Here is a 144,179-nt window from a genome sequence, read left to right on the forward strand (position 1 = left end):
AGTCGGAACTATTTATAATGGTCACGTGCCTTCACGAACAGCATAGAAAGCTATGTAGATTAAAATCATCATTAATAGCCCTTCCCAGTGGCAAAGCGGTATGTCTTCTAGACTCAAAGCGTTAAAAACCGAGTTTCGATACCCGTGATGGGCAGAGCACAGATGGCCCATTGTGTAACTTTGTGCCTAACTTCAAACAAGCAGTTGTATTAAATTCTTTTATTTTATTAGAATTTTTGAAGATTTACATAAGTGAGACATTATCACAGCTTTAAAAAGAAAGCAAAAAAAAAAGACACTTTTGACGCTAGTAGAAAAACACTCATTTCGTCCTCATTCTTTCTAATTATTCATTTGTACAGCTACGTTTATCACTTACAGAATTAAGTTCGTTTCGTTAAAACGATTTTGAACTGCACAACATCATTGCAGCTCATGTTCCGAACTTGCTCTGTCTGTCAATCACGAGGGTGTCTTGACAGTAGACCTCCAGCGTTATTTTCTATTCCAAAAGCCTCGTTAATGTTGTCATGTTCAATTCGCAGCTTTCCTCTCTGAAGACTATCCATAATTTATCTATTTTAGGAGAAGATGGTTTGCTGGCATCGGTTTCAACACTTCGTAATTCAAAGGCACAGAAATTCGCAAGGTTGCGTCCGGTGATAACTGGTATAAATCCGTATAAAATAGCACGAGTATTCGTTTCATTTTCTAGATGTGTGAGATATGCGAAACCTGAACGGATATGTAGTAGAAGCAACCTGTATACACGTTAATTGCTTGTCTTTACCAAATGGAAAACTTTCTTTCTCACCTGTTTTACAGATGGTGCAGGTGCACTACATTGATCCACATACACTTTTTTTCCAATTTCATAAGTACAGGATTATAAATCCCCGATTAAAAGACGTTTTAATGATTTGAGTGCAATAGTATTTTACATTATAAAGGACTGTTACACACCTCTTTTCAGAGAAATCACACTACATAAGAAATGGCGGATACACACTGCTTAACCATAGCTTTACATCGGCTGCGGTTGTCATGTGACTTGGTGATTTTCATATTAAAAGTTCTTTTGATATAATCTATCATAAATACGTGGTTTTCTCTTTCCAGTTCAACAATGTATATGTACAGTAGAATTATAGCCATAATACGTATTTGTATATCTAGAATATGTAAAAATATTTCGGTATTTTTAAAATTCATAAATGATTGATTGATTATTTGGAATTAAGCACAAAGCTTCACAGTGGGCTATCTGTCCTCTGCCCACCACGGGTATCGAAACCCGGTTTCTAGGAATGTGACTCGCACATATATCGCTGTGCCAATTGGGGACTTGTAAAGAGAGTGTTCGGTGTTTGTTATTAAACCCAAGGCTAACGCATAGGATTATCTGTGTTCCGCCCATCACAGGTATCGAAACCCAATTTCTAGCAGTATGAGTCCGTAGACATACCACTGTGCCATTGGGAGAATATGCAGGAATCACGGATGTTACGATTAAGATAATTAGTTTTATTTGATAATAAATTACACACTTTCTTAATAAGATGGCCCGCTATGTGATAAAAGATCTTACATAACCATTGAAACACTGATAAGCCAAATATTTAACAGAAGATTTTTTTATTATTTTGAAATAGCATATAAATACGACAATTCTAAAAAAATATTATAGAGTTATATGCGATTTCTAAAAGCTTTAGAAGGAATAACTACAACATGCTTGGCTAGCTTCTTCGGATCTGAAGAAGTGCTTGTAGAATTCATCTAATTAATTATATTTTGTTTAATGTATCCCCCATTAAAACTAACATTAAAACTAAAATAAAGTTGTTGAATTTACTTAATGAGAGTGAAAGTCAATTTTTTTCTTTTTTTAACTAGTCTCTTCCAGCGTTAAGTCCTGCAGGTTGGCTGTCTTCACTTTTGAGTCTTACTTGTATTGTGTATCCAAAATGTGTCCATTCAACAGGATCACAATGTCGTGAGTTCAGTTTATATTGTTTTCTAAGCAACTGTTATTGTTCACAACTTCGTAGAATGATAAAATTGTTAATATTGCTAAAAATGGTAGGGGAAAAACTTTGGGCATTTTAAACAACTTTGCAAACAACACACATGCTAATGTTAAATATTTAAAATGTTGCATATCCCAGTTTAATAAATCATATAAATGCATTGTTTATTTTCACGTTTGTAATAACGTCATTATAAACAAATATATATATACAATAATACTTATATACGATATCGTACTATGGAGAATGATTCGACGCATACCCTGTTAATCGGGCAGAATACAAGAAAATACAACAACCTCTTGGATTTCCCTTGTATGTGTAACGAGAATATAGATTGCTAATATTATGGTATTAGTAAAGGGTGAATTAATACGACAGATGAAATGTATATACGAGGCCTAACTCCTTACATTGTTCAAACGGTAACGTCCAGGTGAGCAAACAATTATATAAGTCTATGGTCATTAATTTTGTTTGTTTGTTTTTGAATTTCGTACAAAGCTACTCGAGCGCTATCTGCGCTAGCCGTCCCTAATTTAGTAGTGTAAGACTAGAGGGAAGGCAGCTAGTCATCACTACCCACCGCTAACTCTTGGGCTACTCTTTTACCAACAAATAGTGGGGCTGGCCGTCACATTATAACGCCCCCACGGCTGAAATGGCAAGCATGTTTGGTGCGACGGGGATTCGAACCCGCGACCCACAGATTACGAATCGCACGCCTTAACACGCTTGGTCATGCCGGGCCGGTCATTAATTGCTTGAACAGTTAGTCAGATAATTTTTACTTATAATCACCATTAATCCATTTGCAGGGACGGGTATTAATTTTATCTTCGTAGTTCCATCACAATAGGGTGAACGATCTTCCCAAATTGCCTTTAAGCAATGAATAATAGGTTTATACGTGAAAATTGTGTTCAATAACCATAGCTGGTCTTACAGACACAGCAAGTCTTGGAAGTTTCCAGAAAGTAGGACAACCTCCTGGTCTTCCAAAAGCCAGAAATTATTTAAAAAACAACAACACTTTTCTGACTAAAACTCTGTACAGACTAGTACCATTAGTATGTCTGCCACTAGAGCAGGCTACGATTACCATCGCCTAAAGTGAAAATTTCCCCGAAGAACCGACTTGTAACAGTGCCAAAATTGTTCTAACGAAGCTACAAAAATGGCGTACAGGGACTCGCGGTCAGAATCCGATATTAATACAACCGATACAACGAGCCTTTTAGATTGTGTTTCAGATCTCGGATACTCGTAGCAGACTACACTCGGTAAATCTCCAGAAAATTTCCCAGTCTGACTTGGTAGCACTGCTCTTAAATTAATTTTTGTAAATATCTTTAGCTTATGAATATTTGTTACATTCGATAGACTGTCTATCCCCACTACTGTTAAAGTCCTATGTGAATATTTGTTACGTTCGATAGAGTGTCTATCCCCACTACTGTTAAAGTCCTATGTGAATATTTGTTACAATCCTTAGACTGTCTATCTCCACTACTGTTAAAGTCCTATGTGAATATTTGTTACGTTCGATAGAGTGTCTATCCCCACTACTGCTAAAGTCCTATGTGAATATTTGTTACGTTCGATACAGTGTCTGTCCCCACTACTGTTAAAGTCCTATGTGAATAGTTGTTACGTTTGATAGACTGTCTATCCCCACTACTGTTAAAGTCCTATGTGAATATTTGTTACGTTCGATAGACTGTCTATCTCCACCACTGTTGAAGTCCTATTTCTGCAGATATTTCTCGTACTGTGACATACTTCTCTGTTCTCCCCCAAAGTAAAATGTGTGTGCTAAGCCTAACCCGTTACGCAATCCTTCTTTGATTCTGAAGAAAAAACGTGTCTATGGAATTCATTCAGTTAATTACACTGTTACTGTTCGTCTGTAGTTGTTCTAACAAATCGAATTTCAAGTTACCGAATTTTATTTTTTAAACATTTAGGTAATCTTCTTAAGTTAAAAGATCTATATAAATCCATTTATCGCTTGCGTTCAATGGCCAAATTATTTGTGCAAATAATTTTACTTTATTCCTAGACAAACCTTTACAATACGAAGAGTTCGTTTTGGGGCTGCTCTACTCTTTGAAAAGTAATTCTTTGATTAAGGAAATATTTTGTGATCAATTTGATTTTATTCGTTTATTTGCCTGTATTTTAAATCTTTATATTTTTATTTGGATACTCATGTATATATTTATCTGTTAATTATATATGTATATAGACTTCTAACTATAAATCCATTTTTTTTCAATGGTCTTATAATAAGGATATTCTTTTACGGAGAACGCCCCCAGTGGCATAGTAGTATGTCTGCGAACTTACACACTAAAAACCGGGTTACGATACCCGTGGTTGGCAGAGCACAGATAATCCATTGTGTAGCTTTGTGGTTAATTCTAAACAAACAAACTTTACGGAGAACGTAGCGATCCTTCAAATGGTGAGTTTACAGTTTTACGTTCTAATTTATGTTAACACAGCTTAAGTTAAGGTACTGTAAGTTGTGAACAAAATTTTCCTAATATTATTCATACACACAAAGATAAATAAACGATAATGAAGACAATAGAAAAGTCAATAGAATTGTAATGAACACTATAATACTCAAGGAACTATTAATAATGGTTTAGTGACCAGTGCAACTATTTTTGTTTGTTTTATTTCTAAAGCAAACTTTACAATGGGAAGAGTTCTTTTTTTTAATATATATAAAAGTTGTATTTTACTTTGATCGTTAATTCTTTGTTAAAACCAACCTTTCATAATCTCTTCGATTTTCTGGCATACAAAAGGCAAATCAATTTTTCCCACCAGGTGTCAATTGTTTTTAAACATGCATGAATTTAATAGCTCAAATTTATTATCACGAAAAATACCCTACAGATGAATAATCAATATACATCATTTGAATGAGAAATCTTTATGGCTATAAAGCCATCTTTGCATGGTACAAAAGGATAGTACAATACTTTTTTACGTGTTAGAAAAGGCATTGTACGAGGTTTTATAATACAGGATTTGAAATGTTTTCATATTTTCATCTCATCCAGAATACGAGGCTATTAAAAATACGATCTTTTCAAGGGTGCTCGATAATTCTTGGGTAAAATGCTCGTAAAAAAAAAACGTTTATTCATTTTAGGTATTATATATTCGATAAAGAAATTAATTTGTTAAGCTTTCACTTCATACGTTAGAATATGTTTGGTTATAAAAAAAGGTGGGTGAGAGAACAAAGAAAAACTAGCAGAGACCCACAAAACATAAGCTTTCGAATTAATATATTTATTGTAAAAAATACTTAGTTAAATACAGGATTTCCAGAATATTACAAGAGAAAAAAAAATTAATCGTAGACTCTGAAATCTGCAAGTCCACCAGTTTTAGGACTAACATTACTTACTTAAGCCTTTATTAAATATGATTAATTAACAAAGTAAATTGTATATACGCTTTGATTACATTTAGTTATGGCTAAACTTTGCTCCACTTGATGTTATCATCAAATAAACGCTAAATGTTACGCTTCGCCCTAAGCAAAGTTTCACTAGCATTTTGTAATTACAGTATTGCGTTATTTGTAATCACATAAATATCTCTTCAATACTGAAGTTTAACCATTTCGTTTCTTTCGTGCCCAACCTTTCACCAGCTTTTCAATAGATTTCGCGCCGAGGGTGATATTCGATTTCGTTAACAGCTTATATCTGACAGAAATATTACTCTCGTTGACAGAAATATTGACTATGTGTGCTAGAATTTAATGTTACACACCCTAGTGGTGTTTTACGTTGCAGTGCTGGGAAAAGTTACGGGTCATTTGCTGTAACTGTATTGTATTTTGTACGTTCTTTGTGTGTGTGTGTGTGTGTAAATAAGGTTATAGGATGGTACTTGGCTCAGTAATTTCGTTTCCTAACCCTTTTTTTCTTTATTACCGCATAAATATGTCAAGTGGATTATTGTAATGCGGTGTTTCGTGAGATAGGTTTGTATTTTTACAATAAAATTTACCGACATAAGTTTTTATAGGACAGCATTTAAAGATGTTTCTCAACATTGACTTCCAATAACTTTTATAGACAATAAATACTCTTCTTTTTTTTATAATTTTATAGACTGTTCAATCTTTAAACATGTTCAGTTTTTATTTATGTAACAATTATGTCGTAAAATGGCTCTTTCCGAAATCGAAGCAGACATCCCAAGTCACATTAAAGCAATAACAAATCACGACAATTACCTAAATGTACTTTTATTCTTTTGAGATATTTATTACATCTAGAAACTGTTTGAACTTGAATTTGGTTCTGTAACAAAATAACAATTTCCAAATCCCTTTTTTTATCTTAGTACAAAAACAGTGGAGCCCGGCATGGCCAGGTGGTTAAAACACTCGACTCGCAATCTGAGAGTCGCGGGTTCGAATCCCTGTTGCACCAAACGTACTCGCCCTTTCAGCCGTGGGAGCGTTATAATACCCCGGTCAATCCCATTATTCGTTAGTAAAAGAGTAGCACACGAGTGGGTGGTGATGACTAACTGACTTCCCTCTAGTCTTACACTGCTAAATTATGGACGGCTATCGCAGATAGCCCTCGTGTAGCTTTGCGCGAAATTCAAACAAGAACAGTGCCTTTCTTAACGAGAAAAAACAAAAATGTATTTATTTTTCAAACGAAAAAGCTTCAAGTATGGCTTTTCTTTGCTGCGTCGACAGCACGTATAAAATTTCAAATATTAGCGTTATAAGTTCACAAACATATTGCTGAGACTCTGATGGTAGTGGAAAACTAGTTTGAAGGAAACTAATTAAAACCTACTGCAGATTTCGAGTATGAGTTCAATAAACCTCTTACGTTCCTGTAGAATATAAGGAGCAGCAAATGTACGTTGCCACTGTTCGTCGAATCTAAACATGGAAAGATTACGGTGCTACATATTTTTTAATAAGCAGGGCAATTTAAAAATTAATTACCCATATAACAGCACCTCAATCGGAAACAGATGAAATGTTAGTAAACAAACTTTGCTTTCGTCTTGTGATTTTATGATGTTATTAAAAGAATGACTAAAATTTTAGATTGATATTTAAAAAAAAAATCCGAACAGTAAAGTTGATATGTCATTTAAGCTAGCAGTATTATAAGAGAGTTAAAATTCACGATCTAAACCAGCCTACTATGACAAGATGTCTTGTTAATTTTGCTTTCTCTCATCTTACGAAGTTAAGCTTGTGGAATTTTTTTCTCAATATACTTGTCAATGTACATTGATTTTAAACTTGGTAGTAGTTTAGGTTTTAAAGACCTTAGGGGAGACCACTAAGGCAAACCTGGGGCGCTCAGAAACTTGTTCTGTTTCTCTTCAGCCCCACACATGAACGAAGGGTAAAGTCATTAAGAAGAGTATACTTGGTTGCCTTGAGTCTTGACAGAGTTCTGATGTTTGGCTTGGGTTTTTTGGGATGTTGCTGTAATGATGGGCTGGAAGGGAGAAGGAGGAACGAACAGTATTCTGATGGGGAGAAATCGAGCAGAGTAAGGAAACAGATGGATGTGGTTGCAGCATGAGTGAAAGTAATACAGGGTAACGGAACTCTTTTCAGGGCCTGGGTACCCAAGTACCCATAATTTTGCGGTGGGGGAAAACGGGAGTACCCCGCAAAAACCCACTTTCACGTTCAGGGCGCCGAATAATCTACCTTGAACGTGCCCTAGGTAGCCGGGGAAGTTTGAGTTAGGATATCGCATAATGCTGGAGTCTAGGCTCTGTTATAGCTGGGATGTACATATAAACAGAACTGGAAGAAACAAAGAAAGTCAAGAGTTGATCAGTAATAAAGAGGGTCAAGAGGGTAAGGGTTCTTTAAAATTGCCCTGACGTGAGGTGAAAATTCCTCATCCTTGGGCCACCATGGAGGAGGGGGGAATAGAGGTGGAGAATTTTCAGAAGGCTGACACTGCGGGTTATCGAAGGTAGATATTCGGCAGTGGTGATACAGGGTTCAGTTGCAGAGGGGGGGGGAGTGGGAGTTATCTAGGTATTCCTCAGTAGTCTAGGAAAAGTTATGTCATCTGGATATTCTGGTTTAAGTGGCTTGGGATATGGTGGGATGCTTGTCTGTTACAGTTGACTTATCTGAACAAGTACCTTGTTATGTTAGCAACTGGGAAGACGTATTAGAGTGAAACGAAATAAATGACGTCTGAGTGAATTTGCTGAGATTCTGAGACTTGTTCGGTCCACGATCTGAGGTCGTACTGTCACTTGACTGAAAAATGTTGTCGTGCACCTTGATGGAAGTTTGTGTTGACTTCACAAGATGGCGAACCAGAATCTGTTTGCTTGGGTATCAAAGGTTTAGTTGAGGGACGGCGGGGACGTTCGGCACCAAAATGAAAAATATGATAGTAGCAGCCATTCCGTAGAATGGTATCAGTAATATGCTTCGTGGTTGTTACTACCTTCATGAAGTTGGTAGCTTGTCTGGAGAATTTCGAGTATATCCGGTGCACGGCCTATATCACGGACTTTGTTTGGCTCTCAATGGCGAGTTTGATTTCAATTATCGTACATTGATGCTACGGCCAAACGGTTGAAAACTCACGCTAATGAACTAGCAAACTTCAAAGAATTGATCAGATCGAGTGCATTAGAACATGCCTTAGATGTCTATGACATTCCATAAGCTCTTTAAAACACATGCTCTAGTTTATTTATGTACCAAATATTAAAAGAAAATTAAACGTCTCCCTCTGCAAACCACGCCAAATGTATTTTGAAACCAAGTAATGATTTAAAATGTTTATTTATTTTAAACCTAAGATTCATACCTTCAAGCGTTATTACTTCCCTAAAATCCCCCTAAAAGAGTCACCTATTTCAACCACTAACACCATTACACTGTAGTGTGTTGTCTGTCAGTCAGTCAATAAATATTAAAATGACGTCACATAAGAAACGTTTAACATTGCAATTTGTACTGTCAATAAAGCTTACACATCCCATGAATCGCGAGAAAAAGTATGCCATCCGTACGCTACAACACAGCACAAGAGATGAATTTTAAAAGTAAGAAATATAAATATTTGTTAGTCTTAATTTTCGGTTTAGTTACTCCTGAAAAGAAACACTTTCGGGAACACTGCGCAAGTACATCTAGTTTTATTTATAAATGTTCTGACGTAATTCTGCGTTGGATTGTATAAGAGACGATATGTGATCGTATATTCTTGACTATGAATTTCCACCTGACAGTTTGTTTGTTTGTTTTTTAAATTTCACGCAAAGCTACACAAGTGCTATCTGCGCTAGCCGTCCCTAACTTAGCAGTGTAGAACTAGAGTGAAGGCAGCTAGTCATCACCACCCACCGCCAACTCTTGGGCTACTGTTTTACCAACGAACAGTGAGATTGATCAACACATAATGCCCCCACGACTGAAAGGGCGAACATGTTTGGTGCGACGGGGATTCGAACCCATGACCTTCACATTACGAATCGAACGCCTTAACCCATCTGGCCATGCCGGACCCCCTCTGACAGCCCATTGTAATAAAACTAGTTTAAGTTCCTCATATTCCCCGTTGAGGCAGCCTCAATTAACGGACTTCCAACGGTAAAATTCTTGGCTACATTCCTAACGGTAGACACGCTGTAGATAGTCCATTGTATAACTTTACAGTAAATAGCCAACAACAAATGAGAATCACCGATAAAGCTAAAGAGTGCGTGTTTTCTTATAGCACAGCCACATCGGGCTATCTGCTGAGCTCACCGAGGGGATCGAACCCCTGATTTTAGCGTTGTAAATCCGGAGACATACCGCTGTACTAGCGGGGGGGCGTTGTGGATATGAGACAAGCTTATGCAGTGAGCTATCCGGCTGTGTCCATAAAGAAAAATCCAACTCCAGACTATAGCGTCGTCATTTATTAAGGCTACTGCTGACCTGATGGGGAAATAACCAAAACTAATTTTGAACAAAACGTAGACTGTTTAACTTTTATTGTGTATCGTGATGTTTTTTATCTTGTTTGTTTGTTTGTTTGTTTATTTTTGAATTTCGCACAAAGCTACCCGAGGGCTATCTGTGCTAGCCGTCCCTAATTTAGCAGTGTAAGACTAGAGGGAAGGCAGTTAGTCATCACCACCCACCGCCAACTCTTGGGCTACTCTTTTACCAACGAGTAGTGGAATTGACCGTCACATTATAACGCCCCCACGGCTGGGAGGGCGAGCATGTTTGGCGCGACGTGGATGCGAACCCGTGCCCCTCAGATTACGAGTCGCACGCCTTAACACGCTTGGCCATGCCGGGCCTTTTTATCTTGAAACACAGCCTAGTTTGTGTCGATTAAAACATTGAGAAGTTATTTTACATTTTTTTCTATAGCTTGCCAAGTACTTACAATTGTACCTGTATCATTGTCATGAAAACAGTGTTTGAAAATGTATTTAGCATTAAGCGTAAATTAATAACAGATTTCTATATTTTGATCACGCACGCCTTATGTAGAAAAATCTATCATGTAGCTTTTTATTTTTTCTTTACAGGTTTGTGTTACTCTTATCAAAAGACACGTGTTATTTTGCATATCTTATTGCTCAGGTGTTGAAATTGAGCAAATATAACGTTGCGTGTTTCGGTAACTTATCAATGCATTTCCTGCACCGAATGCGAAAGGTGGTTACACAGTTAATTTCTAGATCCTGGTTCCAGTTCTCGTTTTAGTATTATCACCCTCAATTGAACCATAAGCTACACGTGTGAAAAACGGTTAAATCAGAGATCCCTTGAATCGCAGTCAGAGATAGCTCACGTTTAAATACTCACTCGATTGAGAGGAACCAGTGAGAAGCACCAGTCGCTCCTGCGGGTGCTCTTAACCAAAAAGAGGGATTGACTCTTAAAGTTATAAAGTTGTCACATCTGAAAGAGCAAAACTCGTTCAAATGCAAATCGTGACTCAAACCTTAGATTTTGGGATCCAAAAACCAAATACACTAATCACCTTGCCCACGACTAGCCCCATTTTTCTGATTTTACAAAGAAAGCTGAGCATTGTGTAGGCATTGATTACACAACGATTTTCAGACACATTATTTCTGTTCATTAAACACGAAACTCTTCCTTCTCACTAAACACTGATCTCAGAAAAAATATTTTATGTAAATTTATCAGAACGTTTTTATGCACAAAATCCCACAACAGGTTAATAATTAACGTATTTACAACAGTTTTATAATACTTGTTGACATGTTTTTGTTCTAAAGACACAACATGTAATGCACTTCTATAATCCGTGAATTTCTGTATTGCATTAAACATTTAACATTTTACAACTGTGCAATTTTGTTGACTTTCCGTCCCCACTAGTACAGCGGTATGTCTCCGGATTTACAACGCTAACATCAGGGGTTCGATTCCCCTCGGTGGGCTGAGCAGATAGCACTTTGTGGCTTTGCTTTCAGAAAAACACAACACATTGTTGACTTCCCAATTAATTTTAAAAATTCACTCGTTTGGATAGCAGTGACATCTAACGATTAATATATTTTAATGCTATGTACCATACATACGCTTGAAAGCTGGCAACCTGCAGTCGTCGAAAGTTCATGGTTTAATAACATTTTTTATGGTTGACATTATAACCTTTCTTCATCCAAATGCATAAATGCTTACATACGACTTTACGTTTGATAGCTCAGTCACCAGCTAGGGTCATTTTTGAAGCATCCAAGACTAACTATATTAGAGGTAACAGGTGTAAGCGTGCTTTTAATTTATATTTTTCTGTGACTTGCGTTTGGCCAAATTTGGGGAATACGTCCTCTGGATTCATTTATAACATTCACACACACAATCACACACAAACTGAATCTCTTCTGTTCTCGACTAAATAAAAATTCGGAGTTGATGACACATCTGAGCACTATAAAAAAATGTTTTACACGTAACTATAAGCTTAGTGAATGATAGTTACACCCTCTGAATCGTAGCCTACGTGTAAGTTTAATGGAGAGCTGATTTTCTGTGTCATATATTTTGTATTTTTAAGGAGATTTATAAATCGTAATGATATGCAAATGTATTATTTTGACTTGCAAACCAAAAAAAGTATAATACTTTCAATGTGGTTACCTTTAGTTTTCACCAATTTCCTTTAAATTTTTTATTTACAAATATAAGAGACGAAAACCTCGGCAGGAAAAGTTTTATAAGAATTACTGTGACAAAAAAATATATAACATGTGGATGTTGCTGCGCTACTTTTGTACTAATACCATAAACAAAATAAAAAGATTTGGCGTGAAATAACAAAGAGCAAAGATAAAAATATTTTCTTATCGTTAAGATAGCAAACTATGTTTATACATTTGCAAATGTAATTGCTTTTCTTTCTTAAAATTTTCCATTTTCACTCAGTGTAAACATTTCGCTTTGCTTTCCGATAGTAATGTCTTCCTGTTCATGTATTTCTTATCTGACGCACTATTTACTGACATCACTTTCTTCGCATGCGAAGTAGCAGCACGAGACTCATCCCGTCACAACGGCAACTCTCAACCAGCGTTCGTTGGACAAACAGAATATGCTCAAAGAAAGACGACAAGGCTATTTTTAAGTCTACGAGTCTGCGTGCTCTTGCACTTTGGCATTGTCACTTTAAACACGCTTAAAACAGGAATAACTTGTGTTCTGTTGGAACAACCAACATCATGTGAGCCTCAGATACAAGTAAGTACGATACCCTTTCGTTAGGAAAAGACGATAGCAAAAGTATGGTTAGGGTCCGTTTAGAATAATCCTCAAGTTTAAATATCATGTTCGGTGCTCAACAATATTATTTTGTAAACCGTAGAATTTCGCAACATATTTTTAGCAGTCTGAAAAGCCCGTTTGCTGCTACACCATGTTATCGACATAGTCTGGGAATTCTAGAAGATTAAATGTCTGATCGCCGAACAAAAAGGTTTTCTAGACGGCTTACTCTAAATGGCTTAGTTTTCTGTACCTTCTACACTTATTACTACTTTACCAATGCTGAAATTCCAGCTAGAATAATTCGTTTAAGAGCGCCAGTCAACTGTAAATACAAAGTTTAGATCGGTAGGCTAAAGTACAACAATAAAAATTAATGTACTGTTGCGTTACTGTTAACTGATTTTGGTATTCAATTTAACTAGACAATGTTTTTTTTTAAAAAAAAGTTAAGTTATTGTGGAATTTCCGTATTCAACTATCAATAATAGAATAATTAAGCTCAAAGTTTTCATCTAAATCAAATTTGACTGAAATAACTTATAATAATTATTTTTTAAAAGAAAGCTCTTTGACAAAGTAATTTTCTAATAATATAAAATTAACTGAATTTTGAAATCGATGTAATTTTTAAATAAGATAAAGTAGTTTCATAATCAACTAATTTTCTTTAAAATCAGGTTAAATCTCTTGGAACTGACTTATTTCTTAACAGTCACTTTACTCAGCTAGGCCTAGTTTTGACAAATGCTAAATTTACTATTAATCGCTATTATTGTATTTTTATAAATACTGATCAAAACTCCCTTTTGATATAGAATCATCTGATGGACAGATATTCAATCAAGAAATCTTCCATGCGTAGATATCAGGATAATAAGAATCATAGACGAACTCAGACAATATATTTGTTTCACTAGACTGAGGTGAATTGTGAAGACAAGATGACTATTGGAAAGACACTACGATCGACGTTCAGTATCGCAACTTTATTTATTTTTTTTACAATCGAATTCTGTAACTTCTTCGCAGTTCTAGGCAATCCCAACTCTCGTATCATACATACGAAATATGGGCACGTAAGAGGTTTCATACATATATTCCCAAAGAAACAACTCAGATCAGTGGAAGTGTTTCTCGGTGTCCCTTTCGCCAGTGCCCCTGTAGGGTCTCTTCGGTTCCTGCCACCTGTCACCCCTGCTCCTTGGAAAGGAATTTGGAGAGCCGATCAGTTCGGACCCGTCTGTCCTCAGAAATATCCCGAAATCCAGAACACCACAGCGGCTCTGAGAAGCATGACACGGGGACGCCTGGCTTACTTTCAGCGCATCCTGCCTCTCCTGCAGAACCAGAGCGAAGATTGTTTGTTTTTAAATATTTACTCTCCAAGACGTCGTAAGTAGATCAGTATATTGTTGTTGTAACGTCTTTACATTAGGAAACATGTAATTTAGCCACCACAAAACGGTTTGTTTATGAATCTGGTTACCAGGAGTTCATTTAACGTAATATCGATTTCAAGTGTTAACACAGAAACGTACATGTTATTTTGCACCTTCCTGGTGTTATATTGAGATGCTTTTCACAACGTCTGGTGTAATGGACTGAGAAAAATGTGAAATCGCCCACTTGATGCGGACACTAAACAGGAAAAAAAAAAAAAAGAAAGTTAGAACAAAATGAAGATAATTGGCTCGCAAACATCTTGGAACATAAATAGTTTATTAAACTGTGTTTTCAAAATAAAACAATGGGGTCTGTTCTCAGGTAATTCTAGATTTCAATGAATATATTAAGCAGCATTCCACGAAGCACTAAATAGTTAACGATCATAAAAAAAAATTATAACTAAACATTTGAAACAAGAACAGTTAACGTTATTAGCAGAATAAGACTCGGCTGTTGATGTTTAGGAAATATGTTTATATGTTTGAATAATTTTATCTGACGCGATTTGTTTTGAAAACTTTTGTTTATATAAGTTCTTATCATAATTATTTACGCGGTTGAAATTAAATATCTGATTAGGTGCTTTAGTTTCGTAAAACTATATAAGATGTTTTGTGACATTTTCAAGTCACACACACAGAAAAAAAACAACAACATAAGTATGATAATTGCATTCGAAAACGTGAATGTTAAACAACAGCCAATACTGGATGTGGCAGACATTAGCAGCTTACGCTATATCTCCTCCCCTTCCCTCCCCTCTCCTCCCATGAGACAAAAGCTCCTCCCTTTGATCCAAGCAATAAGAAGTGTCAATCATGATGAAATCCTGATACATTTAATATTCAAATAGATCATGTTCCCGTACTAATACAATCACTTTCGATAAGCATCTTGTATAACAATACAAGGTACATCTTGCAACAATCAACTTCAAGGTCACACAACAACTCCACCATCTCTGGTATCTAACTGGAAACAGTTGGGGTGTGAACCCCTCTTTTATTATTTATTTTTATAAGGCCCTTTTCATTATTTCATAGTCTATAGTAATAACTCATGTACTTTTGTCTCTTATTCATTTTATAAGCTACTAAGGGTGCTCGAATACCATTCCATCCGTCGGGTCTTCCTGAAGAGCTATTCAGTTCTACTCAGGAGTAAATCATCTTTAGTATTTTTCATCTTCACTAGCTTTTCATCACTCGCTGCTTCCAAACTCACCATATCATCCTTGTCATACTTCAGATTAACATGTATGAGATGTCTATTGTGAAGGGTGATCGTGGGTGTCATGTTTAACCTCTGAAAAATCTGCTACCTTATATTTATCCTGCCTCAAGTTCATTTTCTTTTCATATCGTGTGGTACGTATCGTAGAAATATGCCAGGTATGTAATATTTACAGTCAAAATTAAAATCTCAAACACACTGCAAGCAAAAATTTCTAAACACTTTAAACACACACTGTTGAGAAGCAAACAAACCAAGTGCAGAGTAACAAGCCACAAAAGCTCTTGAAAAAGTCGGTAAAAACAAAAGTTTCACAAACAACAAATTTGCCAATATTACTGTCTGACTGACTGACTGACTAACATTGTTCGAAAATCTTAGCTTTTTCTTGTCTTCATCTTGTGCAAATCTAAATGTACATGATTGAATTACCCTACCAATAACCATTTATAACAATATTAACGAGCTAACAATACACCTGTAACCATATTTTATCATTACAAACTCGCTCTATGAATTTCCAAGTAGCAACTCACCCTCATACAACGTGAGAGCTCACGATTGCTTATGCGCACGTGCTACTTGCTCAGCCTGCAGTTGAATCAGGCAGATAAAAACAAAACAAAACATGGACTATGTAAATTCGTTAGATCTATGTTCTAACTATTATTTAACCTTTGAAAGCGAAGTTTTCAGTTCTGTACATCAGACTCGAGAGTTATGTGTTGACAAAGTGTAACGTATTACAATTTTAAATAATCTAGAACTGAATTAAATAGTAGTTTAAATTTATAAGTTTAATAAATGTCAGTATGTATCCAGTTTATGAAACTTGCCAACAAGATTGATACACATAATTTCCTTTTCACAAACATATTTTAATATACAAACAATAACAGTTTACAATGACGGTTATTACAAATAATGATCTATGTACAAAAGTTTTACAAACTTGCAAGCAATATTGAGTGTTCTATCTGGTGCGGAATATTCTTGGTATATTATCAAGGATTCATGTTGAACTAATTAATTTTGAGTTGATGTAAATATGGAGCTAGCTAACTCTGTATTTTTCTTTCTTCGCTGGTCACACGCCAAGTATTTCTACTAACGAAGTTATGTAACGTCTTCGTGAAAATACTAATGTCCAATGTCAATCTTCCAAAGTTAAGTGATTTGTAATGTTCTAAATCTTCAAACGTTTCTCATCAGATATCTGAAGTTTCCGATTAATAAGCGTTAATCACAGTTACAGCTTTCGAGGTGCACAGTGTACCAACTCTAGCAAACCAGTAGTATATAATGTTTCTTGGTGCATCGAGTTGGTTATATTTATAAGCTCAAGGAGAGTTTGTAGAAATTTCAGCCTGCACAACAATATAGACAATACACATATTTATTATTGATTTTTATACTCGAAAATCTTCTACAACTTTAGCAAATAGGTGGTAATTTCGCAATACAGTTACGTACATTTCTAAATATAAATTTAACTTGAATATTGATATTAAAATAGATATGTAAAAACAAATCTGTTACATCTCTCTACTTAGGTCATTTTAAACTAAGGTATTATATATATATATGTAAGTATATCTATATATACATTGCAAATAATACTTTGCCAACTAATTATAAAACTTCAATAACCACGACAGTACGTAACACAATCAATAGAACAACTTTATGATCATAACATTACATAGCACGTGAATGTGCATCAGCACAAATGTTATCGATCTTTTTACATGGATTGTTTTCAACTCATATTCTTGTAATGATAAACTCCAAGTTAAAAGTCTTCTGTTTTCGTTCTATACTTGGTTGTAAAACGTCATGTGGTCAATGTATATGATAACAGGTTGTTGTGATGATGATACACATTGAAATGTGTTGTGATGATGATGATACATATTGAAATGTGTTGTGATGATGATGATACACATTGAAATATGTTGTGATGATGATACACATTGAAATGTGTTGTGATGATGATGATACACATTGAAATGTGTTGTGATGATGATGATACACATTGAAATGTTCTACAGCTAACACTAAAGCCAATGTTTTTTTTCACAGTAAATTAATTATTTTGGAGATAATTAAATGTTTTAGAAAAATAACAAACAGAGTGTTAAATACCTTTATCGTCTGATTGTAATATAATAGCACCAGCAACACAATCGCTAGCATCAACAGCTATGAAAGGATTATCAAACTTAGATGCCTCTATACAAGGTAAATACCCAATAAAGATTTGACATTTTCAAAAGCATATTGACATTTTTCAGATCACTTGTACTTTTGGTTTTTTCTTCAATAGGTTTGTTAGTGGTTCAGTGATAAACAAATTTTTACAAAACTTCCTATAATAACCAGCCATTCCCAAAAAAATCACATCAAACTGTTCTTGTTGGTAGAAATTGGATGATCCACATTATAATCAACTTTGACTTAAATGTAAGGATTACTCAATTGAATGTTGTATTCTTTTGCGATATTTTCAAACTTATCGAAGTCAAAGCAATTGTCATCAGTGTGAGAAAGAAAATCAATGAATGAAATATTTTCAGGTGTATATTGGATTATAGTGTTTCAACCTATTAATAGGGCACAGTTGGGTAGAATTGTGATGATAAGGTATTTTTCCAGCATAGATCGTATTATTAACCTTTTGAACTACGTCATAGGGACTATGGTACCTAGCTGTGAGTGGATATCTCACAGTGGGTAACAATATTAAGGCCATGTCACTATGATGCTTTTTAGCCTTGCAGTCATAAATGGTTTCCATTCTAATTTTCGTGAGCCAATTCACAAACGTGTAAGAATCTGAACCAAATCTTGGAAACATAGTCCAGTGAGTGCATTTCTTTCGGGTCATCTTCCAACCATTGTACCTTCAGCAACTTTAAAGGACCACTCACTGAACGGCCAAACACCAAATCAAACAGGCAAAAGCTAAATGACTCCTGAACCGACTCGCTAACAGCAAATAATAAATTAATATCTTCATCCCATGCCTTCTAGTTATCGATACAGTAAGTTCGCATCATGTTTTTCAAAGTAGAATGGAATCTCTCAAGAGCACTTTGCCATTCTGGATGGTACGGACTAGATTTTAGTTGATAAATGCCCTTTTGAAACAACCCAGAGTAAATTTCTTTAGGCAAGCCAACAAAAGTTAACAAATTAATGAAAGCCTTAGAAATTGTTAGGGCTGAAATGTTTCTCAAATGGATACCTTCAGGAAATCAAGTGAATAGGTACATGATAGCCAGCTAATACTGGTTTCTTTAAGCTCCAACACAATATGCAATCACACAACTGAAAGATTCTTTTGAAACCTTTCCCAACTTTTGTTCATGTAAATTTTAGAGATTGCCATTATTGCTATCAACAGGAATTTTGAGAATCTTGCCCAACGATTATAGAATTACCCATCGCAACAATATATATTGTTAGTTTCCAACATTAGGTGCATTAAAAACCTCAGAAACTACATCTGCATTGACATTTATTAATCAGTAACTACAGATATTTGACCAGAAACGTTTATATATTTCGAACATTACAAACCATTTAACTGCAGCAGATTAACATCAAAAGTTAGTAATTCTTTGATGGCATTGTATAACTACTGTTGTGGAAACTCGCATGTGAAAAGCTAGCTAACTTGTACCGATATCAACTCGAAATTAATTCACTCATCGTGAACCGTCGATAAAATATTCAGTTCCAGACAATAATGAAGACTCAATATTGTTTGTTAGTTTGTAAAACCTTTGTATATAATCATTTTTTGTATTAAGAAGAACACTGTATATATCAATCTTGTTGATAAACATAATATATTTGATACATCTCTACATATAATTAATTTCTAAATTTATAATACTTGACAACACCTTAAAGACCCCCCACAGGGAGTTCATGCGCGTCTCTAAATATTACATAACGATATGCTTTGGGAACAGCAACTTTATAAATTACTCCCCCCACAATTCTCTAAAGCTGAAATACCTGGTGGTATTTCATTATTGTCACTCTATGACAAATCACCAGTAAGACAGTCATCCACAATATCTCCGTTTTATCCAAAACGTGTCTAGGATAAATCGATAAATCTATAATATCGTCCTCTGAACACGTGAATGTCATTTTTTGTGTTAATTTTTTAACCTGAGCTCGAGTCACAGCACACGAAGGAAACACATCTGGATTCTCGTCAACGACAACATCATCCTTAGATACAACAGTGATCAGCTAGCTAACCATTTTGGGTTCGGGAACAATTTTTCCCCCATCCAAATCGTTTCCCAACAATAATGATACATTATTGATTCTCAGTCGGCAGAGTAGGTTTTACTCTAACCATAACTGGTCTGATGCTAAAAAAAATTCTTAAGATGAATATTAACAAAGCCCCCTCTCAATAATCTGAGCAAGAACAAAATCACCAGTGGAAGAACGCGAATCCAAAGGCAATATACTTTCTTACAACAATGATTGAGTTGCCACAGTATCACCTAAAATTCGAATGAGTAAGGGTTTGACAGTGTCATTTGTCAAAAGCACAGAACCAACAGACACAAAAGGTCTGAATTACTCTCTGACTACGTCAGATTTGATATCAGTGGCCAAGTCACCAACGTCGGATGATCTGATGAAACTAAGCCAACATGTGGACACGAACACTGGGTGCTGCCTCATTTTGTCTTTTCTTTTTGAAACACCAACAGTTGAACATAACATGATCAGGATTTTAAATTTGATGGTTTTGATGAAGTTTTATCCGAATTGTCAGTAGACTTTGAACTAGAAAAGCTGGATTTATTGGATGAATCCTTAACTTGAGTGGATTGAACAGATATGAGTTTTTGTTGTTGAAATGGCATGAATTTCTTTATATGAAAAGTGATTTTTAGTGTTAAAGCATAATAAGTGGAAAAAGTATTTGCTCTCTGTAGTGTTTTCTCCCAAGCAAGCTTAGAGATAATCACTTATACAGTGTTCAAATCCCCCAGTTAGATATAATTGTCTTAATTTGTCAAGACTGTTGCTAATATGCATAGAATTACACAATCAAAGTAAGCCTCTTTTTCGTGGGCATATTCCATATAACTGATCATTTTGCTTGCGTAACCTCGAAACTTTTGACAATAACCATCCAGGTCTAACGGTTATGCTTTGAGAATAGCTACTTTAACCTTATTAGAATTCATAGAATCTTCTAGATGGAGAGAAAATGGCATAAACTTCTTGTGCTTTACCAGGTAAAACACTGTAATAACAATGACCATTTTTCGCTGGACCAGTTACTGAAATTGTGCTTAGATTACCATATTTTATCCTTGTAAGATGCGCCCTAATTTTGGAAAGACAATTCTAAAAAAAAATTTGACTCAGCAACCAACATCTTGATGCAGCCTTGACTATTTGGGTCGCGGGTTCGAATCCCCGTCGCACCAAACATGCTCGCCCTTTCCGCCGTGGGGACGTTATAATGTTACGGTCAATCCCACTATTCGTTGGTAAAAGAGTAGCCCAAGATTGACTGTGGGTGGTAATGACTAGCTGTCTTCACTCTAGCCTTACACTGCCAAATTACGGACGGCTAGCGTAGATAGCCCTCGTGTAGCTTTGCACGAAATTCAAAAACAAACAGACAAACTCTCATGTTTGTCTTAAATAAAAACCTTAAATAAAAATAGATCAGTATTTGTAACTATTGGTAGTTGCTAGTTTCATTCCGAACGACACTGTTGCTCATGGATTAGTCAGGTCAGAAACCTCAAAGCTGAAGCATATTCGCCCTTAATTTAGAACTGCTCACCAAAGGGAGGAAATTAACCAACAACTAATTCCCACCTTCTTATAACTGCTCTTAAACTTATCGGTTATTCGCCAGCATATGTAGCTTAGAGTTTCGAATACGCAGCCTGCTACGCTAACCACTAAACCATTCCAGACTCGCACTTAACTAGGAAATGAAGTGCGCTCTATATTTTTTATGGCATAATAACATCGTTTATCATTTGATCTTGGGTCGTTTTATACGTAACATCTGTAATTCTAATACTGTGTAAATTTTACCGAAAGCTATGGTTTGGTTTGTTTTGAATTTCGAACAAAGCTACACGAGGGCCATTTGCGCTAGCCGTCCCTAGTTTAGCAGTGTAAGACGACAGGGAAGGCAGCTAATCATCACTATCCACCTCCAACTCTTGGGCTACTCCTTTACTAAAGAATAGTAGGATTGACCGTCATATTATAACACCCCCACGGTTGAAAGGGCGATCATGTTTGGTGAGACGTGGATTAGAACCCGCGACCCTCATATTATGAGTCGAGTGTCTTAACCACCTGGCCATGCCGGTTCCAAGAAAGAAGTGATTTTACTGTCCTGAAAAGAAAGATTAGAATGTTAAACAACTATACAGCTGTTGATTATTCCATAGTAAGAAAGGCAACAGAAAAAAAGGAGTTTTAGGAGTGTGAGTACAAACATGAAGGTGCGAGAAGGAAAACAAAAATTAGAAAAGATTGTGACCATAGGAAAACATAAAGGAGAGAGAAAGAAAGAAAGAAAATATGTAGAGATCAAAGGAAGAGATAATATAGCGATGAAGAGACTAACCAGAAGGAAAAGAGAGAATGTAGTAAAGACGAGTATGAGAAAAATGAACTCCGAGAAAGAGGTAGAGGTAAGAAAATACCCAGAAATGTATGCAAAGAAAAGATTAGAGAGGAGAGACAGAGGTTTGAGAGAGAACAAGATAATGAGAACTGAAGAGAAAGAGACAGTAGGATAAATAAAGACTAAAATAACATGTGAAGTAAGAAACAAGAGAAAGAAGTACAATAAAAAGATGAAGGTATTTAAATACTAAATGAGTAAAATAGGTTAAGAAACATGTTTGTTTTGAATTTCAAACAAAGCTGCACTAGGCCTATCTGCGCTAACTGTTCCTAATTTAGCAGGGTGAAGACTAGAGGGAAGGCTAGTCGTTATCACCAAACACCGACTCTTTGGATAATATTTTAACAAAGAATTGACTCTCACGTTATAACTCAACTACGGCTGAAAGGGGTTTGGGGTGATGGAGGTTCGATCCCGCGACCCTAACCATGCCGGGCCCGAAGAAAGAAGTATCGGTTAGAAATTAAGAAGGCTTAATTTGTTGTTGTTGTTGTTGTTTTTGAATTAAGTACAAAGCTACATAATGTGCTATCTGTGCTCTGCCCATCACGGGTATCGTAAGTCTTCAGACATACGGCTGAGCCATTGGGGACAAGAAGTTTTAAGAAAGGCAGAATAAAGACGAAATCAGTAACATGTATATTTAAGAGGATAAGAAGTAATACAGGCCAAGAGATAAGCAGGAAAGGTCATTAAAGAATGAATTAGAAGGACGAAATTATAATGTTAAGATAGAATGAACAAAAGAGAAGTGTAGAGAATGAGAGAATAAACAATACAGAAAATAGACGAAAGTGGAAGATATGGATTAAGAAACGATGAAGAATGAGAGACAAGGAGGAAAATTAGGATTAAGAAACGATGAAGAATAAGAGACAAGGAGGAAAATTAGGATTAAGAAACGATGAAGAATGAGAGACAAGGAGGAAAATTAGGATTAAGAAACGATGAAGAATGAGAGACAAGGAGGAAAATTAGGATTAAGAAACGATGAAGAATGAGAGATAAGGATGAAAATTAGGATTAAGAAACGATGAAGAATGAGAGACAAGGAGGAAAATTAGGATTAAGAAAAATATAGGATTAAGAAAAATATGAATAGTGATATATTACTTCACTGGAGAATAAAACAGTCCAGAGAAAGAAATTGATTAATAAGTGTAGTATGATTTTAGTTTAAAGATAAATTATTTTTGATTTTCTATCCAACAACTATTTCTTACATCCTTATGAACTTGCATAAAATAACAGATTAAGTGATTTTTCTGTTTTGCTTTTTTTTTTTTTTTTCCAGACAGGAATACATCAAGAGTTCCAGTAATCGTGGTGATTCATGGAGATTCTTACGAATGGTATTCTGGGAACATCCATGATGGCAGTGTGCTAGCTAGTGCTGCTGACGTCATCGTTGTCACTTTAAACTTCCGCCTAGGAGTGTTGGGTACGTTTGTTTGTTTGTTTGTTTTGAATTTCGCGCAAAGCTACTCGAGGGCTATCTGTGCTAGCCGTCCCTAATTTAGCAGTGTAAGACTAGAGGGAAGGCAGGTAGTCATCACTACCCACCACCAAGTCTTGGGCTTCTCTTTTACCAACGAATAGTTGGATTGAGCGTCACATTATGACACCCCACGGCTGAAAGGGCAAGCATGTTTGGTGCGAAGGGGATTCGAACTCGCGACCCTCAGATTAGGAGTCGAGTGCTTTAACCACCTGGCCATGCTGGGTTTAATATTCTTTGACGTGTAAACCTCTGTCCAATATAATTACCTACCTCTGTCAATTAGTTAGAAGATACTATTAAAGAGACGTATCCTCTCAATATAATTACCCATCTCTATCAGTTAGTTAGATGTGAAGATATTATTAAAGAGACGTATCCTCTCAATCTAATTACCCATCTCTATCAGTTAGTTAGATGTGAAGATACTATTAAAGAGACGTATCTTCTTCGGTATAATTACCTATTTACATAAATATAGTTTGATATGAAGGTATCAAATATGTATAATAACTTTAAATGTAGTCACTCACCACAATTAATCAAATATGTTTACTGGCTACATGGTGAAATATTCAAGCAATTTATGAGTTTTGAATTGTATTGACTGTAACTGTTGTTTATATTCGTGTAACAATTTTCCAATTTTCTTTATGGTATGATCGTTTAAGTTCACGCTTCCAACCCATGATATACATTTATAAGTTAATTGTTGTGATGGTTTCGTTTTATCCAGTACACTTACGATAATCAACCAGGAACAAACACTAAAGGTAACTTTAGATGACTAAAACCAATACAGTCGTTCTTCCCAAGAGTTTTTATAGACGCTGGTGTTCTACTGGTGGCTATCTTTGGAACATACCCAGCTGAATCTTTTTTCATTGCAATATATTTCAAAGTGTTTACAGTCGCGTTGCAAGTACAGGCTACTGACCTCTGAAAGAAAGGCCTGTCGAGCATCTAGTGCACGTGCAAAGAAAGAATAAAACCGATAGACATTTCAGCAAAATTCATGTTGTGGTCATTATCCAAAAGTTCTGAACCTGTAAAAATAACAAAGTTGAAAAAGTAACCTATTTGAAATGTATCTGTTACGTGCTTAATCAGATCAGAAGGTTCAAGGCTCGAGCCACCTCTGATCATACTTCCACTTTCAGCTGTGTGGGATTATATTACTCTGATACATAATCCTGCTATTCAGTTAAGAACATACTTGTGTAGCTGACGGGTGCTGCTAACTGGTTTTATATTTCTATAGTTAGCAGTTCTAAATTAGGGATGACTAAACCTAAAATCTTAAGGATCTCTGTTCAGCTCATGTGCTGCACATTGCTCCTTCGAAGCTGAAAATACCAACTATCATACTCACATTACACTGAATCGTTATCTGATTATTCTCAGTAACAATAATATTTTCATCTGGAGTTCCAATATCTCACGAACTTATGAAAAATAATTTTCATAAGTGGAAACGTTAACAAGGATAATATTGAAAACTATTTTAACCTTAAAATCAATAATTTTATTAGAATTCACTTCAAATAAAAATTAAGAGTGTCGCTGTACACAAAATATATTATCAAATATTTATTTATCCTGAAATGTATTAGTCCACAAATATTGTTCCTCATTTTTCATCTTATAGTAAAAAATATTTCCTTCCATAATATAGATTGTATTAGACAGTGTATTTACGAAACCACATCCTAAATATCTGTATTATCAAACCATACAATTTCTGATAATCCATATGTATGTTAAATGGCCCGGTATTGCCAAGCATGTTAAGGCGTGCGACTCGTAATCTGAGGGTCGCGGGTTCGCATCCCCGTCGCGCCAGACATGCTCGCCCTTTCAGCTGTGGGGGCGTTATAATGTGACCGTCAATGCCACTATTCGTTGGTAAAAGAGTAGCCCAAGAGTTGGCGGTGAGTGGTGATGACTAGCTGCCTTCCCTCTAGTCCTACATTGCTAAATTAGGGACGGCTAGCACAAATAGCACAAATATGTTAAACTAATAAAAAACAGTTGTGTTTTAAATTTATTAAGATGATCTTGACTTTTGATAAAGTTTGAGATTCGATTCCTGCGTTGAGTATAACTTAGATAACCCACTATTAAGTTTTGGGTTTAACAATTAACAAACAAAACTTTTTATACCAAGCCTAGAGTAAATTTCGTGTAGAAGGTATAATAATATTTCTAAAAAAAACTGTAACAAATTAAACACACGCACAGAAACTTTCTCTACTATTTTCATCGCCCCCCCTAGTGGCTCAGTGGTATGTCTGCTGACTTACAATGCTAAAATCCAGGGTTCGATACCCGTGGTGGGCAGAACACAGATAACCCATTTTGTAGCTTTGTGCCTAATTTAAACCAACAACAACTATTTTCGTTAAAACATATCTTATAAGCAGAGCATTGAAAAAAGAAACATCAACTCCTAGTTGTTTTTAAATCTGTTAAAACAATTTGATTGGTTTAATTTAAAACAATCCGATATTTAAGCGACCTTTATCCTGATTGATTTCGTGTTTGGACCAACTTGAAACTTTGGGATAGGGTATGTGTGAAGAATGCTTAACTAAAAGGGTAGAAGCTTATCGAATGTTTGATATTTGTTGTTTTAATATGATTTACTTATATATTTTACTGAATTGTCACGCGATTAGGTTTTTCACAATTTTAAAGAATTCATAATTTTGTCCGTTTCAAACTAATAACCGACTGCATTTTTTTCAGTTACTTTGTTTTGAATATCGCGCAAAGCTACTTGAGGGCTATCTGCGTTAGCCGTCCTTAATGTAGCAGTGCAGACTGGAGGGAAGGCAGTTAGTCATCACCATCCACCACCAAGTCTTGGGCTATTCTTCTTACCAACGAATAGTGGGATTGACCGTCACATTATAACGCCCACCCGGCTGAAAGGACAAGCATGTTTGGTGCGACCGGGATTCGAACCCGTGATCCTCGGGTTGCGAATCGAACGCCTTAACACACTTGGCCATGCCGGACCCTTTTTCACTTACATTCATTAAATCTTATCTTTATAATATTTACACACAATTGAAAAAAAAATCACGAATTAATTTTTAAAATAAGAAAAACTATTTCGTGTGAATAACTTGGTAAATGGATTTAAGGCTAAACTAAATAAGAAAGTCCCCAAGTTTCGTGAGCGTGAGTTAATGATTCATGAATTATAATCAGCGTTCTTTTTAGTCTTCTAATGAACTGCTTTTTCATTAAAAACTTCTAATGTGTTTGTTATATAGAACTGGTTGTGTAATTTGTAAGGCGTTTTTGTTCTGATCTATGTAATGTATTTAATTTTCATCTGAAATCTTGCATAACTTCAAGACTTGAGGTTTAACATTCAAAAAGTTTCATTTAGAATTCATTTTGTAATATTCAGTTTCAACGTTTACGTAAAGTCGCGAGTAGTGTTTTTTTGGTTGTTTTTTTTGGGGGGGTGAGATTTATGCAAATAGCCTACATTTATTTCATATTATTTAGTTCAAAAATATACTCAAAGTGACGTGTGCATTGTGTGGTTTAATTGACTATTTTTTACCTTTTAATGGGGAATTTGTATAAATAACGTCCATATTCCTTTCATATTATTTAGTTGGGAAAACTTACGCAAAAATACGTGTGGATTACATTGTTTAATTAATTGTTTTTCTTATTTATTGTGGGATTTGTACAAATACCATCCATTTTTATTTTGTTGTATTTAATCGAAAAAAGTACACAAAGTGATGTGGAAGTTACATGGTTAACTTGTTTTCACTTTAAATCTGAATACTAAAGGAATGAAGAAGGACATTCTCGTTCAATATGTTCCACTGTTCTTCATTACACGTATTACAAAGTGCTAAGACAGCTTTTTATAGACTTCTTCCACTAATGTTATTGGTTTCGGCGAAGGTTCGAACTAAAGATTTAGCATAAAGTTCGAAACTTCGTCTCCAAACAAAGAGAAACAACAGGAGAAGTCGATGTAGAACTCAGTCCATAAGTTAGACACACTAACTCCATTTTGACGAGTGTAAATCTAAACGAAACAGACTTGAAATGGGATGTTTTCTTTTTCTTTCCATCTTTGGTTCTCGGAGTGCTGACTCCAACTGTTTCCTTTTTATCTCTCTCTCTCTGTACGCTCTAGCACACTCTTAAGTTGCTAGTTACTGATGCTATATATATATGATAAGAACGCACGAATTATACATGGTTGCTGGACGTGTCTTTATTTATTATTTATTGTCAATCGGAAGATATAACAAAGCCTTATTAACAAAGACAAATAGTTAACATAGCTGCAAAAGTAACAAATAATTAATTAACTTCACCAAATCTCACTGAAAACACGATAGATATTTATCCGTACATGAAAACGTTACTGGGCTTGATTTTGTTCACTAAATATTTACATTTTAACTTGTTTTTCAGTGGAGTGCGTAACTAAAACACTAACATTTTTGACACTGTTTTCTATTTTACTGTTCTTGATATTTTATATCATTAATATTTGTTCTGTACTTGTCAAAACACTTACAGTCATTCTACACACATATTTGGTTTTGTTTATAAATCATTATTACTTACAAAATCAAATACAAATTTGTTATGTAATCTCACTTTTTCCATCTTTCATGGAATTCAGAGGTTGTAAGGTTGTTTAAGAGCTTTGTTCTTCAAAGCTTTGTACGTTTATTTCTTCCACTTCTAGAGCCAAGATAGAAATAGATTCCAAGAGGCCCACAGTAAATGTATATACAAGATTGACCTAAGCGCTAAGCCTAAATTACTTTATTTGTAATTCCAGACATTGGGTTGTTTATATATACGTTTTAGCTCACCGCTAGTGCAGCGGTATGTCTACGCATTTACAACCCTCAAATTACAGGTTCGATTCCCCGCGGTGGGCTCAGCAGACAGCCTGATGTGGCTTTGTTATAAGAAAATACACAAACACGCCCATTTATATGTTTATTAAATTTTTGTTGCACTCGTTTTGAAGAAGTAAAAAATTATATAATAAAAAATAAAATATTTCTAACTTTCCTACACTGGCTGAAATCAGTTTGATTTAAACTACACTTTATAACTACAGCCCAAAATACCAGTTATTGTATATTGGTGCTGGTATTTCAAAATATTTTGTTTTCCTAACTTTAATTCTACTGACGATGAGTTTGTATGACTGAAAGACATGTACTTTTTATTTTTCCTCACCACGGTGTCTAAGGCTAAAAAACCGAAATCCAGGAAGCGTTAAAATGGGTTACACAATCTTTTACTCAGATAAGTGTTTAATTTTAATTAAGCTGAAACGCTAAGTGTATTAAATTTAAAATATAAAAGAAACATATTAATTAAGTTATATAAACTAACGAAACCTTCGTCTTCCTAACGCTAAAAATTAACTAATGTTTATTGATTTTGATAGTCCTTGAGCGAACATTTTATCTAAACTAATTTTCGTTATAGAAAGAAAATTCGTACAGGAATTTATTATTAATTCAAGTAATTATTAAAAGAATCGGAGAGTAGAAAATATATTGTTTTCTATTAGCTTAACTACGTATCTCAAGCTGCATGCTAGATGGAATTAATGATTTATAATTTCTTAATTTTAAATCAATTTAAGCTACTCTTAAAGAATTATTACTGTGATTAGTTAATCGTAAATTAGGGTTAACATAAAGTATCCTATTGAAGAATATATAATTTATTCGGAATATAATATAAAGTTTCAATAAGATAAATGAAATTTCCTAGGCTTTTGATTAATTGGAATCAGATTATTGTGTCAAGTGTATTTGTAGAAGCTGTTCCTGATAAAAAATTAAGATAAAAAGTAAGAAAGCTATTCCATGTATATTAGATGTTATCGAGAGCAAACGTTCGAAGTTACTTCTGAAACCAATTGGGTATTAAAAGGATTTCAGATCCTAATCACGTCGTTGCATTTTATGTTCATTCGTGCTCTTTCTCGCGACTGCGTATCTCAAAGATAGCATTACAGTGTAGTTTCCATTGTTAAAGGCTCCATCATAATACTGTCACGTTCAAACACACCACTCAACCCTACTTGCGTTTCGTAATCCATCTGGTGTACACAGCTTCTCAGTGCCTGTTTTAAAAGTCCGATCAAACAGAAACATGTAGGTGCAGTTGTTTATGCAACTTGATAATGTAACTAGCATCAGAACTACTACAGCATTCCGATAGTCTAATAATACTCGGTATTTAGCGAAAGGCTTTGTCGACGCTGGATATAACATATAATAATACGTCAACCACAAGATATATATATATTCTTATTTACTTTCACTTTTAAGACCTTAGAAGCCATACGGAACAGCATGAATATCTGTTCCACTCACTAGCTGCTTGAAATTTGCTACTGTTGAACGGGAGGTGTTGGTGAACGTTTTATCTTAGTGAATCCCAAACCTTGTTAGTCACTTTCAATACGGAGATCAATTTTCATTATCGATTTATTATTTTAATTATCATTATTTCAATGATCCTTGTTACATTTTTAATACATCTCACTTTGATTATAACAACCTGAGGTACGACTTGGGATTACAGAACCATCCAAAACGACTCTTTGTGGATGGTTCTATGGCCTCAAGTTTATCAATATTTCTTTTATTTCCAGTGTAATTAAATATACAAGGATATCTTCTTCTGAGAAATTGTTGGGTCTTGGATAAGATGCCAGTTTCGTTTTCAGATGGAAATTTATCTTGATTTATTCTATTGATAATATCTTGATTGGGCTATATATATATTTTACGTACTATTGGGCAAGAAACGTGAACATCTTTTGCTACTGACGTTTGTGTTCATAAATTCTGTTACAAGACGGCGCACTTTGCTTACTGCGACTGGATTCTGACTTATTCGAAGTCTCTTTCTTAATATATATATATTTGTTTTTCAGTACCATAAAGTCCAAGAGATTTCCATTTCTTTGAAATTGCAACTCCGAGATCTGTATATGTCTTTACGATCTGAGTTCGCTAATATTTTGTCAGAAAGGCTGTTACGTAACATTGCCCAAAACGATCGTATTTTATATGGCATCACTCTATCTAGGAAAAACAAATAACGTCAAAATATAGTTCTTATACATACTGTTCCTTCCCGACTTTATATTTGTATATGCAAAATCCTTTTAGCCATGTACTCAATTGCTATGCTTATTAGTGTTTTAGAAATAAAATAATGACTTTCATCGAGTTAGAAATATATACTTTACTAATAGAAAATCACTTATAACTTGCCTCTATAGTTAAAAGTGAAAACTACATCCTTCATTTTACAACTTGCCATAGGAATATTTCATCATTTTGTGATCGATGTGTCGTTTCTTCTCTCCAACAGCAAATAGAAAGGCTTTTAGATTCGTTTGTCTTTAGCTATATTGCTTAGCCCTTTAGCTATCTCTAATGAACCTAGTTACTTGTAATTCATAACACTCGTTAGCTGTGTGTATAAAGGAGATTATTAGAAGTTAGCTGCTTTGATTACCTTGTTAACTTGATAAATATAGAGGGCGTGGACGTATATCAACACCTGGTTATATAGAACCCGATTGTTTTTGGAGGGTATTGAGATGCATGTGTTAGTGCTTTGTCTGATTAGCCTTTAAGTAACAGACTTTTTATAAAGTTCATTACCAGTAGGATACACTTATTACAATACTGTAAGAAAGGAAGGTCTTGGGGTGAAATGCCTCATCTTTATGTGTGTATTACATACATAAAGGGCCTTAGCAGTTAGTGGAATTAACTGAATTATTGGTGTAATTTGTATGCTTACGTATGCTATTAGGAGCAGTGCACCAACAAAACCATTAACTCCCAAACAGTTTGGGGCCATAAACAATTTAGTAAGAGCGGATAAAAAATGGATATTAACGCCATCGTAAATTCTATGGTTAATGCTCGCACAAACCAGGAGTTGTTAGAGTTGTTCAGAACAATATTCTGTATAGCTCAGAGAATATTCTAAGCTTCCATGTTATCACCTTAGAACGGTTGAAAATCTGTATGAAAACGAATTTCCTAATAAATAACAATTTATATCTTAAATAGAAAACCGTAAAATATCATAGATTATTGTCCTTCGGTAAGTCTGAAGGCTAATAACATTAAGTTCTGATTTCGATATCCACGGGTGGCTAATTGTGAGGCTTTGTGTTTAACAATAAACATGTTCACTTATGTTATTCATTAGTAAAAAATGAACTTAATTCAAATCCTTTGAAAGTCTTAAAAGGCTTAAAACATTGATTATAATATCAAAACCGTCATTTACATGGATTTGTCGTTTTTAACAGATAATAAGTCATGTCGTTTGTTTATATTATGTCAGTAACAGCAACAACACGCTTATGCACAGAAGCCTTAAAATTTCTTATTAATCCAGATCGTACTTACGTATATATAAATAAAGTCTACAGTTTTTCTACTTATACTTATTTCTAACGTATTTTCCTTTTATATCTCTTTTAATTATAGGAATTGTTTTTTTTTATTTCAAAGCTGTATTATACATGTATATATGTTTCTATATATTCTCACAGGATTTCTACCGTCACTAACTGGAGCATCCCGTGGAAATTATGGACTCATGGATCAAGTAGCAGCTCTGCACTGGATTAGAGAAAATATCGCAGAATTTGGTGGCACCACTGACAATATAACTCTTCTAGGTCACGGTCATGGAGCAGCCCTGGTGAATTTACTGATGTTGTCTCCTATGGCTAAAGGTTATATCTGTTAAACTTGCGATAAGTGTCGTTTAGTGAGTGACAAAGTGATGTAATTTATAGACACATTTGTTTGTTTATTTCTTGAAGTTATGCAAAGGACAATCTGTGCACAGTCGTCACTAACTTTGAGCTGCTAACCTAGAGGGAAAACAATTAATTATGAGAATCCACCATCAACTCTTCCATGAAAAAATTCTCCCCAGTGGCACAGCGGTAAGTCCACGGACTTAAAGCGCTAGAAACTGGGTTTTTATACACGTGGTGGGCATAGAACAGATAGCCTTTATGTAACTTTGTGCAAATATCATTATTTTTCCGTCTCTCTTAAAAGCACGCTACCTCTTAGTTCACGCCCGACCCATAAACATATCAAAACCAGAATACTCACATAATGAATCTGTCTTAAGTTTCTTTTTTAATCTTCGCTTAACAAATAACACTTATGTACGTGTAATAATAAAAAAACACATTGAGCAAAAAGCTGCGTTATAATTTTATTCTTTAATTGAAAAAATATATCTCAAACGTAGAGATACAAAAATCGTAACTTTCAGATATCAGAGTTGGCTCTCAGTTGAGTAATAACTAAATAAAGCTAAGCATAGTTTCAATGATTGAAAGGTTTGCTTTTAGTGTAATGAGTCGTAATCAATACTAATGTTTAGCTATGTATGTGTATTTAACATTTAGCACAAAGCTGGACATTTATTATCTGTGCTCTGTCCACCACGGGTATCGAAACCCGGCTTCTTGCGGTATGAATTCGCAGACATATTGCTGTGCTACTGGGGAGGATGGACAGCTATGTATGTTTTCCAGCTTTATGAACTAATTCTAATATTAGGTTGTCCAAAAATAATTGTAGGAATTCTCACGATAACATTTAGATGATGAATATTGAGTAACTTATCGTTGGTTGGTTGGTTGGTTTAATCCAACGTTTGTCGCTTAAAAGGTGTCTTAATTGTATGCTGTTTTAACTGTACTCACAGTGAGTTTCGCAACCTCCAAGGCAGCATGGACAAGGACTTTCGTCTGATTTTCCTTTACGATTTCAAACTTGGACGAAAAGCTACACCGAACATCAACCAGGCATTCGGCCACGGATCTGTTACTTAATGTACAGTTCATCATTGATTTCAAAGGTTTCGACATGGAGATGAAAGTCTTGAACACCACGAAGGTCGTGGAAGGAAGCCATCCTTAGATGAAAGCACATTAAGGGAAGCAGACCCTCGCACAATAGTATGTGAGTTTGCAGAAAAGCTAAACACAAGCAAATCAAGCATTGCCAACCACCTGAGTGCGATTGGAAAGAAGAAAAAGTTAGATAACTGGGCTCCGCATGAGCTGACTGAAGATCAACAAAAATCGGAGTTATGAGACCTGTCAAGAACGACGCTCCAAAAATTGAACGAATTGGGAATCGAACTTCTGCCTCATCCACATTGTTCCCCAGACCTTTCACCTACAGATTTCAAGCACTTTGAAAACTTTCGAACAATAAACCCATTCAAAACCGGGTAGCTACAGAAAAAACTTTCAAGACGTTCATTGACCATAGAAACTCTGATTTCTTCAGCAGGGACATAAACAGCATCGTTACACGTTGGCAAAAGTGTGTTGAAACAAATGGTGCTTACTTTGATTAAAGCATGTTTTACAACACTGGTTTATGCTTTTCCAAACTTCGCAATTCAATAAAGACATTTATTTCTGGACAACCTAATACATAAGTAATATCCTGAATAATTTTTATAGTTGGGTTTGTTGAATTCGGGATTAACTTGTTTATTAAATTTAGAACAAAACTACTCAGTAGTTGGCTGTGTTAGCCGTTCTTAACTTAGCAGTGATAAACTAGAGAAAAATAAGTAATGAACGTCACCCACTACAAAGTCTTGGGCTGCTGTGTACCAACAGATGGTGAGATTGTCCGTAACATTACAATGTACCTATAGCTGAAAGAGAGAGCATGTTAGATGGTGGTATTCGGACCCGCAATTTACACATTTGCCTTAACCACCAGGTCATGTCAATCCCTAATGTGGTTATAGGATACGCAATTTAACACTCCTACGAAAAGTGGGGCCTAATAGGCCCCAGAGCAACTTGAAAGGTTATTAATATTAGGCTAATAATTTTGTATTTAAATGAAATTACCATTTAAATCCATTAATGAATGGATTAACGAGATTCCCACTGTCCCTATCTACTAGCTAGCGAAACTACAGCCAGGGGAACGGGCTTGGAGAAATCAGGACTAGAAACGTCTTTTCGTAGGAGTGTTAATAATTATTAGTTGAGGTTCTTTAACATAATGATTAATAACATTAACCAGTTCAACTCACACTGGATTGCTTTAATTACGGTATGAGATATTTGAAATTGTTTTAGTTGTATTTTTTGTAGTTACCTTGTTTTTTATCAATAGTACTTAATAATAGGTCTTTTCTCACGAGTAATTCTGCAGAGTGGATCGGCTCTCAGTCCGTGGGCTATGGCTTCAGAATCCCCGAAATACACGAGACACCTGGCACTAATTCTTGGATGTCCAGTGGACAATCACGTGTTAATGGTGGCCTGTATGAGACAGCAACCTCTATCCGACATAATGAAGGTCCAAATGCTTGTTCCGAAACATCTAACAGGTTTCGGCCCTACTGTAGATGGAATTGTAATTCCAAACGAACCAGAAATATTATTAAGAAACTACAGCTATCTTCATAGCCAATATGAACTTTTAATTGGAGTCACCAGAAATGAATTGTACCACCATTTTTCTACCATAGATGAAAAATATGGTGTAGAGCCAGATCGAAGAGATAAGCTATTGCGCACTCTAGTGAGGAATGTTTACACTCATCACCTCCAGGGGATCTTTCTAACAATTGTTAACGAATACACAGACTGGACTAAAACTGTGCAGCATCCAGTGAACATACTCCGCAATACAGCCAACGCCTTAGGTGATGCGTTAATTGTAGCTCCTGCCATACGCGTGGCGAACTACCACTCCAAAGTCAACGACAAGACATTTTTGTATGTTTTTGGACACCAGACTGAACATGGTGATTATCCAGGAAAGTTTGGATGTGTACATGGTGAAGAGTTGCCATATGTATTTGGCGCTCCTCTCGTTGATGGAAAATTGTCGTATTTCCAGTACAACTTCAGTCACGCCGAGCAGGCATTGTCAATAGCTGTTATGACGTATTGGACGAATTTCGCAAAATATGGGTAAGGAAAAAACAATATAAAAATACTAAATCCAAAAATAATCCATGTCGGGCTAATAATGTAGGAATTAATTAATAATCAATGATGTCGAGAAAGGATTAATTAACGTTATCTTAAAGCGTGCTCGTAATGATAACTGCAGTATTACGAATTCTCACGAATGGGGTAAAATATTACGTATTATTGTAAAAATTAAGTATGAGGATGCATAGATCCTAAAACATGTCTCTGTTTGATACGTATCTATTGAAATAGTTACTTTAATTTTATTTTCTCTATTGAAATACGTTTTTTAACCTCACTCTTCAAATTTCAAAATACATTCTAAGGCACATAATGATTAAAGAAATTGCCTCTCACAAGGAGTGTTTCTTGAAAGTAATTTTGTTTTTGAATTTCGCGCAAAACTACTCAAGGACTATCTGCACTAGCCGTCACTAATTTAACAGTGTAAGACTAGAGGGAGGGAAGCTAGTCATCACCACCCACCGCCAACTCTTGGGCTACTCTTTTACCAACGAATAATGAGATTTACCGTCACATTATAACGTCCCCACGGCTGAAATGGCGAGCATGTTTGGTGCCAGTGGGATTCGAACCCGCTTAAATGTAATAACAAATAACGGAACCTAAAAGTCATTCAGTTTAGAGTACAGTCGTTCATGTATAATTTAGTTATTTAAATAAATATGTATAAATTATGACGAAAGTGGCTATTTAATATGATAATCTCTATCAGGAATATCCGAAGTTATACTGCATGAAACCAGTCTGGATTTCTTTGACAGACATATAAAATGAATCGATAAACTTTGCTTGTAAAATGTTGATGATATTTTAACGTTTGATGATACCTCTTACTTCGAAGAAGTAACATTTTATTTTCTGTTATTGCTTTTATTTTTTTTTATCAAAACACGTTTTACTTTGGCATATGTATAAAAATATATCAATTATAATGGCTTATTCATGAACTGGTTCTGACGATGTATATATGTACATTCAATTTGGTTTAATGACTGACTTATGAACTGGATCTGATTACATATGTGTGTGTGCACATTCAATTTGGTTTAATGACTGACTTATGAACTGGTTCTGATTATATATGTGTGTGTGCACATTCAATTTGCTTTAATGACTGACTTATGAACTGGTTCTGATTATATATGTGTGTGTGCACATTCAATTTGCTTTAATGGCTGATTTATGAACTGGCTCTGACTATCTATGTGCACATTAAATTTGTTTTAATGGATAATTTATGAACTGGCTCTGACAACTCTTAAGAACCATTTTATAGGTATTTTTAAATACCTTTCGTTTTTTAGAAATCCAAATTTTCCTTTCCATCGCCGTGATCTAGCTGAAGGAAAACTGATTAATCGCTTTGAACGCATCGAATGGCCACTATATGACGCTCTCCAACAAAAGTACCTTATCATTGGTAAGTTCTTGGAAAGTTTTTCTTTTTGTTCTGTACAATCATTTGATACCTGAGTGAGACCAGTTCCCTGATGTCGTTTTTGTTTGAATATTGACGAACTTTATATTTCCGATAAATGCTTGATAGAACCTCATCCGTTTCCACATCGCTGTAAACATTTTATGCTGTTGATTATTCCATAATTAAAAACAATGGGTTATCATCCATAGTTTTTCATATGAAAGATCAATATATTTTATATTTAGGTGATAAACTCTACCGCTCCTTAACCCTCGACGAATAAGGTAAAATAAGGGAGAAAAAAAACAACAGATTTCCAATTCAAATACTGTCATGTGAATTGTCATATTGTGACAAATGAGTAACCAAAGATTTACATACCTAAGATTAGTTTTTCATTCTTATGACATAATAATAACCAACATCCAGATGGTTACGGTACTCGACTCGTGACCTGAGGGTCGCGGGTTCGAATCCCGTCACATCAAACATGCTTGCCCTTTCAGCCGTGGGGGCGTTATAACGTGACGATCAATCCCACTATTCGTTCGTAAAAGAGTAGCCCAAGAGTTGGCGGTAAGTGGTGATGACTAGCTGCCAATCCCTCTAGTCTTACACTGCTAAATTAGGGACGGCTAGCGCAGATAGCCCTGGTCTAGGTTTGCGCGAAATTCAAAAACCAAAAAACGATAACCGACATCCCAGACGCTCATTAAATTACGGGGTATACGTGGGTTGTAATTATTTTGGCGGCTCATTTTTTTTGTACTGTTCTCTTGTAACTAGGGTTTTGAATAATTCTTATGGATTTCACAACATCATACATAGTTTTTACTATTACATACTGTGTTTTCCTACGAAAACGGGAGGTTTCTTGAAACTTCTTGAAAGGTTGTAAGAAACGTTATATAATGTCTTTTTAAATCAATAAAATTGTCTAAACTTTCATACTGACGAAGAACAATTTATAAATAAGATAGGAACAGTAGTGTTAAGAAAAATAAAAGCTTTGTTTGTTTTTGAATTTCGCGCAAAGCTACACGAGGACTATCTGCGCTAACCGTCCCTCTAGTCTTACACCACCCACCGCCAACTCTTGGGCTACTTTTTACCAACGAATAGTGGGATTAATCATCACATAACGCCTCACGGCTAAAACGGCGAGCATATTTGAAGTGACGGTAATTCAAACCCGCGACCCTTGGCTTACGAGTCGAGTGCCTTAACCACCTGGTCATGCCAGGCAAAAGTAAAAGAAGAGGCTTGGCACTTATCTACAAAACTGTATGACATAACTTTCTATTACAGAAAAAAAACAACCTTATATATTATCACGTGTGTATAAGGCTATTGCAGTTCAAGATTTAGTGTTAAAACTGACAAGGGATATTTTAAGGATTTTTAGAGCTATCGAAGACTATCACTCTATTTTGATCGCAGTAAGATAGCTATTGAAGTTTCATAAAATTTCTTATTGAATCAGTTGCTGAGAAGAATCCGGGGGCGTTATCATGAAATGTTATTAATTTCCTTAATTTGTATTCCTGGAACGTTTGCTTGACAGGCTGTTTAGATCTTTTTGTGTGGGGTGTTCTGTGAAGCTTTTAGATATTGCAAAACACATAGATTACAGCGTATATACGAATGGATACGAGCATTAACTAAATATTGATGGTTATATTAGGAGATTGGTTGTTAAAAGACCTATTTGGTCATGCATGCTATCTAACACTGAGCAAGATGTCTCAGAAACTATTATCTTCCTGTGGGTTATTACCCCAAATATTTAGAAAATATCTGCCATCTACCACAAGTACAAGTTTGTTTGTAGCTTAAATCAAAATATAACAGTTGCATAAGTGTATGTGCTTTGTGTTCCTTAGATATACTTCAATTAGATCATGTATAGTATTGTATGTTTCACTTAATCCAGACCACACTATTTTCATCAATGTTTGCACTACCACTACTGACCTCCTGTAATGCTTGTAGAAAATAATCTTTTGCATCCTGAAGAGGATGCTACGTCAGAACAGAGTACTGGAGTTTTGTACAGATTTACCTTCAACTACAATCATTACATCAGGATACAAATATCTACCCTAAAAATATACAAAACGACGACAGACGCCTCGAGAGCAGAATAAGAGTTATTCAAAATTAAAACATACATTCTAGCATGTGTCTTTAACACCTTCAAACCATCTGACCTATAAAGGTCAAATGTCAAACACCATATGACCACCTACATCTCTGTTATTCTTCCTTGTCGTTTTTCATCCTCAGAATAAACATTATCTACGATGAGTCTCCTCATAGGAACTATTGTGTTTATTCCAAATGAAGAATTTTCCATTTAGTATTATGAGATCTCGGAAGTCTTGTTTGTTTGTTTTTTTTATTAGCGCAAAACTACACGAGGTCTCTATCCACTAGCCCTGCTCTAATTTAGCAGTGAGAGAGGGAAGAAGGCATCTAGTCATACCCCCGCCGCTAACTCTTGGGCTACTTTTTTATCAAACGAATATTCACATTATAACGTCCCTCATGGCTGAAAGGGCGAGCATTTTTGGTGTGACAAGTATTCCAACCTGCGATCCTCAGATTGCTAGTAAAACGCCCTATTACTTATCTATACCGGGCTCCTGGGAAGCCACTTCTTAACACGGTAGATTCACCATTCACAGTAATACCTATTAGTACCAAACCATTTATAGGGAATTGGGACAATGAAATTTACAGAACAATACTTGTAGAATGAAAATGGCAAGTCAACATAGTCCAGCGTAGCTCTATAATAATATATTCTGGTGGAAATACAACTGCTGGGATCAGTATTGCACATAAATATGAGATTTTCCAGAATGCACTAGTCATGCTGTACCTGATTGTAAAGCTGTTATGAAACTGGGCTTAATAATAAATTCCGATTGAAACTTGTTCTGATGGCAGTGATTTTACTGTCAGTGAATGTGTCAGTGGATGCAATTACTATTCATATCACTAAAAGACTTTAGAGATAAGGGCATGACAAGGTCATTCTGACATATCAGCACAGCCACCAATGACATTCCGCCATCTGTAAAAAAACAAAAGGTAATATTCGTAGTACGCTTATGTCATTAATATAGCTATAGCAACTCTATAACTTTTTTTTCTCATTTCGACTTTGAACCTTGAACTACAATGGGTCAGGACAACATACTGTAGTGTGGATAAGAAGCGACAAAACTAAGCTATCTTCAAAAAGTTCTTCAAAATGCAGCACTGTTTCAGGGTCATTTTTGAAAGAAAAATTTGATACGGAAAAACGTCACGTGACAGGACGCTTCTAATCGTCGTCAAGAATATATAATTTTGAAACTTAAGTCACCATGCTACACAATTCATGAATTATATTAGGTTCTAGCTCAAGACCACTGGTGTCAAAAGTGATCTATCACAGAAACTACAGCCCTTGGGTACCCTTGATTTAAAGGGCTTCTGGGATATCTACATTTATTATATTTTAATATAAAATGGTTTGAATTTAAGCACAAAGCTATATAATGGGCTATCTGTGCTGTACCCACCACGGATATCGAAACCCGGATTCTAGCGTTTTAAGTGCGCCGTAGACATACTACTGTGGGAAGCATCAGATCTGTGAGACTTTAAAGTATATTTCATGGTGTGACTGTTTTGTGAAAGTTTTATTGAAAGGATTGTTTGTTTGGAATATCGCGCAAAGTTACACGAGAGCTGTCTGCGCTAGCCGTCCCTAACTTATCAGTGTAAGACTAGAGGGAAGGCAACTAGTCATCACCACCCACCAACAACTCTTGGGATACTTTTCCACCAACAAATAATGGAATTGACCGTAACATTATAACGCCCCCACGGCTGAAAGGGCGAGCATGTTTGTTTGACAGAGATTTGAACCCGACACTAAATCATTTTGTTTTTTATTTTACATTGTCCTTTTTTTACGTGTTTCCGTACCATTCGCTGTCGATGAGGCCGACATACAGAATTCTGTTATGTATTTTGCCCTTTCAACAATTAAAGAAACTGACATAAAACGGGTGTAATCACTAAACTTCTCTGCGAAATATACAACGACAACAAGTTTAATTAGTGGGACTTATAGGAATACTATGGTAGTTTTACTTGATATTTTTACTGGTCACATAGGTTAATAGAGACCCTGTAACAAGTAAAATGATAGACGGCGTGGCATGGCCAGGTGAGTTAAGACGTTCGACTCGTAATCTGAGGGCCGCAGGTTCAAATCCCGGTCGTATCAAACTTACTTACCCTTTCAGCCGTGGGGGTGTTATATGTGACGGTCAATTCCATCCACTATTCGTAGCTCAAGAGTTGGCGTTGGGTGGCAATGACCAGCTGCCTTCCCTCTAGTCTTACACTGCTAAATTAGGGATGGGTAGCGCAGATAGCCCTTCTGTAGCTTTGCGCGAAATTCGTAACAAACCGAAACGATAGACGGAAAAGCAATGTGCTGCATAGATAGTTTTATACGCCAAAAACTCTTAATCATAGATAATCTTCGGAATACCATGGACATAATAGCTACTTATATAAATTATGCTTATCAACAATTAGAAATGAGGTTTTTAAGGTCTTTAAAGCTACCGTAATAGAATAAATGAATTGCCAGTGAAGTAAATTGAAATAGAATAATAATACGTGAATAATCAGTATTAAAAATAAAATTATAATTTTTGTTTTATTAATTGTTTTCCTGAAAATTTAATTTGTAAATGTTACAAATAGATATTATAAGAACAACAACTTAGTTGATTAATCTGGTTCATGATATTCGGTCATGACAAATATTCTCAGCACCAACGCCACTGCTATGCTTGTCGTATTCGCGTCAGTATTTTTCGTTAGCACTCAATATCACTGATATTTGTTTTGAATTTGCGAAAAGCTACACGAAGGCTATCTGCGCTAGCCGTCCCTAATTTACTAGTGTAAGAGTAGAGAAAAGGCAGCTAGTCATCTCCACTCATCGCCAACTCTTATGCTACTATTTTACCAACGAATAGTGACATTGACCGTCACGTTATAATGCCTCCACGACTGAAAGGACGTGCATGTTTGGTGCAATGGAGATTCAAACCCGCGACCCTAAGATTATGAGTCGAGCATCCTAACCACGTGACCATGTGGGTTCTTAGAGTTAGCATGTCGTATATAACGTTGTTTTGTTTTTTTAAATGCTTAATCTCTTATGCAAGTATTAAACACTAAATTGACAACAGATTGATATATTAGAAATTACCAAATAATTTAATATTATATCTTAATTATTAATGAGTGAATAAACCGCCAATATTCAATATTGATTTCATTACACAGAAGTTACCAGTTTTACTATACTTTTAGGTCATCAAGGATTCGGTTAAATATTGGTCGCAATCCAAAAACCAATTGTGCATTTTTTTTCTAGGAATGAAACCGAAAGTTCGTGACCACTACCATGCCCACCGCATGTCACTATGGCTTCACCTTATTCCAAAGCTTGACAGAAATGACATTGGTGTCCCAGCCCATCATCATCTTCTAGACGACCATAATAACGCAGATTTGTACGACGGCATAGTTCGACATGTGGTGATTCCTGCCAGTTTTTCATTAACCACAACAAATGTCCCCATACATCCAAGATTCCCCATTCCAACTTTAGCTGAGGTGTGGAATATCAGCGAAAGCTCTGAGCCGACTGCAAATGATGTCTCTACGACAATGATCCCTGATGAGATCTTGAAATACGCCTATTCCACAAGCGTCTCTGACACAACGGCCGCCGTCTTGCAGAATACAAATTATTCAACAGCCCTAAGTGTAACCATCGCTGTAGGATGTTCACTTCTTGTTCTAAATGTCCTCGTATTTGCTGGTGTATTTTATCAGAGAGATAGGTATAAAATTGAGGGTAAACTCCAGAGAAGGAATTACAAGGTCTGTGTAAAATGCTGCAGTTTATAAACAAAAAAATGATATATATTAGAATTTAAGCTTCTATTATTGTCCTGATGTCGTATTTTAACAGGATCATTCGGCAAGATGAGCGCACAACAAAATTTCAACACAAACAAAAAATCCAAAATTACATACAACTAAAGAACTAGTTCCTATTTTATTCACTAGGGTTGTTTTATTACTGAATTGGTTTGTTTAGAATTTCGCGCAAAGCTACTCGAGGGCTATCTGCGCCAGCCGTCCCTAAATTAGCAGTGTAAGACCAGAGAGAAGGCAACTAGTCATTGCCACCAAACGCCAACTCTTGGGCTACTCTTTTACCAACGAATAGTAGGATTGACCGTCACATTATAACGACCCCACGCTGAAAGAACGAACATGTTTGGTGTGACAGGATACGATTCCGCGACCCTTGGATTACGAGTCGAGTGCCTTAATCATCTGGCCATGCCGGGTCTTTATTGCTGGAAGTCAGTACATTACCTTCTGTATTTACTAATTCCACAACAAGCAGAATATAGAAGCAAATCATTTGTAAGTTGTCGAAATGGAAGAAAGCTGTTGAACAGAAACTGCTATTAACGCATTTTCAAACAAATATCTTAAACAAGAGGAAATCCTCAATAGCCGCGGCACTTAAAATTATTTTAGGCAAGGTTAGAGTGCATTAATCTATGAGACGTTTGTGGTTTTGTTTTTTTCCTTTTTATTCACAATATTTTTGTGCGCTAGCAATACCAACGACTATTTGGTTATAATATGAGTAACCATATTAATTTTTTGACTATTAATGGAATCCCTGACACATTTAACACACATGGTTAACATATATCCTGATATGCCCTGATTCGATTTTATTACCCATTTCTATAGGCCTACTCCCAAATCGAAATTATTTCAGGCACGATTAGAGTAACTTAATAAGACTTTGGACATGATCAAATACATCAGTCGATAGGGTTTGACCTCTTAAGTTTAATATTACAATTCGATCTGTACTTGGTTAAGAGATGACGAAGATATGAACTGAAAGTTTGTATTTGAAAAACAAGTAAACTCAGAATCGTTCTATGAGCCGCTATGCCGCGGCTGAAACATAAAAGCACGTCTTTTTATTTATTTTCCAATTAACACTGGAACACTAAACATTAATGATGTCATAATCTTTAAACTGATAGAAAATAATCTTAATTTGGCCCCTTCAGTGGTGTGTCTGCGGTCTTCCCACATTTATGAAATCCACCTATTCTAATTGAGTTATTAAATCTATTTAGAATTTTCTTACTTTAATGCATTTTCCTTGCAACAGTTTCATAAGAGACAAATATTTAGTCCGTTAAAGTGACTGAGCACGGTTTAAAACATATAATGTAATTTTTATAAACAAGGTTAACAACACACATCTATATATGTATACATATACAAAGTAAACAACACACATCTATATATGTATACATATACAAAGTAAACAACACACATCTACATATGTATACATATACAAAGTAAACAACACACATCTACATATGTATACATATACAAAGTAAACAACACATATCTATATATGTATACATATACAAAGTAAACAACACATATCTATGTATACATATACAAAGTTAACAACACACATCTATATATGTATAGATATACAAAGTTAACAACACACATCTATATATATATATATATATACATATATGTTTTTAGTGATCCGAAATATAAAAAGTTATGAATAAAATCACCTTTTTTAACCTCAAGAAGTGTTTTATAATCACATTTTTTTACATATTTAGTTCTCAATAAAAAGCTTCAAATATGTTTGTGTTTCACCAAACTAAAAGTATCCATATAAAAAAACTGCATCGACATCCTAAATAAGACAAATATTCTTCTACAGGTATGCTAAATCTTACATATTTTTAAAAACCTTGAGAAACAGCGTTTATTCTGTAAAAATTATAATGCTCGTATGTCAAATGTGAAGTCCAATTTTTGATTTTTAACATCTCCTTGTCATCCTGTGCAATCCCTGACAAACACATCTTGTAAATGAACATAGTTTAACGCGCCAGCTTATACGATTTTACGTTCTTTCTCATCCATCTTATGAGTAGCCAATAGGAGTAAAGAAAGACACAGAATAAGAGATTGCTGAAACTTTTTGAATAAAATGCAGGTAATGTTTCTTTCTTGCATCATGATTTGCAAGTGTTTCTCCACGGCATGGCCAGGTGGGTTGAGGCGTTCGACTCGTTATCTGAGGATCGCGAATTCGAATATCCGTCGCATCAAACTTGCTCGACCTTTCAGTCGTGGGGGCGTTATAATGTGATGGTCAGTCTCACTATTCGTTGATAAAAGAGTAGCCCGAGAGTTGACGGTGGGTAATCATGACTAGCTGCCTTCCCTCTAGTGTTATGCTGCTAAATTAGGGACGGCTAGCGCAGAGAGCTCTTGAGTAGCTTTGCGCGAAATTCCAAAAACAAACAAGCAAGTTTTTATGAGTCATTGTATCTTTATGACACATTATTAGGAGATATGTTTGAACAAATTAACCCAAAATAATTAGCTTCCCTTCCAACGAATGACTGCTAGTAGACAGCTTATGTTTTACATACTGAACCACTTAGCTTAATCTCCCCCTTTCCTGAGTGACTACTAGTAGACAGGTTATGGTTTGCATACTGAACCATTTAGCTTAATCTCCCCCCTTTTCTGAGTGACTGTTAGACGACAGCTTATGGTTTACATACTGAACTTTGCGTATTAAAATATCTGTTCTAATCTCCCTTCCCCCCTCCAAACACTGTATCACTTAGTAGGCTCCCCAGTGGCACAACAATATGTATGCGAGCTTCCAACGCCAAAAAAACAAATTTCGATACCCGTGCTGGAAGAGCACAGATAGCCCATTGTGTAGTTTTGTGCTTATATACTATATACAGAGACATACTATTAGTAGACAGCTCACAGTTTGCATGTTGATAACATCTACTTTAATTCCCCTCTCCTCCACTAAGTAGACAGCTCACAGTTTGCATGTCGACAACATCTACTTTAATTCCCCTCTCCTCTACTAAGTGACTATTAGAAGACAGTTCACGATTTGCATGTTGGCAACATCTACTTTAATCCCCTCTCCTTTATTAAGTGACTATTAGTAGACAGTTCACGATTTGCATGTTGGCAACATCTACTTTAATCTCCTCTTTTCTACTAAGTGAGTATTAGTAGACAGTTCACGATTTGCATGTTGGCCACATCTACTTTAATTCCCCTCTCCTCCACTAAGTAGACAGCTCACGATTTGCATGTTGACAACATCTACTTTAATTCCCTCTCTCCTCTACTAAGTAGACAGTTCACGATTTGCGTGTTGGCAACATCTACTTTAATTCCCCTCTCCTCCACTAAGTAGACAGCTTACGATTTGCATGTTGACAACATCTACTTTAATTCCCCTCTCCTCTACTAAGTAGACAGCTCTCGATTTGCAAGTTGACAACATCTACTTTAATTCCCCTCTCCTCTACTAAGTGACTATTAGAAGACAGTTCACGATTTGCATGTTGGCAACATCTACTTTAATCCCCTCTTTTCTACTAAGTGAGTATTAGTAGACAGTTCACGATTTGCATGTTTGCCACACCTACTTTAATTCCCTTCTCCTCCACTATGTGACTATTGGTAGACAGTTCATGATTTGTATGTTGACAACATCTACTTTAATTCCCCTCTCCTCCACTGAGTGACTATTGGTAGACAGTTCATGACTACTTATTCATATTTCTGCCTCAGTTTTCTTCCTATGCTTATAGAAAACTAACAAACTCAACATAAAAGCCATCAGACAAAGAGACTGAACAGGGTACGAAGTCAGTGACTATATGCTCTAATTCATTGAAATTCTCACAGTAGAATCATTGTAGTCCATGTAGTTGTATTCAATGGATTCCACATGTTAAAAAGGTATGAATCGCACACGAATAAAATTATCAGAAATTGTATAATTGTAATAAATAAACAAATACTTTTAAATTGTGGAATTGAGAAGAAAGTTTTGGATTAAATAAAGTTAAAGGAAGGAGGATTTGGTTTAGCTCTTAGTTATTTATACATTCTTTTAGAAAATCTCTGTTTATTTCACTTCGCTATACCGAACGTGTATACCCTGGAACCACTCAGGAAGAGGCACAGTTGAAATGTTTAACGTTTCTCTTTTGTTATTTAAAGGTGAAAACTCCAAACCAACACCAGGAAATTTCACAAAGGCAAAAAGAGCCAACACCTGCAACTCCGACTCGTCCTGGCACCCCTAAAAATGTCCACTCCCTATCTAAGTCTTCAATTCAGGTTCATCACAAAGCGAAGACAACTCCAGAGGTTCATTCTTTAACGTATCATGGCGGTCGCATGGTTCCATCTTCTACCAGACCACAGACAAGGCAGGAGAAGATGTAATTTTCTCATGCATTTTAAAGATATTTCCCCCAGAGAAGTAAACTAAAATTATAGATAAACCCTCACAATCAGATAAACTTTAAACAATAAACAGTCGAACGATTTCACATAATCGTGGGGATTTCTTGGAGTACAAGAATCCAGAAAGTAATATTCATCTCAGAGGAACTGCTGATATGAAAATAATATATAAATACATATTTTTTTAATAATAAAAAACTAGAGTACTTGATTCTTGAAATGAGTGATTCTCTTATCTTTTACTTGCTAGTAAATAATAATGTTTACAATATCTCTTCCTTTGATGACAAACAAACGAAGTACGTTATGTTGTTAAGTGTTAACGAAAGAACAAATAACTGTTACCTCTTTTTGTGTAAATTTTTTTCTTTCCTAAATTACTAATATTTTCGCCTCGGCAGTGGCACAGTAGCATGTATAGGGCTTATAACGCTAGATTGTAGGTTTCGATACACGTCGTGGGCTGAGCACAGAGAGCCCATTGTGTAGTTTTGTGCTTAACTTCAAACAAACAAGCAAAAACTATTATTTTCATGGCAAAACCCACGCTGAAATGTTTACTAAGCCTAATATAACTTTTTCATAGCAAAGGATGATTATTTATTCTTCGTTCACTCGGTATTGATTGTATCCACATAAAAGAAAGTGTTTATCCAATAAGTTTATTTATTTAACGAATCGTGCAGCTAAATATAGGTGGAATAAAACAGAAACGTTGCAATTCAGAAAAAAAAATCTATTAACATATTTTTTTCTGTCACAACAACTAATATTCCATGACCGTTTTTAATTTGATAAAATAACAAATAAAATACAGTTGTTGTGTTTAGTAAATAATCTGCCATCTATCGAACTAAGGTAATGCTAATGTATTGATGGTTAGGGAATTCTACTAAATATGAAACACACTTTCCACCTTGTTTGTATGTAAAAGGAAAACAAAAGTTTTAACAGGTACACGAGACATGGCGCACGCTTTTCGGTTTTGTTTATGTTGCAGAAGACGATTTTAGGATGAAGGCTTCGTTTGATATATCTATATATATTTTATTTAGAAAAGATTTATGAATACGCCTTCAAACACTGGAAAAACAAACAGTGTTAAAGAGAAAACTAGTTAACACAAATAACAGTATGGTGTAGATTCAGGAAATGTAACCAAACAATGAACTTTTAAAAATACTTTTAGTGCTGGTTTGAAGAAGCTGCAAGGTTGTTTGTAAGAATACCAGTACCACTCGTATGCTAAGCTGCTATCAAAAGCTTAAACATAGTTTTCGGCGATGTTTGTAAGGTTTTTGCAGGAAAAACAACACCAGTCTAACACCAAACTGTTAAGAAATGTTAAAACGTGTTTTTTCCTGATATTGAGAGGTTGTTTGTAGAAAAAAAAACACTCGAACACTAAAGTGTTAAGAAAAGTCAAAACATGGTTTTGGTGATATTGAGAGGTTCTTTGTGGATAAAGCAACGAGACTCGAATGCTGGACTCTTAGGAAAGTTTAAACATAGCTTATACTGCTGTTAAGAGGTTGTTTGTAAATAAAGCAGTAACATTCCAACACTAGATGGATGAAAGAAGCTACTATTACTGTAATACAAGTACATTTAGTGACTACAGTACACAATTATGAACAAAAATTAACTATATATGGTTTATATACAGAGAATAGTAGGGTTAATACTATTCCGAAAAAAGTTCAATTTATACATTAGGTGATAAATATGTATCACGTGTTAAGTAGATTTCTAGAATACATGATAAATATTTATTCTTCCATACTGTGCGGTAGTTATTCCTATCTTTTAGACGGTTGTAAATTGAATGAACGACCTCATTCAAATTCATTCACAAAAGCTCGACGTGATTATGATTAGAAAAAAAAAGACTTCTTAGGAAAAATCCAGTCACCTACTTGTATTATTTTAAATATGTGAGTTATGTTCAAAGTGTTCACAAACATAAATTATTGACTTACCCCGTCAACAAAATTACACAAAAGTAGATACACTGTGAACAATTCTAGCGCAGACTATAGAATTCAACACTTTTAAAAATCTCTCGTACGTAAAGAACAAACTTTAGCACCTTTACAGACGTCTATAGAACAATAAAATGTAAATCGCCGAATATTTCATGTGAATGAAAACGTCTTTAGAACTCGACATATTCTCGAACAGCAACGAATGAAATTATGTAACATTTTCATTGCACCACGAGGGCAACAAACATTTAAAGGTTAAAGTTTCACGTGAGCAAGACTCGTAACAACTCGAATTCTCTGTTGAAGCAAAAAAGCTGTTACAAATGAAATGTCTTATGTAACATAAACACGTACGAGTTTTTGAAATCCTCATGTTATCTTTATCAAGTGACACATGTTACATGTGTCACTCAGTATTGTAAGCTACTGCAAATCTCATTCTGAATAACTGTCATCCATTCATTCATTCACCACTCGATTCCATCAAGGAACATAGGGAAGCAATCGCTTGCGGATTCTTCAACAGGAATTTAAGTGAGTAGGTTGTTAGCCCACTGCACCGCGCCGTCCCTAATTTAGTAGTGTCAGACTAGAGGGAAGGCAGATAGTCATCACCACCCACCGCCAACTCTTGGGCTACTCTTTTACCAGCAAATAGTGGGACTGACCGTCACATTATAACGCCCCCACAGCTGGGAGGACGAGCACGTTTGACGCGACACGGTCGCGAACCACGATTCTCGTATTACGAGTCGCACGCCTTAACGCGCTTGGCCATGCCGGGCCCACTGAATAACTGTAATGTAGAAGAATTCATCTAAAGAACAAAAATAAGTCAAATTACCGAGAAAGCTTGAGTTGTCGAATTTATATTATGATATTCTATCCGACAAACACCATCATCAACGTTTAATGACCAAGGCAAAAATTATACTCTCTAGTAACTTTCGTAAGTCTCCATCTAGTGGACCGGAAATAAGTTTACAGATTTGTTTGTAATCTGAGATTAGATTTCTTAAGGTTGACAGAACGTACATATATCCATTGTGAAAAAAACAAAAATAAATAATAAATATTCAGTCCACAGATGACTCCCAGCCTGTGGATATTGGGTTCGAATCATTTTATTGAATATGCTCGTCCCGTCAGCCATGAGAGCATTATAACTATCAATCCCAACAGTTGACGGTAGATGGCGCTGAGTAGTTGTCTTCTCTGTAGTCTGTGACTTCTGTATCACAAAAGGCTAAAGCAGGTAGCTAGCCATCGAGTAGCTTTATGCAAAATACAAGGTACAAACAAATCAAAATACCGTCCTCGCCATTTTCCTATGGTCGTAAAAAAATGCAAAAAAAATATTAATTTATCGCCATCTGTTGATATTCTTTATAACCCAAAATATACAAATAAAATTATATTTAAACTTTGTTTACATAGTTAATTGCTGCTATGCTGTTACGATAATCTATGTTTAATCGATTTGTATTGTTGTGATTCTTTCTGAAACCTAATGGTTTTATTTATCAGTTTAAAATGAATGTTAAACAAAGAGATCTCCAGAGGGTCACAGGTTGCAACTTACAACGAGAAAAATCAGGTTGTGATAACCGCGGTGGGCAAAACCCAGATAGACCATTGTGTAGCTTCGCGTTTAAGTAACGAACAAACACACACAAATAAATAAAGTTTTGAGACTTATGCACAAATGCTTCAAAATCAATTCCTTTCGTGTTTTTTTTTTTTGTTTTGTTTTGAGAATTTTTGGTAAAATTCGAGAAACAAGAATGTCACGTTTGCATTGCCAGAAGTTATAAAGTGTGAATAACGTTTGTTTACAAATACAATCGGTAGATGGCAAAATAATCGTCATTTTCAGAATTTCTTTTGCTTAATTTTAAACTACGTAGTCCAAAAAAGTTTACGAACTGATAAAGCATGAATAGTTGTAATAATCACCAGTTTGGATTTTAGAAAGCGTTAGATATTAACGTGTCAAGAAATGTGGTTAAAACATTTGTTAACAACAAATAGTTAGTGCTTATATAAAAGTTTAGGCTCAACTAAAGCTACTTTAATAAAACTTTAGTGGAGAAAACTCGATCTTTGTTTGATTTAGAATTTAGAACATAAATTTACATTGGTAATACACTATCATACAACACTGAGATCAAGCTGTTTAAAAACTTAATGATATCATGTTGGCCATTATTCTAAATATATTATTTTCAGTCACTAGTGGCATATATATATAATCCTCAAACTATTTGTTGCTTGTATGTCTGATGTACGAATAGTGATAAACACGGGGATATAACAATCAAATAACTTATTCTTAGATTGCTTAAATAAATATAACAGGTTTAGATTAAACAACAATATAATTTAAATTAGATGGTTCAACATATATAAATATTCTTCCATTTTTTGTTTGTTTTTTCATTTGTTTCAAACTGTTGCTTGCTAGTTTCAAATAATAATATGGAGACTTTCTATTCATTTTTTTTCCTCACGTATATATTAACATAATCACTTCATCTAATACTCAGTTCTTTGTATCCTGTTATTCTTTGGTGTATTTATCAGAAACATGAAGTACTTTTTGTATCTTCAAAACAATTTTCTCAATTCGCTTTCTCTTCAGAGCTCGCACACGCCTCTGCCGAATTTGGGTTATGCGTGGGAAACAGGTTAGCGGTCATGATTTGTGAGCCAGTTTTCGCAAACACATCTTTTCACATTGACACCATCGATGTGTTATGTGGTTAGACAAGACTTGAGTGGTTCTGTGGACTAGCTGCCTTTCTTCAACTTATAAGTTCAAAATTATGGACAAATAAGGGCACGTAGCACTTTGTTCAGCATTGTTTATAATTTATTGGATACATTCGATACAAATAATTTATACAGCAGGCTGGAGCATATAGCTCTTACTTACAATGATACCAAAGTGTTAGAAAAGCTAGGAACCGATAGACACTTCAACGAATTTTACAGAATGCGTTCCACATGCTGTCCTTGAAACAGGATTGGAGACGATATTTCTAATATATTTAAGCATTGCGGACCATATTTCGGACCCTTTATATTTTAAATTTGAAACGTCTAAATTTTTTATAAAAAGAATACAGCTCAAAATACGAAGAGTAAACAACATTATCATGTCTCGAACTCTAGACTCTCATTTCACCGATTTCGTTTGTCTTCATTTTATTACTTTCACACTTGTTTGGTCTGTTTTATTGCTTTTATTTAAACTTAAGCTATTTACTATCTTTCTATAAAGGATATTCTAGTAAGAAATAGAACCCAGAATAATTTTGCTTCACATAATATTTTCCACTAGGATCTAAAACTTTTACTTTTCGATTCCATTGGTTTACTCCAAATTATAAGTTTTAAATATGTCGAAGATAAATTTTTTCATTCTATACAAATACACACACACACACACATATATGTATATTTAAGGTCAAATTCTAGGCATTTGACCTTAAAATCTTCTTTCTGGTCCTTAATTGGATTTATCCTTGGTTATTTGTTATCTCTTATTCTGAAATTCTTTAGGACCAATTAAAATATAAACTGTCCGCACGACGCATAACTTGTTGTTTTCAATTAAAATCCATTAAATGTATAAACGTATATAAATCTGTAAATGTAAAAAATGATTTGTCTTTGAGTTACGCACGTCTCCATTTTAATGTTAAACACTCACTAATTTGTATGATTTTCATGACAACTCGTAAGTGAAATGTGAATTAGTTAAGAGATCATTTCTAAAAGACGGAAGAAGGAACAACAGGAAACGAAACATCGACGTTTATCATGCTGAATAATTAGCAATATTTTCCAGTAACAATATATTTACGGCCTTAATGTCTAAGACTTCTTCGTATTACCACATCTATACAGTGAGAGATAAGCACTGTCCCTGCTCACAAGGACATAATGTGATCATAAGTCAGAGTTATTTCAGTTGGTTTCCATTTGCAACGACGTAACATCAGTTTCGTAGAAGAAGCAATCTCAAGTATTCGGTTATTTCTTTTCTTGATAACAGTATAATTTAATTATACCTTAGCCTTACGGTTTACTGGGAACTTCTCAGCATACAGAGTGGCCTTGCGAAGAGGAAACCGAGTTCGTAGATCAGTGGCTAGTTCCAAGAGATTGATTTTTCAGCCTCGCTACTTTGTCTTAACCGTATATACATTTTCTGTATAGATTAATTCTTGTAGAATAACAGGGAAACGTAAAGTATTTGACGAGAACCATCGCGAGCTGCGCACTCTTCAGAAACCCCGGGAGAAAGAATGTGCTCTGCATTATACTAAAACGAACTTGAGTTTTATTGAAACATGAAAGACTTAATGATGTATTTTGCAGAAAACGAATTTTTTTACACAACGTTCTTGCCGAAATTTAAAAAAAAAAACAGTGAAGCTGTCCCTACAAGTTAGATTATTTTCTTGAAAACTCTTCGTGTACAGTTAGACCGTATTCTTCAGAAAATACATATAAAAAATAAGACGCCAACAGAGAATGATCTCATAAAAGAGTTTCGCTGAATATCAGAAATCCTTGTTTCAGATAATTGAGGATATCAGTGTGAGATGTAATCAATATAAAAAGTTCGTGTTTTATTCTGAAAATATAGGTGTGTTCAGTGTCTTTCCACAACTTCAATAAAGTATACATTTATATTATGTTTAGGTGCGGCATGGCCAGGGGGCGCTCGACTCGTAATCTGAGGGTCGCGGGTACTAATCCCCGTCGCGCCAAACATGCTCGCCCTTTCTGCCGTGGGAGCATTATAATGTGATGGTCAATCCCACTATTAGTTATAAAAGAGTAGCCCAAGAGTTGGCGGTGGGTGGTGATGACTAGCTGCCTTCCCTCTAGTCTTAAACTGGTAAGTTAAATATTATATTTAAACTTATCGTTGCATATGACCAGTTCGTATAACTGTACATTATAATTAAAATTATTCCTGTGTACATATATATGTATATCCAAATAGTACAGTTAAATTTCCCCTGTGTGTTTCTAGTCACTGTGTGTATATATATATATATACAGACACACATTATATTTAAACTTTTATCTGTAAATAAATACAGTGAGTACAGTTATATTATTAAACTTTCTCATACAAAAAAAGATATATCTCTATGATACATTGTTCTTAGAATGAGATTTTAAATTAGGTAATTCAGCTTTTCTCGATCGTAATACTCTATAAACATAAGTAAACTCCACTGAGATATTGTTGTATAAGTGTAATTCTGTATTCTATTTCAGCTACTGATAATTAAAAACTATAAATATTTATTAATTGTTGAAAAGAACCGGACAATAAAATTAATTATGCTTTTATTTTAAACAGTGTCTTTCATTTGTTAATAACACTAAGCACCAAAATTGTTACTTTTTCTTGTTCCTGGGCAGAAAGTGTTATTTCCCAATTGATTATGCTTAAAGTAAATGGAAAAGACCTATTTTTGTCTTCAAGTCTTGCGTTTGTGACCTGGGTAATGAAATTTTTAAATTTACCCATTTTCCAGAACATTCCAGGTAGATTCAGTGCTGAGTAGCTGATAGAGAATTTTCTCGAACTTACAAGAATTTAAGAACTTTCTAGAATGTTGTAGAACTTACGAGAATTTTCAAGAACCTTTTAAGATTTTCTAGGATTTTCTATAGTAATATATATACAGGGGCTCATTACTCACCACTTCAGTTTAGTTCTAGCTGCCTAAGTGAACACATAGACGTATCTGATTTTATCAGAGATGGCATCAAGAAGCTGCAAGCATTCTCCAGACGCATTCTGCTATGCATGTGGCCAATTTATCAAGACAAGAGTAAAAAAGTACTCTGTGACAGCATCTGCTAAAATGTGTGAAATCTATAAAGCATATTTCGGTATGCCTGTCAGGGGTCAAGACAAACTGTGAGCACCTCATTTTACCTGCGAGCACTCCAAACAAAATTGTAGGAGGTAAGACGAACAATATTTGCTTGCTTGAATAGTAAGATTTTATATTAAACAAATTTTATACCTTTTAAAGTTTAAATATCTTTTTTTAATGTTCAGTATTATAGAAAAAATATCACATATAAAATATATGAACCTCTTACACATTAGTTGTGGATGAAATAAATTTATTCTTCATAATAATAATTTTATTTTGTTCTTTTGCAGGATGGTACAGAGGGGAAAAGAGAGCTATGAAGTTCGCTATTCCAAGAATTTGGTGTGAGCCCACTGACCCATCAAGCAATTGCTACTTTTGCATGGTGGACCCTTCCAAACGTTGGGCTGGCAAGAATGCATCAGCTATCATGTATCCAGACCTTCCATCATCCATCGCCCCAGTACCACTCTGCCCTGAGCTCCCTGTACCCACTCTGCCAGAGAGAAAGCAGCCATCTTCAGAAGAGAGCAGCAAATCAGAAGAGAGGACAGACTTTGAAGATTACAATTTCAGAGGTGCAGCTGGTGAGAGAAACCAATACTACCCCAACCAAAGAGACCTCAATGACTTGATCAGAGATCTTGGTCTAATAAAGTCGAATTCCGAGACTGTATTCGGGGGCTAATACGTGAAAGTGATTTACATTACGGTCGCAAATCTCAAAAACTACTCACTTCTAAACACTTTTGTATAACTTTAGTATAAATACACGTAAATCGTGATTCATGTGTTGTTTTACTCAGACCTTACACAAATACAAATTTGCCCGTTTTTGTATATAAAATAGGTTAATTTATAAATTTTATTATTCAGGTCACAAAAGCAAAGTTTGAAGGGAATAATGGCCACTTTCTGTACTCTTACAACATAAGCAATTAAGAAATAACACATACTATCCAGGAACAAAATTTGTGTTACATAGTGTTACTTTAACTACTATTAGTTCTACTGAAGAACAAGTTATTTGTTATTTTGCTTTTGAAGTAGGTGTCCTTTAAATTATATAAAAAAATACTAATACACTTATTAAAGGTCTTCTTTAAGCTACTTTACGTTCTTGAAAAAGCCCTTCTTTACTTCAGGACATAAACGAACGAGAAAGATTTAGGCTTGAGTAAAAAAACCAAAACAAACGATATGGATTAGAATACAACAATGTTTCGTTAGATGAAGTATTCACTACTCATTGTGTCTTTCTGGGTTACTTTTTCTCTGTCGAAGCTTTTAGTGCAGATGGTTAGGGAAAGTCAAAAAGGGGAAAAAAAACGTTCTGACACTAGTGCTTTGGCAACTCAAAAACAGAGAAGCCAGTTCACATTTTTAATTGATTGTTTTTATATACAGCAAACAGCAAGCAAAAAAACCAGATAAATGATTACTTTTTCAGTTTCATTTCTTTCGAACGAATATTACATAGGATATAACATCCACGTAATACAGTACCTTATATACAAGTGATACTTTAACAGAATAAATAAAAAAGATCTTCCGAACTTAAAGCGCTTAAATGGCACTATCTTTCAAGATTTTCTTCTCAAAATATCCTCGGTAGCAGGACTTATTGTAGTGAAATAAGAAATAAAAGAAATATTCTAACATTAATTCAAGAAACTGGTACAACGATATTAAATTATTATTATCATCCTTTTTCCATTTTAATAAGCTTATGTATTTTTCTTTTTTATAAAGTCGAAACGCTCGAATCTGTTATTGTACTGATCGTAGTCTATTTCGACGAGTTTCTCACGAATGAGTGCACTTGGTTTGGTAGCTACGGTTTCATTTTCAATCGAAACGTCACAGAGAATGCATGTTTTGTTCCCATGTTAGTCACGATGCGGAATAACTAGATAACAAATCCATAGCCTGATCTCGTGCAATGATCATCTCATTATGGAAGAACACTATAATATATATATATGAGGCGCTCATTCGTACTCGACACACAATGGTTTTGCCATTTCGAGGCCTAAAAGTAAAACAAAACTATGGGGACATGGCATTAAGATTTGTGTTCAGAAAAGACAAACACGATCGGAAAATAAATAAAGGTTCACTGCATGCTGTAAGAGCTGTCAATAATACAGACACCCTTTCTCGATTTCACAACGGAGAATACAAGAAACAAAGATCAAAAATGCTTGTGGTACGCGTGTGAAATGTGTACAGAAATTGCGAGTGATTTAATATTCGGTTCACTACACATAATTTCTCCGTGGGTCAACGGTAAATTAGCAGTGTTACAACGTTAAAATCTCGGGTTCGATCCGTCGTGTTGGACGGATCACATCTAGTTTATGGTGTTTGCTCTGCCCTAAAAATACGAAAATAAATATGTTGCCATACATTAACGATTCATTTGATTCTATTTCGTTAAGGTGTATTTTCTTATACAATTTATTTCAACGTAAGAACTTTTGAAGGAGTTTCTTATCCAGCCCTCCAGTGGCGCAGCGGTATGGTATCTGGACTCACATCGCTAAAAAGCGAGTTTCGATACCCGTGATGGGCAGAGCACAAATAGCTTATTGTGTAGCTTTGTGCTTAATTCCATACATATATTTTACTCATCCTTCTAAAGATAAAAAATCTGACAATTTTTTCTTTAATTTTCTGTTACCAGAAGCTCTTCTTTAAAAAAATGATAAAGACACATATTGAACAATATTTAATCAGAAAGATGTCTTCTTTTCAAGTGATCTTTGGACAAGTTAAATCGCTTGAACATTAAGAAAATGTTATAGACGCGGTAGTCTTCGTAACAATAGTATTTTAAAATTAATAAGCACTTTTTCAGCAAAAATATTTCAATTAATATTTATTCATATAATAAAATAGAAAAAAAGTTGCCCTTCAGTGACATAATGGTACGTCTGCAGACCTACAATGCTAGAAACCGGACTTCCTGACAGACCCATGGTGGCCAAAGCACAGATAGCCCATCCTGTGGATTTATGTTTAACTTCAAACAAACGAAATTTTATGAAATGGCCAATCTTCAAATGTGAAGTGCTAAAACCACACTGATAACATAACATAATATTTAGGGACAGCAAGGAACTTATTGGTCCATCTCGGCTATCCCATTCTCTAAACTAGATAAAAAAATAATTAAGTAAACAAATAATAAAAATAAACCCTCAAAGTTAACCCTCATCATTCATATAGTTAAAGCTTTCTCTTGAAATCACGTCAATTTACTCTTTTTACAATATGTAAAGGCAAAGATTACTCCCACTCTATCAGAATTTATATTTCTGTACCTTAGCACTACCGTTCTCATTGTTAATAAGAAAAACACGCTGTATCAACACTATTAACACGCTGTATCAACACTATTAACTACTTACACAACTTTAAACACTTCAATCAGATCCCCTCTGATTCTTCTCTGTTTCAAGAAAAAACAGTTTGAAGATTCAAAGTTCTCTGACAATCCTTTCATCCAAGGCTTACTACTAACAATAGCACACTGCTTGGATGGCTTAAGAAACTGATTGAACAATATATAAAAATAATTTTATTTCAAAACACTCTTATGGTTATCCCTATGCAAATTATACTTATAATTCGAAGTTTGATAACGCACATTCATTATTTTGCAATTTTATAATTAAATCATATCTGCCAATTATTTGCCCAACTCACTAAATGATCTAAATCCTTTTGTAAAGAAGCAGCATCCTTCTCACAGCAATGGTCCTAAATCTGAGCTCTGAAGTACTCCACTTGTGACATTGACTAAGCTTGATTGAACTCCATTTATAACAACCTTCTGATTCCAACCATTCTGCTATCCAATTAGCTAACTTATCTTCCACAAACATAAGATAATTTATACAAACCTTTTATATGTCACTTTGTCAAATTCTTTTTGAAATTCCAGATATACAAAATATACATATTTATCTTCATTTACACAACCAGTAACCTTTTCCAAGAATATTAGTATACAAGATTTTCTCTTAGTGAAAACATATTGACTATCCATTAAAATTCTAGACTTTGTTAATGACTTTTCAAAGCATTTTAATCGATCTTCCAAAACATTTCCCACATCTGATCTGAGACAAATGGATGTATGCTTACTTGAATAATGTTTATCATTACCTTCGAACAGAGAAGTAACGCTTAAGTTTTCTTTATGAGAATAAAAGATTTATAAAAGATATTTAAATATCAAATGGAAAGAAATATAAAATACTGATATTTTTATGATTTTATACAAAAGAACAAACAACTCATTCACCAAAAAGAACCACTAACAATAACTGTCCACACATAGAACCACTAACAATAACTGTCCACACATAGAACCACTAACAATAACTGTCCACACATAAGAGTTATAAACTCTTGTGGTTTCATCAAGTGTTTAGAATACACGTTTCGTGTGGTTTCATCAAGTGTTTAGAATACGCATTTCGTGTGATTTCATCAAGTATTTAGAATAATCAACTTCTCTGATTTCATCACGTCCTAGAACGATAAATGAGAGTCGAATAAAGTTTTGTAAATTATTTGTGTTACCATAAGATCCATATCTACCTTAACTACGGTGTCAAAATACATCATTATTGTAATCTATACAATCCTTTATTCAAAAACGTATCTCAGTACGGTTGGTATAAGTATTAACACTTATTGACACGCAGAGGACAACGTTTCGACCTTCCTAGGTCATCTTCAGGTTAACAAACAAACGAAAAGAAAATAATCAAGCATCCTTTATTGCATGACATCCTTATTTCAAGCATACTGATTGAAGTGAGAAATGATTCGACATTATATTTTTGAAACCCTTTACTTATCAGTTGTGTGCGCTTTGCTTTATCATGTAGAGTGACTTTCATCATGTTAGTTGTTGTCACTCAGATGTACTAATGGTAAGAGTCTACTGAAATCGGCAGACTTCCTTTGTTCTTTAATTTAATTGTTATTACCAAATGAAACAACAGGAAACTTGGATGTCTCCAAGAGCGTTGTTAATCAAGACACTCGGAAAACATCTTTCTTAATTATTTACATTAATTCCTGTTGCAGATTTAATGTTACTTAAACTTCCAAAAACAACGTATTCATTAAGAGAAACCGAAGAATAGGAAGACTTAATTAATGTTTCTATTAAACTTTTTTTTTTTTGTTTTAGTTGTCAAAATTTGTGTTATACAGTTCAGACACTAAGAGCTCTCAGAGCTTGCCACCATTAATTTTGAAGTCTTTGTTTCTTTTGATTTTCACGCAAAGCTACACGAGGGATATCTGCGCTAGCGATCCCTAATTTAGCAGTGTAAGGCTAAAGGGAAGGCAGTTAATCATCACCACCCACCGCCAACTAACTGTTACGTTTTTACCAAAGAATAGTAGAACGAACCGTCACATTATAACGTTTCAACGGCTGAAAGGACGATCACGTTTGCTGGGACGGGATTCAAAACCGCAACCCTCAGGTTGCGAATTTGGTGCCCTAACCATCTGGTTAATTGTGAAGTGATAGAATGGAGAGCAGGAAACTGGTGAACGCTACTCACAGCTAACGTTTGGGCTAATCTTTACAAACGAATAGTGAAATGAATTAACCGTCATATCACAACCCCTCCCATGGCCCCATCACGTTCGGGGCGGGATTCGAACTCGCGACTCTCAAATTACAACACGAGTACCCTAACCACCAGCGTAGTTCTTTGCTCGAACACCTTTTAGTTAGTATCTTACTAACCCTAAGTGGTAAAAATTGAACACAGTTGCTAAGCCTCTAGACATTGGTATTTTCGTGAAATTACATTAAATATTTGTTTTCAAATCACTTGAAATTTGTATCTTGTTGTAAAGAAAAATAAGTATTGCTTATTTAGCCTAAATTTAAAACTTCTGGTAACAAACGATTGCAGAACTTCGTGCTGACATCACACAAACAAGCTTAAAACGTTAAACAAATAGTGAGCAGTTTCGAGTGAAGAATATATAACGGATATGACCGTCCTACATCAGTTGATATGACGCTAATGAAGCATTCTAGAACCATAACGCAAGACAATACGATGGTAGATACGAATTTATCAAGACAAATAGATTGCACAGTAACCACATACTACTTTTGTAATAAGGCGTATCTCATTTGTACGTTGGTGCTTCCAGCAAAATAGAAATATCCAACTTGAATACTGACGAGATGAGTTCCTGGTGGAAATATAACACTTTTTCTGAGCACTAAACTTAAAAAGATGTCGAAGTTATAATTTAATATGAGGAACTATGCGGGTAATGAAAATAACTTTACTTTATTTCATTATGTGTTTATTTTGCATTTTAAATATGCAAAGGGTCGTTATTATTGGTTGTCCTACAAATGACGCAAGTAGAGCTTGATGCTAGCGAATTAGAATAGGGTAATTTATTTTGTTTTCCTACATAATGAATATTTTAGAAAATGTAATGATATTTTTTTAGTTCAGCCAAGATTTCTACAAGTTGTATGATTTATTTAGTATGTAATGTTAAAAAATCAGAAGTTTAAATGGTATAAGTCATACTTGCTCAAAATAAAAATGTTCAACGTTAAACAAGAGAGAATCCTCAACAGCCGCGTCATTTTAAGTTCTTTTTGGAAGGATTAGATAAATTAATCTATCAGGCTTTTTTTCTTCCCTGTTTGTTAGTTTTACCAAGTGTGAGGCGCGCGCGCATAACCGATTCGATTTTATTGTTTATCACGATCTCTACGAGCCTACCCTCAAAATGGAAATTATTCAAGGCAAAGTTAGAGTAAACTACTTTGGTCGTAGTCAAATATAGCAATTAAAAGGGTTTAAACTCTTGAGTCTAAAACTGTACTTAGACCTCAAATTGGCTAAGAGATACGTAGTTATAAGCTGAAAGTTTGTATATGAAAAAAACAACAACTCAGAAACCCTTTAATGTGCCGTTATGCCACGGCTAAAAACTTGACTAAAACCTATTTTCTAAATCTGTCTACATTTTGATTTGAAGTCTATAAATCCATAAACTAAAATATCCTGATAAATTTTGTTAAGCGTAAAAAAAATTTACAAATGTAAGTACCTGTAAGGTATGTGCGGGTTATGAATCACAAAGTTCTTGGTTACTGGCCTGTTGGCGTGAAAATGCACTCTCAACTTTAAGCCTTAAGGCGTGTTGTGAGTATTACGGTCAGATCCTACTATTTGGTCGAACGGAAGTAGATCAAGTGTTGGAGATCAGTGCTATTCACTAACTGCCTTTCCTATAATTATCAGCTGAAAATTATGGTGGCGTTTTATGTAGTTTTAGGCCGAAATTCGTAAATAAATAATTCTTACGAGTGTTTGCCAGTTCTACGAAAACAGAAAACCATTTCAGAACGAACAAACATGCGCACGTATTGTAATTCAAAGGTACAAAAGAACAAGAGTTTCGAGTGACAATTGGAAAGGTATTTATTTTTTGGAACGGCTTGAAGATTTAATTTTAAAGAGAAAAGCATTTTTGTGGAGTACTAAGACTCTAAAATATAACTGTTGCGGGGGATGTAAGTACTGACATTGTTACGGGGGATATAAGTACTGACATTGTTACGGGGGATATAAGTACTGACATTGTTACGGGGGATGTAAGTACTGACATTGTTACGAGGGATATAAGGACTGACATTTTTAATTATCTCGGTATTGAGCAGGAAATTTAATTGATACACAAAATCTATGAGATCAATACAGATTTTTCTGATTTAGAAGTATATGTCATTTGTTTTTACTACTTAAAGCGAGCTCCGAGAGGTATAATGGCCCCCCACTAGTACAGCGGTAAGTCTACGTATTTACAACGCTAAAATCAGCGGTTCGATTCCCTCCGGTGGACTCAGCAGATAGCCTCCTGTGGTTTTGCTATAAGAAAGTCGCACACGTATAATAACTTATTATTTTCTTCCCTATGTTTTACAACATTGTTACAACTATTTCAAAACCATTGAAATACGTTTACCAAATATCAATTTATATAAATATTGTTTTACTTTGTTGTTTGTTACCAAAAAAAAATCCACAATAGGCTGTCTGTGCTTTGCACATCGTGGGTATTGAGCCTGAATTTGTTGAGTGTTTTAGTTTCGATCCACAATATCATTAGTAAAGTTTAAAATACCAGTTTTGTAGTTCTTTGTTCGATAAAATTACGCAACTCTTAATATTCAGTAATAATCTCAGGATTAAAATAAAGAAACCGATGTCCTAACCCGAGCAGTTTCTTCACTGTTTAGTGTGTGACACATGGGCTAAATTGCCAGGTCAGAGGCCTCAAGGCTTAGGCATAATTATCCTTAATTTATAGGTATTATGCAGAGGATTGGTGGTTCATATAACTACCTTTGGTAAAATTATGAGTTCAAGCTTTGGGTCGGTCCGCAGCCCGATGCGCCAACTACTATAGACACCACCCACGCTAGACCTTCTTTATTTGCGATTTATTTAAGTTTTATGGACCAGAACAAACAGTCAGTAGCACCCTGTAGCACATCACCCACGCTGAAGAATTGATTATCACTTTCATAATGCACCCATAGTTTAATTTACAGAGAATATTTTGTTTGTAGTTTCGTGTTAGCTGGTTTATAAACCTAGAGATCTACTAGGAGGAGGGGGGCAAAGTGTGCCCCTTTTCTTAGTAACAATAAACCTAATTATTCTTTCAAAACCAACAAATATATACTTTACAGTATTTCACTTTAACGAATTTATCTTGTAGTGATTCATATTATACAGGTATTTTGAATAAATACGACAAAACAACCCTATGTATAACCTCTGTAGATACGTTCGTTGTGAAGCAAGTTTCATACTTATAACACTTTGAAAATTCTAGAAATATAAATACTCCTGAGTAATTCATAGCGTTTGCCACAGTTGCGTGAATTGTTTTAGAATTTAAATATTAACGCATAATGTAAATTGAACTGGATTTTAAAAAGTGTTACAATAAATACTCCAATGTATGGTCCTAATATTCTATTGATTTCTAAGATTTGTGATTACGTTTCGGATCGAAATCAAAGGTTTAAAAATGTTAACACACCTGTCACACGTGCTGATGTACTTCTACAATGGGAAACAGTATTGTTTACTTATTCTCGTGGGTTTTTATTTTAAAATGTTTCTTCGTCAGTATCACTTGCCTAAATAACAATGTAACGTGTTACTTACATCACTTGCCTAAATAACAATGTAACGTGTTATTTATATCACTTGCCTAAATAACAATGTAACGTGTTACTTATATCACTTGCTTAAATAACAATGTAACGTGTTACTTATATCACTTGCTTAAATAACAATGTAACGTGTTACTTATATCACTTGCCTAAATAACAATGTAACGTGTTACTTATATCACTTGCCTAAATAACAATGTAACGTGTTACTTATATCACTTGCCTAAATAACAATGTAACGTGTTACTTATATCACTTGCCTAAATAACAATGTAACGTGTTACTTATATCCTGGCAAATAACAATGTAACGTGTTGCTTATATCACTTGCCTAAATAACAATGTAACGTGTTATTTATATCACTTGCCTAAATAACAATGTAACGTGTTATTTATATCACTTGCCTAAATAACAATGTAACGTGTTACTTATATCACTTGCCTAAATAACAATGTAACGTGTTATTTATATCACTTGCCTAAATAACAATGTAACGTGTTGCTTATATCACTGGTTTAAATAACAATGTAACGTGTTGCTTATATCCTTTTGCCTAAAATAACAATGTAACGTGTTGCTTATATCACTTGCCTAAATAACAATGTAACGTGTTACTTATATCACTTGCCTAAATAACAATGTAAACGTGTTGCTTATATCGCTTGCCTAAATAACAATGTAACGTGTTACTTATATCACTTGCCTAAATAACAATGTAACGTGTTACTTATATCACTTGCCTAAATAACAATGTAACGTGTTACTTATATCACTTGCTTAAATAACAATGTAACGTGTTACTTATATCACTTGCCTAAATAACAATGTAACGTGTTACTTATATCACTTGCCTAAATAACAATGTAACGTGTTACTTATATCACTTGCCTAAATACCAATGTAACATGTTACTTATATTACTTGCCCAAATTACAATGTAACGTGTTACTTATATCACTTGCTTAAATAACAATGTAACGTGTTACTTGTGCACTATTAAAGTCACCATTCCTCTTAACTATAGAAAATAAAACAATAGTTTATAGCGAGAAACTGGAACTGCTTATGCTATAATAATTACTTTTGAGCATATAACTGTAGCATTTCTAAAAAACTAGATGAAAAATAACCTCTCACGAAAAAAATAATAGTTTCTCGCAATAGTTTATACATCAAACTATCAACGGAACTTTAACCTCTAACAAATGACTGTAAGAATAAACTTAAACAGAGAGTTCGATTATTGCTCCACGTTGTAGAACTGCATTTAAATAGAACACAAGCCTCCTAGTACTGCAAAGACCCTTAGTGATTATGTGTTGCTAGGCGACAAAAGATTTTAGATGCCAAAGAGGAAACATCTTGAAAGAAAAGAAATCGAGTTTTAGTGTTGTGATAACAAAAAAAACATCGAATAATTATGCGCTAAGCAGCCACTCAGTATCAATTTCCTTTTAAATCCCGAGCGATATCTTTGTTATTATCCAAATAAAACGAACTAAAATTCCAGATAAAAAAACTGTACTTTTTAAGCTTCATATTTCGACTGCAAAGGCATATCAATGATGTTTCTACGCCCAAAAATTAACGAAAAGCAGTAAAATAAGATAACCGCCTTATGAACAAAAATGCAACAATTTGTAACAATGATGTATAAACAGGATAAACATAATAGTTGGAAAACCAAAACTGATCAGCAAACGATACAAACATAAAAATGAACGAATGAAACAATGTAAAATATCTTAAAACGTATTCAAAAATTATTATTGTTAATTTAAACACTATTATTCTTAATTTAAAACAAACGAATAAAACTCATATGCACAAAAGATTAAATTCCGGCTTAGTATATGTGGTTCAGTTTACATAATAAAATTCTCTCGAATACGACCTACTTAATGTAAAATCTCCGGTGTTTCTGTTCTTAAAACTTTATATATGTATGCTTTAAACTCCCTCAGTGTGTTAAGTTATATGATATTTAATATAGTTTTAAATTTATGAATAGAATAATTTTCATAAAATAATTTCATATTCTTTTCGCAAGAATACCAAAATGTAAACATTTGGAAGAAACATCCGTGAGAAGTATGATTTGTTTCCCATAATATACACTTATTAATGCGTTTAACTCACAGTTAATGTGCTGTTATTTGCACTTCGTATGTGAGATTTATGTAAATTTATTCTTAAATATAAGTCTTCAGTTTCTCCAGCATATCATTGTTTCCAACAAGATAATACGTAAGCAACATCAAGTGAATTTTTAACTGATGAAAGGATAAATCTGTTTGGTATTTCTTTAATTTAAAATGTTTTAAGTACCTACAAATTTTATTCCAGACACCATTTAAGTAGTTTGTTTGTTTTTTGAATTTCGCGCAAAGCTACTCGAGGGCTGTCTGCGCTAGCCGTCCCTAATTTAGCAGGGTAAGACTAGAAGGAAGGCAGTGGGAATAGTGGGATTGACCATACCATTATAACGCCCTAACGGCTGATAAGGCGAGCACATTTGGTGTGATGGGGGTTCGAACTCGCGACCTGAAGGTTACGAGTTGAGTGCCTTAACCACCTGGCCACGCTGGGCTCCATCTAGGTGGATAAGATGTTACAGTATTAATTTTATCTTTACCTATACATAGTTATACATATATATATATATGTATGTATAGTTTCATATACCTTTTCCCCAATAATTCATGTCTTTGTCAAAATCATTAAACTGCTTCTATCAAACCAGTTCAGGTGTTACGGATGTAAGAACCGTAGAGTATAACGAAATCCATTACTTGTTTTCTAACCACCAAATGTTCTTGATTTTATAAACCTAAGGTACAACAACATATTGTTGTTGTTTTTTTAAAAAAAAAATGAGGTAATAGTAACGGAACTCTAGAATAAAGAATTTCATGAGTTTTTTTTTTTTAAGATATTTGATTGTGATTAAGAGAAATATAACAAGAGTAAATTTGAAAGTGGGAGCTAAATATTTAAAACTGCGAATAAAATAAAAGCACAAGGTCTATACTATGGTTCCAAATATAACAAATGTGTTAATAAATCTGAAGTATGAATTATTGTAACCATTGTTAATCATGATACGACTACATATTCATATGTACAAAACTGAAGTAATAATCCTACATACTAGGAATATGTGGATGAGTCGTGAATGTTGGTTTCGTTTTTTACGACATTGTATATAAAAGGGTACTAAATATACGATAGCTGGAGGGGTACTCAGTAGAACAGCTAGAGGGGTACTTAGTAGAACAGCTGGAGGGGTACTTAGTAGAACAGCTAGAGGGGTACTCAGTAGAACAGCTAGAGGGGTACTTAGTAGAACAGCTAGAGGGGTACTCAGTAGAACAGCTAGAGGGGTACTTAGTAGAACAGCTAGAGGGGTAATTAGTAGAACAGCTAGAGAGGTACTCAGTAGAACAGCTAGAGGGGTACTCAGTAGAACAGCTGAAGGGGTACTCAGTAGAACAGCTGGAGGGGTACTCAGTAGAACAGCTAGAGGGGTACTCAGTAGAACAGCTGGAGGGGTACTCAGTAGAACAGCTAGAGGGGTACTCAGTAGAACAGCTGGAGGGGTACTCAGTAGAACAGCTGGAGGGGTACTCAGTAGAACAGCTAGAGGGGTACTCAGTAGAACAGCTGGAGGGGTACTCAGTAGAACAGCTGGAGGGGTACTCAGTAGAACAGCTAGAGGGGTACTCAGTAGAACAGCTAGAGGGGTACTCAGTAGAACAGCTAAAGGGGTACTCAGTAGAACAGCTAGAGGGGTACTCAGTAGAACAGCTAGAGGGGTACTCAGTAGAACAGCTGGAGGGGTACTCAGTAGAACAGCTAGAGGGGTACTCAGTAGAACAGCTGGAGGGGTACTCAGTAGAACATCTAGAGGGGTACTCAGTAGAACAGCTAGAGGGGTACTCAGTAGAACAGCTGGAGGGGTACTCAGTAGAACATCTAGAGGGGTACTCAGTAGAACAGCTGGAGAGGTACTCAGTAGAACAGCTAAAGGGGTACTCAGTAGAACATCTAGAGGGGTACTCAGTAGAACAGCTAGAGGGGTACTCAGTAGAACAGCTAGAGGGGTACTCAGTAGAACAGCTGGAGGGGTACTCAGTAGAACAGCTAGAGGGGTACTCAGTAGAACAGCTAGAGGGGTACTCAGTAGAACAGCTGGAGGGGTACTCAGTAGAACAGCTAGAGGGGTACTCAGTAGAACAGCTAGAGGGATATTCAGTAGAACAGCTGGAGGGGTACTCAGTAGAACATCTAGAGGGGTACTCAGTAGAACAGCTGGAGGGGTACTCAGTAGAACATCTAGAGGGGTACTCAGTAGAACAGCTAGAGGGGTACTCAGTAGAACAGCTGGAGGGGTACTCAGTAGAACATCTAGAGGGGTACTCAGTAGAACAGCTAGAGGGGTACTCAGTAGAACAGCTGGAGGGGTACTCAGTAGAACAGCTGGAGGGGTACTCAGTAGAACGTATACTTCTGACACGCAGCGTTCACCATTTTGTTTGTTTGTTTTTGAATTTCGCGCAAAGCTACTCGAGGGCTGTCTGCGCTAGCCGTCCCTAATTTAGCAGGGTAAGACTAGAGGGAAGGCAGCTTATGATCATCATCCATCGTCAACCCTTGGGCTACTCTTTTATCAATGAATAGTGGATTTAGCGAAAGTTTATTACGTCCCCACAGCTGAAACGGACGAGAGTTTCTGGTGTGACGGGGGTTCGAACCCGCGGCCCTCAGATTGCGAATCGAGCTCCCTTCCCACCTATCAGCGTTGAGCATATCAGGCTCTCAAAAAATACGAAAATGTGTCTGTATATCTGTCATTATCAACGAGCAAAAGCCATTTGTGGCACAACAATGGGTAATAATATTCTACATAGGCCCACTAAATTCCATCAAAATCTAATTATTTTCATTTAGAGCCAGAGCAACAATATTATGAAAAAATTGGTCTCCATGTTAAAAGATAAGGATTCTCGTGACCTTGCCATGGCCTTGACGTACGATCTTAACCATCCAAAAAATAACACTTCTAAGTGAGGGCATAGTCCAATCGTACATTAACTTTTGTTTAAGGCCATTTATCCGTTTTTAAGAAATCTCGCTGAAAACACACACAGGAGTGAAAGCATTACATCTGTCCTCTTTCAGTGGCGAAAAGTGGTTAAGGCAATCGACTTGTAATCTGAGGGTCACGGGTTCGAATCCTCGTCACACCAAACATGCTCGCTCTTTTAGGTGTGGGGGCGTTACAATGTAACAGTCAATCCCACTATTTGTTGGTAAAAGAGTAGCCCAAGGGTTGGCGGTGACTAGGTGCCTTCCCTGTATCCTCACACTGCTAAATTAGGGACGGCTAACGCAGATAGCCCTCGATTAGCTTTGCGCGATATTCTAAACAAACAAACTAAGGAATAATTTATTCAGAAATCATTAAAACGTACGTTTCTTTTTAAAACGTAATTGTTCAAATATTTCGACTAATTAAATTTCCAAACGTAGTTAATAATTAACAACGATAGAATATTAATACGTCTATAATTCGCTGACAAATCGATAAAAGTCAGAGCAAGACAGGTTAGAATTATTACTTTCGTGTCTGCACTATTTAACGGAACTTTTGATTATAAATTATTCAAACACATAGAGAGAGATTCTCTTCCAATCATCGAGTTACAACGGGAGTTTGCGGGGTAAATTAAACATATCTAAGGCAGTATTAGCATATCCTTTAATAGCAGAGTACGATTACGTCTGTATAAGCACGAAGCGTTGGCGTAAAGTCACTATCGATTCATTTTCCGAAAACCTTGAGTTTGGCTGACGTTTTCGAAGCTTGTGGAGGAAACCATAATACTGAGATGTTGTATAAGTCGTGTTCAACTAATATGAGTTAAATGCAGTAGGAACTGAGTGCCTCAACCAGTTGATGTTCTTCGGAAGCAAATGTGCTGTGATCGAGAGATTCTGAGTTTTTCTTATTTTTATTCGAGTTAAGAGTGGCGGAAATTTTTATCAGAACATAAGACAGCTGGAGTTAACAAGACAAGTACTGTATAATACTAATAAAAAAAAACTGATGGCGTATTTTCCAATAAACTAGGTGTAAATTTACGAATAAATCCATTTAAGCAAATATAGACTAGCTAACACTGGTATACCTTAGGCCTTTTTTTTTGTAGCGTGTAGCTAGAGAACGCCATTTACAGTACAATCGGTATAAAAGAAGATAAATCACGTTGTATCTATGGCCAAATGTATTGAGGCGCTCGACTCGAAATCCGAGGGTTGAGGTTTTCGAGTCCCGCTCACACCAAACATGCTCGCCCCTTTTAGATTTGGGGGCGTTATAATGTGATTGTCAATCCCACTATTCGTTGGTAAAAGAGTAGCCCAAGAGTTTAGCGGTGGGTGATGATAACTAGCTGCCTTCCCTCTAGTCTTACACTGCTAAATTTTGGACGGCTACCGCAGATAGCCCTCGAGTAGCTTTGCGCAAAATTCAAAACAAACAAACAAAGGATATATCACAATAGAACAATTCATTGCGGCTTTTCCACCATGAATAATTAGATATTTAATTTTATACTGAGAACACGGCTTAACTTTAAAATAACAATATAAAAGAGTGGGAACAAGAAACAAATTAGAACATACTAGGAAGATGATTAGATTGGATTTTAAAAGAAAAAAATTCATGTAAACCAGGTCAAGGTTATATGCACCAAACTGTCCGTAATGTTGAGAAAGTAGAATAAAGGTAATAAAACTGGTTAAGGACACCACTTTGAGCTATCCTGGTTTATCTGAATAGTAATTTGAACGCTGCTCATATAGTTAACCCACACTCTCAAAGTACGGGATGCATTTTTGTGGGGCTCCCCCAGTGGCTCAGCGGTATGTCTGCGGACTTCCAACGCTAAAAACCAGGTCTCGATACCCGTGGTGAGCAGATCGCACATTGTGTAGCTTTTATGCTTAATTCAAAACAATAACAACAATTTTTGTGGGAACGGGACACGAGCCTGAAACTCTCAAGCTCTCAGTTCGGGTATGCTCGGTTCTCTAAAATTGTTTTGGAAGGTATGTTTTAAATTGAAAAGAATGCCAATTTTTTCAGTAATTGTTAATTATATCCTGAAATAATGTGAACACTAAGTTTGTTTTTCATTAAAAGTTTCAAAAATTAATTTATTATTTTGATGAATATGACTGTCTTTATTAATAACGATAGAAAGAGTAAAAAATCAACATTTATTACGTTTTTATTCTCGTTGATTATAATTGGTTCATTATGGATTTTAATCTATAAATGTGGAGGAATTTCATGAGAAAATAAAAAGTCAGAAATGCGCGACATTCCAAAACATTATTAGTAATAAGAGTAACAAACCAAGCTGGCGAAGTAATGGCTATTTTTTTAGACTTGACAAAGATAATAAACTGATTATAGTTTTCAAATTTACTTTCGGCAAAAGAGAAAACAAATCCTACAACAGAGGTATATAACCATTAAACAACTGTATAATATTAAATAATTAATCAGACGTAATGCAGTAATATTATTTACACACCTAACTTAATTTAGGTTACCGTGTGGTAAATTAAAAGGGACTGAAAACCGTATACATTTTACATATATACCACTATTATAAGAACACTAATTGCCTTTCTTCAGTTGCTTGACCCAAACTGTGATGATGAATCTTGAGTAAGTGAAACTATAGTCTTCATCAGAAGGTACGGCCAATCCAGGAAATCCTCTACTTCACGAATATATTTTCAAATTTACATTCTGTGGAAAAGAAGACTGATTGTTTGTTTGTTTGTTTTTTGAATTTCGCACAAAGCTACTCGAGGGCTATCTGTGCTAGCCGTCCCTAATTTAGCAGTATAAGACTAGAGGGAAGGCAGCTAGTCATCACCACCCACCGCCAACTCTTGGGCTACTCTTTTACCAACGAATAGTGGGATTGACCGTCACATTATAACGCCCCCACGGCTGAAAGGGCGAGCATGTTTAGTGCGACGGGGATGCGAACCCGCGACCCTCGAAATACGAGTCGCACGCCTTAACACGCTTGGCCATGCCAGGCCCAAGAAGTCTGAAACATATAAAATACAAAGATTGTAATTAATTGAATATAACATTTCAAGTCGCTAACCACAAATGCCTTTCGTTTGCTTTCTGTTCACCACCATTAGCCCTAATATTACCCATTTCTGGAAGTGTTGTAGATTCAAATTCATCAATTTTAGTATATTATAAGTATATTCGTCATATTACATTAGGCCTGTTACATTATCAAACACTACGTTCTTAGTCTAATCGTTTAATTATTTTTAACAGTTGGAATAATTTACAATTGTAGTATTACAAGCACACTGTATTTGTCATATCCTTTATCAACGACGCATTTCACTCATTCCAGAGCTATTCAGGCTGACTGGGATATAACAAACGCAGTAGTGGTCGAAATACTGTTTATATAAGTAATTTAATACAACAGCAGTTGCTATGTAATGTAGTTGTTTTGCAAGCTGGCGAAGAATTGTTGCAGTTATACATGTCATAATACATTAGTATCAGGCCTATTTATCACAGATTAAAATATTTGTTGATCTGTATGGAACTGTTTTTTTTTCATATTTATTAATTTGTAAATACATCAGTGTTATTGCTGCATCTTTGATGGTAGAGGTAGTAACATGGGCAGGTAAACAAAATCTATTGAAATTTATAAAAATGTCATAACTATCTTCAGCCAGTTGAGATCTTTTGACGTGCCCTTTGTGGCTCAGGGGTACGTTTGTGTAGTTATATCCCTAAAACCAACTATCTTCAGTTGAGACCTTTTGACGTGCCCTTTGTGGCTCAGGGGTACCTAGTGCAGTTATATCCCTAAAACCTGGGTTACGACACCCGTGGTGGGCACAACGGAAATAGCTCATTGTGCAGCTTTGTGCTTAACTGCAAACAAACCTTTCGACATAATAATAATATCAATATTAGGTTAAACATGTAAAATTAAAATATGTGTAAGTGAAATCATTTTATGTAACGAAGGTTTAGATTACTGACAAACAAAGAAATTCGTTGTATATATATAATAGTGATTTAATCAAAAACCAAAATACATAAGCAGAGAAACCTGCGATGATTCGTAACATGTATTAATACCAGTATCACTAATCTAGACGTTATTTCAGTGACATTAGACGCCTAGGTTGGCGAAATAAATAAGGCTTAACTAAAGGTTTACTCACGATTTAACAAAGCTTTTTGGTGTTTTGTTCCACGTGACCGTTTCTTCAACCTTTCAAGGAAGCTTTCTATATGGGTTACTTCACGACGTTATAAAAGATCCATTTATAACTGCGCCTGTGTTAGCTGTGAATTTTATCTTTGCCATTTGTGTTGCCATTAAGTTAGTTTTCCTCAGGATTTTAAGATCTTATATATATTGTCTTCCTTAAAAATATGTATCAAATAAACATGTTTATCACATCTATAATATTACATCTGATCTGAATAAAAGCATTATTATAAAAATGTTTATATTAATATGGATTTGACAATTATACATTTTTCATATTATCATCACAAAAGGTGTAAAATATATAAATCTGACATGGTGTATTACAAGTATCCACTTCCTTTTATCAAAAGAAAATTGGACAATGCTTATATTTTTTGAATATCTTACTACCATATTTCTTTGTGCTGAGATAGAGTTTTTAGTCCTATCTTTCTTCGGGTTTTAACTTTGTTTTTGCTAACTTCAAAATAATATGGTTTCCAGATGTAATGTATAGCGCCTCCCAGTGACTCAGCGGTATGTCTGCGGACTTACAAAACTAATATCCGGGTTTCGATACCCGTGGTGGGCAGAGCACAGATAGCTCCTTGTGAAGCTTTGTTCTTAATTCAAAACAACAAGTTACGTATAGGATGTTATATCCATTGAGATTTTGTTTCGTTTAATTATATCATAATTATTTCTTTAATTTTTTTCAATTTTCATTTTAGTCTCCGTTAAAAAATAGTGTGCTTTTTTTCTCTTCATATAAATTACTTCAAAATCTTTCAGCTGTGGTCATTTTGCCTGGGACAGAAATCTTATTGTGTGATCATGTTTTGTTTCTTTATCTCTGGGTGATAGCTTTATCTGGTTCTCCAATGAATGATTTCCGCAACTAGATGAAGAACTAGATATTACTTGTTTTTATTCTTCGGGCTTATTTGGTTGTTTTACTTTGACAGGAAGCCTCGAAGGCTATTCCCAGATTTCAAAGAAACTCTTATATTAAACTTCTGACAGATTTTTCTAAGTTTGTAATTGCGATTTGTAAAGAAGGAAATTGAGTTTGTAGTGGAAGGACTTTTAGGGTAAGTTATTGTCAATGGCTTTGATATTATTGATTGTTGAATAAACTACTTGAAATGTATTGCAAATGACGCTGATTTCTATTTTTATGACAAATGTCTCACTTTTTTTCACTTTACTTTGGAAATTTAAGTAATTCCTCTGAGTAGAGTTGGTTGGAGTTGTAATGTAGGCACCAGAACGCATGTGATAGTTTTCTATAAATTTCCGTGGAATATTTCCTTGTGTCGAAATAATAAAATATCAAAGAATGGTTTATTTGCTCACTTGTATTAGAGCAATGCCATATTAGGCTGTGTACTATCTATCGTGTAAGTTCGTAAACTTACTGCTCTCCGACTGGGGGACAGAGAAGAATGGTAGTCAGATGTCAGATTTCATTAAAACATTAAAGTCAACATTTATATTTTGGATAAAATTGTCAGTGTTGCTTTGTTTGCATGGCCAGGTAACAAAGATATTATTTACAGTACGGTTTCAGATTTGTGGTTTCAGTTTAGCAGATTGTATGGTCTGTTTATCATTTTCAGTCGTAAGAACACTGCTAATTAAAGGTAAAGTGGGAGACCACTGGTATTTTCATAAACGGATTCATACATTTGAAAATAGGGAATCGGAAACAGGTATGTTTGAAAACGTCTCAATAATATCAAAACTAACATATAGGATAAGAAAACCTTACTGAAAACTCTGTCTTAAGCCTTGCTCACAATTACGTGCACAAGATGTATTCGTATTTAAGTTGAGATCGTACAAAAAATACCTAAAACATTAACAGTCTATAAAAGGACTTATTAAAACAGGAAGTTTGCAAAGAATTAGTAACATTAGTAAAATGTTCACTTAAGTTAAACATTACGTTGTTGAGATACAGGCTTAGTGACGTCTACAATGGTATCAATGTTTATGCAGTTTGAGCATGAATAACCTTTGTATTGGCCGTTTAGATTAAATAAGTTCTCTATCCATTTTCTGCTTTCAATCAGCCATCAAAATCCTTCAAGTCAGCAGCCAATATAAAAGAACCCGTAACAAATAACAATATTAAGTAAAAACGCTCCATTGAAAGCGTCTGATGGTGGAGTTTTGCTATATTACTCTACGCAGTTAACTTACTGAAAATAAATATTAGACTGGTAATGAAATAAGTGCTTAAAATAGCAAGAGTCGAATTGTCGTTTCCTTTCAGAATATATATACATTTTTCAGGACTTTCACTTTCAAGTAAATAACTTTAGCTCAAATATTTTTACTACCAAGCTACGTTCACATTTCATTTCATCTACTTTATCATGTCTCCGCAGAGAAACTTACTGTTCTTCTATTGTATCTCCTTCTCCAATAGACTTATTATGAATCACCATTGCTTCGTTTCTCGGCTGATTGAGTTGAAACTTGGATGAGTAAAAATACCCTGATCCAATACTTGGTTAAGTTATACCCTGATCCAATACTTGGTTAAGTTATACCCTGATCCAATACTAGGTTAAGTTATACCCTGATCCAATACTAGGTTAAGTTATACTCCGATCCAATACTTGGTTAAGTTATACCCTGATCCAATACTTGGTTAAGTTATACCCTGATCCAATAGTAGGTTAAGTTATACTCCGATCCAATACTTGGTTAAGTTATACCCTGATCCAATACTAGGTTAAGTTATACTCCGATCCAATACTTGGTTAAGTTATACCCTGATCCCTGATCCAATAGTAGGTTGGTTATACCCGATCCAATACCCTGTTATACCCCAATAGTAGGTTAAGTTATACTCCGATCCAATACTTGGTTAAGTTATACCCTGATCAATACTTGATTGAGTTTTATCCTGATACAATACTTGCTTGAGTTATACCCTGATCCAATACTTGCTTGAGTTTTATCCTGATCCAATACTTGCTTGAGTTTTATCCTGATCTAATACTTGGCTGAAGTATACCCTAAGCCAATATTTGCTTGAGTTTTATCCTGATCCAATACTTGGCTGAGGTAAACCCTGATTCAGTACACTCTTCCTCTTTTTATCATTTTGAGCATTTTAAGGATTTTTCGAAAAAACATTCAACCCCAAAATGTATATCCTGTGCAGTCACATTTACAGAAACTAAGATGAAAATTGAAGCAATATAAGTTTTTATGCGCCCAACACATTGAGATCCAAAAATGTTGGATTTACTTATTTTGAGTCTTTTTTTAGGAAAATCAGAGGTTATAAAAAACATATTTTAGGTGGTTTTTGTTCAATTACTCGGGCATATTTTGACCAGTTTATATAGGAGTTGATACAAAGAAACATTTTTACATGTTCCACACATCAACAAACAAAAACAGTAAATCTTCTTACTTGTAGTAATTATAGGGGGGTCAAGATTCCACAAAACGTATAATTTAAGAGTTTTGATAATTACTACACCGTATACATACAAAACAAATAGGATTGCTCATTTTCCGTCATTTTAGCGGGAAACAGAATGTTAAATATATATAGTTGAATATAGTACAAATACACTATTTGAAGGTCCCAAAGAGACATATAGACAATTTTGGAATTTTTATCTTTTTTTTGCGTAATTTTTCAGCGATGAAAACACAATTCACGTGTACATCAACTAACTTGCATGAGATTCGGTACAAAGATACCTTCTTGCATGTCCCAAGAAGTGATACAGACAATTTTTTAATGTGTTTTTCACGATTTTTCTGGTATCAAAATTTACCATGTTGGGATTGCGTGGCAGAAATATTTTGCATTCTCCTAAGAATGCTGGTCTCTGTAATTTAGGTTGTATTTATTCACATCAAAACTTGACTCATACAAATTACTGTTTATCATTGGTAGACAATAACACACGGATTTGGAAATAGGTTTTGTTTCTTACTAAAAGCATATTACCTTCTTCTTTCGCGTTTCTCGGTTTCTTCATCCTCTTTCGTATCTATTAGCATGGCCAGGTGGGTAAAGGCGTTCGACACCTAATCTGAGGATCGCGGGTTCGAATCCTTGTCATACCAAACAAGTTCGCCCTTTCAGCAGTGGGGGCGTTATAAGTGACGGTCAATCCCACTATTCGTTGGTAAAATAGTAGCCCAAGAGTTGCGGTGGGTGGTGATGACCAGCTGCCTTCCCTCTAGTCAAACATCTTTTGGCCTTCTTTCGTTGAACTCTGTCTTTTATATTCATTTCTAAAACTGACACCGAACTGTCCGTTCCTTTCTGACCTTACACCTATAGTATTTCATATCCATAGGGTTTCCAAGACTTTGTACCAACTAGAAAGCGGTCTCTATAACCTCGCTCGAATAGTTTTCTAATGACCTACAATACTATAATTCCTCAGAGACTGGCAATATCTCTACTTCAAAATATGCCATCTTACCTCTAACTTCACAACAGATATAAAAATATCCATAAGTTAAGATGGTACGTAACAGATTGGCCTTAAAAAAACTCATTCAACACTTGTCAAAGCTCAACGAGATTTTTAATTAAGGTAAATTTGAGCCTCAAGTGAGGCCATTAAAACGCGACAAATTTGATTTACTACGATTTTTTTTTCTGAAGAATTATAAATATTACTATCGCGTGCGATTAAAGTCTTCATTGCTCTTTTTAATCATGTGGACAAAACTCCAACTATTAAAGTACTTGAAACTCAAATGATATAGATAATTATATGAAACTTAGTTGATTGATAGCACTATAATGATGTGATTTATATTGTTGGCTTTAAAATTTGCTTGAAATAAATTTCACTTTTAAGTGAATAAAATTTCTCAGGAAATGTGCTACAAGTTTTCACATCTTGCTTTTTATTAATATTTTCTTTTGTTTTGAAATGGTTTTATTTTTTCGAAAACATGATCAATGATTTTTTTTTTAAATTAAGACATTAAGTCAGTAGCAATGATACAAAAACTAAGAGTGTTTTTATAGCAACGAGACGCAAACCATGAACACTTGGTTTTACAATCCAGTAAGTAAACTACTGAGTCATGAACTATCGTTATGGGCCCGGCATGGCCAGGTGGCTAAAGCGCTCGTCTCGTAATCCGAGGATTTCGGGTTCGAATCCCCGTCACATCAAACATGCTCGCCCTTTCAGCTGTGGGGGCGTTAAAATGTGACCTTCAATTCCACTATTCGTTGGTAAAAAAGTGGCATAAGAGTTGGCGATGAGTGGTGGTGACTAGCTGCCTTTCCTCTTGTGTTACACTGCTAAATTTGGAACGGCTAGTGCAGATAGCTCTCGAATAACTTTGCGCGAAATTTAAAACAAACCAAACCTGCCGTTATGATGCTTAGGGTTCAGATAGTGAGCACTAAGTTAGTATCAAGAGATGAGATTGAAATGAATGTTAAATTCGTGAACAACTAGAAAAGTGATAAAACTAGATAAACAAAACCCTGTTAGTTTCATAGTTATCAGATGCCGGAAAATAGAAAAGTTTACGTTAAGAACAGACAAACATACACCCCTAATCAACTTTATAGCATGGATTCCAGCACGAGTTAAATGAATTTATCATATCCTGAAAAAGATAACATCCTGTTCCATGCAATTTTGTACTTCCTGTAAAGAAGCACAAACTACACTGAAATACACTTGGCATTCAGTAACTCAGTGTGAGAGTGGTTGTATCCTTTGTTTATTTGGAAGGTTATGGATTTGAATAACCTCCTGTCGCGATTTCAAAATTGCTTGCAACGTGTGTCACTTGGATTAATTATATAGTTTTATAATTCTTTAGATAGCATGCACCCTGGTAATGTACAAAACGAACAGTAAATTCGGAGTTTTCCCGATAATTAAATAATAAAAAAGGAAAATACAATTGTTAGAAACCCTTTGACATTTAAAAACGAGTTAGAAAAGTTCTACAAAATTAATTTTTGTGAACTTTCAATGTTGCAGAAGTAAAACAAAAGACAAAGTGAGTTTTATATCAGAGAAAGCATTATTTTATATAAACTGACATATCAGTTTAACGTGTATCAACTTACCGCTCTACTACTGAAAATATAAATGTCGTTGAAGTTGCAAAGAAATATGAACTGAAGATTGAGCCTTTAAATGGAGCATATTTGTTTTAACTGGATAAAATTTTTCCAAACTAATAAAGTTTACTCGGACTATTATTTCGTTATACTCATTTAACCACTCCATATTTCTTGTAATTATAAGAAATTAAACCCAGTCTATACAAAAATGCATAACATCTGAATTTTGCCAGATTCACGCACGGTTGAATGTGTTATTAAACGAACCATTTGATAGCCTCACTACCATTTGTTCTGTACAGTGGAACACATAATAATTTTTGGTCGGCTTTAGATTTCGTAGCACAATATTTGCATACAACTTTTAAAAACAGGACAGTATTCGATGGTATAATTCGCTGTTCTGACATAAAATACTTTTATATAACCTGAAGTTTTAGCCATCCTTCCAAGAAGTTTTCAAGAAAAGAATTAGAAGCAACTTAAGATATTTTACACTCGAACACATCGTAAATCTTTAAAACCAGGACTTACGAAAGCTTCTGGTAAAATACAATAATACTGTAAAAAACGTAACGAATAGAAACTTTTAGTTAGAGTAAAAAATAAAAGATAGCCAATAAAAACTTCTATTCAGGAGAAAACAGGCATTAAACATTGCCTTTAAGATTATATTCTTAAGCCAGGCACAAAAATAATATAAAAGTTTCGTGTAAAGAAGGTGATATCTAGAAACAGAAAGTCAAAAAATAGCTACAATTACAGACAAAAGAAACCTAGATAAAAAAAGAACCAAATATTTTCGTTCACTAGTGAATAAATGTCAGTTTATGAAACGCATATATTTAAGAATCACTGAACTTAGTGTTTGTAGCCATTTTAGGTTTTTATATCCATGTTCTCCAGGGGAGTTTTTACGAATATTACATTTTTTTTTTAGTTTTAGTTCGAATTCTTCTAATGTGAGTATTGCTGGAATAATAGTAGTAAAGAAAAGTTATCGGAAAAATATCTCAGGAAGAGCCTAATAGCTTAAATCTTGCATTGTAAAAATAAAATTGTTCCTTATGCCTAAAGAACCCGTGATAGTTTGCCTTTTTCAAACATTAAAACTCAATTATTTCATGTGAGAGTTTGTTTGTTTTGAATTTCGCGCGAAGCTACACGAGGGCTATCTGAGCTAGCCGTCCCTAATTTAGCAGTGTAAGACTAGAGGGAAGACAGCTAGTCATCACCGTCCATCACCAACTCTTAGGCTACTCTTTTACCAATGAATAGTGGGATTGACTGTCACATTATAACGCCCCCACTGCTGAAAGGGCGAGCATGTTTGGTACGATGGGTATTCGAACCCGCGACCCTCAGATTACGAAGAATCGAGCGCCTTAACCACCTGGCCATGCCGGGGCTCACTAACATGAGAACTAGCATGAATACTGTAGTTCTTATACTTACTAACACCAACAAATACAGTTCTAACGCTCTTGAGAATATACTTAATAATTTAGTGATAGTATTAATTAGCACTTTAATTAATTATTATTAGTACTAATAATAACAGCAATTACAACAATCACAGGCAAATGGTTCGAGTTGTCTTGACAAAATTATTGGCTTTATGTCTATTCGTTTGTTTTAGAGCAAAGTCAAAACAGTTTTTTTTTTTCTACCACGGTAAACGGAATCTCTTGATTTTAGCTTCGTCCGTTCGTAGACTTATCACCGAGCGCTTGAGGTTGTGTGGTGAATATTTATTACTTGAAATTATTGCACTTACCTTTTACTAAGTCTTAATAAACTTGGATTTGAAGGAGAGGATTTCTTTTTACAGTCAATTAATTAGAAGGTAAAGAATGATAATAGCAATTATAGTGTAAATTGAATACTTCATTATATTGTCATATTAGCACGTCTTGTTTCTAACTAGTGATTTTCAACTTTCCTATAAAAGTTAGCTGACAAAAAGTAATTTACTTACTAAGATCATGAAAGAAGAACAGCTGTCTTTACGTATGTTCAAAGGTATTTCCCTCAGAACAATGCATTTTGTTCATCAAATTAAAGTGTTTTGTTACATACATTTAGATAAAATACATACAATACTGTAAGTATTAAAGAAAAAATTCTTTAAACATCTAGAACCGGTTTCCTAAAGTCGACATTTCTATCTTAACGTTTCAGTAACTAACGCACCAGTAAGAATATTTATATTTATTGCGTAAATTCACCAAAAAAACGGTTTTTTGAACGAAAAATAATAATAATTTAAGACCACTTGTTTGGATAGAAGAGATATTTGTTTTTCAATGACAGTTAGTTTTCAGAACAGTTGACATTGTGTAGATGTAAACCTAAAGGGCCCGGCATGGCCAAGCGTGTTAAGGCGTGCGACTCGTAATCTGAGGGTCGCGGGTTCGCATCCCCGTCACACCAAACATGCTCGCCCTTTCAGCCGTGTGGGCGTTATAATGTTACGGTCAATCGTACTATTCGTTGGTTAAAGAGTAGCCCAAGAGTTGGCGGTGGGTGGTGATGACTAGCTGCCTTCCCTCTAGTCTTACACTACTAAATTAGGGACGGCTAGCACAGATAGCCCTCGAGTAGCTTTGTGCGAAATTCAAACAAACAATGTAAATCTAATATTTAAAAAAAAAAATCATTCATGAAAACACTTTGATGAACGGAGTCCACATGTCATTAAGGTTTATTTTAGTTTAGGTATTTATTAGGACAGCTTTCACATGGGTCTGCAGTACTCCTTTCTCAGTATTCAATGTTTCTTTCAAATATATAAATTTCTTCGCATGTTACTCAAAGTAGGAGCAATCTCAGCTACAGCGGTTATTTTGGTTATTACACAACATAATATCAAATGAAAGTTATTTTATTTAATGTCTAGTGGTCTTATTAAGCTTTCCAATACACTTTGAAGCAAATGAAATCGGTATACTGTATATATATATATATCACCAAACATTTTTTTCTTTTATTTATTATTTACATGATTCAGAAAGTTTCGAAAAAAAATCTCCATTGCCTTGAAACCTGTTTGGGTGATATACCGGAGATGTGGGCATGGTTGTAAACAACTTATGTGATTACTAGCTAAGAGTAGAAGAGCTTCCTAGTGCGATTACCATCTGTTTTTTTTCGTTTTTCTTTTATTATTCTAACTCGATATCTGGTAGATTTGAAAAGATTTCTGCCTCAAAAAATGTGTTGCATTCGATTTGTCTGGCTCTGGTCTAATATTTTTATGATAGCTATCTTAGTTGGCAGAAGGAATAGTGAAGGCTAATGTTCGCACCGTTCGGTTTTCAATACCAATATGTAAAAATCTTGTTGATTATCGGATAAACAGAGACTTGTTTGTCCGGTTACATAATGATATCTGATTATCGTGGTGAAACATTGTAATCATACCAATAATACTGTCATACTGGTGGAGTACTTCCTTTAATTGTTGGTTATTCAGAGCATTGTTCCGCAGATAAACAAGTTCATGTTATTCACTACGTCGCACCAAACATGCTCGCCCCATTCAGCTGTGGGAGCGTTATAATGTGACGGTCAATCCTACTATTCGTTGGCAAAAGAGTAGCCCAATAGTTGGCTTTGGGCGGTGATGACTAGCTGCCTTCCCTCTGATCTTACACTGCTAAATTTGGACGGCTAGCGCAGATATCCCTCATGTACCATTGCGCGAAATTCAAAAACAAACAAATAATATTGAAGGCTTATTATCATTGGAAGTAACCAGCTACGTTAAAATAGAAGCGTTTTGTTTGTTTGTTTTGTATATTTTTAAGATTTTATTTCAGCCAATCTGTTATAAATTATTATTTTTAAAACATAAATTACGAACAATATCGTTTACAGTTAGACTGCGTGGGAGCTACCTTCACAACTAGCAAGCAGGGTAATTGATAACCACGGTTTTTACTGACCAGAGTTCACTTACATGAATGTATTTATATGTATATATCTGTGTATTTATATACGTGTGTCTATAGATCTGTATTAAATACTATTAAGTATTTATTTCAACAAAGAAAGAGAAAAAATGTTTATGGTAAAAATATAGCCGTCTGTTTATTTTGACAATGATGTTTCTGCTTTACTCTTTGTTTTGTTTTTTGTTTACTTGGTTTAAGAGTAAGATGTTTTGTCTCTCTTTTCTTTCTATTTTGTTCACTTTACAGACACGTGGAACCTTCGAGTGTCCTTCAACCAAGGAATAACGTCTGGGCTACTTCAGAATCGAGCACTTCAAACAGGGTCCGTCATGGGTAAAGATCTCCTCTTGAAGACTTTCATTCACATTGTTGATATGTTTTCGTGCTGTTTATATGTATTTTCAAAAGAACCATCAAATACAAAATGAATTTAAATCTATCTTGAAAATTTATTCATGCATTATAAACAGTTCACGGCAGGTACATCATTAATAACACAGTATCAAGATCTAACGGTTTCGTGTTTTGAATTTCCTTAAGAGATACTTCTGATCCCAAACTTTGTGAATAGTAATTTCAACTGCAAATTATTTAAACTGTCCTTCAGTTGATAATTTCCATTGTATTAATCTTCTCCTCAGAAAGTTTCAGTGGAAAAGTGATTATATTTTAACTTGATGTTTGAACTAAAATATAAAGAAAACTTGTTTTTAACATTGTAACCAGTGGCGTAGATTTGTTTTACACCCGATGGGGGGATGATTTTTGCAACCGCTTATGTGGACTGTTCAATTTTCAAATTGGTAATCTCTGATTACGCGAACCTGAAAGCTGTAAACATGCAGTCTCAGAGTGATCTTGTTGCCACGATACTTGCATGTATCCTTAGGCCTACTGACTAATACTTACAAACTATCGCTTAGATCGAAAAGCTTAGAAGCACGCCTATATTAAAGATGTACATTTCGGCTACTGAAAAAGCCTACATCTAGGCCTAATTATGTAATTCGATTGGTAAAAACACGAGAATCACAAGAACAGACACACAATTTGTAGGCTTGTGATGCAATAAAACAATTCAACAGACCAAACTGTAGGGGGGATGATTGTATGCACCATACCCCCACCTAAAATAAAGGGGGTTGTATACCCCATCCCCCCAAAATCTACGCCCCTGATGTTAACAATTATAAAGAAATGTTTTATTGCGATATTAAAACAAGTAAAACAGTGGATATATATAAAATTTCCTTAATACATTCAATTGAAATTATTAAATTAAGCTGGAAATGTTCAGACTGACTATTCCAGCTAAGTGTGCACATTATCATGGTATTTAAAATTTGATATTTTGTTACGAGTTCTCCAAAGAATTGAAGTCAAATGTTTCTTTGACGAAAAGAATGGTAAAGCTGGAACTAGAGCATACTTTAGTATCGCCTGTTACACTCCTCAAATTCAAGGCTATGAGAGTAACCATTTAACTAAATAGGCTTACGTGAGAGCCTAATTTTCCAAAAAAACTAAAGCCACTCCCTCTGCTTTTATACATTTTCATGATCAGTCAATATTTTATGTCATCCAAACTTACGCTTTAAACATTATGATCAGTCAATATTTTATGTCATCCAAACTTATGCTTTAAACATTATGATCAGTCAATATTTTATGTCATTCAAACTTATGCTTTAAACATTATGATCAGTCAATATTTTATGTCATCCAAACTTATGCTTTAAACACTATGATCAGTCAATATTTTATGTCATCCAAACTTATGCTTTAAACATTATGATCAGTCAATATTTTATGTCATTCAAACTTACGCTTTAAACATTATGATCAGTCAATATTTTATGTCATCCAAACTTACGCTTTAAACATTATGATCAGTCAATATTTTATGTCATCCAAACTTATACTTTAAACATTATGATCAGTCAATATTTTATGTCATCCAAACTTACGCTTTAAACATCATGATCAGTCAATATCTTGGATGAACCAACTCATAGATGACTCACTTCACTGTAAAGATTTTTACTTTCTGTTCAAGGAGGCTCCACAAATATTTTATGGGATTCAAATCGGCACTTCTTTTAATCAAACCCACGATTTCCGTGTTTCTTGTCAAGTTAGTGCAGGTTAGTCCTAATAGTACGTTATTATGCACAGTCTTGTTCGACTGAACTTACAAATAGTCTTAATACTTGGTCCACTTTTATATCTCTTTATCACCAGATAATTTGCATCTCGAAAGCTAAATAAAGATAAACGAGATATTCAGTGCAAACTCATTAAGCATGACCGTTGCAGGAACGGTTTTAGTTAAGGTAAGATGACATATCAACATTAAATGATATGCGTATTGTATTAAGCTTTCGAGATGCAAATTCTCTGGTGATAGAGAGATATAAAAGTGATTTAAATATGATAAGTACTGGCGTTGCTTTCCTTACCAGTAATGTCTACAAAAATCCAAAAGAGGTATGCGTCAACTGAAAAGCTGAACAGATGTGTCAAAACTTAAGTCCATCTTATGAAATATTTTATTGTTTTATAGTCTTAATTGAGCCTATGAGTAACAGACTGAAGATCCCAAATAACTATTTTATGCATATAATGATCATATCATGACGTACTTGACCTTTCACGACTTTGTCTTGATTGCTTAGCACCCGCTGTTTGATTGTACACCCACACACTTTCTGCTAGAGACATGGATATATCACCATGACCTGTAAAATGACTTTTGATTGGATTTCTAATACAAGAACGCATAGTTAAGACTAAATCGATTCTTTTACACCTCCCCCAATAGCTTAGTGAAAATAATAAAAAGTGTTTTTTTCTTTTAACGTATTAGTTTCGGTACATTAATTCTCCCAAATGGCTCAGTTGTAATACTACATTCTTATGACGCTATAATTCGTGTTTATATACCTTTAGTGGGCAAAGCACAGATACCCATTGTGTAGTTTTGTATTTAAATGCACGAAGATACATTAATATAAAATCGTAATATGTTATTTCAATATTCGAGCTTGATAATATTTTTCTATGTTCTTTTTTGAAAATAAGAAAGATTTACTTGCAAAATTATCTTACTGACTCTTCCATGCATTTCAAAATTAAATATATTCTGTGTTTTGGTAAAGTAACAACCACATCTATGGCTTATTTGTATCGTTTATAATGATGTCGTTGAACCCGTTCAATTACTTATATGTTAGTAATCTTTAAACACATATCTACAGAATTATATTACAGATAACTAATTAAATTTACCACTGCATTGTATACATCAAGCTACAGTAACGTTGTTCCTATTGTGTCGATGTTTCTTTTCATCCTAAATGTGGCCTTTCATTCACGATGGCTTAACAATTAGGTAGGTCAACGGACTCTACTTTTTTCTCACCCTAGTGACTTTATTTAGGCCATGTCTACGTTTCTTTCACAACCACGTAGCCCAACATGACCAGGTGGTAAAGGCACTCGACTAGTAGTCTGAGGATCGTGGGTTCGAATCCCCCTTTCACACCAAACATGCTCGCCCTTTCAGCCGTGGGGGCTTTATAATGTGTAGTCAATCCCACTATTCGTTGGTAAAAGAGTAGTCCAAAGTGAGGGACGACTAGCGCAAATAGCCCTCGCGTAGCTTTGCGCGAAATTCAAAACAAACCAAACTTACAACGCTGTAAACTGAATTTGAATACCAATGGTGGGCAGAACACTAGTTGTGTAGTTTTGTGCTTCACTACAAACATAAAAAAATGATAACCGTTTAACGTTTTTGAATTTAAATTAGATTGTTTTGGCAAATTTACAATATGTTGTTAAATAGGAACCGCTACCTAGTATATACTGTATCATTAGTAACATTGAATTTGAAAGCAAGTCTTCACACATGCTTATCAACAAAACAGAATCACAGACCTAATGAGGTCATGTGGTCTTCCACTTTATTAAAAGAAATTTTAAAATAACTAATGTATATGAATGGCAGTTATCTTTTTTTCACCCTATTTATAAAAGTTACCTCTCCACTCCACATCAGAATTATTGATTGTACTTTAAGATAACTCCTCGTCTCAAGGTTCATATTAAGGTGAAATTCACCACAAGACTGCAAAGTTTGAAATTACCAAAGCTAGTTTTTTGTAAAGTGAAAAAGAACAGCGAAATTAGTTACATCATCAAAACAGAAAAGCGCAAAAACAAATAAAACGAATTTATTTTCCTCACATAGCAGACAAAAAAAAATTAATATACTTGAAATATATATAAAGACTTTCAAAAACTAGGATTCTGAAGCGAAAAAGTTTAGAAACTTGCAGTTTATACACAGAATCAAAGGTTCAAAGCAAATAAATCGTGAGAAAGGAACTCAGAAGATTTATTAATGGTTTTGGTAGTTTTGTTTCTGTTGCAGCAGTTTCACACAAAACTACATTAGTGGGTAATTACGATATATACACCAGATTTTAACATTCTTAGGCCGTAAACTTAGTACCGAACCACATGAGGACTTGTCAGCTTTAAAGGCTTGTAAGATGTAAAAATGCTCTCAGTTAACTTTTTATAGTTTTTAACACAATACTTTTATGTGAAGTGTTATAGGAATTTAACCTCACTTACTTTTATATGATGTATTACAGAAATTTAACCTCACTTTCTTTTATATGATGTATTACAGGAATTTAACCTCACTTACTTTTATACTAAGTGTTATAGGAATTTAACCTCACTTACTTTTATACGAAGTGTTATAGAAATTTAACCACACTTACTTTTATACGAAGTGTTATAGGAATTTAACCTCACTTACTTTTATACGAAGTGTTATAGGAATTTAACCTCACTTACTTTTATACGAAGTGTTATAGGAATTTAACCTCACTTACTTTTATACGAAGTGTTATAGGAATTTAACCTCACTTACTTTTATACGAAGTGTTATAGGAATTTAACCTCACTTACACGCTTATTTCTGACATCGAGAGTCACTTGAGCAAAAAGTCGTTGATAAATAATTGAATGATTTTTACTGTGCAAACACGAAACTTTTAAAAGCAGTTCAGAATGAAAGTGACGAGTATTGTCTATTCACTTGTGTAGAAACAAATTCAAAACATAAACAAAAATACAAATATTTATCCATAAATTAAGCAAAAAAACAAACATGTAAAAATTATACGGTTTATATCCCTGTTGTAGATATTAGAATTAATCATATAAAATATAATCTCGCAACCAGATTATCAGATTTGTCCTCCCATATTATTACACTACACTGGGTTAAAGTTATTTAATAATGAACACATTGATCGATTACAAACACTAAAAGATTTCATGGGATGACACGAAGATGTGCCTTAAATATAACAGAAGTATGTTTGTTTAAAAATTGTTTGTTTTCCCAACCATATAGAATTGAACATATATGATATTTTATATAAGAAATTCGAATAGCACTATAGCAGCGAAACTGGTGCTAAAACTGGCATTTGATTATAGCACTTCCTGGTTTAATGATAATAAGAAAACCTGTATGTTTACTCTGCAAAATAGTATCATTTTAGTTTGATTACAAGTTTTAGTCATTTATTATATCGATACAGATATATTTTTTTCACAAGGCCTGACATGGCCAGGTGGTTAAGGCGTTCGACTCCCAATCTGATGGTCACGGGTTCCAATCCTCGTCACATCAAACATGCTTGCCCTTCCAGCCTTGGGAGCGTTATATTGTTACGATCAATCTCACTATTCGTTGGTAAAAGAGTAACCCAAAAGAAGGCGGTGGGTGGTGATGACTAGCTGCCTTCCCTCTAGTCTTACACTGCTAAATTAGGGACGGCTGGCGCAGATAGCCTTCGTGTGGCTGTGCGTGAAATTCCGAAAACAAAAGAAATAAAAACAATAGATTTTTATCTGAGTATTCGATCTAAAAGAAACGATCAAACGAATAAATTATGTCGCACAAGCGCTACCTGGCAGCCATCTCTGTAGTTTTGTCTGTGGTGCACGCTTACCTATTGATAAGTTTATGAGCAACAAAGTTTAACACTTAAACTACAAACTACCTTCTTTATCATCACTCTAAAACTATACATGAAGGCTTTCGTGTGAGCTCTTCGGCGGAATTATGTCTCGAACCCTAGACCCATCGATCCACAGTCAGACAGTCTATCTAGTAGGCCATGTTAGGTTCCTGTTACTTAAGAACTTAGAAGTGTTATTTAGACATAATTATCATAGAAATTGATGTTTCAGAGTTAAGTTCGTTGTTTTATTTTCTCACTTTGATTTGAAGTAAATATTTACGGTTTTTTGTCATTTCGCGTTTAATCCATTAAGGACATAATTTGAGTTCTACGTTTTGTCTTTAAAAAGAGAATGAGAGAAAATTACTGATATTTGTTTCTATTCTAGGAAGTAATCCACGCCATCTATATTGAAATTTGTTTCTATTCTAGGAAGTAATGCACGCCATCTATATTGAAATTTGTTTCTATTCTAGGAAGTAGTGCACGCCGTCTATATTGAAATTTGTTTCTATTCTAGGAAGTAATGCACGCCGTCTATATTGAAATTTGTTTCCATTCTCGGAAGTAATGCATGCCATCTATACTGAAATTTGTTTCTATTCTAGGAAGTAGTGCACGCCATCTATACTGAAATTTGTTTCTATTCTCGGAAGTAATGCACGCCATCTACAAAAGAGAATAGCACATAATTTTATGAAACATCTATATACATTAACACGCGTAAACAGAAGCAGTGTTGTACCTATTTTCTTTTTTTATTAACTGTCTTTTTTTCTGAAACAACATAAGGTATAAGCGTTTGGCTACTGTACTGAATTGTATCTGAGCTTCAGTTGAGACAGTTTTATTGATTACCTGAGCGAAACTTTCCTTTTTTACTTCTAAAAGTTTTACCGTTGGCAGTTTTATAAAAGAAAACGTGTACGAACCTACAAATATGTCACTAGTACGGTGAACACCTAAGTAACAAGGTGGGTTGATGCACGATAAACCTTCTTTAGACACCTTCCTGCAGGCAGAAATCTTCCTTTAGGCCTAACCGACAAAACTATCTGGGATTCAATGTATGTAGTAGCCTTCTTACCATTATTAGTTTGCTGAGACGGAAGAGACAGCTGAGAATATATGTATTATCATCTAGTTTTATAACAAAATAGAAAGCTTTAATAGTGGCTACTTTTATATGATATATCACTAAATAGGGATATCACAGGGATTATTTTTACATTGCCTCAGTTTTACAGTAGAAACTTTGTTTTTTAATTGCTTATAAACACTCCTTTTACAAAGAAGATCGCAATGGTAAACTTATATGATATAACTTAATAATTCGACAAACTTCCGTCTTCATATTTTCTATTATTATTACTCACCCAAATGTAATTTGGCATATTCTATCAAATGTGCCAGTAAATAAAGTTTAAGACTCCTGATAAACTATACGACTATATAAGTCAATTGAGGAGAGAGTTACGGAAAACCTTGCTGATAAGAGCACCACCGTGAGAAACATTGACTGGTGTTCGAAACCTTGTGAGTCTCAGTTTTATATTTTCGGACAACGTACACCAATTACGAGCATTCTTTATCCAAGAATTAAATGAATTTACACACAATCTATTACAGTTATTTATGGGAGAGCAGTTTTATATATAAAGTACTTTCCATGTCATTTAATGTCTATCATTTGTCCATTGATATCTTAACAGTTTATATTAAAGCATAATCCATCTAGACCATCTATAACCCTTTTTAAATATCTCTCTGGTTTTATTAAGTGACATTTGATTATGACCCTTGACACTTCACATGACTGAGCCCGGCTTACTTAACGCTTGGTATTGTTATCTCAAATAGTTTGTTATCAGGCTTCACGTTCTGAGAACCAGTATAGAGACACCAACCTGTACATACAATACACGTTTATTTTAGAGTAATATAAGATGAAACAGCGAAGAACCTCAGCTGGTATTATCTAACTTACCACATGCCAACCCACCAAAGGCGACACGTGACGAGGTCTCTCTTCTTTTTTTATTGACAGTTTTCCAGGTATCGTGCTTTTAAGACATTATTTCCAAATAAGTCGAACCCATCACCCTGTTTCAACAAATTCCATTAACAAAATAAATTCAAACCGTCTCTAGTCGCATCATAAAACGATATAATATCAACCGTTTCCAAGTTTATGGGATATGGTGTTGAATTTGGCAAAACTATTTAGTTTGTCTCAAAAGCACGTACACATTTCAGCAGCTTACGTACAGAGGCCAACACAGCTGATAGATCACCTTAGCTCTTAATAAGCATATTTTGAGCTTAATTAAAGGCATAATTATTGACTATTTATCTCGTGTAAACAAACTGTTGCGAGTATAATAAGATTTCAAACAAACGTCAAGTGAAATTACGTATTTCGGTGCCTAATACGAGAATAGCTTTGTTAGATAGACATGAATTACATACTTTGTACAAACGTGCGAGCCATGTGCAGTATCTAGTTGGCCAAGAAAAGCTTATGAGAACGTATAAGAGTGGACTTGATAGATATTTCACACAGCACTTTGTTCCGATTAATCTTCAAATTAATGCATAAATTCGTATTTACTACCCAACATACTGTTAGCAATTAATTATTTAGATAATTCATTTTAGTATTAGAGATTTTATTAATTATTTCGCAGTTGAATTTGATTACCGTTAAACTTATTATGTAAAAAAAAATTAAACAATCTCTTGTTTTGAAATTCTCTCATGAAAAACAAACGAAAATGAGAACCATACTTCCCAAACCTGAGCTAGAGTCTCACCTTATTTTAGAAATAGGAAATAGTCACATATAAGAATTTATTGTTCCAGAAATGCCTACGATTTATACTCAAGAACCACAGTGAAATATACAGTAGACAAATGTATCAATTTATAAAGAATTTAGAGAATACGTCAAAGGCTAAAGTGTTCAGATATGACTATTTTGTAGAATCTGAATAGGCTTAATGTAGATCATAACACCAAATAGCTAAACAGCTCCCGGAGTGTATCATAAATAAATACATTTTACTTACAGTCATATATATACGTACGCTTATATATTTTATATACATACAAATTATTCATTTAAAACATTCATATGGATACTTTGTAATTTCTTTAGCCCATATCTATTTATATGTGTGAAGAACATATTTGCATAGTCAACCCATAACTGCAGTAATCAGTACAGATAGCTTACAATTTATTTATCCTATCTCAATATAGCTCACAGTTTACCTACCCTATATACATCTACATCTATACACAGATAGCTTAGATTTTATCTCTACCATATCTGTCTATATCTATACAGACATTTTTAATTTATCCATCTATATCTGGAAAGATAGTTTTAATTTACCAATCTATATCTAGACATAGTTTTAAATTGTCTATCTATATCTTCATAGATAGTTTTAATTTGTCTATCTATATCTAGACAGATAGGTTTAATTTGTCTATCTATATCTAGACAGATAGATTTAATTTGTCTATCTATATCTAGATAGAGATATTTGTCTGTCTATATTAGACAGATAGTTTTAAGTTGTCTATCTCTATCTAGACAGATAGTTTTGATTTGTCTATCTATATCTAGACAGATAGGTTTAATTTGTCTATCTATATCTAGACAGATAGGTTTAAGTTGTCTATCTATATCTAGACAGATAGTTTTAATTTGTCTATCTATATCTAGACAGATAGGTTTAATTTGTCTATCTATATCTAGACAGATAGTTTTAATTTGTCTATCCATATCTAGACAGATAGTTTTAATTTGTCTATCTATATTTAGGCAGATAGTTTGAAAGTTCTTAATTCGTTATCTGTACGTATGTTTGTAACATCTGATTTTTGATACTAGTATACTTGTTTTGTAAATAACATGAAAAAAAGACGCCCAATTAAAGCTAAGACAGTATTTTAGGAAACGTTTAACATATGTATAAGTTTAAACGAATTGTTTATCGGATTCAAGTTGATAAAATCAGTTGTCATGGGTACCATAACACTAGGAACAAAGTAATATGTGAGTAATTAAAATCACAGCAGAGGTCTTTGAGAGCACATATTAAAATGTTAATAGGCATAGTTATTCAAATAATTAGACTCACTAACTGGTTCGTAAACAGAAATTTACAGAACCTTTAAAATACTTTGAACAGTGAACACTTGGCTCGTAAACCAGCAAGCTGTTGATGTAATGCATGATTGGGTTTCCTTCTTTGTAATTTATATGTTGTCAAACCTGTTCATACAGACAGAGCATGTGCTCTAATAACATTTTGTCTTCAGTTCGTATTTAAAATTTTTCTTTCATCAATTTTAGTTTGATGGAGCTTTAATGTTTCGGTGTATTCATAGAAACTTTGCAAAACTAAGAACACATATGTTGCCAATTATTCAAAGACCTGAAGAAATCAGAGGAATCTTCAAAAATGAGTATTTAATGTAATATTTAAAAATATAGGCTTAATTTATTGTTCAATAATGAATTATTAACGTAACGTTCAACAAGCTTAGCGTAACGTTTAACAATGAGTAAAATAATATTCAATAACGAAGGATTAATGTAGTGTTGAACAATAAAGGCTTAACAAAATCTTCAACAACAAAGGCTTAGTATATTGTTCAAAAATAAATGCTTAATATAATATTCGATACCAATTGCTTAATTTAATGTTCAAGAATGAATGAATAATATATTGGTAAAAAACATGATAACACCAAGCTGAAAACTGTACGTATTATAAGAAAAAAATTTTTAAAAATCAACCACCTCAAAGTAACAAGTAACCTTTGTTACTTGCACTTCAAACACAAGCTACAAACATTATAATAACGCTGTTTGTTGAGTAATATATATTTCCTAGCTGCCATAAACAAAACCGAAGGTGTTCGAAGGCTGTTTACGTCAGAAAAGCTAATAAAATCAAAAAGTCAAGGTGATTCATGTTCAGCCTCAGATTTCAATGAAAAATACAACATGATCACTTCAAGCGTTTAAGATATTACAACCCAATTATCACAACTCTTCAAATAACATTTTCTGTATAAGAACTTTGTCTTTCTAGTAATCACCATCTTTAACTAAGCCTTAAATGACGTGACTTTCCATGTAAATCTAAAAAAAAAAAAAAAACTGTATTGACAAAATATTTTCATGGACACGGAATGGTATCCAATTTGTGTATTTTAAACAAAATAAGAACTCCAAAGAATAAAGTCAACCTGTGGTATGAGTGTTGTTTTGTCTTATAGCTTACGAAATATCATAAGATTAATACTTATTTGGGTATAAAGTCATGGTTCTCGTATGATGTATGTACTAAATTATTTCACTGCTGAAACATTGTTTACTTTAAAAGAAAATGAATAAAGAACGGACAGAACCATTATCCTACCAAAATCCGTTTTCTTTGTTACGTAAGCAACATTGTTAAGTGGAATGTGTGTGTTTGTTTGCGTGAAAAGGGTATATGTTTTAAACAGATAAAGTATTTCAATAATGCTATTGTTGTATTATGTATTTCGATATGAACGAAAGAGAAACCTCCTAAGCAGATTTAAAGTAAAAACGTGTTAAAATATGGAATACATATAAAACGAAATATGTATCTCCAAACAACATTTTCTGTATAAGCACCTTGTCTTTGTAGTAATCGTCATCTTCAACTAAGCCTTAAAACTCTTTCTTAAACGAACTCCTGGTAAGCAGCGTTACGAAATAGTGTTTTTTTTTTAAATTGCGGTATCAAAACGGATAAGCACCAACTGTCTTTGTTTGTCCCTATTTTACTTATTTTACTTTTTCCAATCATAATGATAGGAACGCCTTTTGTTGTTGTTGTTTATTCTCACCCAACAACATTAATAAAACATCGGATCCAATTACTCCAATATCGGAAATTGTATAATATTTTATTTCCCTAGCGGATAAATTCATTTTTCGTGTACAAAGCTTATTTAAACGTTAAGCCTAACTGTCGATTTTGTCGCCTTTGGAATTAGTATTGAGATGTGATGGTATTGCATTATTTATAAGCCACAAAGAGGTAAAGAATTACCCGGTGTGTTTCATTGCATGCTTGTTTATATTATTGAAGTAATTATCTTCAAAGCTAATTTTATAAATATATACACTCGTATAGAACAATACAATTAAATGTCGTTCACTTCTGCACCCGTATAAATGTAAAATTATCACTGTATAATTAGCCAATAGGAATATTGAGTTTCCATGTTATCTACCATACAAATACGCACGGACCGACTAACACAGATTGTACTTTTAATTCATAGGTATAATGGCAAAAATAATCAAAAAGTTTTAATACTGAAGTCAATCCTTTTTTAATACCCCCTATCAGTGGCTCAGCAACAAGTTTGAAGACTTATAACCCTAGAGACCTGGTTTCGATACCAGTGGTAAGCACAGAATATATAATTAATTTTGTAGCTTCTTGCTTGACAGCAAGAACATGAGAATATTCTTATTAAGACTGTAATTTTTAGATGTTTTAGAAAGTTGCAAAATAAAAACTAATTAAGGGTTATTAAAGTATGGGCCTGGCATAGCCAAGCGTGTTAAGGCGTGCGACTCGCAATCTGGGGGTCGCGGGTTTGCATCCCCGTCTCGCCAAAACATGCTCGCCCTTTCAGCCGTAGGGGCATTATAATATGACGGTCAATCCCACTATTCTTTGGTAAAAGAGTAGCCCAAGAGTTGGCGGTGAGTGGTGATGACTAACTGCCTTCCCTCTAGTCTTACACTGCTAAATTAGGGACGGCTAGCACAAATAGCCCTCGAGTAGCTTTGTGCGAAGTTCCAAAAACCAAAAAAAACAATGACTTGTTTACTTGTTAATTTTCAGTTCTGTAAAAACACTTATTTTGTGAGAATGTATCAACCGAACGTTACATGTAGAGAGGAAGTAAACAAACGATCACTTAATTATAAAGCATATAAATAGTTGATATTTTCATACTCGTTATGTTTTAAGCGTGACCAGTTGGTTATTGAGTCTTGTTAATGAATCCGAAGAGGGCCGGCATGGCCAAGTGTGTTAAGGTGTTCGACTCGTAATAAGAGAGTCGCGAGTTCGAATCCCGGTTGCACCAAACATGCTCGCCCTTTCAGCCGTCGGAGCATTATAATGTGACGGTCAATCCCACTATTCATTGGTAAAAGAGTAGCCTAAGAGTTGGTGATGGACGGTGATGACTAGCTGTCTTCCCTCTAGTCTTACACTGCTAAAGTAGGGACGGCTTGCGCAGATAGCCTTCGAGTAGATTTGCGCGAAATTCAAAGCAAACAAACAAACAAACAAGAATCTGAAGATTTGTGGCTCGCGGCCGGGTATCTCAAAATAAGTGTTTCGTATTTTGCGGCCATGGGTGCGCTACAAGAGTGACAGTCAAATGTCATTATACATTCAACAAGAGCTGTCCAAAATTGGTAATAGTTAATATTGGCTAGTTGTCTTTCCTTTAGTCTGTCTGTTCGAAATTAGGACGGATATACGCAAACTGTCGTTGTATAGCTTTGTACAAAAATATTAAAAATATACCCACTAACGCCTAACGATGAACAATATATTGTATATATAGGTACATATAACAAAAAGTGTTATTTCTTCCTGCTGTAACTATTCCAAGTTAATTTGAAAAGTGCTGTATGCCAGTGTAATAATATAAATAGCTTTCATCAATCGAAAATAGTCACAAATAAAACCGTACAAACTAAAAAAAAAATCGTAACCTTTTCTTTGCTCTATTATTATTTTTCTCTTAAATACATATGTGTCTACGTATGCATGCTTCGATAAATATATAAACTGTTCACTAACATTGTTATACTCTAAAAACACGATCGAAAATCTTTATTTCCAAATGCCAGAGATTTTAGGAATTTATTCGAGATAGCCGATCTGTGACTCTGGCTCTAACGTGATCCACAATAAATGGAAAGAATTAGATACAATAGAAGATAAAGGAAAGAGAATGGACCGGATTCTAACATCGACATCAGCTGTGCATTCGATATCCTTGTGTTTGACTGTATTCCAAGTATCTTATTTCAGATGTATTGTTATTTCGTTTTCGTAAACATTGCGTCCTCATCATGAAAGTTTATTATATTTGTATACGCACGTGTGTACGCGTGTTGGATTTCTCATAGAACCTATGTAATCTTCATTTTAAAAAATGTTTGCCAGCTGGTTCCGACAGACGCTATTTTTCCAATTGAAGGACTTACTGTTGATGAACTCCTCTGTTTCTACCCTCACATTCATCTCGGAGACTTCAGTTATTTGACAGTACCGATGTCAGTATTTATTGACAGCGGGATTTTATTTGTCCACCCACTTTCATGCAGTCAGCAAATTTTGTCTTTTCATTCTGTTACAATCAGCGTGGGTGTATATTTGTAAGGTTTTTAAAATAAACAAAATTTTTAGTATGCTAGCTTTAACTTACCTAATCATAACACTTAAAATTATAAGTCTGGATTCTTCCCGCGCTCATAATTAAGAAGATGAATCTGTTAATGAGTAATTATGATACTTATGATAGGTATTCTGGAGTATATTAAAACACATAAACGAAGAGTTTTATGTAATTTAACACTATGTAACAAATGAGTAATGTTATATTGAGAAAACGTGTAGAAATGTTGAACGACACACTGTCAAAAATCCAAATATTACACAGCCACAACAGGTCGTTACTTTAAAGTTTAATCTCGGCCTTTCTGTCTCTTTGTTTTAGGCTTAAATGCTATTGTGTTTCTTGTCAGTTATCTTGCCAAACCAAATAGCTGCTGTAATACATCTAATGCAACCGTCTTCCTAAGACGTGTGTTTGTTTGTTGAAGTGCACATTAGGCTGTTTTCTGTTTGTTAGTTTTTCATCTCAGGTATCGAACTCGGTAATTTAACTTATCCCTGAACCACCAAGTCATCGTCACACAGGTGGCTTAGCCAAAACAAAAACATATAATTTACTTTATTTCACTGTTTGTTTCACTTTAATTTAACTTTGTTGTTGAACTAGCATTTAACCACAACAAATAGCCCTATATTTACTATTGTTTATCACAGATAGTATTATTTTCACTGTTATTTATCACATATTTCTTAACTTCACTGTTATTTATAATATATTTCTTATCTTCACTGTTATTTATCACATATTTCAGGAGACTCATATATGTTAATATATTGTATTTTGTCTTACGAAGTATTCTTCTGATCAAATATACCTGTTACTTTTCCGTGGTGACGAGAAAACCCACTTGTAGAGAAAATTATATATGTAAAAACAGCTGATATGGACAGTGAAAGAACTAGTAGAGGAGCGAACAACGTTTCACCTTCTTCGGTCATGGTTGAAGGCAGTTATGTAATTGAGTGTAGGAATGTAGAGGGCGGGCTTAGATGTTTGATTATATTTATTAATATAGGTATAAAGGTGTTCCTTTCTGTTGATTTATTTTGGGCTTGAGTTGTTGTATAAGTGAGACTTCTTTAATTTTGCGTTTGTTTATGTTTGTTTATTTATTTAGTATTTGAGTGTTTACTATGGTTATGTTGTGTTGTTTTTTTTTTTATTTGCAGTGTTCGAACACCTTTAAACCTATATTAATAAATATATCCAACACCTAAGCACGCCCTCTACATTCGTACACTCAATTACACAACCGCCTTCAAACATGTGGTCAGCTATCGGTCAGTTACCTCTTTCTTTTTTTGTGAACCTGACAATGACCGAAGAATGTAGAAGAAACATTGTTGGCTCCTCTGCATAGTGCATTCTCTAACCATACCAGCCGTTTTTACATATATAACCTTTTACATTTGTTTCTGCCCCCCAGTGGTACAGCAGTATGTCTGCGGACTCGCACAGATATACATCGTCTTTCGATGCACGTGGTGAGTGGAGCGCAGATAACCTACTGTGGAGCTTTGTGCTTAATCTAAAACAACCAAACAATACACACGAAATACTACGAGCTGCTCGCTTGCGTGATTTTTGAAACGTTTTTATTATATTATTATTACCTACTTTGCCTAATTTAACTTTAACTAACATAAACAGGCTCCTATTTGATATTTTACCTACTTCTATAATAATAACTGAACGATACACATGACAAACAAGAAATAAAGTCTTTTTATTTTTTCTTATAAACTGTCGATTAAACTTAACCCTATTTTTTATTTACAGTAGCAATGAGTTAAATAATTTTTATTTTAAATAATGCACCAAAGAACATAGAATAATAACACGTGAAAAACATACAGTGTTCTATAAATATCACATTTTTTCTAGCGATGCGACAAGAAGCGTCAAAATTCATCCAAAGTAATCAATATGTTTCCCGTAGGAGAGATGTTTGTACTAACAGAGAAACCAACAATTCACTGTTTAGAAAATAATGTATCAAATATGTCATTTGATAGACTAAAATTTTGGCTTTCTATCTGTTAAAACTAATGTGAAATTAAACATAAGAGAACTTTTAACAAATGCTGAAAGATAGGATATAGCAGGTGGTTCAATAACATTGGTCTGTTTTTATATTTCATGGCTCTGTAACCAAACATAATTGAAAGCTATACAAATTATGGTTTGTCTGAGTGAAGACGGTTTTATAGTGAGTAAGTTACGTTAAATTTCTTACTTATTGGAGAAGTGGTGAATAAACTACAGAAGAGAGGATGTCTAGAGAAAACAAAAAGCCACATTTCTCACACTTGAGAAAATTCATGATTTTTTAAATAGTGCCTTATAATTGGAGAAATGAAAACTTCTATACTATCAAAATATGGACTATTAGCTATTACTTGGTGCTAGATTAATTATGTAACTTAAATAAAACGTAAATTAATTATATATAAGTCACTAAAAACCTCGTGCCATGCGCAGTAAAGGATGTTCGTATGGAGAGAATTAAATGTGGTATCTTGGAAGTTGATGTCTATAGACAGTAGCGGTTCTGTGGAGGCCTTTCCAGGACGTATGTCATAAGATTAACCTTGCCAAGATGTAGGTTATAAGACTGACCTTGCCACCCTTCGCAAAAGCTTAGTTCAGTGAAAATCCGACTTGTAGTTGTTGGTTAATATAGTAGTGCTAGGGTAACAAACAGCTTGAAGCATTGTTATAATAAATGTGCTTACAACCGTTAGAAAGTATTTGTCATTATTATCACCAGTTCCTTAGTTTGTATTGTTGGTAAACTACTTTGAATGTACCTCAGAAGCCACAATCTTCATCTGTCCCTGTGTTTTCTGTAACCTAGCTGTTTCGAATTAGTTATGGCTGTGCTTTTACTCATAACGTCTTGGCTGGCTTTCTTTTTGTTCTTTCTTCTTCTGTTCATGACAGAGGTTTCTTGTCTCCGATGACAGCTATTATTTCATGGTGGACAGACTCATTGATATCTGAGAGCACTATTTGAGATGTTTAGCAGGCTCATTTAAAATCTCTTCACAAAGTTGTCTCAGTTGTCAAAGTCCATGACAAAAGTGGACTGTCAAGTAAATTAGTTCTCTAAGAAAGATCACCTTTAACGGGATGGAAATGTTTTTGTCTTCCCAGATAACTTATTTGACTGTTGTGTCTCTGGCAATCCTTCATTTTACCTCCTTAATCTACTACAATTACAGACTCGAGATGTTTCAGTCATTTTGAGTCGTCTAGCTCGTTTCCTTCAATTCTGTTTTTTAGTTTCTATTAAAATGGTTATTTCCATAACAATCACTAGATAGCCTTAACCAACAGTGAGGTTAGTTCACCTGTCCTTGCTATCAGATCAATGTCATTGACCAAACAAAGACTGCACACAGGGCGTCCAATTAAAAATGTCCATTACTTTTGTCATGATTGCTTCAAAAACATGATGAATAGAGATGGAGACAGCAAACGCTCCATGGCGGACAACACCAGTTCTATGGGTTCAGCTTCTCAAGTTATCTCCAAAGCAGTCTGCACTCTCAAACTGATGATATAGAGACTCAGTAATATTAACAAGTGACTTATTGATGCTGTGTTTTCGCATAAGTGGGGCCACAGATCTACGAACAATCGAAGGCTTTTTTCTTAAGGTGATGACATTATAATAGTCTTTGCTCTGATGTTTTAGAACGTTTCTCTAGGAAACTTTTAACTTAAATATTTATAGTACTGTATTTATTTTGGACCCGAAGCCCGCTTTTTCTTAGCCAATAGTGTTTCATTGCATGTCTTTAAATTATAGAAGAAAAAGCAAAGGAAGTGACTGATGAAGTGGATTACCATTTGAGATTACATATAGGAGTATTAAGTAACTCATCAGTATGTTTAATACTAATTGAATCTACGTATTTATGTATTCCATAAGTGGGATATATCCTACTCCTTCTTCAAAAGTATTGGTTAGAATACTTAAAAAATATATACAGGTTAATTTTATAGGATTAGCCTAAATATTCTAGCCTGGCCCAAGCTCGTTAGATAAAATTGAATCTACTGCCATAAATATTTTTAATAATGAAGGTACTCAAGTGATGAAGTACATATAATCTTTATAGGTAAGAACGTACGAGACGTATGTTTAATTAGATATACGGAGTTCATTTTGATATTTGTTTTAATTATAAACAGATATATTGTTTATTAAATAATTTGTAATCTTATATTCTTGTGTTCTAAGACACATTAGGTGATTACAAAAATACCTGTAATGATATGATCTATTGCTATTACATTACCATGATATCACAGGAATCTTTATACTGAATATTCAAACTGACAGACCTCAGAACAGGTTCATTGCTACGAATAAATATCAGAAGCACAGATAATTTTGTTGTTTTACGATGATAAACATGTTAGTTATTCAACAAGCCTTCAATATTAAGGATCATTTATCTGGTATCTAACTGAGATACTTAAGAACTATTTGACCGCTCTAAATGTCTTGTAAATATTTCAGGAACACCTGACATCGAAAGACATCAGTCTCATTTCATGAAGCTGCGATGTTACACTGATGTCGATTAGATGATGTCTCAGTATGTAAAATGTTTGTACAGTAAACACGATATGCAATGTATTAAGGTTGCAAACATCACTATACGCATCCAGTTAGAACAAAGTATTGAACATCTAGCACGTTTCACTTGACTCATTTAAAACGAGATGCGACGTTTCGATACCACATACCATAAACAAATACGCCTAATCCGAACGAAGTATTAAACATGTTTTAATTGCTACTTTTAATAACAGGGAAAACATATTTCAAATTATTACTTTTTGTTCATAGTAGTGGAAAAATCACACACCATAAGAAGTAATTTAATGTTTTGATTCTGTCCGAGTTATCGGAGTTTAATCGTGATTTGTATACTTTGTTAAGTTTTTTGTTTGTTTATTTTAAACTAAGCGCAAAGCTACACAATGAGCTGTCTGTGCTCTGCCCACCACAGGTGTCGAAACTCGATTTCTAGCGATGTACGTCCACAGACGTACCTGTGAGCCATTAGGGTGGGGAGCACTTCTTTGAAAAGGAATAAGTTACAAAGGCAGCGTCTTAATACGTAATGTTTACTAGTGTTTGCAAAACGGCCCGGCATGGCCAAGCGTGTTAAGGCGTTCGACTCGTAATCCGAGGGTCGCCGATTCGAAGCCCGGTAGCTCCAAACATACTCGCCCTTTCAGCTGTGGGGGCGTTATAATGTGACGGTCAATCCCACTATTCGTTGGTAAAAGAGTAGCCCAAGAGTTGGCGGTGGGTGGTGATGACTAGCTGCCTTCCCTCTAGTCTTACAATGCTGAATTAGGGACGGCTAGCGCAGATAGCCCTCGAGTAGCTTTGCGCGAAATTCAAAACAAACAATGTTTGCAAAACAAATATTAAACCAAAGTATAGATCGTCAAGTCATCCATACTCCCACGTTTTGTTAGATATCATACATAACACTGAAGATGAACGTTTTCTTATCAAGTGGCGAACTGCATTTTTTCAATATACCGATCAACAAGCGAAATACCAATTAAAGTAGCTTGATTATCGTTCTCAGTTATTTACCATGGGACATTGACATCTTTCTTGCTAGATTTTTAGCTAATGAGTTTCTGAATAAAAGTCCGTTGTCGAAGGTCGGCACGTGTCTATTACTTTTTCGCTAACATGACAAAGTTCCCGACAAGCTCTGCCGCGTTACTTTACGGAATCGATAGCGCTTAATATTTGTCTCGAGACATCTAAGTGTAGTATGTGAAACAGTTTTATTTTTCTTAGCATTAAAATTCTGTTCCTAAACTGGTAGATAAGTTATTATGAACTAACTAATAACAATAAAGCTTAAACCATGAAAAAGTTAATTACATCTTAAATTCTTCTTTTTAACTTCTCCATAGTTTCATACTAGCAATTGTACTGTCTTTTCCCCTGTGTCACAAATTGGATTCGCCCTCTTCTTTTGCGCACTCTCTGTGAGAATTGAACAATTGTCAGTGATCCACATTCTCAGCATCAGTAGTCGAGCCGTGTGAAGGGCCCGATGCGTGGTCATAAAGTTACATATTGGCTCAATCTTGATTTGGGTGGCTTAACAACAAAGTATGTAATTCACGTGTATCTACTGGTGGTAGATGATAGATAAATTGAACTTCTTGGTCATGATTACATCAGAATATTTATTTCCCGTTAATTGAAAAGTCGTGATTTTCACTTCGATAAACAGTGTCCTCCTTCACTTTACAAATTAGTTATTTATTCTTAGTTATGTAATGATCAGGATTAGGTGCTACGGATCATGTTACTGAAAAATTTCTCCGAATCGTTAAAATCTCGATTGAAGAGAAAATAATAATTTCAAATTTAACAACATGTTAATTTTCATTATTTTAAATTAAATATTGTACTGTTTATTCCCGCAAAGAAGAAAAAATACGCTTTATGGTAGAAAAATTATTTTCGAAATTGTAGGGGTTTGTTACTAACTAGTCAAGTCTGTTTTCATCTAGTCGGTGTAGTTGTCAGCAAATATTAAAGACAAGAAACTCGAAGTGGTGAGACAAAACATCTCGAAATATACACGTGTGAGCTATGATAATCATAAAGAGAACTCTTTTACTGGTAATATTGACTGTATTCCAACATCTACAAGGTGAGCCCCACCAGGGCGTCACACGTGCGGTACAAACAAAATATGGTTTCGTAAGGGGTATTATTCGAACCCTTTCAAATCGTGAACTTCAGCCTGTAAATGTCTTTCTGGGGGTTCCTTTCGCTAGTCCACCAATAGGATCATTACGTTTTATGCCTCCAGTGACCCTCACAAGATGGAAAGGTATTCGGAAGACAAACAAACTTGCACCAGTTTGCCCTCAGATATTACCAGATGTCCAGAATACGACTGAAGCTTTACAAAGAATGCCTGCTGGAAGACTAGCATATCTTCGAAGACTTGCTCCATACCTGCAGAACTACAGCGAGGACTGTCTTTACTTGAATATCTATGCTCCAGCAAAAAGTAAGCATTCTAATGGTTTTCGAACAGAGAAATTTGTACTTCAACTAACTGCGAAGAGAAAGAATAGTCAAGTGTAATTTAAGTTTAACTTGTGATAAAAATGGCTCTATGATATTTTTAACGTGAGTGTTTTATCTTCACGTATCACTACGTCTCTTTCTGCCATAAGAAAACTATTCATATGTTTTATAGCTTTAAAAATAGGTTATAATTTATTTCCTACCTGCTTCAGTAAATATAATTTCATAGCATCTTTAATAATGTATTACCATTTGGTATTCACATGTTATAGGAGAAATCTGTAAGTAATGAATAACACATGTGAAAATGATAAGATCATAGTTATTGATTTCACATTAGCAACGAAAACATGTGTACTCTGATAATTTAAATGTATCTTACAAACATTGATGCCACGTAGCGTTTACATCTATTGATGTTGTAACATATTTATACAGCAGATATATAAAATAAATCGATGTATACGTTGATGGTCTTTGTTCTATATTTTCATAGATATAACCTTTTATTTTAAATTGTGTATTTAATGTTTCAATACGAAAACAACCTTAAGCGACGCGTAGATTAAATGGTCAGAGAACCTTATGCGACACATACGCTAGAAGATCGGGTTAAAATCCCTAAAATAAAGAGATAGTTAACCCTAATCTAGAAACACAGATCAGAAGGTGTGCGATCAGTTGGCAACATTCGCGTCTTATTAACTTATTACTTTTAACCAAACAGCAGTATTGACTCTTATAGTCATGTGCCCCAACCCACTCCGAGGTGAAATACGTTTTCAGCAGTATAAAGCAACTCGATTCTTGGAACTTTCTATCTTCGACACTTCTCAAACCACTAGGTCACTCTCGGATCTTTCTCTAAGTTCAATGCATACACTTTCTCACAATATGTTAATAATACGTTTCATCCTTACGTGTAACAAAGATTGTGAAACTAGAAATAAGTAAAACTTATTCTGACTTATATTTTTCTTATTTACTTCAAGTAAACGTTTACTTATTTTACTTCTCACACACAAGCGTATCTAACATTATCTTACGTAACTTTTATTGCATTACGTTGCAGCTTATTGTCTATATATACACAGAAAGGTCAGCCTTTCCACCTTCGTAGCCTCAAAGCAGGTATAACATTTCTTCACCCCCGCAGTACTCAACGTTCACCTATGTATTAGCCTGTAACAAATTTTTACCCACTTTTCAGCTAAACATTGATTTCCAATATTCGTCACACACACTATGTTATTCTAATAAACAACTCACTTGGGTCTTACAGCATTTCACCGTCCAGTTTTTAAATAAATTTTAAAGTGCGATATAGTTTCGTAGAATTCTTCTATTGAAGACGTAACCTCATACTGATGTTGTTACGGTCTTGTAACAATTCTTTATTCTATTGAAGACGTAACCTCATACTGATGTTGTTACGGTCTTGTAACAATTCTTTATTCTATTGAAGACGTAACCTCATACTGATGTTGTTACGGTCTTGTAACAATTCTTTATTCTATTGAAGACGTAACCTCATACTGATGTTGTTACGGTCTTGTAACAATTCTTTATTCTATTGAAGACGTAACCTCATACTGATGTTGTTACGGTCTTGTAACAATTCTTTATTCTATTGAAGACGTAACCTCATACTGATGTTGTTACGGTCTTGTAACAATTCTTTATTCTATTGAAAACGTAACCTCATACTGATGTTGTTACGGTCTTGTAACAATTCTTTATTCTATTGAAGACGTAACCTCATACTGATGTTGTTACGGTCTTGTAACAATTCTTTATTCTTTGAAGACGTAACCTCATACTGATGTTGTTACGGTCTTGTAACAATTCTTTATTCTATTGAAGACGTAACCTCATACTGATGTTGTTACGGTCTTGTAACAATTCTTTTTTTCGAATAGATATTCATTCACCTTAAAAGTATTACAGCGTGCTAATGTGACCTTAATAGGGATCAATTCAGTAATTTTAATAGGTTTCTTTGAGACCTATGACCTATAATTAATCGTGCAATGACGAAAAACGTTTTTCAACATTTCTATAATTCACACTAAATCGTCCATTCATCTCAAAAAGTTTGAATCGTTTCCGTAAACACAGGTTAACATGACGTGTAAGAAAGTAAAGTTATCACGTGAATTTTATCATTTGTTATTGAAACTTACTATTTGTTGCTTTTATTTGTTTTTATTACTATTTGTAACGTGTGTTTGTTATTACTTTTTGTCGTGAGAACTCGGCTCTCAAACTGCAGTTGATGGGGTCGAAACCCGGCACCCAAAACGCTCGTCCATTCAACCGAGGGATATGTTATAATGTGAAAATAAGTTCAACTATTTGTTAGAAGAAAGTAGCTCAAAGGTTGGCGGTGAGTGCTCTCAGTTAGTCGCTTTTCTTCTGACTGACAGTTCAAAATTAGGAACAACGATGAATAGCCTCAGTAGCTTTGCTATAAATAAAGCACAACTCAAAGAAAATATTGAACTTTATAGAATTTTAAGAAGATAAAGAAATTTCTTTCAGTTCCATGTGAATAAAGAGAATGCATTAAAATATTTTCTTTCTAACAAAATAAGATTCATAAAGATAAAGTTTTTAAACTGAATTGAAAGGAGAATTGCATTTTAGGAACACCTGATGTCCCCAAAAACTGTTCATAAGGCATCTTTCACACACGTTTTACAAAATAATTATCAATCATTTGTCTTGTCCTTAAATATTACAATATATCGTTATTCATTATTAAGCATATTAATACAACGTAGAAATGCTCAGTGTTTTTCTTTTAATTTTTCTCTGCATGTTATGAAAAAATTGTCATTAACGTTTCGAGTAAAAAATAGGTGCGCGTGCGAAAATCGAAAAAAAAAATTGCTATACTTTAGGGAACGTTTTCTCCTTCAGATGTTTTTCAGGCCCATAAACAAAGATTATTGAAACAGGTTTGTATGTAAAAAGAACTACAGTTTATGAAACAGAAAACTTTAATCCAACGATCAGTTGGATTCTGAAATTTTGGTTAATGTGTAGCATTATGTATATATTTATAAATCGACCATAGGCCCGGCATGACCAAGCGTGTTATGGCGTGCGACTCGTAATCTGAGGGTCGCGGGTTGCGCATCCCCATCGTGCCAAACATGCTCACTCTTTCAGCCGTAGGGGGCGGGATAATGTGACGGTTAATCCCACTATTCGTTGGTAAAAGATTATCCCAAGAATTGGTGGTAAGTGGTGATAATTATCTGTCTTTTCTCTAGTCTTACACTGCTAAATTAGGGAAGGCTAGCGCAGATAGTCCTCGTGTAGATTTGCGCGAAATTCAAACCAAACCTTAGAAAAAAAGTTCGTAAAGTTTGACTGCTAAACAATTTAGGTCTTAAAGAAATGACATTTCGAAATAAATAAAGGAAGTACTTGTTTAGGTCAGTAATGAGTTCCAAAACAACACGTCTTTCTGAATAGGATCGAAGTAAAGGGTATGGTTACGAAAGACCCACACGCTATTGAACTGGTGTTGTGTCCATCTGTATGTCCTATCAGTAAAATAATATACAAGTGTTAGAAATTGACAAAGACTCACACCCTAGAATTTTGCACATTTCCAACCATTTCTCAAAATCAATGTAAGGTGCATGAAGAGATTGGATTCACAAGAATTATATTCTATCACACGTCTCTTAACTTCCTCGGCTCGAGTCTCATGGACTTCCTTGCCTTTGATCAGCTTAAAGTGTGATGTGTATTTCTGGAAATAGGACGTTAGTCAGTTTATGGAAAGCTACACAAAAGGAGTGGTACAACACTGAGATGCACGTTCTGTTAAGAATAATGATATTATGGAAACTTGGTTTATGGCTGAGATATAAGAGAAACAGATACTGTAAGATTGCTGGAAAACATTCTGGCTTCAGCACACGTATGTCGAACTTGATTATAGTTTCCAAAATAGAATAAATAAGTTTTTCTAGTTCTCAGTATGTCTTTTCAACATACTGATATTGAACTCTTTGATGTTCTGGTTGTTTTCAAGAAAAAGTATTATTCGTGAATTATTTATATTGTTTAAAATACTCGGTTTGATTTTTGTTATTAAATATTATTAAAAACCAAAACGATTCACACATATATATATATATATATACATTTTTTTTTCTCATGGCTACCTGTACTATTATAATAGTTTCGTTCAGTATACCGCGATATAAACACTGTAAACCTTTAAGAAAAAGAAATTTCGTATCAGCTTCCAACATTGGAATATCTTTTCTGTTGTAATAAAGTCTACATGTTACTGTTTAACTCAACTTATAAACTCTTCTTTATACATTATGGAAACCACATACAGTGAAAATCCGTACAACTAGTAAGTGTGTTTTAAAGTATTGTTTCTGAGATATGTAACTTTGTGAGTACAAATTTTAGTGATGTCTTCTCACTAGTGAATACCGTTAAAATCAATAACTGCTCCTCCGTAAAAGTTAGTTTGCAAAGGACTTTGTTTATTATTATGGAGTTCATTACATTTATTTAGTTATCATCTGGCTGTATTTTATTGGAACTTCCATTACGATGAGAAATGTTTATTGACATGCGGTAAAACGTTTGAACAACAGTTTTATCTACACCATAAAACTGAGTTAATACACTTTAATAACATCTTTCACTGAAAACCAGCAAGGTAAAGAGAGCAAATTTTCTGTTGTTGTTGTTTGTTTTGTGGTAATGGAGCGCTAATAACGGACCTCGAATCCGCAGTCCGAGATGCCAACAGGTAAACCGTGCTCGGCTCAAAACAGTGTGAAATCCGAATGTAAAATGCAAATATTTATGCACAGCCACATTATTTGAAGAAATTATGGGAATAATAGTGAAACTAGTACTACTGGTAGCAGTAGTAATCTAGGTAGAAACTGAAGACAATATGTGAAACTAGTACTGTTAATAATAGTAGTAATCTAGGTAGAAACGGAAGACAATATGTGAAACTAGTACTGTTAATAATAGTAGTAATCTAGGTAGAAACGGAAGACAATATGTGAAACTAGTACTGTCAATAATAGTAGTAATCTAGGTAGAAACTGAAGGCAATATGTGAAACTAGTACTGTTAATAATAGTAGTAATCTAGGTAGAAACTGAAGACAATATGTGAAACTAGTACTGTTAATAATAGTAGTAATCTAGGTAGAAACTGAAGACAATACGTGAAACTAGTACTGTTAATAATAGTAGTAATCTAGGTAGAAACTGAAGACAATACGTGAAACTAGTACTGTTAATAATAGTAGTAATCTAGGTAGAAACGGAAGACAATATGTGAAACTAGTACTGTTAATAATAGTAATAATCTAGGTAGAAACTGAAGGCAATGTGTGAAACTAGTACTGTTAATAATAGTAGTAATCTAGGTGGAAACTGAAGACAATACGTGAAACTAGTACTGTTAATAATAGTAGTAATCTAGGTGGAAACTGAAGACAATACGTGAAACTAGTACTGTTAATAATAGTAGTAATCTAGGTAGAAACTGAAGGCAATGTGTGAAACTAGTACTGTTAATAATAGTAGTAATCTAGGTAGAAACTGAAGACAATACGTGAAACTAGTACTGTTAATAATAGTAGTAATCTAGGTAGAAACTGAAGGCAATACGTGAAACTAGTATTGTTAATAATAGTAGTAATCTAGGTGGAAACTGAAGACAATACGTGAAACTAGTACTGTTAATAATAGTAGTAATCTAGGTAGAAACTGAAGGCAATGTGTGAAACTAGTACTGTTAATAATAGTAGTAATCTAGGTAGAAACTGAAGACAATACGTGAAACTAGTACTGTTAATAATTGTAGTAATATAGGTAGAAACTGAAGACAATACGTGAAACTAGTATTGTTAATAATAGTAGTAATCTAGGTAGAAACTGAAGGCAATATGTGAAACTAGTACTGTTAATAATAGTAGTAATCTAGGTAGAAACTGAAGACAATACGTGAAACTAGTACTGTTAATAATAGTAGTAATCTAGGTAGAAACTGAAGGCAATATGTGAAACTAGTACTGTTAATAATAGTAGTAATCTAGGTAGAAACTGAAGACAATACGTGAAACTAGTACTGTTAATAATAGTAGTAATCTAGGTAGAAACTGAAGGCAATATGTGAAACTAGTACTGTTAATAATAGTAGTAATCTAGGTAGAAACTGAAGGCAATATGTGAAACTAGTACTGTTAATAATAGTAGTAATCTAGGTAGAAACTGAAGACAATATGTGAAACTAGTACTGTTAATAATAGTAGTAATCTAGGTAGAAACTGAAGCCAATATATGAAACTCGTACTGTTAATAATAGTAGTAATCTAGGTAGAAACTGAAGGCAATATGTGAAACTAGTACTGTTAATAATGGATGAAACCATGTTTACCCATTGGCACTCTTATCCACCATGTCATTCCTGTAGGATACTGATCCAAAAATTGCAGAAAATGTGGTGAAACGTTGTTACCCGTAAGAAAATTTGCAACAACAGAAAATCACAACCATGGCTTTGTCTGAACAAAGTTACAATATAAATATTATAAAGACTTTATGTGCTTCTACGAAGGTCAAAGATAATCCCACCATATTTGCTGAATTGTGAGGAGTAATACAAAACTAAATATTTCAAAAAAATCACAATTATACAATTATAACGGTTTCTGCTCCATGTATATTGTAACAATGCGTTGTACTAATGGTAGGTTGAACATGTTGTTGCATTTATTATTGTACTTCCTAAGAATGGTGTATGTCTACAACTGTTTCTAATTCTGTACGTGTCAATTAAGATGACTTACCCTGGTAAATGTTGCAAGCACATTATTGGTTTAATATTGGCTTAAACAATCAATTCTTTATCTTTCATATTGTAACACAAGATTACGTTTATAAAAACGAAATCAACAGCATGTTTGGGTTTATTATTCTGATTAAAGTTAAAATACGACAACAAGTGTGTATTTATAATTATATACCACATGGCCTCGCTGTCATATTTTTAAATAAAATTTTATAAGTATACTTATTGTCTCAGTCGTAGTTAAAACCTTATTATACTGTTACTTTTCTGCAACGAATTTTATGTATATAACCAATGTCTGATTTTTATATAGATAATCATTACTATACATATGAATTTAATGACTGGGTCTTAATTTTTTACTTTTTCTTTAAGGTGACGCCCAGTAAATTCTTCAGTTCCAAAGAATTTGTGAATCCATCATTTCGTTTCCTATTGTAATAATATCGAATATATTTTTACCGAAATAAATAGTGGACAAACCTACAAACAAATTCATTGATGAAATTCCTCATTATAATTTTTTCGCTTCTGAAATGAAGAATCATTAGCTTGAATTGTTTTTTCATACGCTTAAAAATCATAGCCGTTTTAACTTCAATCGCCCCTCCTTTCCAGCTGCATAGCTGTAAGTCTGAGAGCTTATAACACGAGAAATCTGACATCGATACCCTTGGTGGGCGCAACACAGATAGCTAATTCTATAGTTTTTTCTCAAATACAAAGAAAAAAGTAAATTTTTACCAAACAGAAATGCCTTCGAGGTTCTCTTTGTGCACGAGTCTAGAATTTTCATCATTTTACACTGAAGAAGTCGTGATAAACAACAAATCAGACGACCGAATTTTGTATGTGAGATAATAAAACCCATACTTAACTTTAGTCAGACTTTAATTCAGTGTTTTGGATTTATTCAAATGAAATGTAATACACCCATATTGAACGTAAAAAGCGAATTAGTTGCCACATTGTATAGATATATAGCGTGTCGAAAAACTCTGCATTTCAAACTTTGCATTTTACCCTACCTAAACATATACCCATGTCTTCTTATTGGACTAGATCTTTTTTCATTATTCGCATGTTGTTGTGCATTGTTTAGCGTTTGTTTAATAGTCGTAACAAATACAAAATAATTTGTAAGTTAAGGAATTTTAAAATCAGAAATAAGTCTGTTTGCTCTAAAGAATAATATAAAATCTACCACATACTGATCCTACAGTGTTGTGAACAAGTATATATCGGAAAGAGTTTCAAACAGATACGTGGAAGCTTTGTTTCTTTCTTTTTAATTTCGCGCAAAGCTACACATGGGCTATCTGCACTAGCCGTCCCTAATTTAACAGTGTAAGAGTAGAGGGAAGGTAGCTAGTCATCATCACCCACCGCTAACTCTTGGGTTACTCTTTTTACCAACGAATAGTGGGATTTGTCGCAACATTATAACGCCCCCACGGCTGAAAGGACGAGCATGTTTGGTGCGACAGAGATTCGAATCCGCGACCCGCGGATTACGAGTCGAACGCCTTAACCCACCTGGCCATGTCGGACCTACGTGGAAGCGACTGAAACTATTTCATTTATCTTATCGTAACAAAATTCTCGCTTCTATAAATATTTTGAACAAACGGGAACTATTTTTCAATGAAAGATTAGAATCAGCATTTGTTTTCACACATTCTTACATTGCAAATAGAAATTCACTTTAAATGAAACTCTGTTCAGAATAGTTACTCCATTCTATACAATATATAGCCACCAAAACTGCATACTATATAACCGATAGCTAGCATAAATTCTATTCTATAAGAGGCCCGGCATGGCCAAGCGTTTTAAGGCGTGTGACTTTTAATCTGAGGGTCACGGGTTCGCATCCCCGTCGCGCCAAACATGCTCGCCCTTTCAGCCGTGGGGGCGTTATAATGTGACGGTCAATCTCACTATTCGTTGGTAAAAGAGTAGCTCAAGAGTTGGCGGTGGGTGGTGATGACTAGCTGCCTTCCCTCTGGTCTTACACTGCTAAATTAGTGACGGCTAGCACATATATCCCTCAAGTATCTTTGTGCGAAATTCAATGATGTCACAAGGCACGTGTTTATTTGGCTCGTGTCCAATTAATGGAATATATATATAGGTGTATTTCCTCATTAACTTGTCAAACAAAAGCATTATTTTTACATGGTCAAAACTTAGTTGTTAGATCATAATTTTCCTCTTCACTAATATATTAGCTATTATGTGATTTTACATACTCAACCACATATTTTCCATAATGGAATCTACGTACTGTTTTATAATTGGTCCTGTGCAAGGTTCGCTTTGTTACAGTTCAGCGGAATGGACCACGATTATAATAGGAAACTTAAATCGACCCTTCACAACCATGTTTTCCTTAATTACTTCACTCAGAACATCGTGGTAAAAAAATGGTTCTCTCTTCTTTTTTTTTCTCAGTTGCACACCATCTGTGATTTTCATGATCAGTACAATATGTGTTCCCGTGTCAGTTGGAGGTGTTTTTCATTCATGTTGTTATTCTACTCCACTTTCTGTATCAAGAACGACGAGAAATATTCGTTTTTCATGATGTAAATTTTGTTTAGCTCGAATTTCATCATGAAGTCTTCACTTGGTTCACGTCTAATTATGAGCCTTAGTGAGGTCATTGAATTATTTCTAATTTGTTCAGTTAGTAACGTTAACAATGTTCTTCTAAAGTGTTGGCACTATGTGACACTTAGTAACGTTAACGATATTCTCGAAGTGTTAGCAGTATGTCACAGTTTGTAACGTTAACGATATTCTTTAAAGTGTTGGCAGTATGTCACAGTTAGTAAGGTTAATAATATTCTTTTAAAGCGTTGGCAGTACGTGACAGTTAGTAAGGTTAATAATATTCTTTTAAAGTGTTGGCAGTTCGTGACAGTTAGTAACGTTAATAATATTCTTTTAAAGTGTTGGCAGTCGTAAAAGTTAGTAACGTTAACGACATTCTTTTAGTGTTAGCAGTACGTAAAAGTTAGTAAGGTTAACAATATTCTTTTAAAGTGTTGGCAGTACGTAAAAGTTAGTAAGGTTAACAATATTCTTTTAAAGTGTTGGCAGTATGTAAAAGTTAGTAAGGTTAACAATATTCTTTTAAAGTGTTGGCAGTACGTAAAAGTTAGTAACGTTAACAATATTCTTTTAAAGTGTTGGCAGTATGTGACAGTTAGTAACGTTAACGACATTCTGGTAGTGTTAGCAGTATGTGACAGTTAGTAACGTTAACGACATTCTGGTAGTGTTAGCAGTATGTCACAGTTAGTAACGTTAACGACATTCTGGTAGTGTTAGCGGTATGTCACAGTTAGTAACGTTAACGACATTCTGGTAGTGTTAGCGGTATGTCACAGTTAGTAACGTTAACGACATTCTGGTAGTGTTAGCGGTATGTCACAGTTAGTAACGTTAACGACATTCTGGTAGTGTTAGCGGTATGTCACAGTTAGTAACGTTAACGACATTCTGGTAGTGTTAGCAGTATGTCACAGTTAGTAACGTTAACGACATTCTGGTAGTGTTAGCAGTATGTCACAGTTAGTAACGTTAACGACATTCTGGTAGTGTTAGCAGTATGTCACAGTTAGTAACGTTAACGACATTCTGGTAGTGTTAGCAGTATGTCACAGTTAGTAACGTTAACGACATTCTGGTAGTGTTAGCGGTATGTCACAGTTAGTAACGTTAACGACATTCTGGTAGTGTTAGCAGTATGTCACAGTTAGTAACGTTAACGACATTCTGGTAGTGTTAGCAGTATGTCACAGTTAGTAACGTTAACGACATTCTGGTAGTGTTAGCAGTATGTCACAGTTAGTAACGTTAACGACATTCTGGTAGTGTTAGCAGTATGTCACAGTTAGTAACGTTAACGACATTCTGGTAGTGTTAGCGGTATGTCACAGTTAGTAACGTTAACGACATTCTGGTAGTGTTAGCGGTATGTCACAGTTAGTAACGTTAACGATTTCTGGTAGTGTTAGCGGTATGTCACAGTTAGTAACGTTAACGACATTCTGGTAGTGTTAGCAGTATGTCACAGTTAGTAACGTTAACGACATTCTGGTAGTGTTAGCAGTATGTCACAGTTAGTAACGTTAACGATTTCTGGTAGTGTTAGCAGTATGTCACAGTTAGTAACGTTAACGACATTCTGGTAGTGTTAGCAGTATGTCGCAGTTAGTAACGTTAACGACATTCTGGTAGTGTTAGCAGTATGTCACAGTTAGTAACGTTAACGATTTCTGGTAGTGTTAGCAGTATGTCACAGTTAGTGACGTTAACGACATTCTGGTAGTGTTAGCAGTATGTCACAGTTAGTAACGTTAACGACATTCTGGTAGTGTTAGCAGTATGTCACAGTTAGTAACGTTAACGACATTCTGGTAGTGTTAGCAGTATGTCACAGTTAGTAACGTTAACGATTTCTGGTAGTGTTAGCAGTATGTCACAGCTAGTAACGTTAACGATTTCTGGTAGTGTTAGCAGTATGTCACAGTTAGTGACGTTAACGACATTCTGGTAGTGTTAGCAGTATGTCACAGTTAGTAACGTTAACGACATTCTGGTAGTGTTAGCAGTATGTCACAGTTAGTAACGTTAACGATTTCTGGTAGTGTTAGCAGTATGTCACAATTAGTAACGTTAACGACATTCTGGTAGTGTTAGCAGTATGTCACAGTTAGTAACGTTAACGACATTCTGGTAGTGTTAGCAGTATGTCACAGTTAGTAACGTTAACGACATTCTGGTAGTGTTAGCAGTATGTCACAGTTAGTAACGTTAACGACATTCTGGTAGTGTTAGCAGTATGTCACAGTTAATAACGTTAACGACATTCTGGTAGTGTTAGCAGTATGTCACAGTTAATAACGTTAACGATATTCTGGTAGTGTTAGCAGTATGTGACAGTTAATAACGTTAACGATATTCTGGTAGTGTTAGCAGTATGTGACAGTTAATAACGTTAACGATATTCTGGTAGTGTTAGCAGTATGTGACAGTTAATAACGTTAACGATATTCTGGTAGTGTTAGCAGTATGTGACAGTTAATAACGTTAACGATATTCTGGTAGTGTTAGCAGTATGTGACAGTTAATAACGTTAACGATATTCTGGTAGTGTTAGCAGTATGTGACAGTTAGTAACGTTAATAGTGTCTTGTAAAGTGTTAACAGTATGTGACAGTTAGTAACGTTAATAGTGTTCTTGTAAAGTGTTGGCAGTATGTGACAGTTAGTAACGTTAATAGTGTCTTGTAAAGTGTTAACAGTATGTGACAGTTAGTAACGTTAATAGTGTTCTTGTAAAGTGTTGGCAGTATGTGACAGTTAGTAATGTTAATGATGTTATTTTTCTTCTTGTAAACTGCCGTTGCTGATGTAATTACTATTGATCGAAAGAATTTCCTTCCACAGTAACAGAATACTTGTAACTTTGTTTCTTCAATTTACCCACTGATATCTCGCCGGTCACCTGGAGAGGTTATAATACTAACATTCTGGATTGTATCCCCGCGGTAGGAGTGGTATAAATAGCCCATTGTATTATAGCTTTACGCTCTACATTGTAAATAAACGAGAACCTCTGCATGAGCTGCCCTTCTTGGCCAGACGGGAAAATGTTAGAGCGATAAATTTCGGGTTTCGATCTCTTTGGTAAACAGGGCGTCAAAGACCCATTACGTTTAAAACCAACAAAGAAACTGTTAATGCGACTTTAGTTATTTTTGTGGGAACTTTAGAAAACAATTTTTCTTGTGCAAAACTATTGTTTTTGCAAAGACAGTATTTATTATTATTAAAATTTCTAAATGCGTTTGATGATCAATATCATGACCTTAGACGAGACATTTCAGAAGTCTTTAAAGTTAAAACGAAATGCGTCGCTAAAGATAACTTTATGCGAGCAGTTACAATCATAAAACTTTTGTCAACCTTCGTGAATCAGAGGACTAATAGTTAATCGATCAGATCAGAGTTGTTATAGCGTTGTAAATGTCGGTTTTAAGGCTATGATCAAATATACAACATGGATGATAACTTGATAGAGTGAAGCATAATTTGAATATATGGAAGCGATAACATTTAAACACATACAACTTCATAAATAAAAATAACTGTTAAAGGCGTTTAATTCTTTCTTACTACCTTATGTTATTTCCATGGTTTAAATGTGTTTAGTTTCATAAAACAGGTAATATTCTACAACGTAATAAAATACTTGACATATTCCGCTGTTCTTATCAGAGTGATAAAAAATGTATTTCTAATATTCTGGTAGTGTTAGCAGTATGTCACTGTTAGTAACGTTATCGATATTCTGGTAGTGTTAGCAGTATGTAACAGTTAGTAACGTGCAATACTTAAATTTAGTTTACATTCAGATTTTAAAACAGGAAGGCATTCCTAACAAATTGTTATTAAGCATTTTAAACATAAAATAACTAAGCGTTAAAGCCGTATTCCTATTCGTAAACACGTTAAATTTAACTAATTATGTAAAATAATTAAGTGATTGAATTAAATGCTTTTACATTGCTTATGATTGAATGTTTGTTTGGAATTTCGCGCAAAGCTACTCGCGGGCTATCTGCGCTGGCCGTCTCTAATTTAGCAGTGTAAGAGCATAGAGAAGGCAGATAGTCATCACCACCCACCGCCAACTCTTGGGCTACTCTTTTTTACCAACGAATAGTGGGATTGAGCGTAACATTATAACGCCCCCACGGCTGAAATGGCGATCATGTTTGGTGTGCCCGGGATTTGAACCCGCGACCCTGGGGGTGCCGCTCGAACACCTTAACACGCTTGGCCATGCCGGGCCAGTTATGGTTGAAGCTAATAGAACTTAGTATTTCTTTTCAGATTATAAATACGTACAGTGTTAGAAATAATTATGTAAACAGTGAATAAAAGGGTTGTAAGATACAGAGACTGAATAATTGCTCTCTTTGTATTATATGAGTAAGCTACGTATTGATAATTTATAAGGTGAATGGCTATCATCTAACCAATAAGATAGTTACACATCAGCATAATATCTATAAAATTACAGGAAATTATACTATTTTACCAACAGTAATGTGGTAAAATAATTTATCTATAATGCTGTAAAAAAACACAAACTAAATACTATTTGACGAATTTTAATAAAGGTATAAATAATCATATTATTTTACCGCATACTTAAATGAGCCTATTTTCGTGTAGTAGACAGGAATTTCTTATCAAATAAATGCATATTTAAATATTTGGTTCAGTAATATGACATCTCTTTTTTTATTATAGTTTTCAAACTGTCGACAAAACATTCGGGTAAACATATGAAATTGACAAAAACAAGTTTTCAGCACCAATTGGAGGCTAGTCTTTTAACTTCCTTTCAGACGTTGTTACTTGTATAAACAAACAACAAAATTTAAATTTATAAACGTGTGGTAATAACGTACGACGTGCGTTACGTTCGCTGTATATTTATTCATATTCTTCAATTAAATAAATATAAATCTTCAAAGGCAGAAAGATAACTTTAAAAATTCACTAATGATTACTTGCGAATAATACATTTTTCATTCTCTGTTTTTTGTTTCGCAAAATAGGCTGTTCGTATCGATCACTTTACAGTATGAATACAAGTAAAAATAATCCAGTCGTAATATCAACCTTAGAAGCTTAAAACTAGCTCCTCTAGCTGCTTTGATTTAGTTTCGTTGATGCGTAGCAATTACGACATGCTAGGGAGATTTGCTGATGACTGCAGGCTTTGTTGAATCAAATTTTTCTTATGTTGTCTTTCTTACTTTTACCGCTAATTAACTGGACCAGAGGTAGTTAGGCAAATACACGGGCAAATACAAAGTATTTCGATGCGAAGGCTCGCAGTCGAATTAGTCTTAGTACACAACAATCTATAAGGAATAGCTGAAGGCGTACCCACGTCTAAGAATTAATATATTACATAATAATATAAATATACAGAAAGGTTAGAAGGTCAGTCTAAATAAATAGTGATAATATGTTTATCTACCATTTTGGAAGTAAGATCTTCAAAATAAACACAGTTTTACGTACATTAATTAGCTAGATGTACAAATTCATTTAATTAATAAACTATATATGCACACACATTAATGTACTACACTTTTCACCTATGGAGTAGTCAGTGCTCCAGACTTTTCCTGCCAAGACGCTGCTTTACAGCTTGCGCTGATTATATGCAGATATGACATTGAACATTATATTCACACATTTCCAAGATGTTCATTTGTTAACATCTTTCTAAAATGAATTGTTTTTACTTGTTATTTAGAAGAAAGATCTGCTATTCACAAATTGGCAAAAAATATTTTCAACATCATAATGCATAATTTACTATTTTAGCACTAAACCACACAACAAGTTTAAGTATAAGTAGACATACGGTGTCTTATGACTGTAAGTATATATATTCTTCTCAGGGTAGAAAGCCTCAACAAATTAATGATACATATGTGTTTATATATATTAAATTAAAAAATATAATTTTCTGTGTAATTAACAAAAAAAAAATAGCACCAGAGTGCACTTAGTTTTAAAACTACAGTGTCATGGTCATATAAAACTAGGAGCTAAAATGATTTGTTCTCCAGGGAAATGAAACTAAACATCGTCAAGAGGTCAGTTACATATAGTGTTAGCACGTGTAAAGAAATTCTGTGAAAGGGCCACTAACTAATTACTTAGGTTCTTACGTGAAGGGTGTAAACAGTGAAGTTAAACTGGGAACTAAATATCACATATCAAGATTAAAACTGTCCCAACATTTTCAGTAAATATTAAATACTTTCCTTCGGAATCATATACAGTAAGAAATGTAATACTTTAAGATTGTGGATTATAAACGTAATTTAATTATTTCTATGTTGTACTAAAATTAACCCTGAAACCGTTTTTGCAATATTTCTCCATTAAGTCATTCACGTGTTAGATTGTTTCACTGTTATTACTTGTTACTACTTTGTAGCATGGAGCAGCCTTCGTTAGGGAAACAGATTAAGTGAGTTTTCTAGCCAGTGTTGCTTCATTATAGACGTAGTTACCTTATCCTCAGGACGTAAACAGTATCCATTCGATGATGCTTCGAACAAAATAAGATCTCGGACCAACTGGACTTGCTTACCTACAGAGAAGATAAGATAATCCTTTTAATGTGGTCTTTAATGTCATCACACGTTGGACTTACCGATGAAAGTCATTAGGCGAATTTTCCCCGGTCTTAATTGTTGTATAAGATAAATTAGTTGTGTGTGTGTTCACAACAAACATAATAAACTAGTTTGTATTCGTGTTTGATAAGTAGTGTTATTTTTATAATAAAAACATCGTTGTTGTAAAGAAACAATTGTTACCGAAATTTCCTGTTTAATCTATCTACATGGATATCATATTTAATTATTTTAGAAGTAAAGCGTTAATTTTCATATTATGTGAAAGTTTTCAATTATAAATTGTGATTATTTATATCTAAAATCATATAATTTCAAATTAATTCAGTGTATTTTCAGTTTTAGGAATGTATTTTTCTCTCTTCCAAACGTATTTGAACTAATAATTTTAAACTAAAACTGTTTCTTTATTTTTTTATATATTGTGTGATGATTTTAAGTTCTCGTTTTGCTTGTCTTTATAATAACATAATGCATATTTTTCTTTTTTATCTTTCTATCCATTCCAACGTTGTTGTTTTTTTACTTTGTTTTTAGTTACTCGATGAATGTCCCCCCGCTAGTACAGCGGTACGTCTACGGGTTTACAACCCTAAAATCAGGGGTTCGATTCCACTCGGTGGGCTCTGCAGATAGCGCGATGTGGCTTTCTTGTAAGAAAACACAAACAATACTCAATGAAACAGTGCCCTCTGTTTGTTAACTATGTTGTTATCCAAGTGGTTTACAAGCCTAGGTTTCTGCATGAAACTGATATTAGTGTAAATTCTAATTAAAAAAAAAAAAAACGAATAAAGAAAGGACACACAAAAAAATGCAGCCGTGGGCCTCAAACAAGATGACAGAATTACTGTAGAAATTCCTCTTCTTGGTTTAATTTGTTTAGCGCCTCGTAAAATGTATTTTTATAACACATTTTCCTTCTGTGTTAACTACAGCCAATTATCGTCGTAGCTTATTACTTTTCTACTTCTATGTCTCGCGTGCACGAGCTTCATACGTAAGACCACAAATGAAGGACAAACTCTTCACATATAAAAAGAAGCACATGTAATAAACAACTTACACTTTATCCAGTAACTTGGGTAATATTTTCTTACGTATAACGCGCGTAAAATAAGTCGAACGTGAAAATTACTTTGGTCATGTTGCGTGGCATAAAACTATATGTTTCAAATAAACACACTTGGTTCCATTTATTTCTACACATGTAAGTACATGAAATGCTCTTTACATTGTAGAGTTCTATTAAATTAATTATTGTAAGACTAAATACATCTACACTTAGATCTAAAATTTAAATTATGCTTTGTACACTTTACCCTTGTTTCTCACCCGTATTCTCTAGTACGTATAATTTGTTTCTGATTTATAATTTCTGTTTCAATTTCTTTCTTTTCAAGAACTTTTAGTATAAAAAAAATGGAGCATCAAAACGTTATTTCAAAAAACAAATATTTATGACTTGTAACACTCAATTCCTGGTCTCAAGTCAACGTTCTATCAGTTTGAAATCTCTTATACTGAGTATTTTTAGATACAGGTAACTAGTTGTTCTTCGTATTTCAAAGTATACTCTCAAAAAATCGTCTGGCGTGTAAAAACTTATCATCGGTAATACAATAATTTTAAAAAAAATATACATAGTGTCAAGGTTGATAACACTGGTCAAGCATGTCATTTCTCGGTATAATCCGCTACGGGGTGTCTGATATTTTTCGGAACTTCTTGATTTTTGAGAAATGTTCTTTTCTTATCACCAAGATAAAAACGTATAGCGCAACTAACAAAATACGATACCCCAGATATCTCTAGAAATAGTTACACAAACTACATCCCAAATGGATCTATACGTTATAAAGATAAGGTGTATTAGTTTTGCTTAAAATTAAAAAAAACAACATCAAGTTTTAAGTTTAATGTATGAAGTTATATATTAATACATTTAAAGTAAATCATACTAAATGTGAACGGAATTTAAACGTTAGTAATCATCAAATTTTTATTTTCATGATCTGACTTTAGGATATATATATATTACATTAAGGGCTTATTAACAATGTTTTTATAACATTTCTTCAACAATATATGTAGGAAAAGGTTTGGAGGTCCTTTGGGAAGTAACGGGATACGGTTGTTTAGTTATATGCACTTTTAGCAATATTTTTCATTTCCTTGCAAAAGCCACTGAAGTGAGTTCCGTGTTCATAGATATGATTTTTTTTTAGATTGTAAAACTAAGTAATTCGTAATTGTAGAATAAAAACAATGATAGTGAGTTCTCAAATGTAATTAAAATACTTCATAGAGGATATTTTTCATCAATCTCTTGCCGTTTCGCTACATCAGTGAAATAAATGGATGATATATGTTATTTTTTAAATTATTTTCTAAGTAATTACAAAACTTGACGCTTTGATAACAATACCAATACATTATTTATTATTTTAATGACACAAATATTGTCATTTCTTAACGTGGACCCAGCATGGCCAGGTGGTTAAGGTACTCGACTCGTAATCTGAGGGTAGCGGGTTCGAATCTCGGTCACCCAAAATATGCTCGCTCTTTCAGCCGTGGGGTCGTTATAATGTGACAGTCAATTCTCATTATTCGTTGGTGAAAGAGTAGCCCAAGGATTGGCGGTGGGTGGTGATGATAGCTAACTTTCCCTCTAGTCTTACACTGCTAAATTAGGGACGGCTAAGACAGATAGCCCTCGAGTAGTTTTGCGCGAAATTCAAAACAAGCATTCTTAACGTCGTTTAACGCAAACTGGAGTTGGAGTTTATTATGAGACATTTATGTAAACATTGTCAGTTACTAAAGTAATCACTTTAGAAACATTTTAAGAGATAATATAATTATACTTGTTTAAATTAACATACTCGGATGTTTTTTTTCTTACAGCAAAGCCACAGCAGGCTATCTGCCGTGTCCACCGAGGGGAATCGAACCCCTAAGTTTAGCGTTGTAAATCCGTAGATCCGCTGTACTAGCGGGGACAACACTCGGATGAAATACTGGAAGTAAAATTATAAGATTAATTTAAGTGTGTGCTGGCTTCTAATATTAAACCATATATTTTCAGAATATTAAGTACTTAAAAGAATCCCAAGTAGCCTGTAGCGCTAAAAAAAATCAGTTTTAGACACCTGCAGTGGGCAAAGAAAAGATAGCCCGTTTCTAGCTTTGTGCCCACCAACAACATTAGATATAAGTAAGATGATTTGTTTTATAAATAGTAAACATAATCGATGTTTAAGAGCTCTATTGTTATTCCTGACAGTGACAGACAAATTAATTTTGATTTATATTAAGAGATAATGTATTGATGTAAATTAACTAATACTGTAAAGGGTGTAGATCAATAACCAGCTTGATAAAACATGTCCATTCGGTGAAGAAATAGTTTCGAGTTACGCTGTGAAATGTTTTTTTTTGTTTGTTTTTGAATTTTGCGCAAGGCTACACAAGGACTATCTGCGTTAGCCGTTCCTAATTTAGCAGTACAAGACTAGAGGGAAGGCAATTCTTAGATTACTCTTTTACCAACGAATAGTGGAATTGATCGTCACGTTATAACGCCCTCACGATTGAAAGGACGGGCATGTTTGGTGTAACGCGGAATGTTTCGAACCCGCGACCCTCAGATTACGAGTCGAGTGCACTAACCACCTGGCCATGCCGGGCCTGTGTAGAGTGGTAGTCTTACGCTGATTTTGATGTAATTTAAAGCTACCTAGGTTCGATGGTAAACTCAATAATAATAAAAAACTCTTGAGCTGACAAATACTTGTTTTTACTCTGAGAAAAGTTTAAAAAGAAAATCAATTACGTATATCTGATATACATATAAAACGTTCCAACGAGCCCTTCAGATAAAAATAATATAGACGCTGCGATAACCGCACCTTTAGCAAGGGCCTGGCATGGCCAAGCGTGTTAAGGCGTGCGACTCGTAACCTGAGGGTCGCGGGTTCGCATCCCAGTCGCGCCCACATGCTTGCCCTTTTAGTCGTGGGGGCGTTATAATGTAACGGTCAATCCCACTATTCGTTGGTAAAAGAGTAGCCCAAGAGTTGACGGTGGGTGGTGATGACTAGCTGCCTTCCCCCTAGTCTTACACTGCTAAATTAGTGACAGCTAGCACAGATCGCCCTCGAGTAGCTTTGTGCGAAATTCAAAAAATAAACAAGCCTTTAGCAATTTGATACTTTATAACCGGTAATGTAATTTTAAGCAAGAAAATAGCTCATTCATTATCGTACATTCGAATTAGTTTCAATTATACAGAACTTACAGTACTTGGCTTGTTTTATGAAGTGGTTTTTGTACTGAAGAATAGAAATATATATTTGTGTAGCAATGCTCTCGGCATTAGTTTATATTGTGTACAAAAACATTTGAAAATAAGAATATCTAAACATTGCTCATTCTTAAGTTTTCTAAGTGCACATTGTTTACACACGTTTATATTCATACTGCACATGTTCACGTTTGTGAGAAAAGAACTCCGTATGAGCTATTATCTAAATATATATTTCTTGTAAAATTGGGAACATTAAGTAACGCAAAAAATCTACGATAAAAATTTGATAAATCCTGCGATTTTATGGTTACTGACCTGCTCGATTCAGGCATTACAAGCGTTACATTAGGATGAAAATATCACCTGTGCTATCGACATATTAATTCTTCAGTTGGTTCGAAATAAATATTTAAAAGACGCAGCTCTGGCGGGAGTAATGCCATTAAAGTGTGATGTGACAGATAATTTATATATGTGTGTTTTTTTATTGGAACGAGTTTCGGCGACAACGATCGCTTTCCCTATGCACTATTATATTTTTTTGCTAAGCATTATGTGAGTTGTAAGGTAATCAATGGGGAAAGTTTGTTTGTCTGAAGAACGCCCTGCTGGTTTTTATGCTACTTATCTACCGATATGGACACGTAGTTGTTGTTTATGTATATATAACACATGGAGCATAGCTGAGATTTCACGACAAATATTGACATCCCAACTTTAAATCCGCCATCCTGCTCGGATTGATATTCCATAAGGTTTCCAGTCCCCTGGTCTTATCTTGATGTTATGCACATTCGATTTGAAATGTATTCACAAGGCATACATGCTTTGTAGGTTCAATCGTCGTTTTCCGCTGCACAGCAAATGTGTTTCCAGCAGGGCGTCCAGCATTCCTGTTTTCGTGATTGTGTCCACCTTTTACTGTTTTACATTTGCGTTACGTATTGAACCGCACATTTCGTGATGCTCTCCTGTCTACAGTGGCTCAGATTCGTCATTTAATCCGTGTTTTGAAGATTCGTGATAAAGCACATGACATTTTATGGAGCTGTTATTAAAAGCATTTCATATTTCTGCATACGAGCTGTTTTATCTTGCTGTTAATTTTAAAAAAAAATGGTTTCTTAACAAAAGTAAATTTCTCTTAATGCAACTTTAAACGTCTGTACAACATTCAGTACTTCCATATAATTGTTTCGTATTTACATCTTAAAGCGGATTAAAATGTTGACCGTACTTTTAATTATTTATTCTGAAATGCATTAATATAAAGTGTTATTACAAATCATTACATTATTCTGTGTTAAAATAACTCATAACACTGTAACTAGGAGTCATTATCTATATTGACACTTGACAAATGTGTATCTTCGTACGACACCGCTTCCTTACTTGTATGTAACTTACTCGTATGCCTCTGACGATCACTTTGAATAAATTTTACTGGCGCCATTTTATCACTCGAGTATCACGTTCACTTACTTGTACGTCCTATGTAACCTATTGTAACATCTCTTCTCCAAGTGTGTCTTTAACACATTATGTCTCTTCATGTGACGTCGTCTAATTAATACAAGACTATATAACTAGTATATAAACTAGCTAATGTCACACTGTTTGCCTTAGCGTATCATCATAACCTATTTGTTTCAATCTGTTCTTATAAATATTATAAAAAGATAAACTGAGAACACGGTTGATTTTTTCAATTAAAATAATAACCCTATTATTCTTTTATATTCGAACTTGTAACAGTTTTAAAACGAAGAGAGTATATAAATAATACTAGGACTAACTACGTAATAACTAAACATAGCATATTATCTGGTATGTTTTAAAAACACGCACAAAGTAAATGAAAAATTAGATATATATCCATATTAATAATATTATCATTAATTTGTAATCAAACTAAACTAATAATACAGTTTAGAAGTAATTTAATCCATTAGGTATTCAGTTAATTTAATATACTGATCGAATTAAGTATATGCAATATAATAAAAGGAAAATGGAGAAAATGTAAGAGATAAACTCATTAATTTAGAAACTGGCAGAGAACTCTTTAAACTATAACTCTTTAAACTGTAACACTTTAAACTATAACTCTTTAAACTATATCTTTTTAAACTATAACTCTTTAAATTACATCTTTTTAAACTATAACTCTTTAAACTATACCTCTTTAAACTATAACTCTTTAAACTATATCTTTTTAAACTATAACTCTTTAAACTATAACTCTTTAAACTGTAACTCTTTAAACTATAACTCTTTAAACTATATCTTTTAAACTATAACTCTTTAAACTATAACTCTTTAAACTATAACTCCTTAAACTATATCTTTTAAACTATAACTCTTTAAACTATATCTTTTAAACCATATCTCTTTAAACTGTAACTCTTTAAACTATATACTGTAATTTTGAATGTCATTCGAAAACTAATATTTCAAATCGCATTTAACATCTTGACACAAATTCACATCATTAGTTTACGTAAACTTACGTTACATTGTTATCATTACCAGGGTAATGATACATATATTTATTAAATACGTGGCGATACAGCGAGAGGTTTCGAGTTTTGTGTCGTGAAACCATGATACTACTCTAGCTAGACAACGTCCGATAGGATTTACGTATCTTGACGAAATTTATCAAACTTTTAGTAAACATTAAGGAGTTTTTTTGTGCAGAAGAGATGAGAATTCATAGTAAGGTGCTTTTGCTAAAAATTAGTGATTTATGAAATGAAGATGAATATTGAGTGGTATATGCTGTTTTCATTTCTTTTATGAAAACCATTACACGCAAGGTAGAGTAATAAATTAACAATAACATGATATTATTTGAAATTATTTTTTTATTTCATTTCTCTTGTCAGCAGCCATTTAGTTGATGGAATTTGAGAAATTGGAGAAAAAAAACACACTTGTGAAGTACTTAAATAAAGTACTGATAGTAACATAGATAATAAATTACATACAAGACTGTCAAACTTTGTAACAAACCGTTGGTAAAACTTTTGTAACTAGTTACGTATCGATTACTATGATGAGATACGCACCCCTAATATTTTTATAGATTATATGAAAACTCTATCCTTCCATATCATTAAGAAAAGAGGGATAAAGTGCACTTAGTTTTAATTCTAAAACTACAGTGTCACGGTCATATAAAACTCGGAGTTAAAATGATTTGTTCTCCAGGGAAATGAAACTAAACGTCGTCAAGAGGTCAGTTACACATAGTGTTACCACGTGTAAAGAAATTCTGTGAAAGGGCCACTAACTAATTACTTAGGTTCTTACGTGAAGGGTGTAAACAGTGAAGTTAAACTGGGAACTAAATATCACATATCAAGATTAAAACTATCCCAACATTTTCAGTGAATATTTAATACTTTCCTTTGGAATCATATATACAGTAAGAAATGTAATACTTTAAGATTGTGGATTATAAACGTAATTTAATTATTTCTATGTTGTACTAAAATGAGCTCTTTTTGCAACATTTCTTCATCCGGGTCACTCAGTTGTTATATTACATCGATGTAATATTGCTATCGTTGTAAAAGTGCCAGTTGATTTGTTAGTATTTTATTTCTAGAATGCATAGAAAATATGGCAAATATCGTCCCTCCATACTATAGTGTAGATCAGTTCTTGTTAGGGAAACATATTGAATGAGTTTTCTAGTTAGTGATGCTTCTTTATAGACGAAGTTACCTTATTCCCAGGACGTAAACATCACCCATTCGGTGATGCTTCGAACAAAATTAGATCTGGACCAACTGGACTTGTTTACCTAGAGAGAATATCAGAAAATCCTTTTAACGTGGATTTTAATATCACCACATGTTGAACTTACCGACCAAGGTCACAAGGCCAATTTTCTCTGGTCGAAGTATAGATGTGTGTGTAAATATAATACGTACAAAACTTATTCTGTATTTGCGTGTTAATAAATTTTACTACTTTTGTATGCAATAATTTTGAAGAGAAAAGTATTAATACCTTAATTATTGGGTTAATTTATCTCTATAGATACTATACTGAACGTTCTCTACATATAATATTAATTCTTCGGTTATTTGAATATTTTCAATAGTAATTACTTATATAATAATAAAATATTTAGACAGATGAACACCGTATTATTTCAAATTCACTCCGCGTATTATTAATTTAAAAATTTCTTCCCTTCTTGTGCATATTTGAATTAATAATACTAGAGGAAAACTGTTGTTTATTTTTTATCTGTTGTAATGGTATTTAAGCAAACGTGTTATCTCTATAGGTGACATTACTATTAACGAAAATTGTGCACGTTCTTAGTGGTTCGGTAAGATTCTAAGGCATGTGTCTAACAGTTTGACAGCATTCCTGTGGCGCTTCGAATCTGCCCTATGTTCATCTGATAACGACCAAAAATGTCTTAAACAAAAACAGTTAAGTCCACTGAAACGTAAGCGTGCAAGCGTATAGCTGGAGAAAACAAAGAGCAATATACTCATGCTAAAAGTTCGGTTTAGATTCAGAAATAGTTATTTTAGTTATTCAGACTTCAATCCTCTAATCTCTGACAGTACGTCATTTCACGAAAAAATATAATATTACAAAGCTCTTTGATATTAATACATTATCTTAAATGTGTCTGTAATTAAGTATATAAATGATTAGAACAAATTGATTTTATTAGTTGGAAAAGTTTGCTGATAATTATAATTTCTGCAGTAAGTAGATTGTTTGTTTGTTTGTTTTCAATTTCGCGCAATGCTACACGAGGGCTATCTGCGCTAGCCGTCCCTAATTTAGCAGTGTAAGACTAGAGGGAAGACAACTAGTCATCACCACCCACCGCCAACTCTTGGGCTACTCTTTTACCAACGAATAGGGGGATTGACCGTCACATTATAACGCCCCCATGGCTGAAAGGGCGAGCATGTTTGGCGCGACCGGGATTCGAACCCGCGACCCTCGGATTACGAGTCGAACGCCTTAACATGCTTGGCCATGCCGGTCCCTGACGTAAGTAGAAAGTTTAAGATGCAAGAATACATGACGACAATAGAATACGGTACTCAAGGAATAGATCCTTTTTCATGAAATACTGCCACTGTTTCAGTTATAATAAATTCAGTGTACGTATTGAAAATACTGATGACAAAAATAATAAAACTACTTAAGGTCTAGAGGAATAATATAAAGTATTTGTCAAACGAAACTAATTCAAATTTTAGAAGAAATAAAAGCGCTTTTTAAGACTCAAGGTTCATCGTGATTGCAAAAATTATAATTCCGAACGTTGGTCTTTATTTCCATATGAAAAGCCGCTGTTCCTTCTTTCGTTCGGTGAGACTATATAAGATGGCTTACTGACGTCACTCGAAAGGAAGTTCCAGCAAGATTGGTTGAATATATAAGAAGACAATAATATAAGTAGACCTATGAAAAGTGGAAATGACAAAGTGAGCAATAAAATTCCAAAGTTAAAAAATTCTTACATTTAACGTTTTCATCTTTTGCGTCACTGATTTCCAGGAAGGGGGCATAATTGTAATGAGGTTGTTTTTTAACAGTTTCACAAAATGGCTGAAAACCTTTAGAAAATATGTCAGTTCTTAAAAGATCTAGTTACCTACGTTCCAAACCTATAAAATAAATTGACAGATGTTATTGAAAATGGTCTACGAGCACGAGGATTTCTAGCAGCTATAAAACTCTACAACCTTACCTCATATGTAGACAAGCAGCGCCAAAAATAGTCTACAACATGAAAAGAAATGATGAGAAATATGTGCCACGTTTCTAGGGAAGTGTTTAAAATTTGAATGCGTAAAGCGCTAAAATATTTAATTTGTTGTTGGCGGGTTCCCGTCAGCGTTAGAACGTGTAGTGGCATGAAGATCACTTTCGTCTTTATCGTCGGTTGTTTCACGTCACTTTTCTTTGGGTTTTGAATTTCGCACGAAGCTAAACGAGGGATATCTGCACTAGTTGTCCCTAATATAGTGGTGTAATACTCGAGTGAAGGCAACTAGTCATCATCACCCACCGCCAACTCTTGGGCTACTCTTTTACCAACGAATAGTGGTATTGACCGCCACATTGTAACAGCGCTACGGCTGAAAGAGGGACCATGATTGTTGTGACGGGTATTCGAACCCGCGACCCTCAGATTACGAAGAATCGAGTGCCTTAATCACCTGGCCATGCCGGGACTCAAAATAATGAGAAAAATTAATATAATTTTAGAAGAGGAAATAAAATATCGAAAGAAGAATAAATAAATACATAGTAAAAATAAAGCTTGAAATAGAAAGTTGCGCTAATAGATTAGATTGACTTAAAACATTCGAGTGAATCACCAACGCACTAATGAAGAGAAGACTAGAAATGAGAAGAATAACATTGAAATAAACAGTCAAATGTCAAGGTATTGAAGTGAAAAACTAGCTTTAATGATAGTTTAAAAAATGCATTGTCTAATGGATGGAAAGGCCTAGCTTTATTAATAGGGAGTTTTCTAATGTTGCAGGGTTTTAGACACTTTTTTACTGATTATGAAAGGCTGTCAAAAAACGTAAATATTTTGAAGTATGCGTCTTTAACAAGGATAAAATAATAATACAATTTCTATGGTACCTTGTTTTTTTTTATTTCGCGCAAAGCTGATCAAGAGCTATCTGCACTAACCGTCCCAAATTTAGTAGTGTAAGACTAGAGGGAAGGCAGCTAGTCATCACCACCCACCGCCAACTCTTGGGCTACTCTTTTCTCAACGAATAGCGGGATTGACCGTCACATTATAATGAAAGGGCGAGTATGTTTGGTGCGAAGGGGATTCGAACCCTCAACCCTCAGATTACGAGTCGAACGCCTTAACCCACCTGACCATGCCGGGCCATGGTACTTTGTTTTTCCGAAACTCAACTGATAAGTGGTAAGAGAGGTGTTTAATTATGTTTAACGTAACTTACAGTGACAATTTGAACGGTAACGGTGTCTATGGAAACAGAAAACAATATATTCGTGATAAAAATTTAATTTAGATTTAGAAGTTCTTGTTTTAGTCGTTGTCTGTGCACATTTTTGTTATTCTGAATGTCTATTTTCTATTCTTTCACATAACGCATCGTTTCATAAATGAAATTAGAGTTTTCAGATGTATTTGACTAAATCGTATTATAAAATAATTTGCTTTTAGTAATGATAAATATGAAAACACTAATTAGAGCAATCAAACTATATTAGGCTTTTACATAGCACTACAATGTGTTGTTTCATGCATGTGTCTTGGGATTCTCAGCTAATTCAGCTTTAATTTTTGCATGAAAGTAAAATGAGAATTCCAAAACTAGAACTCGAATCTGCAGCTCTTGCTACTTGTTGGCAACTGTAAACTGCTTTATGATACTCACCTTTAAATCCAACATATTAGTTTGTTTTTTACAACATTTCTGATAGCAAACGAAAGTTTAGCTATTAGACCAGCACAATCTCTCACGTTTACATAAATATAGAAACGATAGATGTTCTCTGATACGATAATTTTGCTGCTTAAGAATATTATTATAAAACGCTAACCACAATTTATTATCTAGCTTCAACCTTACTTTATAAAACAATAACCACAATTTATTATCTAGCTTCAACCTTACTTTATAAAACAATAACCACAATCCATTATCAAGCTTCAACCGTACTTTGACAAACATTAACGACAATTCATTATCAAGCTTCAATCATACATTATCAAACACTAACAACAATTCATTATCAAGCTACAACCTTACCTTATCAAACACTAACCACAATTCATTATCAAGCTTCAACCTTACCTTATCAAACAATAACCACAATTCATTATCAAGCTTCAACCTTACCTTATCAAACAATAACCACAATTCATTATCAAGCTTCAACCTTACCTTATCAAACAATAACCACAATTCATTATCAAGCTTCAACCTTACTTTATCAAACACTAACCACAATTCATTATCAAGCTTCAGCCTTACCTTATCAGGCAATAACCACAGTTCAATAACCACAATTCATTATCACACTTCAGCCTTACCTTATCAAACAATAACCATTCATTTCATTATCAAGCTTCAGCCTTACCTTATCAGGCAATAACCACAATTCATTATCAAGCTTCAACCTTACCTTATCAAACAATAACCACAATTCATTATCAAGCTTCAACCTTACTTTATCAAACACTAACCACAATTCATTATCAAGCTTCAACCTTACTTTATCAGGCAATAACCACAATTCATTATCAAGCTTCAGCCTTACCTTATCAGGCAATAACCACAGTTCATTATCAAGCTTCAGCCTTACCTTATCAGGCAATAACCACAATTCATTATCAAGCTTCAACCTTACTTTATCAGGCACTAACCACAGTTCATTCATTATCACACTTCTACAGTTCTTATCAAGCTTCAGCCTTTTTATCAGGCATTAACCACATTCATTATCAGGCTTCAGCCTTGCTTTATCAGGCACTTAACCACAATTCATTTATCATACTTCAGCCTTGCTTTTATCAGGCATTAACCACAGTTCATTATCACGCTTCAGCCTTACCTTATCAGGCACTAACCACAGTTCATTTATCAAGCTTCAGCCTTACCTTATCAGGCAATAACCACAGTTCATTATCACACTTCAACCTTACCTTATCAGGCACTAACCACAGTTCGTTATCAGGCTTCAGCCTTACTTTTATCAGGCAACTTCAAACCATCAGGCATTAACTACAATTCGTTATCAAGCTTCAGCCTTGCCTTATATCAACCAATAACCACATTCATATTATCAAGCTTCAGCCTTGCATTCATTTATCAGCTTCAGCCTTGCTTTATAACCACAGTTCATTATTATCAAGCTTCAGCCTTACCCTTATCAGGCAATAACCACAATTCATTATCAAGCTTCAGCCTTGCCTTATCAGGCAATAACCACAGTTCATTATCAAGCTTCAACCTTACCTTATCAGGCAATACCACCACAGTTCATTATCAAGCACTTCCTTTTAATCTTCAACCTTCCTTATGCAATACCTTATCAAACAAACCACAATCATTATCAAGCTTCAGCCTTACTTTATCAGGCAATAACCACAATTCATATTATCAAGCTTCAGCCTTATCAATAACCACAATTTTATCAAGCTTCACTAACCACAGTTCATTATCAAGCTTCAGCCTTACATTTTATCAGGCAATAACCACAGTTCATTATCATTATCAAGCTTCAACCTTAGCCTTTTATCAAACAATAACCACAGTTCATTATCAAGCTTCAACCTTGCTTTATCAAACACTAACCACAGTTTATTATCAGCTTCAACTTCTTTATCCTTGCTTTATCAGGCACTTTATAACCACAGTTCATTATCAAGCTTCAAGCCTTGCTTTATCAAACACTAACCACAATTCATTATCACACTTCAGCCTTACCTTATCAAACACTAACCACATTCATTATCAAGCTTCAACCTTACCTTATCAAACAATAACCACAATTCATTATCATGCTTCAGCCTTCCTTTATCAGGCATTAACCACAGTTCATTATCAGGCTTCAGCCTTACCTTTATCAAACAATAACCACAATTCATTATCACACTTCAGCCTTGCTTTATCAGGCACTAACCACAATTCATTATCAAGCTTCAACCTTACCTTATCAAACAATAACCACAATTCATTATCAAGCTTCAGCCTTACCTTATCAGGCAATAACCACAGTTCATTATCATGCTTCAACCTTGCTTTATCAAACAATAACCACAATTCATTATCAAGCTTCAACCTTGCTTTATCAGGCATTAACCACAATTCATTATCATACTTCAACCTTGCTTTATCAAACATTAACCACAATTCATTATCAAGCTTCAAGCCTTGCTTTATCAAACACTAACCACAATTCATTATCATACTTCAACCTTACTTTATCAAACATTAACCACAATTCATTATCACACTTCAACCTTACCTTATCAAACACTAACCACAATTCATTATCAAGCTTCAACCTTACCTTATCAAACAATAACCACAATTCATTATCAAGCTTCAACCTTACCTTATCAAACAATAACCACAATTCATTATCAAGCTTCAGCCTTACTTTATCAGGCAATAACCACAGTTCATTATCAAGCTTCAACCTTGCCTTATCAGGCAATAACCACAATTCATTATCACACTTCAGCCTTACCTTATCAGGCAATAACCACAATTCGTTATCAAGCTTCAACCTTGCTTTATCAAACACTAACCACAGTTCATTATCATACTTCAACCTTGCTTTATCAGGCATTAACCACAATTCATTATCAAGCTTCAGCCTTGCTTTATCAAGGCACCAACCACAATTCATTATCACACTTCAGCCTTGCCTTATCAAACACTAACCACAGTTCATTATCAGGCTTCAGCCTTGCCTTATCAGGCAATAACCACAATTCATTATCATACTTCAACCTTGCTTTATCAGGCATTAACCACAGTTCATTATCAAGCTTCAGCCTTGCCTTATCAGGCAATAACCACAGTTCATTATCACATCTTCAACCTTACCTTATCAAAGGCTAACCACAATTCATTATCAGGCTTCAGCCTTACCTTATCAAACAATAACCACAGTTCATTATCAAGCTTCAACCTTACCTTATCAGGCAATAACCACAATTCGTTATCATACTTCAGCCTTGCGCTTTATCAAACAATAACCACAGTTCATTATCAAGCTTCAACCTTGCTTTATCAGGCATTAACCACAGTTCATTATCATTTTTCAGCCTTGCTTTATCAAACATTAACCACTTTTCATTATCATATTTCAACCTTACTTTATCAGGCATTAACCACAGTTCATTATCACACTTCAACCTTGCTTTATCAAACAATAACCACAATTCATTATCAGGCTTCAACCTTGCTTTATCAGGCACTAACATTATCAGGCTACAACCTTACTTTATCAAACACTAACCACAATTCATTATCAAGCTTCAACCTTGCTTTATCAAACATTAACCACAATTCATTATCATACTTCAGCCTTACCTTATCAGGCAATAACCACAGTTCATTACAATTCACCTTGCTTTATCACACTTCAACCTTGCTTTATCAAACAATAACCACAATTCATTATCATACTTCAACCTTACCTTTATCAAACATTAACCACAATTCATTATCAAGCTTCAACCTTACTTTATCAAACACTAACCACAATTCATTATCAAGCTTCAACCTTACTTTATCAAACAATAACCACAATTCATTATCATACTTCAACCTTACCTTATCAAACAATAACCACAATTCATTATCATACTTCAACCTTACCTTATCAAACATTAACCACAATTCATTATCAAGCTTCAACCTTACTTTATCAAACATTAACCACAATTCATTATCATACTTCAACCTTACTTTATCAAACATTAACCACAATTCATTATCAAGCTTCAACCTTACTTTATCAAACATTAACCACAATTCATTATCATACTTCAACCTTACTTTATCAAACATTAACCACAATTCATTATCAAGCTTCAACCTTACTTTATCAAACATTAACCACAATTCATTATCAAGCTTCAACCTTACTTTATCAAACATTAACCACAATTCATTATCAAGCTTCAATCATACTTTATCAAACAATAACCACAACTCATTATCAGCTCCAATCAGACGTTATCAAACATTAATCACAACACTTAATGTTTTCTTGTTGTCTGAGTTAGGTATTACTTTAAAAAATAAAATGTTCAAACGTACCCGCGTTTTGTTTTCAGGAAGTGTAAGGTTTTTAATTGTGCATTAATTACTGTGACAAACGTTAAAAGCAAAACTCCTTTTACAATCCATAATCCTAACAGTTTGACTAACTACTAAAGTGTTTTTGCTGTAGTTTATGTTAGTTATGTAATTAAACTTTCTATTTTCATTTTATCATAGGATAAATAAAACTCGATTGCGAGTATTCATACGCATTGTCCCCGTAAAGATATATAGCTTCCATTCATGTTTATTAACGAACGCAGCTCGTCGCGTAAAAAGAGATCTATAGCTGACAGGTATATAAGATCCATTCTGTTTCTCATGTGCAACTGGAACCTTTCCTTTGCAAAGTGTTCTCCCATTGGACGTCACCATCTTGATTGCCGTTTAGCTATCATCAGCATCGCATTTAATTTTCATTCAAATGAGGAAGAAGTAAAGACATAACCCTTAAGTTTTCTCAGTACTCAAAATGGTTGATTTAATTTCAATAATTCTACATATATTATATAATAGAAAGTAAAAAAGTAAAAACAGAATTATAGTTCGCCCTCTATACCGCTTCCTGTCATATTAAACTTAATAAGTTAATATAATTCTGAAGGATGAATTTATAAGGCAGTCGTCTCTGAGCAAATGCTTTTAATTTTGAATACCTTGAATTTGGGAGAAAGCTCTCATTTTATGTCTAATAATAGGTGGCTTGTCTTCAACCTTCAATTTATTAAATGAAATAATACCTTTATATGTATACATTATAAGGCATTAGCAACGTTTTAGATTTCGTTTAGGATCAAAACACTACTCCCTTTCTGTCTCTTACTTCATGGTATCGTCAATAGTATAACAGAATTCATATTTGAGTTCTGAACTCTTTCGGCCGGCATGGCCAGATTGGTTAAGGCGTGCGACTCGTAATCTGAGGGTCGCGGGTTCGCATCCCCGTCGCAACGAAGATACTCGCCTTTTCAGCCATGGGAGCGTTATAATGTGATGGTCAATCCCACTATTCTTTGGTAAAAGAGTAGCCCAAATGTTGACGGTGGGTGGTGATGACTATCTGCCTTCTCTCTGGTCTTACACTGCTAAATTAGAAACGGCTAGCACAGATAGCCCTCGAGTAGCTTTGCACGAAATTCAAAAACAAACGAAATTCTTAAACCTATTTCAACAATTTTTGAAAAAAAAAAACGTCTCGATATTTTGTTTGTAGAATATCTGCTTTCCATTAAAGGTAAAAGAAAAAGTGTTTGCTCAGCAATCGTGAGTCAATGGGTTCTTGGCTCAGTTAGTCAGGTTTGACTGAATTAATTTACCTGAAGATTAGTACTAACATTTGAGAAGTCTTTTAAAGCAATAATGTAACTTAAATTTTAAAAAATCATTCACGTTATGGCCTTATTTGTTAATCAAAATGGTCTGAAGAACTTTCAGGGTTCAGTTCACAGTTGGATGTAATCAAAATGGTCTTAAAGACTTTCAGGGTTCAATTCACAGTTGGATGTAAAAAAAAATGGTCTGGAGGACTTTCAGGGTTCAATTCACAGTTGGATGTAATCAAAATGGTCTGAAGGACTTTCAGGGTTCAATTCACAGTTGGATGTAATCAAAATGGTCTGGAGGACTTTCAGGGCTCAATTCACAGTTAGATGCAAAATTTTTCAAAGAAATTAAAATTTAGAATTTGGAAATTTTCATAATGTAGCTCATAAACAGAACTCAACAAAAGTGTGGAGGGCTCTTAGGGTTGATTGCACGTGTTTATATGAAAATTGGCACGTCCATGTAATTGATGGATAAATGTATGGTTTAAGGTACATATTTCTTGTGAATTTTCATGAGCAATACAGATATATTACTCGCTTACCTTGTTGTGCAATAACTATATCACTTTATAGACATATGCTTTAGTTGTCTCACCCTGATATATCTTGTCTTCTCATAACTTCAACAATTAATTTTTATAGCCGTTCCTTGTAACAAGGCTTGGCATGGCTAGGTGGTTAAGACACTTGACTCGCAATCCGAGGGTTCCAGGTTCGAATTCTTGTTACATCAAATATGCTCGCCCTTTCAGCCTTAGAAACGTCATAATATGACGGTGAATCCCACTCTTTCCGTTAAAAGAGTAGCCCAAATGGTGGCGGTGGGTGGTGATGACTAGCTGCCTCTCCTCTAATCTTACACTGTTAAATCTGGGACGGCTAGCGCAGATGGCCCTTGAGTAGCTTTGCGCGAAATTAAAAAAAACAAATAAACAAACAATCCTTGTAATAACTTTTAAAGCTTTTCAATATAACAAAGACTGCCAGAAGTCGTTACAATAGAACCTTGACAATGACATGTTAACGCCGAAACTCTTTCTTACAACATTTAACACTACAACTGCGGCTAACGTCACATGATGCAAGCATTTTGAATAGCCCGCCCAAAAGATGGGGTAGCAAACAGATTAAGGAAGGGTTAAAACCAGTCCTCAAGTTACCATATAGATGTTCGTGCTTCTCCGTACGTGTAGAGAGAGTTTACAGTAATTTAATTCTACCAAGAAATAAAGGAAAAATTAATAAACCGTATTTTTTAACGTCTAGCTTTTCAAGTCTCACTGCTATGTCCAACTACCGTTATTTTTCAATTTGTGTTATTTTTATTCTTTTTCTTGCTCTTAAAACACGACCACAGACGGAAAGCACGGATAAATAATGCACTCACACATATAAAGATTGTTCCTCCTATAGGCGATAAATTGAAGCAGCTGGTTCGGTGCTTATCAAACACTCTTCTTCACTTTGGAAACGAACCATGCAAACAATTTATCGAGCCATGAGAGAACGGTGGTTTATATAACTCTCTTTCTCGATCTGCTTGTGTTTTCGTGGCTCTTCAAAATAATTATTCATGGTTGTATGTGTAGAATATATTAAGTTTTTATTGACGTTGATGTGTTTGCTGGTCGCTTTAAGGGTTGGAATACTAAAATAGTAGTTCACGGGTAAGAAAACTAATTAGGTACATTTGGCTTACAGTGGATTTACCCGAGTAAGTGTTTAGATGGACTTAGTAGATGTGTAGAAAACTTTTCACTTGTGGAAAATCCTAATACCCTGTATTCATTAAGTAATACGAAACGTTATAGAGACAACTATTATACATCTGAGAAAATATTCAAAAGATAATTATAATAAAAGAAAATGTTTACTATTCAAAGAAATGGAAAACTGTCTTTTTTCAGTGTGGGTATTGTTTGCCTGTGTTAGGAGAGTTTCTCATAATTTGTTTGAAACTGTTTGTTTGTTTTTTGGAATTTCGCACAAAGCTAAGGGCTATCTGTGCTTACTAATTCAAAGAAATGTCATCACCAACTGTGGGCTACTCTTTTCAGTGTGATTGGTCACATTATACACTCCCACGGCTTGCGAGCATTTAGCGCGACGCGGGCGCGAACCCGCGACCCTCGGATTAGAGTTTCTCATAAGATTGTTTGAAACTAATGTCAAACAATTAACTTAGATGAAGAAAGGAACCAGTAAAAATGTATGCACTTTATAATAACCAGTGTCTATATGAAACAAACTGCATCAAAAAGATATCAATAGCGATGTCATAACTATATATTTTTAACTGTAATTATATTTTGAGATTTATTTGGGTCCTACAGATCGATTCAGGAACAGCAAAATCCTGTTCGGATTGTAGTACGACTAGGGGCTATAAAAATAAACAAACTTCTTGTAATGTTTTATATGTATTATGGAGCAACAAAAACCTCAAACAAAGAAACATCAAGCATAGGTTAATCATATCCTCACTGGATAAGCCGTCCAATGTTTCATCACTAACTCTTTGAAAGCTAAAAATAGTGTATCCATACCAGTGGTGGGCACATCACTGAATGCTCCTTATGTAACTTTGTTCTTAATAATAAACAAAATAATCTTTATAAAAAACACAGAAAACATAGTGTGCATACTGATTTCCTTTAAACTTTGGGGCCATAAAGAGTTCCATGATAACTTCAAATATTAACATCACCATGCAAAAAAAAATTGTCTGAAAGTAAGTCAACTTTTCTAATTAATTTTTGGTATGCTACTTACCTTTCAATTATTTCGCAAAATTTAGAACACTCAAAACATTTGGTTGTTTATTTGCAGAGTAACACAACGTTGCGACAGCCTTCCCTAATTTTGAACCTACAGACAAGAAGAAGGTAGCTAATAAGCAACACCCATCATCCTTTTTTGGGATACTCTATTCGTATAGTTGAATTTGACCTTCACTCTTATATCAAACCAACAGCACTAAAGTGCGGAGCGCGTTTTAAGTGAAGAGCGAACCATGAATTCCCCGATTTCCAATCCTGGCATGCTAACCAATATATTAAGCTTCCCCAACTTATACCACTTAAAAATTTGTACTTAAAAATTCAATCCCAACAAGTACGTACGGCAGTAATTGAATTTCAGGATTCACCAGAAAACTAGCAATTCTCAAAAGCCCTGGCATTCCGTCCTACTAATCAATTAACCAAATCCTAAGGGTTTTAACATTCGATACACGCTAGTCTAGTTTGTTAATTCTACAAGTATTGATGAGTCATAATTCCCATTAGCTATCTAAATGTATTTTTCAAAACGTTTAGCTCCTCGAGCTGTTCTATGACTCATGACGTTGTAAATTACGACCTTTCAGGAACAAATATGGTACATATAAAAATGTAAGCAAAAAACACCAGCAGTGTTGTAATTAATCCGATTACTCGATGGTTCAACCAATAAAGTGGGTAATTTCTCTCCAGTAATTTAGTTGATAACGTCTTTACAACGAATGCCAACATGTATATATAGTGAGTATTTTTTCCCAGTAATTTAGCTGATAACGTTTTTACAACGAGTGCTGTAACACGCATAAGTATAACATTTGTAAATATGATGCAGTGAATGGATCACACTGGTATTAGACGGTATTGAAAACATGCCATTAATCCGAGGGTTAAAACATTTCCAAAACAACCAGAGTCGTGGTTCCTAATCCCCACTGGTTCTGGTTCTCATATCTTCAAAAACTTGGTGTGACGCATGGATGAATAGTTAGCGATCCAGACTGGGATTTAAGTGTCTACAGTTCGGCACGTGACAGTAGAGGATGTAAGAGCCAGTTTTGACATGGAAACGTACACTTCTGGTTACAAGCATGTTGTTTGGAACATAACGACTCTGGATGATACTCTTTAATTTGAGAGGAAGAAACTAGGTGTTGCTATGGCAACCTTTTCTTTTTAATAAAATATCGTCAACATAGTGTGAGACAATAGTGTTGGATACAGTCAACGACGTGAGACAATAATGTTGAATATAGTCAAAGATGTGAGACAGTAATGTTGAGTATAGTCAAATATGTGAGACAATAATGTTGGATACAGTAAACGACGTGAGACAATAATGTTGGATACAATCAAATATGTGAGACAATAATGTTGGGTATAGTCAAAGATGTGAGACAATAATGTTGGGCACAGTCAAAGATGTGAGACAATAATGTTGGGTATAGTCAAAGATGTCCAAGTTTATGGTGTAGAACTTTTCTACATGAAAAATTAATAAGATTGTTTACTCGAAATGCCTCTCAGGAAGTGATTCCTCTACTTTAGCCATTGCTATAGTAATAGCGATATATTAAAACATACCATAACAATGGCTTACATTATATTGACATTATACTATTGTGTTTCTTTTCCCCTTAAAATGTCTATTATGCAGCCCTGGTGGCCACAAAGAGTCATCGGAACAACGTACATAATTAAATCAAACGAAAGGTTACATTTATTTAATATGTAAACAAATTGTGTATTTTTAAATTATCAAATTCAACTCAAATGTATTAAAATCTAAACGTTTAACATAGAATCAAATACGTATTTTCGAAACAAGTTATTATTTAATTTTTTGTTAACTGCATCAATGTTTCCTGGTGGTAATGCGATGTTAACTGTAAGGTACCACACTATTCAGGCACTACCTCTGAAGAGGTATTAAAATATCTTTATATATTCTAATTTTCTCTCTTTATTTGATAGAACAAGATTCGAAACAG

General features: G+C 34.5%; 2 protein-coding genes and 1 long non-coding RNA gene across 13 annotated transcripts in view; all 3 read left to right on the forward strand.

Annotated features, from left to right (window-relative positions):
* The first annotated feature begins 3,200 nt into the window (after window positions 1-3,200).
* LOC143256620 (neuroligin-4, X-linked-like) lies at window positions 3,201-47,882 on the forward strand. 10 transcript variants are annotated; one of them, XM_076514044.1, is made up of 10 exons: window positions 3,201-3,313; window positions 4,324-4,497; window positions 12,590-12,801; window positions 13,644-14,220; window positions 23,508-23,654; window positions 32,323-32,508; window positions 34,959-35,751; window positions 37,083-37,198; window positions 42,654-43,165; window positions 47,414-47,882. In XM_076514044.1, exons 4-10 carry the CDS (start codon window positions 13,770-13,772, stop codon window positions 47,639-47,641), a joined length of 2,433 nt encoding a protein of 810 aa, XP_076370159.1. In that variant the 5' UTR covers window positions 3,201-3,313; window positions 4,324-4,497; window positions 12,590-12,801; window positions 13,644-13,769; the 3' UTR covers window positions 47,642-47,882. The 10 variants fall into 10 exon arrangements, with proteins under 10 accessions (XP_076370159.1, XP_076370162.1, XP_076370169.1 ...); XM_076514047.1 differs by having other exon boundaries at window positions 12,593-12,801; XM_076514054.1 differs by having other exon boundaries at window positions 42,654-43,125; window positions 47,414-47,544.
* A 27,231-nt stretch (window positions 47,883-75,113) lies between these two features.
* Window positions 75,114-84,612, forward strand: LOC143258123 (uncharacterized). Its single transcript, XR_013032149.1, has 3 exons — window positions 75,114-75,248; window positions 75,777-75,869; window positions 84,448-84,612. It is a non-coding gene; the product is annotated as an uncharacterized LOC143258123 (long non-coding RNA).
* Window positions 84,613-104,812: 20,200 nt separating this feature from the next.
* Window positions 104,813-144,179, forward strand: part of LOC143256621 (neuroligin-4, X-linked-like) — a 152,135-nt gene continuing 112,768 nt past the window's right edge. For both annotated transcript variants that reach the window (XM_076514056.1, XM_076514055.1), the window contains exon 1: window positions 104,813-105,817. In XM_076514056.1, the coding sequence (XP_076370171.1) occupies window positions 105,391-105,817 (427 nt within the window). In that variant the 5' untranslated portion in view covers window positions 104,813-105,390. The remainder of the gene's footprint in view (window positions 105,818-144,179) is intronic.

This window comes from Tachypleus tridentatus, chromosome 7 (genome assembly GCF_004210375.1).
Source record: "Tachypleus tridentatus isolate NWPU-2018 chromosome 7, ASM421037v1, whole genome shotgun sequence".
NCBI lineage: Eukaryota > Metazoa > Arthropoda > Merostomata > Xiphosura > Limulidae > Tachypleus > Tachypleus tridentatus.

Coding starts and splice junctions, on each gene's coding strand:
- LOC143256620 (XM_076514044.1), top strand. CDS start 13,770: ATGACTATTGGAAAGACACTACGATCGACGTTCAGTATCGCAACTTTA. Junction 32,509..34,958: donor GTTGTCTCCTATGGCTAAAG/GTTATATCTGTT, acceptor ACTTAATAATAG/GTCTTTTCTCACGAGTAATT. Junction 43,166..47,413: donor TCCAGAGAAGGAATTACAAG/GTCTGTGTAAAA, acceptor TGTTATTTAAAG/GTGAAAACTCCAAACCAACA.